This window comes from Narcine bancroftii, chromosome 4, assembly GCF_036971445.1.
Source record: "Narcine bancroftii isolate sNarBan1 chromosome 4, sNarBan1.hap1, whole genome shotgun sequence".
Classification (NCBI taxonomy): domain Eukaryota; kingdom Metazoa; phylum Chordata; class Chondrichthyes; order Torpediniformes; family Narcinidae; genus Narcine; species Narcine bancroftii.
Window position 1 is genome coordinate 271335909 of NC_091472.1, and position 144179 is coordinate 271480087.

Here is a 144179-nt window from a genome sequence, read left to right on the forward strand (position 1 = left end):
TAACCTTAACTCTGCATTCCCATGTACATGCAGTAATCTTTCAACCACATACTCAGCAAGTGTCTAACGACCTTCAAAATATTCCATTGCCTTTTGACAAACAAGTTCCAAAATCCCATGACCCTCTGAGAGAAAATAAAACATACCTCATCTCGATCTTAACATGATGACCCTTTATTTTAAAACAGAGGCCCCTAATTCTAGTTGTAGATTCTTCCAGAAGGAATCTCAGAGCCAACAATCTAGATTAACTGAGGCCACTCAAAGATCTCATTGTTAGTGATTTGTTGATCCTCAAATACGGCATGGATTTTTTGAGACAGTGTGTACCCTAAAATGAGTAAAAACACAAAAAAAAACTTACCTCGCTGGACATAATCAGACCTCAGAACATTTGTCACCCTGCCTGGTGTGTAAACCAAGTTCAAGTTCAGGTTCGAGTTTATTATCACATGTATGGAGATACATTGAAAAAGTTCCTTTTGTGAACTTTGCAGCTGATTAAAGCATGCACAGTACAGAAATAAAAAAAGCACAGTACATTCAGAGTTCAGAGAGATCAGTTAGTGGAGAGCAAAGGCTAATATAAGGTTCGTTATGGAGTCTGACAACCGCCAGGAAGAAAATGTACTTGAATCTAATGGCATGTGATCTCACACTTGTGAATCTTCTTCCCAACAGGAAGAGGGGTAAAGAGAGTGTAGCAGCATTGGGATGAACACAATACTCTGACTCTTGTCAAACCACTTTTTGACCAAAGTGATAGGGGTATTTACGATATGTGATTCCTTCTTGTGAGAAGTTGCAGCCTGTGATGGATTTTGCTATGTTTGCTACTTTCTGCAGCCTTTTGGATTTCTGGGCGCTCAAATAACCCAACCAAGTCATGCATGGGATTCAGCCATTGACAATGGTTCCTCATCTGTTTTTTTTTGCTATTCTGCTCAAAGCCTCTATTTATAAAGCCAGTGATTCTTGCCATTTTCAATGAACTTGGCACATATGGTCCTAGATCTGTCCCAATTTTTGAATCACTGTAAGCACAGAAATGTATGTTATAATCATAAATATATACCTCAATATTAGAATATGAGGTGAAATTCTCATAAGGATATTACACTTTTTTTGAGATTTATATGACAATCCGTAATTGATATGTTACTCATATTCCAAATTGCATTATATAAAAGCTATGTAATTAATTAATATCTAAACAATATATACATGTAATATTTCTCTCTATCAAATTAATAAAAATATTTTTAAAAGAAAATAAATGCATGAGTTAATTACAGGGTTTTTTAATCCTCTTTCAAGTAAGAATTTTCTTTGAAATGACAGCAAAAATATTCAAGCTTGATTGCATTTTGTGATCCTAAAGAACTGTTATTCAGATAGAATGTGGGCAAGTGAGGGAGTTCCTTTCTGCTGGAATGATACCCAAATTACACACTAACACAATTATTGGTTCACAAGATCTGTGCCAGTAGAGGTACAATTTTTAGGCGTAAGTCATCTGTGTGATGTTCCTAATGTTCCAACAAGTTTGATAACACTGGATAATGAAGAGTTTGCTTCCTAAACACTTTTGGGCGTATTTTATGAATTTTGGGCTGCTAATCATGAAAATGGCCTTAAAAGTTTCCTATCAGGCATTGTATTTTTTAGATATAAACTATTTTTGTGATTTTATGTCCTATTTGAAGTCTACTTCAAGCACACAAAACCATGAAGTGCAACATGGTATTGCAAATTAATTTTCTGTATTTCCTCTTGGCCATCTTCCCTGCTGATCTTGGTGCCGTCAGTGACAAACACGATAAAAGTTTTCACAAGGACGTTGCGACCATGGAAAAGCGGGATCATGACCAATGGAATGCATAAGTGCTGGCCTACTATTGTTAGGCATTGACACAATGGCACCAGATGCTGAGTACAAACAAAAATCAGTGGCAAAACATTTTTAGGTCGGTTGAACTAACACAATGTATCACCATCATTGTGTGATTAAACATGATAAATTTCATAAAAGTTAATCAGATATTTCTCCAACTTCCTGCATGATACAACAAATTGGAAATTATCTCTATTTTCAGCTTGAAGTTGTCTATCATAATCCCCAATTTTTTTTTTCAAGAGGCAAACTTTTGAAAAGAAAATATCCAGTGTAATCTGCATACAGAAGTGAAATGAGCATTCAGATATGAGGCAGTTATGTATATTGGAAGAACTGAAGGAACATCAATTTGTCACCAGGTTATTTACATCATTATAATTTTGAATATTATCATAACTTATTGAACTTTCATGAACTTTCATACCCAATGTTATAATTTAAAAAAAATCTTCAATGCCATTATTGGGGTCAATTGGATTTCACATCTTGATATCTTTGATAAAGGAAATGGTCCATTGAACAGCTTAATTTCTAAAAGAATTGCTTTGCATTTACTCATCAGATCCTACACAATTACCACTGCACTTTGTCAATACAGGATGGTATTCCCAAATGAAGGTGAGCTAATATCCCTTTGATATAAAATATAGTAATATTGAGATTGGGCTAAATACTGACTCAAGGTACTTCACACATGTGAATTCAATTCATATCCATGTCGGTATGGAATATGAATCCAGTTAATTAAATACATAAACATTAGATTCTCCTCTTACTATTTCTCATTGAAATCTATCGGTATAAATCTCTGTTCCATTTTTATGTAGCCTCTTTTCTTTATGCCTTGATATTTACTTTATTCATTTCTTCAAATTAAAATCCTGTGAATTGTTAAAAAAAATCATTTAAAATACCCGATTACCATGATTGTAGTTTACCATTCTTTCAATGACTTTCCAAGAACCAACCAATGTCATCTGACTGGTCACAGCCTTCAATTTAAAGTCAGCCATTCTGAAAGATCCTAGGACACTCATCTAATAATAATAGTAGATAATTATTTTCTTGGAATATGTCACAGCAAGAACCACGAAATCTAAACCCACCATCCACCAATGGAATAGTAGAACTTGGATGTATACTGTATTGAACCATAGGAGTGTAGGAATAGAGTTTCACTAAAGAAGAGATTCCGTATAAACACATGAACCTCCACCTTCACCTAAGGAGCCAACATACAGCATTCAGAGTTGGGCCTCTCTATCACATCCTATTCAATTTCATCCCTATCACTTTTGAATCCTTTCCCATTACTCTCTTTTCCCTAAAGCACAGCTCATGACTCAGTGGTTTCATAACAACTATTGAAATGAAGAAACTAAATTAGATTTTTTTATTTGTGAAGTCAGTGAATAAATACTGCAGTGTCTATTTTCTTTAATAATCCTTATAGTTTACATCTATTACTTATTTCGGTTTATTATCCAAATATCTACATCAGTAACAACAGAAAAGTGACTAAACAGACTCAGAATTCCATGCGATAGTTCATGTGATCTTGATTCTAGTGAAGTGAACAACATAGCAAATGTTTAAATGAGTACAGATATTAGGAATGAGTGAGGCCCAGGTGATCCCTTTTCTCACTACGCAGGTTACTCCATCATTATTGATGTAGTATGAATTCCAATTGGTATGAAAAATATAAAGAAATATTCCAAAGAACTTGGCAGCTGTCACAGCTATTTTTCCTGTTACAACATGAGAGAAGCGGCGATTAATTTGTGTTCATCAAGTTCTCACTAAAGTAATAAGACTATGCCAATAATCTACATATAATAGCGATGAGATGAAGGAGTAAATATTGATCAGAATACAAGAATGTTTTTAATCCTAGATTTATTTAAATATGTAAAAATAAACCTCAATCTTCTGACGTAGGATTTGAACTGATATGCCCAGATTTCTGGTTTGCCACTCTGAATGGTAAGTCCAATAATACAATTGCCCTTAGCAACTGGGGAAGCACAGCCTTTTAGTAAAGTTTCTTGAAGGATTTTTTTGAACCATATGTTGAACACTCTTTTCTAATACCTTTTAAAAGACAAGGAAAATGTTATTCCTGTATCAAGATTAAGTGGTTATTTTACTTGATGCTCATCAAATTCACCATCTAACTTCTAATGAAATCTGTAGTGACAAAAATATATTTTTGTAACACCCTTTGATTTTCTTTGGTTTTAAGAAGTTTGGAACTGAATTGTGTTGATAGCCTCATAAATATTGCTCTTGTTTACTCACACTCAACTTCTCCCCATGTGTGGCAGCTTCTGATAGTGAACATTTCATCTGCCTATGAAGCAAAAATGTGCAAATAATCTTAATTTGCCAAAATACTTTTGAAAAAGTTAAAAAGAAACCATGAGCTTGAAGTACTTCTGTTTGATAAATTGTGCTTAGAAACCTTTCAACAAGCAATAGTGGTCATGCTGATACCCTGATGTGCCTTTTGCTTCTGTATTTGACAGCCTTCAAGATAAAACTCATCAGTTTATGGAATCTGCAGAGACTCATCACATTGCTTGTCATTGCTGGTTGTAACCAGATTATCTGCCTGCCAACCAATGATTACATCCCATTTGGCACCATAATCTTACTGTCACAATGGTGGTTACTGGAGGGAAACCAGATTGTAAAACTGGAACAGCCTTTTCTGGGACTTTTACAGATGGCAATGACATCATTTCCTCTCATTCTTCAAAGAACTGGAATGAGAATGCATGGTAAAATTGTTCTTTTAACAAACAAGCAAAAGAATAGGCTGAAAACAAAAAAGAACAAATTAGTGCAATTAATTGTTAAATATATTTTCTGTGTTTGTTTAATCAATACCATCAACTGTGAACTAAAATAGTCAAAAGATTATTGCATTCCAACTGAAAGTTAGAACAGTTTACATAATTAGTAAACATGCAGATCACAAGTGATGATGTGGACACTGAGGAAAGATATTACATCTTCAACAATGTCACAAAGGCAGTTTAACTCTGACAAGTGTGAAACTGCTGCACTTTGGTAAGTCAAACTAGGGTAGAACTTGTACAGTAAATTACAAGGCCCTGGAGAGTGTTATAAAGCAGAAAGACCTTGGGGCAAGGATGAATAATGGTGACTCTTCGCCTGCCTAATGGCAGGAAGAAGGTGATTCAGTGCAATATTACATGGTCTGTACTATGACATGACAATAAAGGCATATTGAAAGTGGCAGCTCAGATGGACAGGGCAGTGAAGAAGCTGCTTGGCACATTGACTTCATGGAGCACAAAACTTGGATCCTTCATAATACAGTTGTACAGTATGTTAGTGAGTTGTACACAGAACTGTACACAGTTCTGGCCACCTAGCCATTGGAATAATCTCAATAAATTGAAAGAGAAGCAGAGGAGATGCACCAGGATGTTGCTGGAACCAGAGGGCTTGAGTTATTTAGCGATGCATGTATTAGTTAGCTGTGCAATATGAAAATGGCTTTGGTTAAATATAAATCATGGAATTTTCCATCAGTGAAGGCTGTAAATATTAATCAAAACAAAGAAAGATATTTTTAGATACAAAGGACATATGCTAATAAAGTAGTAAAATTTTGTTTGAGGGAGAGAATCATTTGTAATTTTATTAATTGGCAAATTAGGCTTGAGGGACCTTTTGACCTGTTCCCATTCTACTAGTATGTATTCTTTCACTTTACCATATCGTAGAACCATAGCACAAAAACAGACCCTTTCACCCTTCTATTCTGTGCTGAACGATATTCTGTCTCGTCCTACTAATCTGCACTCAGTCCATATACCTCCAGACCCCTCCCATCCATGTGCCTGGCAAATTTTTCTCAAATAGTAAAGTTGAGCAAGCATTTACCAATTCAACTCACAGCTCATTCCACACTCCCACCACTCTCTGTGTGAAGAAACTCGACTTGAACTTTTTCCCATTCTCTGGTTTGTATCTCACCTGAACTCAGTGGAAAAATCCTCCTTGGATTTTCCCCGGAGATTCCTGTTTCCTTCCACCATTCGAAACGTACCAGGAGCGTAGGTTAATTGGGCGGCACGGACTTATGATCAAAAATGCCCTGTTACTGGGCTGTATTTCTAAATTTAAAATATAAAGTTAATATCAATATTATATATTATATTATTTATACAAAATAACATGTCAGATCAAATGGAAATGCCTTAAAATAGTATGCTAAGCTAAGGGTCAACATTAAACATCAGAAAAGGTTTACAAAGTTCATTATATCTGAAAAATATACACATGTCAAATGCAAATAATTAAAAAACAATTTACAATATCATTTGGACAATTATCATCATGGCTTTAGCAGGCAAATAATTTAAAGTAAAAATAAAATGCTGGAGAAACTCAGTTGGCCAAACAGTGTTGTTTATATACCAAAGTTAAAGATACAAAACCAAGTTTTGGGCTTGAACCCTTCATCAAGGGATGAAAAAATGTCAGCACATGCCCGAACGGGTAGGGGAGGGGGGGATGGTGGAGGAGTAGAGATAGAAGTACAGTCTCAAAGGCAGGAGATAATAGGTGGATAAGGGAGAGAGAGCACACCAACAAGTAGGGGGAGGGAGGGATGGTCCTGTGAATGGAGAGGGAAGGGAGTGGACAGCTGGAGAAAAGAAGACAAAAGGAAAGTGAAAGGAGGGAGAATGGAGAGCAGGCTAGCAGAAATCAGAGAAGTCGATGTTAATGCCATTTGGTGGAGAGTATTGTTCCTCCAATTTATGGGTGCTCTTGGTGGGATAGTACATGAGGCAATTGTCAGACATGTGAGCCTAGGCATAGAATTGAAGTGGGTGGCCACTGGGAGATCCCTTGTTACACCAGTGATGATCCATTTACACATAAATTGAATTGAATCAGTATCATTTTGTAAGATTATATGTGTAAAAATTATATCCATTCATTCATTTTATATTCTTATTTGCATGGCACTCTTGTAAATCTACTGGTGTCACGGGGCATGTAGTTTATAAGTCCTTCACTGCTGGCAGAAGTTGGAGCCTTTAAAAGAAAGCAAGACCTTCATTTATTTGCAGAATAACTAGGAGCAAAATATACAGCAGAAATGAGATGGCATTTATGGGATCTACACTTTCGACATTGATGTCATGCAAACAGTACCCATCTGCCTCAGCGTCCTTTGGTCAGAATCATGTAAAAGACCAGTGGAACTTCCTGTACTGATTACATCTACAATGTACGAATCAGTTCTGATCTGAAGTTGTCACCCAATCTACGTTTTGACTCACCGACGTGGTGAAGTTGAATATTGTGTCTGTAAAGCTGACCTGGAAGGTCTGGCTGTAAGCCTGGTTGTGGGTGAGAGGGGAAATGCTAGGACAAGTTTTAGACTTTCTATGATTACAAATTGGCATTTTGTCCTCTACATTATGCGAGCAAACAAGATTGTGACCACTTCTCCAAACACCTGAGTTCTGTCTATGTACCTAAGCTAACAATTTCAATTCCTTTCACCATTTCCACACAAATGTGACTGTCTTCAGCGTCATCCAATGCCAGGGTAAGGCCAAAGGTAAAACTTGAAGAACAACACACCATTGTCCTCCCAGACATCCTTAAAACTAATGGCATGAAGAGTAATCCTTTTAATTTTAAGGAACCCCAATCTCTAACTGGTTCCATTGTTTGTATTCTTCTTTGAATACTGTACTCCCATTCTTACCTTTCTTCTCACCTCCCTTCTCACAATGATTTCTTGTTCTACCTGTCTCTTCACCTCCTTTGTCCAATACGCATCACCTCTTAGCCTCTGTCCAGGTTAATATCGTTGATATCTCCCCTTCCCACTTATGCGTCGATAAATGTTCCCGACATTTCTACCCTTGGATGGTGCCTGACCTACTGAATTACTCCATTAGCTCGTTGTTTGCTCAAGATTCTGGCATTTGTAGTTTTATGTTTCTCCATCAATTTGGCACCTGGTAAGAGGCTTTGCACCATTGTCCAATTCTTTGTGTGAGGGTTCAGAACAATCACTACTTTACTGTTAATCATTTCAAAATGAGGCCCTAATTATGCTGGTTAAATGCTATAATTTTCACTTGAGGTGCCAGGTTGTGTAGTTTAAATTTGATTAGTAGAATTTTGACTTTACTTAGATTTTTAGCATTTCTTTTGAGTTTAAAGTTTATGCGTCTGGAGTCTATTAGCTAGAAAATCCATTGCATAATATTTTTCTCAGTATTATATGGCTGAACATTAATTTACTTGGAGTGAATCATGGTAACAAATGTTTCCAGGTTATTTTGCATCATTCTGGAAATTCAGACACTTCTCAACATTAGTCTCTCTAATATCCTTGGACCAAATTATTCTTGAACTGATCATTCTTGGAAAGCATGGTCTCCCTTGCACAGCACTGCTGTTGGGAAAGCCATAGAAAAATAATTTACTTCATTTTCACACTCGAGCCCAGGCCTCCTGCACTGCACTGCATGCCAACTCCCCACATCTGAGGCCCTCAGCTTTGTAATCCTCCCCCAAGTGTTGAAAACCTCAGTTCCCTGCTCTGCCTTAGTCCTAACATGTTGTCAGTCCTAAACCACCCAAGTTCCAAGTGGTAGACTCTTGTTCCTGATTTTGAAAACTCTCACTCCACCACCTCACCATCTCAGAATTAAGTGCGCAACAATCATGTGCTGCTTTCTTCATCCCACTGTTGCACTTCATAAGAAATACTAGGGTACAATGGTGTTCAACCCCGCTGAGGCCTCAGAACAACTTGATCAGTCTGGAACTAGATTCTTTAATCATACCCTCAGAAATCCATCCATACAGCCGTGAAAGTACAAAAGAATTTCTTGATTATATATGCCTAAGTTTCTCGGCAAGACTATTTATAAGCTTTATTCACAGTATTGGAACAATGTGTTTCCTAACAAATTGGATCAATGGAATGGTGCCAGTTCTCTTATAGGGAGCATGCTTTAGTTGAAAGCAGAGATACCTTCTGCACTATCACTTCCTCCTTCACCAAATACATTTTGTTGGTCTACAAATGGGATATTGGATTATTATACAGACCCAGAAGCTGGTACACATTGTGTTGTACATTAGTCTATGCTGAGAAAGTTTGAAAACTTTGTTGGAGAACAGAATGCATCAAAACATATTATGCCCAGTGTTTTTATCTTTGTTTCCAACCTCAAAATTTTACCAGAAATCCCTGAATGATTTGATTTGGTTTGTGGGAGGTAACTTTTTTTTTTCAATTTACCACATTCTTGGCTTGAACCCAACCCTCCCAGGAATCTTTTGATCAGAGATTTGAAAGGCATAGAATTACACCAAGCATTCCTCAGTTTCCCTGTGATAATCAATTCAACAGTCACAGAGGAAGAATGATCCAATACAGCGATAGTGGCTCCTGCCTCAATTTAAAACATTGTGCCCACAACTATTACAGGGTCTTTTATTCCACTAGAAGATGTAAAATGAATTCCTATATCTGCAGTTGGACAGCGTACGGAGCACATAACCATTCTCCATAGACACATGAGAGACTTTAAAGGCTGGTCTTGATAAAGGGATTCGACCATAAACTTATTTTTCTCTTGCTGCTGCTGCTAGACCCACTGAGATCCTCCAGCAGATTACAAATTTTCTTCTCCTTTTTCAATCCTCGTTTTGAAATCTTAGTTCGAGAAATATCAAATGATTGCCAAGAAATGCTTGTTAACTTGCTGTAAGTTAAGTAAATAAGTAAAGTGTAAGTATCATTTGGTTGGTCTGACATGTATTTGATAATGGCTGCTTGAGGACTATGAATTTACAAGATCTTATGCATCGTTTAAGGGAAAGGCAGGAAGTGACAATTTAGGTGTGGCAGGGTGGTGTAATGGTTAGAGCCAAGCTGTTACTCTGCCTGCGGGCAGAGTTCAAACCTGCCACTGTCTGTAAGGAGGTTGCAAGTTCTCCCCGTGATCTCTGGGTGCTCTGGTTTCCTCTCACATTCTAAGGGCATGCAGGCTAGTAAATTAATTGGTCGCATGGATGTAATTGAATGATGCGGGCTCATGGGCCAGTAGGGCTTGTTACCATCCTGCATCTCTAAATTAAATGAGGTCTGGCATGAAAATAGGCTCGTTGACCCAGCAAATATGTGCTAACCACCCATTTACAATAATCCCACATAATACTTTTTTATTTATTTTCACATTGTCATCATCTGTCCCCAAATTCTACCTTTCAATTGCTGTCTGGGTGAAATTTACAGTGGCTAATTACCCTGGAAGCTACATGTCTTTTTAGATATGGGGGGGGGGGGGAAACAGGAGCACCCAGAGGAAATACATGCAGGGAAAACTGCACACTCGACATGGACAACACCCAAGGTTAGGATTTAATCTGGGTTTATAGCTCTATGAGGCAGAACCTCAACAAGCCATGATGCCACCCCTTAGCTTCATCAATGAAGAAGGCAAATGCAATGCTGGTATCCATTTCAAGAGGAATAGAACATAAGAGCCAACATTATCAGGCACTCGTGAGATTTCACTTGGAGCATTGTTAAGAGTTTTGGGATCATCATTTAAGAAAGAATGTATTGACATTGGAGAGGATTCAGAAGATATTCACAAGAGTGTGTCTGGAAACAGTCATAATATGAGAGAGGTTTGATGATTCCTGGGCTGTACTTGTTGAAATTTGGGAGGATCTTATTGAAACATTTTGAATGTTGAAAAGCACAGAGAAAAGTTGAAAGGCTGTCTCCCATGGTAGGAGGATCTAGGACAAGACTGAACAACTTCAAGATTGAAGGGTGTCCACTTAGATGTGGAGAAATTTGTTAAGCCAGACGGTGGTGAATCTGTCAAATTTGTTGCCACAGGCGGTTATGCAGGCTGTCATTGGGTATATTTAAGGCATAGATTGACAGGTTATTGATTAGCCAGGGCATCGAAGGATATGGGGAGAAGGGTGTGAATGAGACTGAGTGGGAGAATGGGGCTGAGTGGGAGAATGGATCAGCTAATGATTAAATGTCAATGCAGACATGATGGAATAAATAACCTAATTCTACTTCTATGTCTTACAGTCTTATGATGCATAGAAGGTCAAGCATCAAAGCTCAAGCTTATTCCCGGTAATGATGAAATAGCTCAGGAATGGAATGTATTGTCTAGGTTCAGGATCAATTGCCCAACAGTTTTTTTCTCCTGGATCAGCTTCCTTTGATACCTCCTCACCCTCCAACTCAAACACAAGAAAGATTTCACAAAAGAATAAATTGTTGCAGCTCACACTCAAGTTTCTTGAATGATGGATGAAAAGAAAACAAAAGTTAAACAAACTATGAAGCAAATTGAAATATCAGGTAAGTTTAACTCCAAACTCATTGCAAGAAATAGAATTCAAGAGTAGAACAAAAATCACCCACATCAATAGAATATTGAATGAGAAAAATTTAAAAAAATGTGAATGCTGGAAATCTGAACTAAAACCAGAAAATACTGGTAATTATCAAAAGGGCAGGTAGTATCTGTGAAGAGAGAATGAGACTTAACTTCTCTAATTGATCAGAGATTCATTGAATGTTGGATTACATGCACTATACAACAGTGCAAAATAAACCATGTTCTACTCCAGTTCTGTTGACTTCAATGGAATTAAGTTTGGAAATGGAGTGCATTTTAAAATGGAGTTATTATTTTTATGTTGGTTTACTGGTTGGGGGCTGACATTAATTCTTTAAATAATGGCTTTGGCCATCTCAGGATTCATGCATTGAATCTCAAGCTGAGGGCATAGGAGTTGGAGCAAATTGTAAGATGACAGGCGAACACTGGACAATAAAACTGATTGGACTCCTAAGTTGGAAGCCTGAACAACCCAGTTCTATGCTGTAATAGGGCAGGATCAAGGTTACCATTTCACTTACTCTTCATACCAGATGTATTTAATGGAATGCATTTAAATTCTTCAGTTACCATGGAGGAATATACATCAAGATCAACAACCCACTCCTCAGGATATTATTGAAGTAACTTAAACATTATGTTGGTGCTGCAACATTGCACATTTCGCTCCCACTGGGAGCTAAACTTTTTGTTCCACACTTTTTTTCAATGGAGCTGAGATTTGGAATTATAAAGTAGTAAATTATTTATAAAAGCATGAAATGTTACCTTAAATGTGTTATAAATTATTCATACGTAACTTTGAGACTGATATTTCAACAAGTCATGCAATGTAAAAACACACCATTTGTCCTACTCTGCCCATACCAGCTATCTCATACCCATCTACACTTGTTCCATAGACTTGCATTGCTTGGACATGCAAGTGCTTGCATAGTGTGAGAATACTTGCCTTCACCACCCACTTAATTAATACCCTTCAGATTCCAATGCTTTGTTAATTTAAAAAAAATCTACTTCAGATTGTCTCTCAATCTCATACCCCTTACCTTAAACCTCTGCCCTCCACCACAAGGCATCTTGACCCTGCATACCACCACACAAAAATTATATATATATAATTCAGATGGATCTCTGCCAATTCCCTGCACCTGTTCTTCAGAAAGGTCATGCAAGTACTGTACATAAATACAATCATAGCATGGAGCATGGAAACAGCCCACTTGGCCTACCTCATCCATGTCAATTATGATGTTTTTCCAAGCTAATCCCACTTCTTTGCATTCGGCCCTTTGCCTTTCTGGCCCATGTACCTGTCGAAATTCCCTTAAATGCAACACTTGTAACTGCCTTTATCACCTCCCCTGCTCATTTGCTCTAGATAGCCAGAGTTGCTGTACCCTCAGAGAGATCTGGACCCTCAGAAAGAGGGGAGCAGAGACAATGCTGTCATACATAGAGGCTCCATATAGGCTTGAACGGCCTATTAAAGGAGCCAACAGTAGTTGTATTTAAAATTCTGTGACTGCAGGGTCTGGACTCAAGATGGCGGTGACCCTATGTTTGGCAGCAGCCACCAGGGGTTGGAGACTCCAGGGAAGCAGAGGAGTGGGGAAAGGTACAAGAAAAGGGGAGAACACCCTCCCCCCAACTGAGAAGGAGAGGAGAGGAGAAGACCCACGGTACAGTGACCATGCCAGTGGACCGTTAAGGTGTTCTGCAGCTGAAGGACCCACACAGGTGGCGGCCTGCTGGTGACTCGAGGCGAGGAACTCACGGAGGCTTCATGCTGCTGGAAACTGTGGTCAAGGGACTCACGCCAGGCTGTGGACTGCTGGTGACAGGATCAAAACTGGCCGAAGGGATACCAAGTACTGGAATCAGGATGCGACAGGGTGCTGAGGGTGTTGAAAGGTTCCTAATAGTATCGGAGGTTTGAATCTGGAGCTTGCATGGCTGATGGTTTGGACTGGACTCTGTGTGGGAACTCTCTTTTGTTTCTTTTTCTCTGACTGTGAGGCACTTCAGGCAATTTCTGCCAATGGCAAATCTGTCTGCCTTACGGTGGACAAAAACAATTTTGTGTAATATGACATTTTTAATTACATGACAATCACTTGAACCTTGAATCTAGAAATTGTCCTTAAATTCTTCTTTAGCCTGTGCCCTACAATTCTACACTGAGCTGACCAAGGGTAAAAAAAAAGTATCTGAATATCTATCCTACCTATGGCCCTCATAATGTTACAAACCTCTACAAGATTACTCCTCAGTTTATTATTTTCCAATAAGACCAATTCTCTGTTTTTTGGGGGTAGGATCTAAATGGGTGACAGCTGGAATCCAATGTAACTGTTTCACATCCATTGACTTTTCTCTATCTATTCTACTAGAAGTCTACAACAATCTAAGGTCCCATCAAGGAAATAGCAACCAGAATAAAAACAGAATTTTGAATGATTTAATATTACTTCAAAAAAGTTGAGAATCATATTTTCATTACTGTTCTTTGCTAATGTATGATGCAAAGTTCAATAGGATGATGGTTTGTCTCAGGAGAGTATGATTAAGAATTGTAAAAACACGATGCTGGAGAAACACAGCAGGTCAAACTGTCAAGCCTTGAGGAAGTGCTCAAGCCTGAAATGTTGGTTATGTATCTTTAACTTTGCTTTATAAAGTACACTGTTTGACCTGCTGACTTTCACCAGCAGTGTTTTTGATTCAATTATAGTGTCTGTAGACTTTCATGTTTTACTCATGATTAAGGATTGGTTTGTTCTTTGACTTACTGGCTTTTGTTACTGCTGGTATTGGAGATACACCAGCCTCTGTCCGACATGAGAATTGTTTGTTTCAACAATCCTTTTCTTGTCTTACAAAATAGCAAGTACTTCTGGGAAATCACAGTCATCTCAATTAGAATCACATACTCAAAGCCCTTGCACTTTTGGGCAGAGTTTCAATAGTGAAATAGCATTTTTTTGATTGTCATGGAATATCAATGAATAACAGAGTGGGCAAAACCTCACAATGACCATAATGACCTTCTGTAATGATACTTAATTACTTTTGGCTGTGCAGCTGATAATTAGGTAGGGGTCCAATTAACTCCCACCTAGATACATTTTCAATGATTGGTGCTGTGAGGTATTTAGAAAAACATGAAATATCTAGGGCACTCACCCACTTTAATCAAAATATTGTTTAAATATTTCTAGTGAAATAATGGGAATTTATATTGTTTTATATTTATGAAATCCAATCTTATTCTGACCCTAATAATCTAATGAAATTGATCGTATTACTTATTATTTAAGCAATTCATGGAGAGAAAAAATTATGGAATGAAAAATCACAGGGTCATCAAGGTCTCATTTCTTGATGACATCACATTATAATGCTTAACTTTAATTGGCATGCAAGAAATTATCATCCACTCTTTCAAATGACCCTTAATAAGTAGTTTTAGCATCAAAATGTAATCTGCTACAGCTGATTATTGCTCAGCATAGCCAGTGCACATTGTTCACCTAAATCAATGAAGTCAAGGCCAAAATCACAATTCAACCAAAAATAATTATCAAGTGGGTTTTCTGTTTTTCATAGCCAAGAAATGGAAATGATATAAAGTATGTATAGACATTTTTTGTGGAAGTTTTGTATTTGAGATTACACTGACGTAAATACCCCAAGAAGAATAAACAAGACTTTATTTCCTTCCATGAACATTGTAAAGGAAGTCATTCAGCCTAACAGAGTTGATCATATCATTATTACTGTGCCTAAAGAGGTATGCAGCTGCACAAAACAATGCAAAGATATTGGCCTGGAATTTATAGTCAGTTGTGAATTGACAGCATTAACCTTTTGTCTCAAAGAAATCTGCCAAAAATGTTCTAGTAAATTCTACATCATGGGCAGCACCTTTTCCAAAGTCAGTTATTGTTATCAGTTGAAAGAGATTCCCTGCATTAAGCAATGACCAAGTCAGTGTGATGTATGAAGGCGTCACTCTCTCATTCTTCATGTATGTGTTCAAATTGTGATCCTGATCATAATCTTTTAGTGCAAAATAAAAGCAGAAACTCCCTCAGATGGTCAGTCAGGTTCTGTGGAAAGAGAAATAGAGTTAATATTCCCGCTTGAATACCTTTCAACAAAACAGTTAACTCTGGTTCTCTTTGCACAGATGCCTGCTGAGATATTTTTAACACCCAGTCTTCGCAGTTCACACATACACACGCACACACACATATATATCTATATATAGTGTCTCAAAGCATTCATGCAGACATTAAAATGGCCAATAACATAAAAGTTGTAGATCCTAAAACTGAAATAAAAACAGGAAATATTATAAATCTTGCACAGGTGAGGCAATAACTGTGATCTGATTTCTTTCAGGAAATAAAGGTTAGAGTTGTTCACATTATTTGGAGAGATTCCCTTTTGGCATTGACCTTTTGTGCAGACGTATACAAATTAGGGATAGCAGTACCTCGTGCAGCACACATCTTTACTTCCACACTTTCCAGATGAAGATTGGCATATATTAACGAATCTGCTTTAAATGATCAATGACAATCAAAATATCTCCACATCTTGTTTTCTATTTTTTGTTGATCATATCCTCATCTGCCAAATTATAACTAATAAATTCTTTATGTTCTACATTAAAATACAATGGCCAGTGATACTTGTAAATTATATGGCTTTTGATGTAAATATGTCAAAACACTTCAGTGGGAGAAAGCAGATGGTAAGTTAAGAGGTAAAAAAATGATCAGAAAATCTTGTCCAAGACAAATTGGGTGTAAACAACCAGGGAAGGTTAGCATGGGAGTTTAAAAGAGAAGAACCAAGAAAATTTGAGGCTTCTTCACCAATGGCACAGGTAGTAGGTTAAAAAAAATGACCAGAGGAGGCTGGGTTATTTTGGAGTTCTTGACGATGGGAGGAGGTCACTGATGTAATGAGTAAGTTTTATTCTAAAGAGTTAGAGCTCAGTAACTTTCAAGGCCAGGAGTTTTTGCTGCCCAAATACATCAATTAACCTACAAACCCCATAATGGGATGAGTACAGAAGAGTAGTTCATTGCCAGTATGATCATGTGGGCTGAAAAGCCTGCCTCTGTCCTTAACTCTTTAACAAAGTTTGAATCCAGAGTAGGTCAGTGACGACCTCGTGGAAGGCATATAAGATTTAATCCAGGATGAAAGATGTATGGAGAGGGCAGGACAAAAAAAAAAACATTCAATAGGGGTATCAATTTAAGATAGATTGCTTTCAGTGGTGGAAAAAAAAATGTAGAGGTAAAACATGCTCAGCTCTCCAGACAGAAGTAAAGTCATCTTGACAATTGATGGAAAATGGAGTTTGAATGATCAGCATGAAGTTGAACAGATTGCAAGACTTGAGAACTATCTGCTTTCGTCTTAAATTGGTTGGGTATGGGATAGTATCGACATGTATTCTCTGCTTGAAAGTGAAGTTTGCTTGTTATTAAGCTTCAGAAAGCTATGATTGATCTTAGAAGTGATATCCAATCTGCACCTGGACAATATAAAAGCAATAGATATATCAAGAGAAAAGGCCTTTGGAAATTAATGTGGAACAGTGGGAAGATTAGCCATTGCTAAAGGTTCACTCAGATTGTGTGAGACAAAGTGCAGAAACAGCTAATATTGAAGTGATGTTAGAGACTAGTGTCTGGCTATATTGAATGTGATGGAATTACTGAGAGATAGTACACTTTGAGAGATACATGAAATGTGATTTACAAATCAGCTTGAGTTGATTCAGTGCTCTGGGAAGTCTGAAGGCATTCATGCAGAGAGAAAAGTTTGGAAAGCAGGGTGGAAAGAATAGATGGCATTTTTATGGCTAGTGATATCAATTTTAAAGGGAGAAAGGTCTCAGGGAAAATAAATGAGGTGTAAAGAATTAGTTGAAAAGGTTCAAGAAAGTAGAAAGTAGATTAAAGGGTGGGGTAATGGGGAGATAGTATAAGAAGACAGGAGTTGAACCAAGATTTCAAGCAGAACTAGTGGAAAGAAAATAGCAGCAATAATATTTTCCCCAGTCACAAAATTTCTGCAATGGCTCATTTTTTTTTCCTACACTACATAAATACTGATCACAAATGTAACACATTTTCTTCGAAATGCCTTGAAATGTTCAGTGGTTCCATCTTTCAAAGGTTCCTTTTTTATTGTCACATAATAATGAAATAAAAATGCACATACATGATATACATCAACTTTTGCCTACTGTAAACATTGCTTGGTGTCCCAAACAATAGAAGAAGTCACTCGGAGTCACCGAGTGTCTATAGATTCATCCCCTGCGCTCCTGCAGCCTCTGTATCTTCACAGTCTCCAGTTCAAATCATCAACAACTCGAGTTCCAAATCCAAATCACTGATACAATCAGGGAACCTTCAACACCTGTGGCCATTTCTGCCCTCAGCACCCTCTCAAATCCTGGTTCCAATAGCTGGTTCCCTTAAACCAGTCTTCAGCTGCCTTTAGTCTGTGTGGGTTCTTTGGTAGCAAGACGTCAGCAGCCTACAGCCTGTGTGAGTTTTTTCAATTGCTGAGCACCTCACTGGTCCACTGCCATGGTCATTGTCAAGCAAGATCATCACTTTTGCTTCTCTTTCTCGGAGGGGGGGGGGGTGGTGTTCTCTCTGTTTTTGGTGGTCTGCCTTGGTCCGTTGCTCTCCCGGAGTTTGCACCCCTCATGGTATGCAACCCAGCATAGGCTCCACTATCTAGGGTATAGAACCCATTGTTGCAGGATTTTAAAAAAAACACCGTCGGCTCATTTAACAGGCTGATAAAGCCTGTACGGAGCTGTGGATATTAGGAATGGGAGGTAGGATTCTGCAGAGCAGCACTGCATCTTTGTTCCCCACTCTCCCTGGCCACACCAAGGAGACCTGGCAGAGCCACCATGTTTTTGATTCAAAAATTTGTATGTTTTATAATGATTTCTAGAATTCCAAGGTGGAAATTGGACCAGCTAACTTCTCTTTAAATGACAATTGTCAGTTTGTACTGTGCAGTTAAAATCCTACCTTTGTGGAAAACAAACACACATTTTGTAGCTCACATGATTAACTGCTGCTCATTCATGGAGATCTGCTGTGGAAAGAGAGAAGAGGTGCATTTGCATATCATGCTTCTTCATCTGAAGCGTGTTCACCATCAATTAACAGGTGTTTCAGTGTAATTTAATTATACTTTCATAAATTTCATAGGAGTATAACAAATGTACATTTAACTATAATAATAATTTGTCCTTTTATTTCTCTTCAAATGATGCTGAAAAGAGAATCCTGCAGCTTATATTGTTTGTTGAGCTGTGATGCACATGTGGCACATTTACTTTTGTCTCTTCAAAGCACAACACTGCTGTGCAGCAATAAGCAAGTCACTTTTCTTTGGGCGAACCCCTAGGAGTCTCTCTGTGGAGAGTAGCTCTTGATTCATTCACATCAGTGTGACTCCAGTCTTGCACTTCCACTGCCAAAGTCCTGTACTGGAATTACTCCAGAGTAAACAACTGAACATGCACTGTTTAACCGGGAACCCAGAGGCTCATGGCAGCAGCAAAATAATTTCCCATTGCTACTTTGCGTTTTCTTGCATTTGTGCATGGAAATTAATCATTTTACACGGAAGATAATTTAATGAATTTTAAAGGGTACATTTCACATTTGATTTACTTTCTTGGAACAAACTTTGATGCAAGTACACACTCTGAATACTGCTTACACAAGTATTGGTACCTTTCATTTTAGTATATTATGTTACTTGGCACAGAATTCAATGTATTGAATTTGATTTGTTACTGCCATTTTAACATTTTTACTCCATCCCTTAATACTTGCTCTGCATTTGACCACTGAAAGTCACTGTTCATTCAGTTTTATTGTACTGTTGATAGGAACGAGAGGGTGGTGGGGAGTATCGCCATTTTCACCCAGCCTCCCAACATGGTCTGAAATATGACTGAGTGGCATATTCAAGGATGTTACAACTGCATGGCATAATCATAGATTTCAACCTGGCTTTCTCCGCAGATGTCAATGGCACTCTAACATGACATCATCGGGCTTTAACGACAAAAATCTGATGAATTCATTTGCAGGCAAATAAGTTTATTTAAGGGGAGGGTTAAGACTCTCCTATGTGAGCCCAGAATTAGTTGGAACGTCACCCAAGGGTTACAACAGAGAAGTTAACTGGTATTCAGAGCTGTTATATCAACATTCTAGCATATTAGTTGCAAATCTCTCTTTGCCTTTTAAATATTACTTAAATGGAAAGAGCATGTTTCTTTATCTTCATTCTGATATCTCCTTCCATTTTTTTTGGATCACTGTCTCCATCTCAGGAGAGAAACTAGCCACCAATATTTACTATAAACCCACTGATTCCTGCAGCTGCCTTGACTATACCTCTTCATACCAGGTCTATTCTGATTCCACTGAATTTGATCTCAAGATGAATCTTTTTGTCCCAGGAGAGATGAAATGTTCCCACATTTAGGAAATGTGGTTTGCCTTCTGCTGTGGTTGATGGAACTTTCACTCACATTTCTTCCATTTCCCTGCCATCTGCTTGTACCTGCCCCCTTCTCCTCATACAGAACTAGAGATCCCTTGACCCTCATATTTCACATTATCAGCACCTGCATCCAAGCATATTGTCCTTTTTCATTTCTGCCAGCTGCAATGGGATCTCACCACCAGTCAGATAATCCACTCCTCATACTTTCTGCTTTTCGCAGTGACTGCTTGATTCACTTAGCCCTACCCACCCACTTATCCCTGTCCCCTGACATTTTCCCCTGCAACTGCTGGAAGTACAAAATTTGTCTGTATATCTCCTCCCTTGCTACCATCCATGGACCTAAGCTCTTCCCAGCAAAGATTCAAGTACACCTTTTCCAATCATCCCAAAATAGCTCTTGGGACACTGAGGAGCAGAGAAGTAGGCAGATTTTGGAATGGTGCAGGAAATACAGGTTTGTTGTTATAGGAGATTTCAACTTCCCTAATATGGACTGGCACCTACTGTCTGCAAGAGGGATAGATGGGGTTGAATTTGTCAGGTGGGTTCAAGAAGGATTCTTGATATAGTATGTGGACCAGCCGATAATCCTGGGTAATGAACCTCGTCAAATGGTGGACATCTCGGTGGATGAGCATTTTGGTGAGAGTGACCACATTTCCCTCAGCTTTAGCATAGCTAAGGATAAAAGCAAACAAAATAGGAAAGTGTTAAATTGGGCAAGGGGTAATTATGATGGTATGAGGCAGGAACTAATGAGAGTAAATTGAAAACAGGTTCAAAGGTGAAAGTACAGAACTAAAGAGGAGGGAGTTTAGGGACCACTTGTGCAGGTTTCAGGATGGGTTTATCCCACTGGAACAGGGAAAAGATGGTAGGAAAAGGGATGATGAAACAGGTGAGGCAGCTAATCAAAAGGAAGAATAAAGCATACATTAGAAGTAGGAAACAGGAAGGGCTCATGAGAAGTTTATGGTAGCTATGAAGGAGATTAAGAAATGTCTTAGAAGAGCTTGAAGTGGGCATGAGAAGGACTTGGAATTTAGGATTAATAGAAGAGAATCCCAAAGCTTTCTTTGTGTATGTGAAGAAAAGAATGATGAGAATGAAGGTGAGGCCACTAAAGGATAAAGGAAGTAACATGTGCTTGGAAGTGGAGGAGGGTGGGGAGGTCGTAAATGAATACTTTGCCTCAGTATTCATAAGAGAAAAGGGCCAGGATCAGGGTGAGGTTGGAATTGTGTGCTGGACAATGTTGAGATTAAGGAAGAGGAAGTGTTGGATCTTCTTAAAAACATTAAGATTGAAAGTCCCCGGGGTCAGACGTGATATATCCTAGGTTGCTGTGGGAAGTGAAAGAAGAGATAGCTGAGGCAGTGGCTATGATCTTTGAGTCCTCTTTGACCACAAGGGAGGTGCTGGACAATTGGAGAATGGCAAATTTGGTCGCTTTGCTTAAAAAAAGATAACAGGGAGAATCATGGGAATTGTAGACCAGTGAGGCTTATGTCAGTGGTGTGCAAACCATCGGACAGGATTCTTAAGGGTAGGATCTATAAACATTTGAAGAAATACAGTCAACTGAAGGATAGTCAGCATTGCTTTGTGAAGGAAAGGTCATGCCTCACAAGCCTAATTGAGTTTTTTGAGGATGGAACAAAGGAAATTGATGAGGGTTGGGTGATATATGTGGTCTATATGGATTTTAATCAGGCGTTTGATAAGGTTCCCCATGAAAGATTTGTGCAGAAAATCATGACACATGGAATCCATGAAACTTTGGCTGTGTAGATAAAAAATGTTGGCTTGCATGTTGAAAGCAGGGAGTAAAAGTGGAAGAAAAGTGTTCTGCCTGGAGATCAGCGACTAGTCGAGTTCCAGAATGATCTGTTCTGGGATCCTTGCTATTTGTGATTTTTATAAATGATGTAGATAAAGTTTGCAGATGATACAAAAGTTGGAGAAGCTATGGATGGTATAGAAGTTTGTCGTAACTTACAAAAAGATTTAGACATGATGCAGAATTAGCAGGAAAAGTGGCAGATGGAGATCAATCCAGATAAGTTTGAGGAAGGAAAAACCAGAAGGCTGAATACAGGGTTAATGGTCATTTACTTTGGAATGTAGATGAACAGAAGGACATTGGGGTCCAAATCCATACACTCCTTAAGGTTGCCGTGCAGGTTGATAGGATAGTTAAGAAAACTTATGGGATGTTAGGCTTCATTAACGGGGGGAAGAATTCAAGAGATGCAAGATCATGTTGCAACTCTACAAATCTTTAGTGAGACAACACTTTGAGTATTGAGTTCAGTTCTGGTCACCTCATTATTGGAAGGATGTGGAGGTTATGGAGACAGTGCAGAGGAGGTTTACCAGGATGCTACCTGGATTGGAAAATGTCTTATGAGACAGCGATGGGACTTTTCTCTTTGGAGCATAGAAAGATTAGAGAAGACTTATAGAGGTATGAGAGGCATAGATAGTATAGACAGTCAGTATCTTTTTCCTAGGGCAGGAATAGCAAACAGTAGAGGACATATGCACAAAGTAAAGGGAGGGAAGTTTTGGTGAGATATTCAGGGGCAAGATTTTTTTACACAGAGAGTGTGGGTGCCTGGAATGCCGTGCCAGGGATGGCAGTGGAGGATAAAACATTAGGGGCATTTAAGAAATGTTTAAACAGGCACATTGATGGAAGAAATTAGAGGGTTATTGGGTAGGAAGGGTTTAGTATGTTTTTTTAAGGAATATATGGATCGGCACAACTTAGAGGGCTGAAGGACCTGTACTGTAGTATACTATGTTCTATGGCATTTGGTGCTGATGATGTGGCCTCTTCTTCATAGGTGAGACCAAATGTCGACTTGGTGACCATCTTGCAGAGCACCTGCACTCTGTCTAATTTTGCCATTCTCAGCTCCTGGTTATAGGGCATTACTACTTTAGCTTTCATTCTCACACTGACCATCTAACTTTGTCCTTCATCCCTGCCAGATTGAGGCCAAACACAAAGAAGAAGAACAAATACCTCATATTTTCCAAGGGTATTCTACAACCCAAATGTCTGAACATTCAACTTTCCATTGTCAGGTTATTCCCTGTACTCCCTTCTCTCCTTCTGATCCAACCAGGTTCTCCCTCCCTAACTGGTCCCAGCTGCCTATCACCACAGCAATGCTATTACAGCACTCGTGACCTGGGTTTGAATCCGACACTGTCTGTAAGGAGTTTGTACGTTCTCTCTGTGTCTGTCTGGGTTTCCTCCGGGTGTTCCAGTTTCTTTCCACCCTTCAAACATACAGGAGTTGTAGGTTAATTGGGGTATTTGGATGGCACAGGCTTTTGGACCAGAAGGCCTCAGTCCAAAAAGAGTGTGGACACCTGCCAACTGACCATTCGTACTCACATCCACAGTGATGAAGTGTTTTGTGGTCTGGAGATGAAGAAATCCAGGATCCAATTACACAGTTGGATATTGAAGCCAAGGTCTTGGAATTTACTGATAAATTTTGAGAGAATAATGGTGTGGAATGTTGAATTATAGTCGATAAAGAATATTCTGATGTATGCATCTTTGATGTTCTTGTGTTGCCTCATTTTGTGTAGATCCAGTGAGATGGAACAGTCTCCATTAGTACCAGAGCACCACATGGCTGCATTCTTAGATGTCCCAGCCCCAACCTGCTCTAGTTGCTTTATACCTATAACTGCATGGCTCAGTATAATAAAACACAATTTAAAACTTTTCTGATGATACCTGATAGTGGGCTGTATAAAAAGGGCAGGAAGTCAGCATACAGGATGGAGATATAAAACTTGGCTGAATGATGTAGTGCAACAACTACTCACTCAATGTCGCCAAAACCAAATAACTGATTGTAAACCAGGAAATGAAACACAGAGGTGCACAGTCCAGTGATTATTGGGAGATTAGAGGTGGAGAGGGTGAACAAATTTAAATTCCTGGGAGGCACTATCTTAGAGGACCTTTCCTGGACCCAATACCATCATTAAAAAAGCATATTAGTGACTCTATTTCCTCAGGTGTTTGCGGAGGGTTGATATAACATCAGAAACTTCAGCAAACTTCTACAGTGTGCAGTGCAAAATATGCTAACCAGCTGCATCATGGCCTGGTATGGGGTCATCCTTACCTCAGAGTGGAAAGCCTTGCAAAAGGTGAAGGGAACAGCCCAGTTCACACAGGCAAAACTTTCCTCACCATCAAGAAAATCTAACATAGAACATTGTCATCGGAGAACAGTAGCAATAATCAAAGATCCACACTTAACAGGGTGCACTCTTTTCTCACTGCTGCCATCAGGAAGGAGGTATGGATGCCACTAGACTGGTATCCCCAGGTTCAGGAACAGTTGCTACTCCTCTATCATCTGGCTTCTGAACAAAAGGCTCAATCAGGGACTCCTTTAAGGACTCTTAATTTGCACATTATTTATTAGTGAATATGTATTTTTTTCTACATTGCACAGTCAGTTTCTTTACATTTCTCATTTCTCTCCTTTGTGTACGTATTATTTTCTTGAGTACAGTTTTCTCTCTTGAGTAGAAATTTTGCCTGGCCCACAGGAAAGAAAGAATCTCAAGGTTATATATGATGTCATGTGTGTTCTCTGAAAATAAATTTGAACTTTGATATAGTTTAGGGTTTTCCTTGTCCACTTAGATTTCCTTTAGGTGATTAGAAGGGAAAATGTGAAAGGTAATAGTTTCTCTGGCATTCCAGTTTCCTATTAAGAAGCCCTCATGCCTGATATGCTGAAATGATTAGAACAAAAGAACAATAACCCACCCAATACATGTAAAAGGCTGATCCCGTTGCCTTTGAAAGAGTCTGCTTTCAGTTTCGACTGGGAAATTGAGCTTTGGCTTGTTTCAAGTTCACAGATGAGTGGACAAATTTTGTTCATTAGCAATTGATGTACCTTCAAAATTATAGCAGCATCAATCTTTAATTCATTTATCAAGTCTCTGAATTTATTACTGATTAATCACCTCACTGTGCATATCATTGGAAGTTAGCAAATCAGACTGCTCTCCACAATAATTTATAATGGAGTCAATAGTCTTTGTCAAAACAATTAGCTCTTGTGGGAAACTCAATTTATTTTCTCAATTTTTCTGAAAAGTACAAGTGAAAGTGTATTGAGTAACATTTTTAACTTTGCTTTTGATTTTTGCATTGCACAAACAACAACTCGTCCTTCACTAGTGCTCTGTTCATACCTCTTCTGTGCCTTTGGGTGTGTGGGGAAGGGTTATTAAAGGAGGAGAAATGGGTCCAGAAATATTCGTTTAAACTAATTGAGCAAGGGAGATGATCTGTATCCTTGAATTAGATTCCAAATAATTGCAATAGTTTGGCCTCTGTTTCTCTGCCAAAACATTTGATAAGCTTTCACTGCTGCTATTGCTTCCTCACCTGACATTGGGTGGGTTATGTGACAACCGTCTCAGCAAATCCCACGTTCAGAAATTAGTTGTGGGTTCCTTTAACAACTTAAAAAAAAACAAGTGACTTTTCTGGAAGTGGGAGCAAGCCTGTTTAGAAACATACCTTCAATATTATGCTTTTCTTTCATGGAAACAGTTCATTCACTAAGCCAATGAATCAACACTCTTCCTAATGTGTGTTATGGGGCTTTTGTGTGATTTCTAATCCTTTACTCCTCTCTGAAAGGCCAAATTTTGAAGCTACCCTGAACTCCTCTATTTAATTTCAATACTAACCAAATGCTGATAGCAGATACTTTCAAACAAGTGAAAGTTCCACATTGTCTGCTGAAATGACTGTGAAACTTGCTTTTGTTAGATTATTGATGCTCACAACACAGAAGATGATATTCACTGGGTGGAAAAATATAGCTAGAATGAAAAAGTATTGAAGAGATAGCATTTTTTATGTGAATGGGCAAAGAAACCCATTAGGTAAAATCTTATGGCAATAATGTATCATAATATATGATACTGATGCTATATTTCTGGTGGAATTATAAAATAACCTGCTTTCATTGTTCCACATGAGAGAAGAATAAGCCCAACCTGTTGATTTAGCTAACAATACACAAATATTAATAAACAATTAAATACTTATGGGAGGATAGAAAATGCTCCGACTTAGAACAATCAATCTAATGGTCTCATGTTATGATATAAGATATGAAGGTTTATTGTCATATATCTAAGTACAATGTACAGAATCATTGGAATTCTTACTTGCTACAGTCTCAAATATACACCAAAACAATTGTGTTAAATGAAATTACCACAGTGGACCATGAGACGAAAGGTGGCAATGAATAAAGAAAATAAACAGGAAAATTATTATTCACAGTTGCTAAATGTGACCATTCATTTTGTGTCATTGGTTCCAGAAGCTTAAAACCTCTCATATTGCAAGCATCACCCTTTCTTTGTTCTCATGCCCGAGGTTTTGGTTTGTTAAACTCAAAAATTCTTCCATGGTAGAATGAGGGAGGTAGACAGACATAACAATTATAATTAGTTGGTCCATGAGTCATCTGTTGATTCCTCTATCAGTTGTGTTGGTTGTATAATTAAATAATTTTATGTTGTAAGAAGACATGATTAGAAATAGCAACCATTTATCTTGGCATTTCCAAAAAGTGAGAACCTCTCTATCTTATTAGTTAAAGGAAAATTCTTGCTATAACATTCAGAACAAGAAGCATGTAAAAGTTAATATTTGGCATCAGAGAAGTTGACTGGCAGCTGTTAATACTTAACACAAATGTAAAAGGTACTTGCATTTGCAATAGCAGGGTTATTAAACCATTGGATGGAGGATTCAACAAATTCCTCAAGGAGAATGCAAGAGCCGAGGGCAAGAAGCTATTCATATGAGTGGACTAGCATAGCTTAGAAAACATTGGCTTATTTTGTATTGCATCTGTTATTTCGATTGCTTGTAGCTTACCTGTTCACTATTTATAATTTATGGAAAAATAATATTAAGTCTCATTAGTCTCACCTTCATTTGGCAGCAAAATGGATCTCCTTTCTTACCTTCATTTTATTGAAGCTCCTGTTGTTTGTTCTCAATAAAATGAAGTCAATGGGTTTCAATATTTTTATATACTTAGGTGGTCCTAAAAATGCAGAAAAGTCATATCTCAGCCAGAAGGAAGATTTGTTAAATAACTCCACATAGGCTGACAAGATAACATGGAAAATGAGGTGATGAGCTGTTTATCATTATGTGTGCATTTCTGTTTTGTATGAACATATTCACTTAATACCTGATCATTAAAATAGCATTCCAAATTAAGCCTCTATTTCTAAGATATTAAAGCAAGAAAAAAAATATCCAAAAGCTAGCACTGTATATTTGTAATCTGTTTTTTTTATTCATGGCCAAACAATTCATGTCTAAATGGCTAAAAAGAAATTGAAAACAAATTAGAAGCATGCTTTGCTTTGTTTCCATGGGAGTATAACACCTCAGTTTAATTGAGAGACAGCAAGGCCCCTTACAGATGAGAAAATTACATGAAAGAATAACAGGAGTGTCCATATAATAAATTTGTCATGAAACAGTATCTGACATTTCCACAGAGTGCCTTGTTGTCTCTTCAGTTTATTTGCACTGACACCCAGAGGAACCAGGATAAATGAGTTTAGATGAGCCTTTTGGTAGGATATCCCATAATGGGAAATCTTTTTGTCCCCTGCCAGTCTGCTGAATTCTGCAAGCTTCATCTCATGGAAGCCTTCTATTAAGTGGCAATTGGCTGTATGGGAGTGTTCATCAATATGCTAGGCAGCCATGCAGACAGCCAGGAGGCCATTCCATTAATGAAATGTTGATGACTGAATTAGACCTGTAATATCTGTACCATGCTGCACTGCTGTGAGTCCATTAGCATCATCGGACCCTGCTGGGGAGCAAGTAAACGAGACAGACACCAAGAGAAAAACTTCAGTGCTGGAGAGTTGTGCTGCTAAGCAGGTGTGAGAGGTTTAATAACAAATTCATCATGAACAGAGCCTGTGATTATTTCATTTCTGAAGAAGATACTTAGAAGCTAGATTACTATATCCTTCAGTATTAGTCTGTACATAAAGTGTGTAAAATCTTATAATGTCTCACCTTACCCTTTGCACAAAAGTTCCATTATATTTTTATGATTACATTTTTGATGTTGGATATTCAGTCACAAATGCAAGACGTGCTGCCATTATACAAGAAGGGGCTTGTATACAGTATAATTACTTCAAGGTAATTACCACACTATAAAACAAAACTTTGTTCTATCATGGATGGGGTTACAACTGAAAATTGCAGGGTAATGTGTGTGTGTGTGTGTGTGTGTGTGTGTGTGTGTGTGTGTGTGTGTGTGTGTGTGTGTGTGTGTGTGTGTGTGTGTGTGTGTGTGTGTGTGTGTGTGCATGATTAATAAAGCAGATACAATTCTTAGTTTTATAGAGGCTTAGAGTATAACAGAAAGGAAGCGATACTGAAACTTTGAAGCTCTGGTGTAGTCTCAACTGGGGTATTGTTTTCAATTCAGGTTGCTAGGTTAGATTAGATTCAACTTTATTGTCATTGTGCCAAGTACAGATACAAAGCTAATGAAATACAATTAACATCCAACCAATGTAAAAATAAAGTTCTATATACAAATAACTACATGTGAATATAAACAAGCATATTCTGACAGTACAATGTGAGGGACCACTCAGCGCTGTGATTTAAGGTTCAGCAGGGTCACAGCCTTGGGGGGAATAAAAGCTCTTCTTGAGCCCGCTGGTTTGAGAGTGGAGGCTCCTATAGTGACTACTGGATGGAAGGAGAATTTAAAAGTCCATAGTTAGGGTGAGATGCATCCTTGATAAGGCTTTTCACTCTGCACAGACAGCGTTTCTGTTAGATATTCTCAATGGTGGGAAATTTGATGCTGATAATCCATTGGGCAGTTTTCACTACCCGCTGAAGTGCTTTACGGTTTAATACGAGGCAATTGCCATACCACACTGAGATGCCATAGGTGAGTATGCTCTCAGTGGAACAACAGTAAAAATCCATCAGTATCCTGGGACAGAGGTGAACTTTCTTGTTGCTTCACAGGAAATAAAGGCGCTGTTCCATATTTTTGATCAAGATGGTGTTCATGGACCAGGTGAGATAATTGGAAATGTGAACACCAAGGAATCTGAAACTTGATACAGATTCTGCTACAACTCCTTTGATGTAAATAGAGCATGAGTGGGGCAAAAAAAGAAAACTGAAGAGGATAGAAAATTATGATGTGTTTGGATACTGGGAGGCAGTTGACATTGCTGAAGGAGTTGAAGACTAAAAGTTACAGGTGTAAAATAAAGAGGAAGAAAATTAAAACTGACACAAGGGAAAGTTTTTTCTCTCTGCAGTGTGTGGTTGGACTTAGGAATGCAGTGCCTGCAGACGTGGTGGAGACAGGTTTCTTTGTGGGTTTCAAAAGGGATTTGGATAAATATATGTTGTACAAAAATTTGCAAGGCTAGGAATAAAGGTCTGGGGTTGAACTGTGTGTTGCTCTGGTAGGAAGCCAGCATATTATTCGATGGGCTAAATAGATTCCTTCTGTGCTGTAACAATTCTATCAACATAGACCAGTTAGTTACTTAAATTGGTTTCTTATCTGCTGGTTCCTTGCCATGACTCAAATTTACCTCATGGTGCCCTCTTCCATGGATCCCTTCTCTGGGAATATTCCCTGATCCCTGAGAGCACCATGCCATTCCAAATGATTCAATATGTTTCCTGAAAAATTAAAAAGAGAGACAGGAATTATGATTACCATATATTCATCTGACCCTTGGATTCATTATCTAATTTGCAGTTTAGATCAAAAGGGAAGAATACACTATTTTCCTTACAGAGTGGAAATTTTTTATAAATTGCAATGGCTCACAATTGCCTCTTTGAGAGCTAATTTCATATCCATGCTTTCAGTCTCTGTTTGTTTCTCATCTGGGCAATTGTATCTGTTCATCCCATGTTGTACTTGGGGTTTTGGAGGCTCCGTTTCCCAAAACAAAATCCTCAAATTCCCTTTTAGCAGTTAGGCATCATAGACTTTCAGAAGAGATTGATCATTACATAATATGGTCCCTCACACAGGGTGAAAATGTCTTGTACCTTCTATTGGCCTCTCCATCATGTGACTGGAGTCAGCATGGAGCCAAATCAACTTTCCTCTGCTTTGGACAACATTGAAGTGTTTTTTTTAATTACATGCCCCACAATCTTCTTACATACTGAAATCTTTTTATTTGCTTTGCCTGTTTCTTGGCTCGATAGGGAGCAAATAAATATTTTGGTGATGCATGGACTTCTCTTTCAGTACTTTAATTCTCCATTATGGTGCTGCTTCTGATACCCATGAGGATCGGAGGATCAACAGGCCCCATGAGGTAGACCATTCCTGCAATTTCTCACAGATGGCCAGTTTAAAATTTGGTTTATTTTCTCTGCTAACCATATTGAAATGGGGTTTGAGCTAGATGTGATTTTCCTTGTCATCGAGTAATACTACACATAAACAGACTGTCCAATACTGAAACTCTCAAATCCCATTTTATTCTCTAAGTATTCTCATCAACTCTTCCCAATCTTCTACCATTGATCCACATACTGGGAACAATTTACAGTGATCGATTAACCTAAAAACACCATTAATAATGTCATTGTAACTGGCACGATCTGGCCTGTGAATTGGGTTTCCTGGACTGATAACTCTTGGGAGTTTGTATCCTATTTAGTGTCTTTGTCATCCATTACACTGTTGCAGAATTTTAGAGGAATGCTTCTATCCACTTAAATAAATTATCCATCAAATCTAGCTAATATTTATTGCCTTTATTAAAAATTGGAAAAAGGTCCAATTAAGTCCAACTGAATTCACGTTCTTGGACTCCACTTCTCAAATGTGACCTGATGATGCCTTCCTTCTGAATCTGTTTGACAAGTGCTTCTCCTGTTCTAATAGGATTGTGATAATAATTGTTAATTAATGCACCCTCCCATTTTCCTTTCTAGAGGTTGTTTGCCTTCTCCTTTAAAGTATTTTTTTTCTAACTGCTCCCTATGGTGGTGCACTTGGGTCCATCCTTGTTTTTAAAACCATAGACCATAAGTCATAGGAGCAGAAATAGGCTATTCAATTCTGCCTTGCCATTTAATCATAAGCTGATCTATTTTTGCACTCAGCCCCATTGTCTGGCTTTCTCCCCATAACCTTTGATGCCTTGGCTAATCAATAAACTATCAATTTCTGCCTTAAATACACCAAATGACTTGGTTTCCACAACCATCTATGGCAACAAATTCCACAGATTCACCACCCTCTGGCTAAAAAAAATCTGCATCTCTTTTCTAAGTGGATTGCCTGCAATTCTGAAGTTGAGACCTTATGTCCTGGACACTCCCACCTCTGGAAACGACCTTTCTGAATCTTTTGATTCCACGCCTTTCAACATTCAAAATGTTTCAATGAAATCCTCAATTATTCTTCCAAATTCCAAAAAGTACAGGCCAAGAGCCATCAAATGTTCCTCATGTGGTAACCCTTTCATTCCCTTTCTATCACTGTCTCTTCACAGTTGCCTTTTTCACTTCACACACCTTCCCCTTAGGTTTCCCTTGAGCTCCAAATTGAAGTAATTGGGCTGATGCACAATAAACTTTATAGCCAACTTCCTTACAACAAATTACTGGTGTTTCTGGAGCATAATCTGGCAAGTGAACTTGCAAGCATAACAGGGACCATAAGATCATTGTTCACAGTCAGTGATTTGGGAGAAGTCCCTGTAATTCTATGCTATCTCCCTATATTTCTCTCATGGTCTCTAAAGACAATAGTCAATTGACAAAAGCAGTATGATCACAGTGTGTCTCTGATAGGCATTCATAAATGTTTTGAAGGGATCTGTTCTATCCTTCAATGCCTACATTTAGTTTCCTCCATTTCTAAACAATATGTTCACAGACAGCCTTATGACTCAGTTAATATGATCATGCAATACAGAACCCCAAACACCTCCATCTCTACCTGCCATATCCAGACCAATATTTAATCACCCACATACACTGACATTGAACTAATTCCAACTCACGTTCTCTGATCCCCATCAGTTTCCCCAGGTTCTACCACTCACTCACATTAGGGTCAATTCACACTGGTTAATTAGTCACCCAGCCTGCATTTCCTTGTGATATGAACCCAGATCAACCAGAGTAACAGTAAGAATGTGCATATTCCACACACCATGCGAGTTCCATTTTGAACCTGTTTTGCTTAATGGCCAGCAACTCTAACAGTTGCATTGAAGTGCTACCTCTAAACTCTAGGACCCTGCTCTTTTGTTCCCCAATGAGCGCCACTTCTAAATATTGTCAAAGAATTCTAGAATCTTCCAACATAGAAACTAGTTCTTCAGCCCACCATGTCAATGTCTGCATCTCATATGACTCTATTCTGAATACACTTTCTAGTACTCAGACCAAAGTCCACAATGCCATAGGGTTGCAAGTGCTCCTGTAAATACTTGTGATTGTACTTGTTGGCACTGTTTCTTCAATCATCACTTCCCAATTTTCAACCACCTATGGATGACAAATATTTCCTTTAATTCCCTCCACATCTCTTGCTGTTTATCCTAACCCTATATCCTTTGTATGTATATCTGCTAATGGAAGGATATTCCTAATTTTCAACTCTATCTATGCCTTTCAAAATTTTATGTTCCTAATTAGCACTCTCCCCTTCCCCACCACCTCCCACCTCCCCTGTCCCCAAAGCCGTCTACTCTGCACGAAAAACAAACACATCATTTCTATATTCTCCTCATAACAGAGACACTCTATTCAAGGCAATATCCTTATGAATCTCCTGTGCCTCCTTGTCAGAAAAATCACATCCTTGGTATCATGTAGCAGACGGAACTCTTCATCATACTCCAACTGTAACCTAACCAATGGTTTACATGATTTCTAATATAGCCTACATGATTTCATATTCTTGCCAATGAAGTCCAGTATCCTGTAAGTCTTCTTCAAATCTATCTGTACTGCTGCCTTCAGAGATCCTTGGACATATACACAAAGGCCTTCCTATTCCTCTATACTTCTTCCTCGGTTCATACTGTTTATTCAATTAATCTGAGGAATTTTAATCCTCATGTATCATCTTGCAATATTCGATTTATATTCTCCATGTCATTTCTTTCGTTGATCTCATCTTCACTATCAACAACAACACAAATTTTTGTGTCATACCGTAACCTTGTGCATCCTATCACCATACCAATTTTATTTCCAATTTGCCAAATTACCTTGATTTCTAACACTGATAATTTGAACCACTTTCTCACACGGAACCTTGTCAAAGGCCTTACTAAAGTCCATGCATTCTACCTTAATTGCACTACAGTCATCAACACAGTGAGTTTCCTCTTTGAAGAGTGAATGGGTTCACTCATCAGCATTCTGGGCACTGACAGTCCCAAAAACATTTCCAAGTGAATCCAGAATTAGTGGAACCAAAATTGCAATTTCTCTGCACATTTGTTCATCTTGCCAACAACCACATAAGAGTAATTTAAGGGAGGAAACAGATAATTAAGCTTTGATAAATATATGTCACCTCTTCTAGCATGCAGTCTGTCTTCAAAAATACATTGCAAGCCTTTTGGCTATTTCCAGTATATTGGGATATTAGGCCTGTTCTTTTTCCACATGCCAAACCATGAAACTGCCTGAACTATTTAATGTTATTTGAATTAAATATTTTATTTCTCTAGGTTTAGCTGCATTGGCCAAACAGAACTTACCTGAAGCCTTTACATTACAGATGTCTGAGGTCATTCATAAATTCAATATGTATAAAATAACAATAGCTGCAAAGGATTTGCAGAGATGAAGTTCAGATGACATTGTGAGCCGTAATATTAAAATATTTTAATTTAAACAATTCCAAGAAGCCATGAGATGGTACCATGCCAGTGATCCAGACCAATAATTGTCAATTACTACATACAAAATTTGTCTTTCTAATACATAAAAATTTCGATAAATGGGAGGAGGTAACACAATGACAGGCGATGCCTAAGAGAAGGATATTAAGTTGCATTACACAAAGAAAAGCAGTCAGAACAGATTAAATGGAGACAAAAGTGTGGTGTCACGCATGTACTCTATTCTTAACTTGCAAATATTTGCAAAAATGCCAAGTGCAATCAAATACACTGGGCATTTGAATATATGCTAAGAATTGTAGTTTGTTGAGTTTTAACTGAGTTTGATTTAAAGCTTAAAATGATTTATTGACTGCAAAGTATTTTGGTGTGTCCAAAGGTAATCTAAATCAAATGCAAATAATGAGAATCTGGAGGAACTCAGCAGGTCAGGCAGCATCCAGAAGAAGAAATGGTCAGTAAATGATCAGGTCGGGAACCTTAATCAAGTCTAAAGTAAGAAAGGGTGATAAGATCTCATTATTTGCTCAAGGTTCAATATTCCATTTACAGACATATACACAAAATTGTTTACCCTGTCAACAGAGTAACAGACCTTTCCGGCCCACAAGCCAAACCTGTCCAATTACACCCAATTAACCTACAACCCCCAGATGTTTTGAAAAGAAGGAGGAAAATGGAGCACCCAGAGGAAACCAAAGTAGACATGGGGAGAGCATACAAACTCTTTACAGAGAATGCTGGATTTGAAGCCCAGTTCCTGACGCTATAACAACATTGCGCTAACTGCAATGTTAGCCATGCTATGTATCTCTTTTTAATTTAATGTAAACTATTGAAGTTGCTTTATTTTTATTTTTATTTTTTTTTCTCTGCCCCTCTGCCCAAGAAACCAGTATAAGCTGTCTCATTCAATATATTTAAGAGACAGTTTAATAGATTTTTGCATAGTAGAGGAATATGGGGTTATGGGGAAAAGCCTGATAGGTGGAGTTGATTCCATGACCAAATCAGCCCTAATCTAATTAACTGGTGAGCAGGCTGGATGGTCCAGATGGTCTGCTCTGCTCCTATTTCTTATGATCTCAGGAAATACCTGATCTGCTGCAGCGAGTTAATTATTTAGGAGCATTTAATTTATTATCAATGAACTCATTATCTCTTGTCCTTTAACTTTTCTTTACAACACTAATGATTTCACCAATTCACTGCTACCTTTTTCAGATACATTGGCATGCTTACTGCTGCAGACACCCAATGAGTCCAACTGCCCTTTATTGAGAGACGTGAGCCAGGCTGTACTGGTTATGTTACTAGATTAGTCATCCCAAGCCCTTGGACAAGCAATACAGTCAGCACAAGTTCATATTCAAAATTTGAGTATTCATAAAGTTATTTCTGTTTTGAATGAAGTTGAAAAAGTCGAAGAGTAAAATTCACTTTAACGCTGTCAGATTGCAATAAAGTCTCAAGTGATTGAATGATAGCTTTCAGAATCGTAAGTCTTTTATTGTTGCCTGGTTTGCCCAGCTATGTCTTTGTGAGTTCCAGAACAGGCAAAATCAAGAAATGGTACTTAAAACTGAGGATCCATCATGAGAGAACCACAATGAATTATGACGTTTCTGAAAATAACAAAGAAGGAAGCACATTACTGATAGGTTAACTCAAAGCTCCGCAGAACATCAACACCTAGGCATCAACAAACAGGGAAATGGATTTACTTAACTCTAACATGGGATGTTTTTGACACAGAGATTACCAAACAAGTAATCCAGAGCCTGGATTATTAGTTTGTTGACAATGGACCAGAAATTAATAAACCAAATTTCAAATCACCCTTTCATAGTTGTGAAATCAGAACGCATAAAAAAAGTCTTATTGATTGTAAATTTTCTTAGTGTTTATTATTCTGACCAATATGACCCATATGTTACTCCAGACATACAAATGTCTCTCAGTTTTACCATTATTGAAACAAAGAATAAAAATGGACAGAGCACCTGGCAACAGTCTGGACACCAAGTTCAAGTTCTGGGCTAGCCATCCTTCTCACAAAAAGCTGAAGATTGGTGTCTTGTCAGGAACAACCTGATATTGTTATATACATAGAATCATGCCTTACTGTCAATGTGACAAACTTCTCCAGCACAAAAGCTGCTCATTGCAACAGGACAGGCAGCACAGTGATGTACCAGCATGAGGAAATGGCATGGGAGCCCTTGACATTCATTGCTGACTCCATGAAATTCCACAGTATCAGATCAAATATAGGCAAGGAAATCTCTTTCGGATTGTCACCTGCTGCACACCTCTTTTCTGTAGAAATATCATGAATGCAGAATGCAGCACAGCCAATTTCCAAGTTGGTCAAAGCCTTGCAGACATGGATGTCAGATTGAGGCTGTGGCAGGGAGAGAGTAGGCCAGCAAAAATCAACTTGATTTAATCCTCAACAACCTATCAGTGACAGATGCATCTTCCCACAGCAGCAGCAATGGATGTGAGCAGCTCACAGCCCTGTGGAGTAAATAGAAGACGAGAATCTGTGGGTTTATCCAGAACTGTTTGACTCCTGACCTTATCTCAACCTTGGAGCAAACAGGAATCTTAAATGTATCAATTCCAAAATGAAAGTAACCTTCACATCGCGACAACATTTAAAAGAGGTATTAAAGATATTTGGGAAAGTGAGGTCAATGGGAATCAATTAGATACCGCTGCCGTGGTTAACATAACATATAATAACATAACAATTACAGCACGAAAACAGGCCATTAGGCCCTTCTAATCTGCACCGAACCAAACACTCCTCTCTAGTCCCACCTACCTGCACAATGACCATAACCCTCCACCTTCTTCTCATCCATATACCTGTCCAGCTTTTTCTTAAATAATAAAAATGACTCTGCCGCCACTATTTCTCCCGGAAGCTCATTCCACACCGCTACCACTCTCTGAGTAAAGAAGTTCCCCCTCATGTTACCTCTAAACCTCTGCCCCTTAACTCTTAACTTATGTCCTCTTGTTTCAATCTCTCCTACTCTTAATGGAAATAGTCTATCCACATCCACTCTGTCTATCCCTTTCATAATCTTAAATACCTCTATCAAATCCCCTCTCAACCTTCTATGCTCCAAAGAATAAAGACCTAATCTGCCCAATCTCTCCCTGTACTCTAGATGCTTAAACCCAGGTAACATTCTGGTAAACCTTCTCTGCACTCTCTCCACTCTGTTTATATCCTTCCTAAAATTAGGGGACCAGAACTGCACACAGAACTCTAAATTAGGCCGCACCAACGCCTTATACAATCTCAACATCACTTCCCAACTCCTATATTCCATGCAATGATTGATAAAGGCCAGCATACTAAAAGCCTTCTTCACCACCCTATTCACATGAGTTTCTACCTTCAGGGAACGATGTACCGTTACTCCTAAATCCTTCTGCTCTTCTGTATTCATCAATGCTCTCCCATTTACTACGTATGTCCTGTTCTGATTTTTCTTACCAAAATGAAGCACCTCACACTTATCAGCATTAAATTCCATCTGCCATTTTTCAGCCCACTTTTCTAAGGAGCCCAGATCCCTCTGCAATCCTTGAAAACCTTCTTCATTATCCACTATTCCGCCTATCTTAGTATCGTCTGCATATTTACTAATCCAATTCACCACCCCATCATCTAGATCATTAATGTATATAACGAACAACAATGGGCCCAATACAGATCCCTGAGGCACACCACTGGTCACCGGCCTCCAACCTGACAGACAATTTTCCACTACCACTCTCTGGCCTCTCCCTTTCAGCCAATGTTCAATCCATTTGACTATCTCAAAATTTATACCTAAAGACTGCACCTTCCTAACTAACCTTCCATGTGGTACCTTATCGAAGGCCTTACTGAAGTCCATATAGACAACATCCACTGCGTTACCCTCATCCACATTCCTAGTGTCCTCTTCAAAAAATTCAATCAGATTGGTCAAACAGGACCTTCTGCCCACAAATCCGTGTTGAGTGCTCCTGATCAGACCCTGTCTATCCAGATATTTATAAGTACTATCTCTAAGAACTTTCTCCATTAATTTACCTACCACAGACGTCAAACTTACAGGCCGATAATTGCCAGGCTTCCTCCTTGAACCCTTTTTAAATAACGGAACCACATGCGCAATATGCCAATCCTCCGGCACTATCCCCATCTCTAATGACATTTGGAAAATTACCGTCAGAGCTTCTGCTATTTCCTCCTTTACTTCTCTCAATGTCCTGGGGAAGATCCCGTCTGGTCCCAGAGACTTATTCACCTTTATATTCCTCAAAAGCCCTAACACTACATCTTTCGTAATCACTATATTCTCCATATTTACCCAATTTGCTTTTTTTTATCTCACATATCCCAATATCCTTCTCCTTGGTGAATACTGAAGAAAAGAAACTGTTCAATATCTCCCCCATTGCTCTAGGCTCCACACACAGTTTTCCGCTCTGATTCTCTAGGGGACCAATTTCGTCTCTCGCTTTCCTTTTACCATTAACATATTTGTAGAACCCTTTTGGATTAATTTTCACCCTGCTTGCTATAGTCTCCTCGTACCTTCTTTTAGCTTTCCTAATTCCTCTCTTAAGATTCCTCTTACATTCAATGTATTTTTCAAACATCTCCTTAATTCCATGCTTCTTATACCTAATGTACGCCTCCCTTTTTCTTCGAACCAAGTTTCCAATATTCCTTGAAAATCACGCCTCTCTCAAACCTTTTGCCCCTCCTTTTAACCTAACAGGAACATAAAGCTTTTGCACTCTCAAAATCTGATCTTTAAAAGACTTCCATCTCTCTACTACATCCTGCCTATAAAAGAAATTGTCCCAATGCACACCCTGTAAGTCCTTTCGCATCTCCTCAAATCTAGCTTTTCCCCAATCAAAAATCTCAACCCTTGGCCCTGACTTATCTCTTTCCATAATGACATTGAAGCTGATGGCATTATGATCACTGGACCCGAAGTGCTCGCCAACACTAACCTCCGTCACTTGACCCATCCCATTTGCCAACAGTAGATCTAACACTGCTCTTTCTCTGGTTGGCACCTCTACATATTGTTGTAAAAAACTATCTTGCACACATTTCACAAACTCTAACCCATCCAGCCCTTTCACAGAATGTGTTTCCCAATCTATATGTGGAAAATTAAAATCTCCCATAATTACAACCCTGTGCTTATCACAAATATCCACTATCTCCCTACAGATTTGCTCCTCTAGGTCTCGGTCCCCTCCAGGTGGTCTATAATACACCCCTACAAGTGTAACCTCTCCTTTCCCACTCCTCAGTTCCACCCAAATAGCCTCCGTGGACGAGCCCTCTAATCTATCCTGCCTAAGCACCGCTGTAATATTCTCCCTAACAAGCAATGCAACACCACCTCCTCTTGCCCCTCCGACTCTATCACACCTAAAGCAACGAAATCCAGGGATATTCAGCTGCCAATCACATCCCTCCTGCAACCATGTCTCACTAATCGCTACCACATCATACTTCCAAGTTTCAATCCACACCTTCAGCTCATCCACCTTTTTTTACAATACTCCTGGCATTAAAATATATGAATTTCAGAGATTTCCCAATTCTTAATCCCTGCTTTCCCTCATCTTTAATAACAACAATATTTCCTTTTCCTGCCAATTGCCCTTCATCTTCTTCCAGAGCATTTCCTTTCTCTATCACTTTCCCATCCATATTCAAATACTTACTACAAACTTTCTTTGTTTGCATTCCAACCTTCTCCTTACTGCTCTGTACTATTTTGCTCCCTCCCCCCAACCATTCTAGTTTAAAGGATCCTGAGCAACCCTAGCAAGTAGCCCTACCTACTTAAAAGATATAATTTAAGGATGGTTAATAAATGCTGATTTCACCCATGCTACCTAATTCCTATGAAATTAATAAGTAAATAAAAACAACTCAGAACACTAAAATGAGGGAAAAAATTAGACATTTGTCATTGTGTTGACCGAAATCCATTGGACAGATAATCCTTCTTCAATTCTGCAGTTCACAGAATTTTTAATGTGTCAATTGATTTGTTCAATGGACCTAAAAAAGAAAGATCTAGTGTAACTCCACACCAGAAACTATGGTCACTGAAAATATTCCAATTGAGAAAGCTCTCTCCTGGAAATATTGCTTACATGATAAGTTGTTAAAAAGGAAAGTCTACAGATGCAGTGATTATAGTGCAATACACAAAACTGCTAAAGAAACTCAGCAAGTCATGAAACATCTATGGGAAGTAAAGGGCAAGCAACATTTTGAGCCTGAATCCCTTGTCAAAGTATGAGCAAAATATAGGCAGGCAATTCAACAAAAAGGTGAGGGAGGAGAGGAGAGGAGGACAGCTGACTGAATTTCCATGTTAATGTATTTTAAGACCTACTTCATAGCTTGTTTAAAGCTAACTTAACTTGAATACTTATTTAATGAACAAATGCATGTTCAATTTCTTCAGCAGGCTTATTTTAAGGGCATTCTTAACTCATTTGTGCCAAATAGCTTAATGAGTGCAATAAAATGAACATTGATGACTAATTTGGTACTGACTCTTAACACCCATGCTAAACTATTCAACTTTATCCACTTTGCTGCCAACTTCCACTCTGATCTTAAATTCACTCACTTCATTTATAGCAACACTCTCCCTTTTCTTGATCTCTCTGTCTCCATCTTGGGAGACAAACTCTCGACACATTTTTTACAAATACATCAGTTCTCACAGCTACCTCAACTACACCTCTACACACCCTTCCCCATGTATGGATTCCATACCTTTCTCTCAATTCCTCCATCTTCATCACATCTGCTCCTGGGACGAGGTCTTCTATGCCAGATAATCAAACAACATAACTTTTCTTCTACCACCTTCAAATCAGACCTCACCTGCACATCCTTCATTACCTGCACATCTGCCGTGGCCCCCTCCATCCCCATGCCCAACAAGGACATGATTCACCTTGTCCTCACCTACACCCCACCAACCTCCGCATCCAACATATTAGCTATTTCCTCTACCTACTATGTGATACCACCACCAGGTACATCTCTTCCACTCTCTTCCTTCTGCAGGGACTGCTCCATCTGTGACTTCCTCTTACATTCCTCCATTCCCACCAATTTCTCCCTTGGCACCTACCCCAGTGACTGAAATAGGTGCAGCACTTGTGCCCACACCTCCTTTCTCACCAACATTTGAGGCACCAAATAGTCCTTCCAAGTGAAGCACAATGCACTTGTGAATCTTCAGGAATCATTTACTGTATAGATAAAGTGCCAATTAATGAAGTAGACAAAGATAATGTAGTCAAACAATAATCATGGGTTTTATTAGCAGAAACTAATGGTACAAAAATGAAATACAGTTATACCCAAGGGTTGAACCAGGTAGGGCCATATTTCTTAGAGGTTCAGTGTCTCTGCTCCCGTCTGGGAATTTAACATTAGCATAATTGGGTTTGTGTGCAGTAGCTAAACTGGTTGGAATAGTGGGTCCGTTTTATGCGTCCAAGCGTGGCTCTTCAGCAGTATGATTCCAGGCTCAGATAAACAGGCTGGCCAGTTCATCACAGTTCCTGATTTCCTAGGAAAAGCAAACAAACATTCATGAGGTGTTTGATTTGTTGCAGTACACAATTAAGACCGAATAGAATGTAGCGCTTCAGGCGGCACTTCCTGCCACCGGATAATAGGGTAACCATGTGTCTTTAATGCAAGGTTAATAGTCTTCCAGGCTGTAGCATTAGCCCTTTCAACCTCCCCTTTGCCTTGTGGGTTGTAGCTCATGTTACGGCTTGTGGCAACGCCCTTTCGTAGTGGGGCTCGCCACAGTTCAGCGCTCATGAATGCTGAGCTTCTGTCTGTATGAATGTAACTGGGAAAACCAAAAATACTGGAAATTCTGTCAAGTGCCTTAATGATAGACACTGTTGACATGTCAGAGCAGGGTATCGCGAAGGGAAACCTTGAATATTCATTGATTACAGAAAGGAAATATACATTTTTGTTGTTGGAAGGAAATGGCTCCTCTTTATGCTCCCATTGTGGTCTCCTCTATATCAGAGAGATTGGATGGAGACTGGGATCATTTTGTTAAGCATCTTAGCTCAGACTGCCACAATAGTATGAATCTCCCAGTAGCCACCCATTCCATGCCATTCCCTTGCTGATATCTGTCCATTGTTCCATGCATTGCAAGACTGACATCAACCACAAATTGGAGGAAAACACCTCGTATTCCATCTGGGAACCCTCCAACTGGATGTGATTAACATAGACTTTTCTGGTTTCTGTTCGCCCCATCCCTTCCCACATATTTCCCTATATCTTCTTCCTCTAGCTCTGTTTCTCTCTCCCCTTTTCCTTCTGTTTCCTTTCACAGAGCCAAAAGCAACCTTTCCTCTCTCGTTATATCCAATTAACACTTTTTTGTCTGTTGGTCTGATCTCGTCCCCCTCCTATTCTTCCCTTTTCATCAGTCCTTTAGTATAGACTCCGCCTGCTTTTTACTCATATGTTGACAAAGGGCTCAGGCCCGAAACATCATAATGTATCTTTACCTCCTATGGATGCTGCGAGATCTGCTGGGTTCCTCCAGCATTTCTGTGTTTTTAATACAATCACACAAGACTTTTGTGTTTCACTGCAATAAAATACACAGAACAGAATCTACTTAAACACAATAACCATCTGATTAATACTGCACAGAGAAGAATGTCAATCTCATGTGCCATAAAATTTATGCTGCACAGGACCTTGGACTGTGTTTTTGGTGAATCTTTGCTGGAACTTTTCTATTTTTTTTTAAATTTGAACTAGGGCAGTTTTAAAATGATTGTTTAGGAGTGAGAGGATAGATTTTGTATATTTGCAATTCTGTTTTCCATAAATGGGCAGAAATTTCAGTGGTGCTTGATGATCAATTCATTTCAGATCCTAAAATGTACTCCCAATGCAAGTAGCCCAGTCTTTCTTTTCTTTGGCTTGGCTTCGTGGATGAAGATTTATGGAGGGGTAATGTCCACGTCAGCTGCAGGCTCGTTTATGGCTGACAAGTCCGATGCGGGACAGGCAGGCACGGTTGCAGCGGTTGCAAGGGAAAATTGGTTGGTTGGGGTTGGGTGTTGGGTTTTTCCTCCTTTGTCTTTTGTCAGGGAGGTGGGCTCTGTGGTCTTCTTCAAAGGAGGTTGCTGCCTGCTGAACTGTGAGGCGCCAAGATGCACGGTTTGAGGCGATATCAGCCCACTGGCGGTGATCAATGTGGCAGGCACCAAGAGCTTTCTTTAAGCAGTCCTTGTACCTCTTCTTTGGTGCACCTCTGTCTCGGTGGCCAGTGGAGAGCTCGCCATATAACGTGATCTTGGGAAGGCGATGGTCCTCCATTCTGGAGACGTGACCTACCCAGCGCAGTTTGATCTTCAGCAGCGTGGATTCGATGCTGTAGTCCAGTACCACATGCTAATTCCCAAATTCTGCCTTTTGCTTGTGTTTATTTCTGCTGCTATCTTATTGCTTGAACTCTTATCTCAGAATTAAATATTTATTGACTTAATCATTATATCAGTGATTTGGGTGGATAATCTGGAATATAACCAAGAGAAGTACTTGCACTGTTTGGAGGTGCCATGCATCGGATTAAATAGAAGCCATTACGGATTGCTGTAAAAGATTTCTCTGCTCTTTTCTGGGCACAATGGAGTTCTTTTGGTCAATATGTATACCTCATTCAAACCCCTACCTGGCTGATCCAGCCAGTTACTTGACTGATATTTGCAGGTTTATTGAGTATCAAATGTATTTCTTGCTTCATGGTGAACAGTTTTTAAAATGCATTTATTTGTTGTGAATATACATTGGAAATTGACAGAGGTCAAGTGAATCATTGCATAAATGGAAAGGATTCTATCAAAAGAGCTTTTGATAAAGTACTCTGATTACATTTAGAACCACATATATTACAAGATACTGAAAAGTGTGTTCAAGAGCCACCACAGCATTATTATTCTTAGATACCTGTGCTTATTTATTAATGTCTCCAACTCTGTCATGTCAATTGTAATGTAACTAGGGTTTCATGATGACCTTCACATTTACACTAATTCATTTTGATTTCAGACAGTTTCAGGCAGGGGTCAACATTGTGCTGTGTTGAAAAATACATTTAAATTCATTTTGGTTCAATTAATTTTCATCATATACTAATGCTCCAAAAGTAACATTTTCATCCTGAATTCAACTGTAAATGTAAAGTTAAAATGAGCTTGATGTAACTGGGAAAGAGGTTTATTTATTTTTTACAAGACCAGCAATGCCTCTATTGGTAGCATACAACATGTCCAAGATAATTATAAAAGAAATCATAAAGGACTTGCAGAGAAAGGTCATAGTTTATTGGAAGATTTTAAAATATTAAAAGAAAGTCTGTAATTAATCATTCAATCAGGGAATATTTTCAATATTCAATAACTTTAGTCCAATTCCATTCCAGGTTCATGAACTGACACTCGGTTTGGCTAGGATTATTCACTATTCAGTCCATTATTCTCACATTGGTTAATTGAAAATTATTAGATTGTGTGAAATAAAACTTAAAGATTTTAATCTTTTAATCAGTACTTTGAAGTTTCCTATCCCATGAATATTTTAAGTGCTCTGAAGTAAATTTCTCATGGGTAAATAACTCTAACCTTGATACAAGTGGTTATCTTGGATGAAGGTAAGAATGAAAATTTTAATCATATATTTTCTACTTTCCATTATGGATAGCATTGTGTCATATGTTTCCTACATATTATTTTCTTTATTGGCCAATAAACATAAATAATGCTCAAATGATAATCTTTTGATGAACTATATTATTCAAGTGTCAAGATTTATTGTTCATGGCAATTTTCTGTTTTAAAAAAATTGTTTCAAAGTTTCAGGAATAATAATTATTTGTGACAATTACAACCCTGCATGCAGCTGAGCTTGTTGGGAGGTTTTTATTTCTTTCTCTCCTAAAGTTACTTATTTTGCCATTTTACTCATCTCATTTGTCTTCATGTACCTTTTTGATTCATTCTTTGTGATAGGAGTCTTGACAAACTATGTTCTGTGTTGGCATTTCTGTTGGACTTGATCATTTTTTCAAGTGTTATCCATACATGTATTCCTAACTCAAGCAGGAAAACATTCTTTTACCTTACCCAAAGGATTTAGGAACATAGGAACATAGGAAGTAGGAACAGGAGTAGGCCAAAAATGGCCCATCGAGCCTGCTCCGCCATTCAATACGATCATGGCTGATCTAATTTATGACCTAACTCCACCTACCTGCCTTCTCCCCATATCATTAAATTTGATTTCCAGTTGTGTGTGCTAAGATTTTCAAGTGGAAGTACAATAATATATTCTACCATGCATATATTTAAAGGATAATAATTGTAATCACTTTTCTTATCTTTTGGTGTGTCCTGATCAATTTATTACCCTTTTTTTACACTATTTATGATCTATGTTCTCCTCGAACACTCTGCTGACATGAGTTACAAAGTTGATTTCAATGAGAAACAGCACTTTGGACCTGACTTGAGCCAATTTTGAATCACCTGAACTTGAGGAAAATCATTACCAGATGTGTTCTACATTTAAAATAGAGACTCTGGTGATTGTTTTTGTATGATGAGAGAAGGGGAGGTCTCTTTGCTAACATTCCTCTCCATTAAGTCATGAACTGTGTTGAATGCATTAGAAATATAATTAGAGTAGGTGCCACGACATATTCACCACAAATCAAAAGTTTAATTGCATCATGAGGCAAAAATGAGGTGGATGTAAATGGAACAGCCACTAAAATCTTGGAATAGAGGTTGTACTATAAAATGCTGCAGTGTTTCCTATTGTTTAGTTCATTGAAAATAAATAGTGTTTGCTTCTCCATGTCAAGAATGGAAGAATATTATTCTTTGAATTTGTTTCTATTACATAAACAAATAAGTTTCTGCGATTGTTCAATTAATTCCACATGCCTAATTGTAATTGCATAAGCTAAGATGAAACCTCGAATGTCTTAGTAACCCTTTCAAACTATCTCTTATCACCCTAGTCATCTCACGTCATTAAATTGATTATAATAATTTTATCCAAAACAAAATTATGTTTAACAATGGATTCTTAGTTTTAAGGCTGCCAAAAAAATGCCCACGGGAAACAAAAATAGGGATGGTGCCTTGGAACAGTAATTCCCACTACATTTTGGGAATGACTGGTGTAGCTAAAATGGTATAAGAGAAATCCTGGTGTCCCCATTCCACCATCTCCCTCTAAATTCTAAATGTGTGGCACTGTATTTGAACTCAGAGCAGATGGACTTAAAATGCCAAACCAAAGCATTAAATATACTGGAAATTTAAAATAAAAACAAAAAATGCTGAAAATGCTCAGGAGATAGGAAACAACATTAATAGAGAGAGAGAAACATGGCTAATATTTCATGCTGCTGAGTTTTATTTGAAAGATCAATAAACTTCTAGACTGAAATATTTTCTTGGACAGTTTGCTTCTTTTGAATAATATTGCCCAATCAGTGTGGTGAAGCTAGAAATTCAGATCTGTGATCACACCTGATCTATTGTACTGATTCAGAGAGAGCTGATCATCTTGAGTTCAGTGAAACTGATCTTCAGATGGAGTGTACAACAAATAGTTCATGCATTTCTTCAGTGTGAAACAGTTACCATCCCCTGCTTGCATTATATTGTTTCTCTTTGTTTTCAAAGCACTATGTGGCTCTTCTGCTTAACCTTCCTAGCTCAGTAACCTCCTCCAACCCCACGACTCTTCTGCCCTTCTCTAATTATGTCCTTTCTGAATTCTATCGCTACCATTGTTGTAAGGTGTGGCTTCATCTGACTAGGCTGAAAGCTTTGGAATTTCCCCACTGAAATCACTAAACTTCTCGCACACTGCTCCTCTCACACACTCCTAGAACAACATCGAACAAGAACAGGTCTGCAGGGTCTGCACTGAACATGGTGCCCAAATACAACAAAATCTCTTCTGCTTGTATAAGTTACATATCCCTCCACTCCCTGCACACTCAAGTGTTTATGTAGAAGAGTTTTAAACACTACTGTCATATCTACTTCCTCCATTACCCCAGCAGCCTATTCCAGGTCCTTATTACATACTGCGCAATAAAAACTTGCCTCGTGCATCTCCTTTAAACTCTTGCCCTAACTTAAATGCATGTCCTTAAATATATGACATTTTCACTGAGTGAAAAAGGATTATGACTTTCTATGCCAGTCCACATTGTCCAATCTATATTGTCTATAGAAAAAGAAACTCCAATTTCATTGAATGTTGAAGGTGGTAAAGAATGCAATACTTTTCTTTGTAGATATGGGATTGACCCATATGATTGCAATTTTTTTGTTTATTGTATCATTTCACTGTTTAACTTAATTAAAGTATTTTTTCTCAATATTATTTTAAATTATTCTCTCATGGGCTTATTCTTTGAGATATTATTTTTTCCATCACTGCACACATTCCTTGTAGCTTTGCTTGCAATTGTGAAGAACTAGTAAGCATCTGGGGATAATTTTGTTCACCCTCACGTGCTTTGATACACAGGGTGACAACCTAAATATAATTTATCAAAAAGCATACTAAAGGGTCTCTGTTGGAAGCGAGATGAAATACAACTCCAGTGTCTCATTTGCTATTTCCAAGGAAAAGTGCTCCAGCATGATGTGATTAGGAGAGACATTAATTAAAGTCAAATGGAGATCACGAGTGATGTCGCAGGAAAACATTCAGAGGGGATATTCAATAGATTTTTGAGAGGAAAATAAACTGAATGCTTTGAGTAAAAAGATGTGAAATAAGACAGACGACAATATAATCAAGGATGAATTATATTCATCCGCATTGTGATCAGTACATGATACTGTGAAAACTTGCAAGGCTCACTCAGCCACACAGCAGTTGGTTTCAATAACATGATTAGATTGCTAGTGATTCCTTTCTGTTTCTTGTATCAAGGAAAGCATCCAGAAATCTTTGTCTTAAAGTGTCCCTTCCAAGCACCCGAATCTTGATAATCTGTTGGACTGGATTAGTTCTGATGACTCCCAGGGTGAAATCTTGCAACGTTAACTCAGCCAACCACAACACCATTCCCTAATTACACATAAATCCATAATATCCAGTCATAATTTCATAACTATGTGCATTTAATCTTCCTTATTTCCCATAAATAGAAAAGTTAATATTAAATTATTGTTAATTTGTGAAACATTGGAAAGCATTCACATTGTGCACAGGGTGATTCAGAGAAATCTATTTATGTAATAAATAAAGATGACAGCTCAATTTATTGTTTAAAATACAGCGTGTATAATGGATTAAAATATGAAGGCTTATGGTTTTGTAAATGGCTGCTCATAACTTGATTAATGTGAACAGATATATTGAGTTGTAATGAAACAGATCAATAATTGCTCATACTCAATAGTGCAATGTTTAAATCTGCTCTAAATAAATAAGAGCTCAGGTACTATATAATGGAGTGGATGTCAAGCATAATTAAAGTATTATATGAGCTGAAACAAACAAGATATTTATATTATTTAACACCTTTATTCAAAACAAAAAGGGATATATTAAATTACTGCCCGTTTCTAGTGGCCTCTTCAATAATAATTGATCATTACTAGACTGATTTTCAAATGATGAAGAGCATTTCCAAACTGTGAGACAAAAATGTTTTAAAAATGAGCAAAAGGCTATTGAACAGATAAGTCAGCCGTAATTTGCTCTCCTGCTTGGCATCTAGTGTCTGGCACAGGAAGGAAGTTCACATACTTTCCAATGTGAAAAACCATTGGAATACAATACCACCTCCACCCTCTCAATAACCTTGCCTATTCTACACTTTCCCTTCTCACTTCTCTTAAGGTCCTGGCATGAAAATCAAATTTGTGGGTGTGGTTATGTTGTGTTATTGGGACACATGGGACCTTACCTCAGCATGAGTCAGAGAGGAGGTAACGTGGCAGAGGAGAGGAAAACCAATGTATGTATGTCATTTCACAAAATATAATTGCCTCTAAAGATCAGAATTTTGGAACATAGATCAATGGATTAAAGGAGTCATCTCTCTTGCAGACGAGTTTTCCTTCTTAAGTTTTGAATAAAAGTAAAATTACAATAAGTGATTATATCTGGCGGCAGTTTGTTTAATTCTATACGTCTTAATTTTGCTGTGAAATGACTGTTGCAAATGTTAATGCAAGAATCCTTGACATGCTCAAAACAAATTCTGCTATTTCAATGATAAAACTATCAAAAGGTAGAAAATCAAAACAGGAGAAGGTCATTTGAGCCTGCTCCAACATCAGATACAATCATGGCTATGTGGTAAACCAAATTTATACTGTGATTGGTTACTACCAGTTGCACACACCTCCTGAGTCCAATCCTACCCATTACCCTTTTGCATGCTTCCCATTCACCATGCCATGATCAGTCAATGAGGTTGGTTACTGCTGCAGTCTATAGTCGATAAAAGCCTGTCAGCTTCACAACCTCAGTCTTTGGTGGTAATTGATGGTGCATCAATTTGATTGACTCTAATTTTTCAAGAAAATGGAACAATTTCTGAAACCAAGAGACTCAACATAGACCCTCGATTGTCAGATGCCCCAAACACGTTCGAACTCTGGCTACACTACTTCGCGGACTTGCTGACGGTGATCGCGAATGTTTGCTTTCTCCCCATTCACCCTGTCATGATCAGGTTGATCATTTATCTCAGTGGTTTTCAAACTGCCCCCCTAAACTCACATTCCAACTTAAACAATCCCTATGTCTTAGGTGATTAGTAAGGGATTGCTTAAGGTGGTATGTGGAAAGAAAAAGTTTGAAAACCACTGTTTTAATCCTACCTAATTGACTAGTTATGTGCATGGTTTCATAACTCCAAAGGAAATAGGCCAATGGCAATTTTTCTCAAGCAAAATATTTCAGTAACAATTGGGTCTAGAGCAGTGGTTCTCAACCTTCCCTTCACACTCACATGCATTGAGCAACAACAGAGCACTTATGGCATAGGTGGAATGTGAGTTTAGGGGGTCAGTTTGAAACCCACTGATCTATTTCAATACTATTCTCCCACAATCTTTCTATATCCTTGGTGTTATTAGCCTCCCTTTCTGTATTCTAAAGCAATGAGTTAATTATTCCAATAACATTGTATTAAGGAGAAGGTCATTTAAATATTTGACCACTGATGTGATAAACATTTCTAATGTGGGATGTTTATGCATTAATGTAATTTATGTAATTCAATCCTTTGCAGCACAATAAAATAATTGCCTTGGACTCACTGGCTACAGAACTGCTGTGCATAATAGACAATTGCATTTTTTTCTTGAGAGGCATGGAAGAACACAGAGGTTAGGATCTGGAACAAAAATCAATCTGCTGGAAGAACTTAGCAGATCGAGCAGCATCGTAATCCAATGAAAGCTTCCAATCCAAAACATCGATCATTCTTTTTCTACTACTGATGTTGCTTGACCTGCTGATCTCCTCCAGAAGATTGCCTTTTTATCCTACCTGAGCTTGCAGCAATAGTTAAATCAACGAGGCTTCAAAATGAGCAAATATATTGAAAGGATCGTATTTTAGGTGGGCCTTGTAAAGGAAGATTCATAACTTGGTTTGAAAGCCTTTTCAGCCTATTAACAGCGGTGTAGTGACCACCAGAACACCTTTCTCCTTATCTTATGCTGAGGTCTCTTCCTCAACATAAAATTTAATCAATATTGTTTATTTTCATTTTTCTGTTATCATCACATCTATTATTACCTTCCTTTATCTCCTTGTCTGGGAAAGGTAATCCACCAATATTTATCCATCTATAAACCCACAATCTCCATTACCTCAACATTATTTTTACACCCTGCTTTCTACAAAATTTTCCATACTCAAACTTCCTTGATCTGCACTATATCTTCACCAATTTCCCCACCATTTTCCCAAAAAATATTAAATTCCCCTCTACCAGGGTCAGTGGATCATTGGACGATACCCACTTCACTTCCTGCTAAACAGTGCATACCCATCTTCCTCAGGCCTTGCAAAAGTACAGTTGCTTTGTCTTTCCAACCCCATCTGCCCCATTAACCTTGCAGCCACCTCCAAAACAATGCCATCATCATCTTAGAAACATAGAAGATAGGAGCAAGAGTAAGTCATTCGGCCCTTTGAGCCTGCTCCGCCATTCAATGAAATCATGGCTGATCTTAAAGTTCAGTATCCCGTCCCCGCCTTCTCTCCGTAACACCCTAATTCCCTTATACTGAAGAAATATATCTAATTCCCTCTTAAATATATTCAATGAACCTGCCTCTACTGCTCTCTGTGGCAATGAATTCCACAGATTCACCACCCTCTGGGTAAAGAAATTCCTCCTCATCTCAGTTCTAAATGGTTTGCCTATTATCCTCGAACCATGGCCCTGGGTTCTGGACTCCCCCACCATTGGAAACATCCCTTCCGCATCCATTCTGTCCAGTCCTGCCAGGATTTTATAGGTCTCTATGAGATCCCCTCTCAATCTTCTAAACTCCAGTGAGTACAATCCCAAATTGCGCAATCTTTCCTCATAATTTATTCCTGCCATTCCAGGTATCAGCCTGGTGAATCGCCTTTGCACTCCCTGCATTGCAAGAACATCCTTCCTCAGATAAGGCGTTCAAAACTGCACAAAATACTTCCAATGACTATTTATTTGCCATCCCTCTTTCATTTTGATCTCTGTTGAAGTATTTGTTTTAAAGATTGTGAGCTTTAATGCTACTTTAAGGTTGTTGTTCCTTCTGGAGGTGTGTCATACACCTATCAACTCTCTGATTTCCAGCACTATTTCTGGAAAGTTCTCGAGATAGGCTGTTAGCAACTGTTCCGTAAACTGTCAATGGTTTGTTTGATATCCCAGTATACTTGTCTGTAGATTTAACAATGGACATCATTTGTGATTAAGATCTAAAGAGCTCCATGGTTTGGTATTAGTCTCCATGAAAGCTCAATAACATCACACCATTTTTTGATTAGGACTCTTTGTAGCCTTCTTGACAGGAGTTGATTGATTCTACATCATATCCGCAGGCAGTAAACACTAGGTCATGAATCTGGAGCTCTCACTTATACATCTTGTGGACTGATCTTTTTTGTCATTCTCCTTGTTCTATTCACATTGTCTATCTCATTGCCTTGCAACAGCAGTGTTTTCCTCATTTAATCTCTCATCTCTTTTAACTGATTTATTGCTTTGTTTCATAAATTACATTTTGGCATCTCTGTGTTTGATTAAAATGCATTACATCTTCAATTCCAATGAAATGTCAGTAATCTGAGCATTAATGTTTTCACCTGCTTCCATTGCTGCTGTCTAACCTGTCAGGTATTTTGGTTTGCATTCATTGGTTGTTGGCAGTCAGGTGCCAGTTTGGTGGGAAACTGATAAGGGCATTACATTGCAAATCTGTCTCTGAAATGAGATACCAAATATGTAGTTGAACATCATTTTACATTTTGACCTGATGACAGCAATGATTGTCAGGTATATTCCAAGATTAACAGGATAACTGAATGCCCAACTTTATGGTCCATGCCATTAGCTACATTCCATTAAACTGAAAACCCCTGAACATTTCCCATAATACAGGATAATTCCAGTCAACAGGCATCTCATTCTGAATAACATACATCCTTATCAGTTACAAAAGTACCTGCCGTCTCTTAAATCATAGATGAAATATGTTAATTTCTTCTTGTTGATCCACTGAACACAAATTATTAAGGTGATGCAACTTGTTTTATCTCTTTTGTCTAAAACTCTTCACGCAGAACTGAACTTTGTGATAGCCACCTATGCAATGCAATTGAACTATGCATTAGCATCTCTACTTGTGAATGGTCAAAAGCATCCTTTGAGATAACAGCTCACCCAAAAAAAATTAAGATGAATATTCCTTGCAGTGGATTAAAAATTAATCTCCATTGATAAGTTAATTTCAAAGCCATATATCAAGTGGATTGGAGTACAATTCTAAAATGAAAAAAATCTAAGAAAAGAAATAGAATTGGTGCCTTTAAAATGGAAATATCTTGCACTTCATGATGAGAATGTCATAGATTAAGCATGATAATGTTTAATAAGAATAGTTTCAAGGTCAGTTCTGAGATGTACAGGCGAGAGACAAGCTGACAGGCCATTTCCTAATCCACTCTCATTGCAGAGTTGTGAGAAGAATGGTATTGTTACAAAATTAAATAAATTCTTAGCTGAAGAGTTTATCATTTGATGTCAGAAGGTGTCCTGTTCTTCAAGAGATGAATAATGCAGTACAATATAATCAGAGAAGACTTTCACATATGCATTCCATCTAATACAAAATAAGGGCTAGCCTTAGAAACCATGCAATGACAAAATGTGTACATACTGGTTGTTAAGCATATGTGTTTTTATTTCTCTTGGTTGCTAAGCAACTGGGTTGATTTTCCAAATAAAATTTGATTCTGCCAAAATTTCATGAAACACGTATGATCAGAGACAGAAACAGGTTGGTTTTCCTCAATGCACATTTTCACCCTTTTGCAAGAATATAACTTGCAAAATAAATTGCAATATTTTCAAAACAGCTGATGTAAAAAGTTGCTTTCAGGTACCCATTCTCTGCAGAAAAAGTCCTTGCATTTATCAGCCAGAAATTGAAAAAGGTAAAATAAAATTGGAATGATGTGTATCAAGTAGAAGAAAAAGGTTATGTCACCTTCATCCAAGCACTATTGCCATTTGTATGCTATCAACTCATTAAAATCACATTAGGCTACTCCAAGGGGCTCAAAGAGCTATTAGTGCACCAAAAATGGCATGACAAAATCTCAATTCACTTTAAAAAACATTGCAATATGACATTTTGTACTTCATCACTGAATTATTACAGCCTCTGATGCATTATATAGGCAAGGTAATGGAACCAGGAGTACCTCAGAGAATGTGGCCCATTTCTTTCTTTTTGATCCCGAGGGAACTAAAGCAAACTTTTGTGAAACTAGGCCAAAAATGCAGCATTAACAATTTAACCTTAACAGCATTTTGATAGACTTTAGTGATCTCCGTTATGAAATTCTGTGGCCACTTAATAGCAAATTCTAATCTAGTATTAATTCAAAGTCTATAGCAAAACTGGAATCCCTGCTGCTTCATTTCCTGAAATGTTGAAGCTTATTTGCAACATATAATCTCTTGAGAAACAAGTTGTTTGTATGCTATACATCAGATCTTTGTTGAGAGTTCTCCTGTTAGTGGTGAAAATTTGTGGATAACTTTTCAACCATAAAATGAAATCCTCAACTGAACTAAACACTTTTGTAATGTGCACCAACACACACACACACACACACACACACACACACACACACACACACACACACACACACACACACACACACACACACACACACACACACACACACACACACACACACACACACACACACACACACACACACACACACACACACCGAATGGCGCCACATGTACTTCTTGGCTACAGATGTACATTAAATATTTTACTGTGTAATAGTCAACCACTGATCTGAATGCAGATTTTTACTGGAGCCCTTGGTCACATATAAGAACAACCAGAAAACCTCACCAAACATTCCTTGGAAATTGTATCTTTTATAGCAATCAGCTTTAAAAGACACAGTGATCCATTTCATTACAAACAGAATTACTGAAGAATTTAACCTGCTGGAATATTCTACCTTATAAAAGTATTTTAGGTAATTTTTTTAATTTAATTGATCTACTTTCTTAAATTACAAAGTTATGCTTAAAGCATATTCAATAATTCAGACTAATTAATAACTGTATTGAATTCCCACACAAGTAGAGTTACCTTTTTCCTTCGGAGTGTATGCTTAGAACAGATTTTCAACAACACAAACAGATCCTGGTGACTATACAGAGTTATAAAAACTTTTTAAAAAAGCAAGGAAACAAAACTCAGTCTAGCATAGAACACAAAACTTAAAACAGCACAGCAAAGGACAGGTTCTTTTGCACATCATATCTGTTCTAAACAAAATGGCAAACTACATCTCTTCTGCTTTGCATCCCTACATTCTCTGCATTGTCAAGTGTCTCGCGATGTTTTAAATGTGACGATTGTATCCGTTTCCACTACTACTCCTAGTAGCCTGTTCTAATCCAGATTCATTCATTTGCAATTAAATTATTTGAAGCTAATTATGAGCAAAAATAAAAGAAAAACACAAAAGAAACAAAAGTGGCTCTCTATTAAGTCCTTCACGGTGATAATACAAGCCAGTGTAGCCCAAGTAGACCCAATTGACCTGCAACTCCCGTACATTTTGATGGATGGATTATATCACGGGTGTTTGATTGACAGCCGGACAGGTGGAATTAGTTCTATTCAGGTCAGCTGATTGACAGCCAGCCAGGTGTGGTCTGTCCTCCAGTGATCTTCCTGCAGGTACAAAGATTGCCCTCTGCAGTAGGCTAGTGGTGTATCACCACATTCACCCCTTCTTTAGAATTGTCCCGGGGTGGGGGGAGGTTTAGCAGCAACATTCGAAGGTGGTATATGTGTATTTACAGGTTTAGACCATCCGGCGGCCGTCAGAGCCTCTGTGACTATTGTAGGGTTGGCTCTTGATTGAAGATCAGCGAGCATGTGCTGGGTGTCTGAGGGCTAGAAGGTAGTATATGTGTATTTACAGGTTTAGACCATCCGGGGGCCGTCAGAGCCTCTGTGACTATTGTAGGGTTGGCTCTTGATTGAAGATCAGCGAGCATGTGCTGGGTGTCTGAGGGCTAGATGGGGTGGCTAGAGCAGGTGCTGGCATGGTTGGCGTGGTGCAGTGCAGTGGGGTGGCCGGGGCGGCCTGGATCAGCAAGCATGTGAGGCGTTGGGGGGGGTGGGGGTGGGGGAGAAAGGTCATGTGTAATGAGTGTTCGAGATGGGGAAGACCCATCAGGCTGACGTGATCCTGGGGCAGTGGAGGCTGCTGTGTCGAGGTGGGTGTTCCCGCTGAGGCTAGATCCCTAGTTGAAATGGTGTCCTTCCAGCTATTGGGGTACCTGATGTAGGCGTAGTTGTGGTTGTCGTGTAGGAGGAACACCTGCTCAACCAGGGGATCAGCCTTGTGAGCCCGAGCATGTTTACGCAGGAGCACTGGTCCCGGAGACATGAGCCGTGCTGGGAGGGAGATACCAGTCACCAATTTTCTGGGAAATAAAAACAGGCAGTCATGGGGAATCTCATTGGCAGTCGTGCACAGGAGCAACCTGATGGCGTGGAGCACTTTGGGGAGAGCATCTTGCCAGTAGTCCACAGCCTTTTGACTTAAGGACCAGGAGGACTGCCTTGCAGATCACACCATTTTCACACTCCACTTCCCCATTGCCCCTCAGGTTGAAGATCAAATAACTAGTCGTCTGACTAGTTGCCTTGCCCCTTGCTGTCAGGTACTGGCACAGCTCCTCACTCATGAAACTGGAGCCCCAGTTTTTGTGGATGAATGCGAGGTAGCCAAACAGAGTGAATATCTGTGTCAGTGCCCTGATGACGGTGCCTGTGGAGGTGTCTGGGCACGGGATGTCAAAGGGAAAACGAGAGTATTCTTCTATCACTGCGAGGAAGTAGATGTTCCAGTTCGTGGAAGGCAGGGGGCACTTGAAGTCAATAATGAGGCGTTCGAAGGGCCGGGTGGCCTTCACAACGTGGGCCTGAGACAGGCGGAAGAAGCGGGGCTTGCTTTCTGGCATGTCTCAGTCATGGTCCGGACTTCCTGGACGGTGAATGGGAGGTTCTGGGACTTGATGAAATGGTAGAGGTGTGTGACACCCGGGTAGCAGAGGGATTCGTGGAGTGCCTGCAGATGATTGGCCTGGGCCGATGAACAGGTCTGGGATAGGGCATCGGGGGAGCCATTGAACTTCCCTGGTCGGTACTGGATGTCATAGCTGAACGTTGCTAGCTTGACTCTCCAGCACAAGATCTTGTTGTTTTTGATCTTACCTTTGTGGATGGTGCTGAACATGAATGCCACTGCCTGCTGGTTGGTGAGGAGGGTGAATCTTCTGCCTGTCAGGTAGTGACGGACCGCTTCCACGATTGCTCGGGCCTCCTTTTCAATGGCAGAGTGCTCGAGCTCGGAACCATGCAGGTTTTTTTAGAAGAAGACGATGGGTCGCCGCTCCTGGTTGAGGGTGGTGCCAAGGGCCACATTGGAGGCATTCACACTCCACCTAGAATGGGAGTCCTCAACCACTGAATGAATCGTGGCTTCTGCGATGTCCTGCCTGATGCAGGTAAAGGCTGCCTGTGCCTTGGGTGGGAGGGGAAAGGTAGTGGCCTGGGCCAGTGGGCAGTCTTTGTCCGAGAAGCGGGGAACCCACTGGGAGTAGTAAGAAAAGAGGCTGAGGCACCTGCGGAGGTCTTTGAGTGAGTATGAGAAGGTTAGCTCCATTAATGGGCACATTCGCTCTGGATCAGGGCTGATGACACCATGTGCCATGATGTACCCCAGGATGGTGAGGCAGGTGGTGCTGAACACACACTTCTCTTTATTATAGGTGAGGTTCATCTCCTTAGCCATCCGGAGAAATCTCTCCAGGTTGGCATCGTGGTCCTGTTGGTTGTGGCCACAGATGGTGATATTGTCCAGATATGGGAAGGTCGCTCTCAGCTTGTGCCAGTCTACCATGCAGTCCATTTCACGCTGGAAGACAGAGACCACATTAATGACCCTGAACAGAACTTGGCGGAACTGGTGGAGACACCCGTCTGCCTCGAAGCCGGTGTAAGGTTTGTCCTGCATGTTGATCAGGAGCTGGTGATAGGCTGACTTCAGGTCAATCATGGAGAAGACCCTGTAGTGGGCTATCTCGTTGACCATGTCGTCTATCCTGGGTAAAGGGTAGGCATCTAGCTGGGTTTACCGGTTAATGGTCTGATTATAGACTATGACCTTTCTCAGTTTGCTGCCCCCTTTGACCAACAGGACTTGGGCTCTCAATAGGATGGTGTTGGGTTCTATGATGCCCTCCGCCAGGAGCCACTTTACTTCCACTTTAATTAATTCACTATCGGCTGCACAATAGCACCTGCTTCTGGCTGTTATCAGTTTGCAGTCTGGCATGAGGTAGGAGAAGAGGGCAGGAGGAGTGATGCACAGTGTGGAGAGGCTGCAGGTGGGCTGGAGGTGATTGGACGGTGCACTGAGGAGTGTGAGTGGGGGTAGCGGCTCACCAAATGTGAGGGTGATGCTTTGTAGGTGGCACTAGAAATTTAAGCTAAGGAGGACAGGGGCACAGAGTTTGGGCATGACCAGGAGCTTAAACCCCTTGTATGTCTGCCCTCCCCCCACAGTCAGATCAATAGAGCAACGCCCGAGGGTCTTTATGGAGCAGTCCTTGGGTGGTGAAAGCGATAGCAAACCTCATGGGGTAGATTTTAAGTCTCAAAGTTCAGACCACATTTGGGTGTATGAAGTTCTCGGTGCTGCCATGTTGAATAGGCATTTTGTTACCTGGCCATTAACAGTGACGTCCATCATGGAGTGCCTGAGGCCGTGTGGCATGTCTCTCTTTAGTGTAGAGGCAGCTAGGACCATCTCGGGGGTCCGAGTCGCTGCACCCTGACGGTTGAGGCAAGTGGTGGCCGGTGGCGTCCTTTGCAGGCGTGGAGTGTGCCAATGGAGGTGAGTAGTGGTCAGTGGCATCTGCAGGCTTGGGGTGGATTGGGAGGGCAGTCTAGTCGGCGCCTTTGTTGAACACGTTGTCATCGTCATCATTGTATTTGTCCTGTTCTGGGTGAGAGGTAGGGTTGTATACTGGGTCCGATAGCCCAAGATTGTGATGGTGCTTGGCTGACACAAGATGGCAGTGCCCTATTGGCTCGCACAGTGGTGGCATGGCTGGCTCTACCCATTGGTCGTGCTACCTGCTCGGGGAGTTTTCAAATGGATTTATTTATATCAAGAATATATTCAGATGTATATATTTGAGGGACTCTTTTATTTTATTTGTTTGGGAGTATGCCCAGGAAGATGGGCATGAACTGATTAATAGATGTATGGTGTGAAACATATGAATGCAAGGCTGTTTCTACCTTTATGATTTGGTTCAAAAGAGCTAGTTTTTACCAGCTGACAATCTGGACTGAAATAGACAGCTAATTGTTTGCTAAGACCTCGGATAATTTCTCATACAAGACAGGGAGTGTTGATTTCGATACCATGTTCAAATCGACCCTTGATTTTTGGCCCTGGTCATCCACGTATTGGAGCTCCCAACACCTCGATCGTGGACTCTCTCCTTGGCTCTGGCTGCCGGTCCATTGGAGTTCCCGACACCTCAGCGCAGACTCTTGCCCTGGCCGCCTGCCCATCCAAGCTCCTGACGCACTGAACGTGGACTTGCCATCCAGTCCCAGCTGGCCGCACAATCAGACCTCCTAATGCCTCAAAAGACATGTATTTACCGCCATCAAAAGTAGTGTCCGCATAGTAGTCAACTCCATAAATTAAATGTTAATAACTGGTCTGCAAAACTTGACTTTTACACAAGTATATACCGCTCAACTTTTTTGCTTCAGCCTAATTTCAGCATGTTGGTAAATTATATCATCAGTCTAGTTTAACAAAGAAACAATTCTATAGATGTGGCAACAAAGACAACGTGGAAAGATTTCCCTTGAAATAGTAATAAATATAGCTTTTGACTGAGTCTTCCTTTTAAACTTGGATGGTTGTATAACATTTTATTATTTAGTATGGACAAAAAATACATTTTATGAAATTTACATTCGTTTTTGAAAAATAACAAAAGGAAATTTCATTGTTCCAATAGCTAAGACAGAATTTTTCTTTTCATTTTGCATTATAATAGCCTGATACATGACTTCTCATATTTGCATGTAAGCATTTTTATGGCTACTTTAATGGGGACTCTATGAGAAAAACGCCATGATATTATCATCACTTTGACATGCTTTTTTTGTGCACCTGATAATGCCAGTGTTTTACAGAGCACCTGGAGTAACTTGATTGACAGTTTGATCTTAAAAATTCCATTGAACTGGATTGGTATATCATCTTGTTTGCGGTTATTTTGATTTAGATGTTAGTTTAGAGAACCTTTTACCATATTTACATGAAGCACAATCAAAACTGTAGAAAATTCCCTTTAATTTTCTTTGATAACCTAACCTAAGATTAGAAATAATATTATGTGATTATGTGCTGAAATCTAATACGGTCACATCAAGCCTTTGTGGCAGTACGCCATTAGGTAGGCGAACTGGCCCTGCTTGTCATGCATGCGGCGATGCAGCCTGCCAAAATGGCGCGATTGGGGGTTTCCTCTCAACCTCAGCACCGGGCACAGAAGCCCACGCTTGGGGACCCACGTGATGCCCCAGTGACGTTGGGGCCCCCCAGCATGGTTCTCAACCAGGTCCAGGCTGGGAGTATAAGACCAGCCAGGTAGCCAGCAATAAATCAGTTTTTGCTCACTGAACTCAACCTGACTGGTTGTGTGATCCTTCAGTTAGCAGTGTAGCCGCCGCTACATCAGGTTCAAATGTCTTTGAACCCAACATGAATAAACCTTCAATCAATGCTATAGCCATTAAGCTTCTTGTCCTCTGGGTTCAGGAGCCAGAGACCTAGTTCAGCCACACAGAGGCTCAGTTTCACCTCCGCCAGATTTCATCGGATTCGACCAAGTTTTACCATGTGGTCGCTGCCCTGGAGCAGGCCACCGCCAAACGAGTGCTACACCTCGTTCAGCACCCACCCGCAGAAGATATTTTGGGACCATCAAGCGGGTGCTCATCGGCTCCCTCGGCCTCTCCAGGCGCCAGCCTGCCGCTCGGGTGCTGCACCTCGACGCCTTGGTGGACAGATCTCCAATCGAATTGATGGACGAGATGCTCGCACTCATGGGCAATCACACCAACTGCCCACTCTTTGGAGTGCATCTTCCTCGACCATCTGCCTGAAGACATCTGGTCGTTACTGTCCCAGGAGAGCTTCGTCGACCCTAGGAAGGTCGCTTAAAAGACTCAGGATCTATGGCTTAAACAATACCCAGAGGGCTCAGCAGTCCAGCAGGTTACGAGTCACGGGCATGACCATGCCAAGCATTCCTCTAGCACTGCGGTGGAACACCCAGCCCCTGCATGGGCCTCAAAGAGCATAGCCAGAAGCAACTCATCCACTTCAGGCCTCTGCTTCTTCCACAAGCGCTGGGGAGTCAAGGCTTGGAAGTGTCGTCAGCCCTGCTCTTTCCAGGGAAACGAGCAGGCTGACCGCTGTTAATGGCTGCGGCGGCTGGCCAAGAACACAGCCTTCTCTACCTGCGGGATTCAGTCAGCGGCCGACACTTCGTCGACACCGGGGCCCAGACCAGCATTATCCCGGCCACAGCCATCGAGTCCCGGAAACGGCTTTGAGGACCTCCCTTCTGTGCAGCTAATTTGACAGAGATCACAAAGTATGGAGACAAGACTGTCTACTTCCAGATCGGCCAGTGGAAATTCTCGTGGAGTTTCACCATTTCATCCCTTCCAACTGCCATCCTGGGTGTCGACTTCCTCCTCGCCCATGGACACCTGGTCGACATTCATGGTAGGTGACTGGTACCTTCCAATTGGTTCGCCTCAACACCTCCTGCACAGAGCAGCCACAGATGGCCACGGTCAGCACGCCCAAGGATGAGTTTCAGCGTATCCTGGATGAGTTCCAGTCCCTCCTCAAGCCGCAGTTCACTGCCGCTTCACCAGGCCGTGGGGTGTTTCATTACATCCCCACCCAAGGTCTGACGGTCCACGCCGGCTCCCTTTGGATAAGCTCCAGATAGCGAAAGAAGAGTTCTCGCATCTGCTGGAGTTGGGGTCCATTCGACGCTCCAACAGTCCTTGGGCCTCACCACTCCAATTAGTCCCGAAAGCCTCCAGTGGCTGGTGCCCCTGCGGAGATTATCAATGGCTTAACGACGCAACAGTACCTGACCGTTATCCGATCCCTCACATCCAGGACTTTACGGCCAACCTACATGGTGCGAGGGTATTCTCCAAGGATGATCTGGTGCGAGGGGATCACCAAATCCTGGTGCACCCCAAGGACATACCCAAAACCACCATCGTCACCCCCTTCGGCTTGTTTGAGTTCCTACGCATGCTGTTCGGGCTCAAGAACGCCACCCAGACCTTCCAGCAACTTATGGACACAGTCGGCAGGGATTTGAATTTCGTATTCATTTACCTGGATGACATTCTTGTCGCCAGCATAGACCAGGCACAAAACAACTCTCACCTGTGCACCCTTTTCTCCCGACTGGCTGACTTCAGCCTAACGATCAATCTGGCCAAGTGCCAGTTTTGGAAAGAGTCCATAAAGTTCCTGGGCCATACTCTCATGGCTGAAGGAGCCACACCTGCCACTACGAAGTTCGCTGCATTCAGGGTGTTCCCATGTCTGGACAACTTCAAGGGGCTACTGGAGTTTGCGGGTATGGTCAATTTCTATAACCACTTCATTCCAGGTGCTGCGCGCATCAAGCAGCCACTCTTCGCCCTCATTGCGGCTAAAGACAAGACACTCACCTGGACTCCAGAGGCTAGCAGGCCATTCAAACCCATGAAAGATGCCCTCGCAAAGGCTACCCTGCTCATCCACCCACACACCGACCTGCATATGGCGCTCTCTGCCACATTCTTTAGCAGACTTCTTCACCCGCCAGAGTGCAAGTATAATGCTTTCATTCGTGAATTGGTGGGCATGAACCTGGTGGTGCGTCATTTCCACTATTTCTTGGAGGGGAGGCCTTTCACCATTTTTACCGACCACAAACCCCTCACTCAGGTGCTCACTATGGCAAGAGATCCCTGGTCGGCCCGCCAACAGCATCACCTCACCTTCGTGTCAGAGTTCACCACCGAAATTCAGCACAAGGTGGGGAAAGACACTGTGGGCACCGACACACTCTCACGACCGGCCATTTGCACGCTGACACCTAACCTCAACTTTGACCAGCTCGCCCACAACCAGAAGTCCGACAAGGAGACATGGGCCTTCAGGACTGCCATCACAGGCCTGCGATTCCAGGGCCTTCCGACTCCTAAAGGTGAGGGTACCGTACTGTGCGATGTCTCCATGGGCACCTCGTGACCAGTGGTCCCCCAGCAGTGGTGCAGGCAAGTCTTGCACCATATCCATGACCTTTCCCACCCTTCCATCAGGTTCACAGTCCATATGGTGGCAGAACATTTCGTCTGGCATGAACTTTGGAAGCAGAATGCAGACTGGGCCAGAACCTGTACCCATTGCCAACTTTCCAAGGTATACAGGCACACCAGAGCGCCCATACAAGATTTTGAACACGTCTGGGAATGGTTCAGCCACATACATGTGGACATCATCAGACTGTTACCCATTTCCTAAGGTAACCGCTACCATTTCACAGTGGTAGACCACACCACTCGTTGGTCCGAGGCGATCCCGATGCCAGATGCCCCCACGGAATCCTGCTCCCAAGCACTTTTAAATGGTTGGGTTGCCCTGTTCGGCATCCCGAAACACCTCACCAGTGATCGGGGTGCCCAGTTCACCTCTGCGCTCTGGGGACAGCTCACCAACAGACAGGGGATCGAGCTACATAATACCATGGCCTGTCACCCACAGGCCAATGGGCTAGTCGAGCGATTGCACTGCCACCTTAAGTCAGCACTAATGGCCTGCCTCATCGGCCCCGTTTGGGTGGACGAGCTGCCTTGGGAGCTCCTGGGCATCCACTCGACACCCAAAGAAGACCTATAGACGTCATCAGCTGAGCTGGTCTATGGTACACTGCTATCCCTACCCGGTTAGTTTATCAACGCACCTCACAACCCAGTCTACTTCCCCGCCTCTGGGCCCAGTTGGACTCCTTCACGACCCCACCGCCACCCACACTTAGCACTCAGGCCTCTTACATCCCCAGTGAGCTGCACTCCGCAGAGTACATTTTTATCAGGCAGGGCCCATCCACAGCAGCTCTACAAAGACCATATGAAGGGCTGTACAAAGTCGTCCAGCATTCAGGATCCACTTTCACACTGGATATCGGTGATAAGAGGGAACTGTTTACGGTGGACAGGTTAAAGCCAGCCCATCTCGACCCCACAGAACCAGTAGTTGTGGCCCAACCCAAGAAGCGAGGCTGCCCGGTAAAAAGGACATTGACGCCAGTTGTGGTGGGGGGTGCTGCGTGGTCGTTCATCATTAGGCAGGCGAACAGGCCCCGCTTGTCACACATGCAGCTGGGCAGCCGGCCAAAATGGCGCCATCAGGAGTTTCCTCCCGACCTCAGCACCGGGCTCAGAAATGTTGCATTTTGCTTGGTTACCTGTGAACATTGGAGAATATTTATAGATTCATCTAAGACTAAATGATTCAGATAGAATCAACACCAAATTGAGATTACATGTCGTCTGGTTGTATGTCAAATGGTTTTCTTAATGCTCACAAAACTCGCTTATTTGCGGTACATATTTCAATTGTCCTGCTGAACATACTGTGGGCAAAGACATGACACACTGGTATCATATTTCCTTGCAATTTAGAAGAAGGCTCTTTGCCAGTTCTCAACCAATCGCATCAAAACCATTCTTCATCTTATTTTTATATAACCCATTCTCCCTCACGTGCCCATTCTTATTTATTCTTCTCATACCATCCATCACACAGTATATTTGACCAACCACTAGGGACAGAAGCAACAAAATCAGGACTGCCAGGCTGGGGAATAGCTTCTTTCCGCAGAAAGAATCCTATAACCTTGGGTCTCTTATGAATGAAACTGAGAAAATTATGTCAAAATATTTCTATATATTTATTTTATATTATCTCCTGTTGAATATATGTATTATAATGTCCAGTCCACCACAGTCTGGGGAAATGCTGTAGTTTTGGTTGTACACGTGCAGGCAGATGATCGTAAACTTGAACATCATATCTTCCTTCACCAGGCACATACACTGGCATTTAGTTACAGTAGTTAATTAACCACCAACAATGGCACTTTTGGGATGTGAGAGGAAATTGGAGCACCTGGAGGAAACCCAAATGTTCACAGTGAGAATGCACAAACTCCATATATTCTGGACTGGAGGTCAGAATCAAACACAGGACTGAGGAGCCTGAGGAAGAGCCATATTACCTACAATGCCCCCTATCTATCTCCCTGCTCATAGCTGAAGCATTATACTGTTGGTACATCTAATGAATGCTGTATGACCTCCTGACTTCCTCCAGCATTTTTATGTTTTTAGTATTGTCTGCGTATTTGGTATTATTCTTACAAATATACCAAGCATACACATTGATATTTTCTCTCCAGACTTTATTTTGAGTTTATTGTCTATGATTCAGTTGGAAGCAGTCCTGCCTCTAAGAAGAAATGTTGTGAATTCAACTCATTACAGAAACCTGAACATAGAAATTGAGAATGATGGTTCAGGACAGTTCTCTTCCAGTGGTTTTGACTTTCCATTGAGATATTAAACCAATCCTGCGTTGATCCTCTAAGGTGTATGTAAAAGATCTCATTAAAGGAAACTATGCCCTATGTTCCAGCCAATATTTGTCCATATAACATATGTTTAACTAGAGTTACAATCCAATTTCTTGTCTATAAAGGATGAGTTTATGCATTTAGCATTAGAGATATCAATGTTTGATCTAACTACATCTCTGAATGATTAATAACCCAATGAATATTACTTGGCATGACTGTTCACAGGATATTAAAACCACTGTTCTTCCTGACATTTCATCATTTGAAAAATTATCTTATTAAAAATAAAATGTACCGAATTCATCCTTAACATTGAAATTACTTCACAAAGTATATTGCAACTAGTAGCAAAAAAGTCTAGAGAAGTTAAGTTTCCATACTAAGGATGAACTTAAGAAATATTCATTTGGCCTATCAGATACACTCCTGCATACAGTCATGAGCACTGTCTTCTCAAAGTAGTTTTTACTAACTTTCATTCTGTTCAGCTTTGCCAGAAAGGATCTTATCATTCAAAAGTGAAAGGGGAAGGTACCAGAACAGTACCATGAAGCAAAAAATCTTTGCATCTTCAAGGCTAAAACATGGCAGTAGCCATCAATGGTATTTCTTCGAGAAAAAATTATTGGAACGAGAATATAAAAAGTCCAAAATTATCCTCAAGGAAAAAAATGAAATGGTGGCTTAAATGGTAAAATTTGCCTCAGAGCTGTTCAATATGAAGACTGAGAAGGAAACAAAGAGAGTGACTGTGTTCCAGAAGTGATGGACAAACTGAAGCCATGCGATTAATTTTCGGTCTAATGGTTATTTCTATTGATTCCAGGATTCAAGCATAAAATTTGCAAAAAAAATCAGAATAAACCAGAATGTAAATCTCAGTTCTTGCATTTTAATGGTAGAGTCTGGTTTGTAGCTCTTTTACACATTTCTCCTTGACTGAGCGAGCAGACATAATATAATGAATTCAAAATTGTGATCGTCGAGAAGACTATCCAGTCCTGTGTGGGAGTGAATGTCAGTCAAATTTATTGCTCCAATCCCATGCTAGTGAATTGGCAGACCACCCACAGGAAATTAAGTAGACCTAACGAGTAATTGCAACTGGCTACAAAGAGGTTCCACGATTAGTTTCAATGCCAAAACCTGGTATTAATTTGGCTCCAGTTATATTCTAGTTTGCGTGTGCCAGAAAAACATTTTTTCCTGCAATTTTCTTAATTTTCAGAAGTACCATGCACTCTTCATGGTGGTAGTTGACTGTTGTTTTCATTTTATGTGGACTACAGATCATCTGGACAATGAATTTTTTTTTTCTTCCTGAACACTTTTGTATCTATTTTATGGAACTTGGGCTGCTGATCATGAAAATCACCTTAAATTTTTCCTATCAAGTATTTTTTTAAATATAACCTATTTTTGTGATTTCCTGTCAACTACATCCAGCTTATTGACAAAATGCTTTAAGCATATAAAACCATGAAAACCAACATGTCATTGAAAATTCATAATCTGCCTTCTCACTTGGATTTCTTCCCTGCTGATCTTGGTGTGAAGAACATGGTGAAAGGTTTCACCAGGACATTACAGCATGGGAACGTAGTATCAGGGCAACTGGAATCAATCAAAACTGGCCGACTATTGTTGGTCACTGTCAAGTGAGGCATCGGATGCTAAGTACAAAGGAAAATCAAGGGCAAAAATATTTTTAGGTCAGCTGAACTAATATAATATGTCGACATCATTTTGTAATTGAATGTGCTAAATTCAATAAAAGTTCATTAAAATTTTTAATTTTTAATTTTAGACTTACCGCACGGTTACAGGACATTTTGGCCTGGGAGTTTGTGCCACCCATTGACCTGACAATTATTTTATCACAAATTTAAAACTGTGGAGCACAGGAGCAAATAGAATGTAATTTTCCCAAACATCATGGAGGGCACTGTATGTATCTACATCTGTAAATGTATCTTATATTTTTTATGTATTATTAAGTGACAAGAAAAATGACCTTTCAATCCTTGAATGGTGGGAGAAAACAGAAGCCCCAGGAGAAATCCCATGCAGACACGGGGTACAAATTCCTTACAGACAGTGTGGGATTCAAACCCAGTCCAGTCCCGATTGCTGGTGCTGTAAAGGTGTTGCGCTAACTGCTACGCCAACCTTTTAACTTTTCTCCAACTTCCTATGTGATGTAGCAAATCTGAAATTATCTTTGTGTTCACTTTTAAGTTGTATATCTTAATTCCCAATTATTTTTTCAGGAAGCAAACCTTATGAAAAAAAAATTGTTGTTCAGTGTTATTTTTTATGTGGGCCTCACTTTCAAACCTGGACCTAGCTTTCTGCTACTTTGTGCTGAGTTGGTGGAAAGTGGATAAACCAGCACTACAGACTGCAGAATTTTAAACACCAGCCACATCCAACATAAAAAGGAATTACTATGAATCATAACCTCAGATTAAAATAGGATTGTATTGTATACAACTACCAATTGACAACCTCACACCACTTTCAAATTCTGACTTATGAGGAAGCTCTCCATTTTTTTTCTTGGCTTTTTAGGGTTGGAGACAACAATAGAAACATTTAAAAGGGAAACACATTCTAAAATGGGTCTGTCTGCAGCACAAATATCAATTCCTTCCAGGACTGTGGGGAAATCAAATGAGTTAGATCATTGGACAGAGTTACTGCCAAAGGGAAGATATTCTTGTGAAAAGGTGAGGGCAAAATAGGTTCATTAAATGGATTGCTGTGATAGTGGGACATTAAGTAGACTGAGCTTGTTGTCTTTTGCTTTTAAAAGAATTATGAATGATTTCAATGGAATATACAAGATATTTATGATGACTCAAAAGGATGAATCCTGGGCCAAAATGTTGACAGACCTTTTCTGCTCTTTTATGCGGCCTCAGTCGCTGAGTTTCAAAGGTTGAAAGGTCACTTTTCTTGTCATGTAATAATACATAAAAATGTAAGGTACATTTACAAATGTATATACATACAGTGCCCTCCATAACATTTGGAAAAATTACACTTTATTCCTTTATTTGCCCTGTGCTCCACAGTTTTAAATTTGTAATAAAATTATTCACATGTAATTAAAGTGCATATTCAGATTTTATTCATGGTTATTTGTATACATTTTGGTTTGACATTAGAGAATTTATAACACTTTTTATACATCGTCCCCCCCATTCAAGCGCACCATAATGTTTGGATCATTTGGCTTCACAAGTGTTTGTGATTACTCAAGTATGTTTAATTGTTTCATTGGTCCTGGTATAAGTCAGCTTGGCTTCCTTCGAAGCTTTTCCTCACGTTTTGAGTCTGTAATTGCTATTTTTCAGAGTTGTGGCAATGAAAGACCAAAAAGTCACTATGAGGCTGAAGTTCAAAAATAAAACAGTAAGAAACATCGTCCAAACCTTAGGATTACCAAAATCAACAGTTTGGAACATCATTAAGAAGAACGAGTAAACTGGTGAGCTCAGTAATTCCAAAGAGAATGGTATTCCAAAGAAGATCTCCACTGCTGATGACAAGAATTCTCATCGTAATGAAGAAAAATACACAAATAAATGTCCAATAGATTAGAACCACTTTTCAGGGAGCAGGTGTAGATGTGTCAATATCTACTATTCTTAGAAGACTTTATGAACAGAAATACAGAGGCTAACTGCAAGATTCAAACCATGGCAAAGGTGGTACACTTTGGAGCTGGGCAATTCCTTTATGCCACCACACTTTGCTCTTGCCATCATTCTGATACAGGTTAATCTTGGTCTCATCTGTCCACAAGACCTTTTAACAGAATTCTACAGGCTCTTTTAAAAACCTCTAGACAAATTGTAATCTGGCCATTTTTTTTTTTCTGTGGTTAACTATTGGTTTGCAACTCGCATTAAACATCTGAGACTCTCATTTGTTAAAAAGCAAAATTTATTCATTTATTTCTTTTTATAAATAAAGTATTTGTCCTGGATATATATTATTTGTATGTATGTGTGTTATGTCTGGTTGTGGGTTTGCATGTTTTGCACTGAGGACTGGAGAACATAGTTTTGTTAGGTTGTACTTGTACAAACAGATGGCAATTATCTTGACTTGACTTGATGGTTCAAAATGTTGATTTTGGTAATCCTAGGGTTTGGGTGATGTCTCTTAAATTTTATTCTTGTTTTTCAGCCTTGCAATAGCTTCTTTGTCTTTCATTGTCACAACTCTGGTCCTCATGTTGGAAAATGGCAACTACAGACTCTAAAGGTGATCAAAAACTTAGAAGTCCACAGTTATGTCCTTTGTTTTGTCTATATTGAGACTCAAGTTGTTGATCTTGCACAACTGTACAAGCCTATCAACTTCCACTCATCATTGTGGCTATTAAGTCTAACTACTGCTGTGTTACCCACAAACTTGATGATTCTGTTGGAGCTGAACATGGCAGTACAGTCATGATTTAGCAGCATGACCAGGACTAGGTTGAGCAAACAACCCTGAGGTCTGCCCATACTCAATATGATGGGGTTTGATATTTTGCTGCCAACCTGACAGTCTGAGTTCTTTTAATCAAGAAGTCCAGAATCCAGATGCAAAAAGGGTATTAGTTCCTAGCAAGCACAGTTTATTACTACTCTGTGGTACGATTGTTTTGAACGTCAAGTTAATGTACAACAGCCTCACATGAGGCATTAGGGTTTAAATAAAAAAAACACTGTTGGCTCCTCTAACAAGCTGTTTAAAGCCTGTATGGAGCCATCAGCATCTGGATGGTGTAGTAGGACCCTGCACAACAGTGCTCTCTCTTTGCTCCCTGCTCTTCCAGGTCCACATCAGTGGAAGCACCCCAATTTCACTGCTTCCATACATAATTACATGACTTTCTGAGCAATTCTTCACTTGCTCAAGATTCCAGCATTTTTAGTTTCTCTCTCTCTCTCTCTCTCTCCCTCTCTCTCTAGCTGTTTCCTTTTGTTGGGATGTCCAGAACTAGGTTTCACATTTCCATGGGATGGGATAACAATTCAGGTCTGATCAAAAAAGAAATTTCCTCACTGAGAGAAAGTAAATCTGCATAATTCTTTTACCAAGAGAGTAGTGGAGACTCATTGATTCAAAAGGCAAATTGATTGTATTTTGAACAGTAAAAAACTCAAAAGATGTAAGGTTAGGATTACAAAGTGTCACTGAAATAAAAGATAAGCCACAATGTTATTAAATGTTAGAGCAAGGACAAAGAGTGGAATGACCTATTCCTTCTTTTGCTTCTGCTGTATTGGGATCATTGGAAATATTTGCAATAAAATCATTTAAAAAATCAAGCTCATAACTGATCTTCTGCCTCAATCCCACTTTCTAGCTACATCCCTATTCCCCTTCAATCCCTTATTATGTAGATATTGAGAAATTTATATTTCAAATGAACATAATGAATGAGCTTCCATAGTCACACGGAGTTGAGAATTCCAAAGATGTTCCATCCTCTGAACAATGTAACTTCTCAGCACACCTTCAACAGATGAAAAATGTCTGCAGTGTGCCCAAACAGCTGTTTGGATAATTGACAAAGATCATGCTGTTCTGATTTGTACAAAACCCAGTATTAAACTCCATGAAGAAAATTATTTCTCATTATGAAGCAGGAACACAGTTCCTTAGGAAGGTAAAAACATATATTTTTTCTTTTGACATGAGTATTCCCTGAGATATGAGAAGTTTGGATGGAGAGTAATCTCTCTGGGTAGACAAGAAACTGCTCCATAGATAAAGATGGACAAGAAGACTATTTACCAACGACAATCCATCCAGAGAAATTTAAAGGGATACACTAAACATATGAGAATCCTCAAGATGCCAGATACTTCCTCTAATTATTGATGTGTTATGAACCCAAAGGACCCCAAAACCCAGCAGCAATAGATATTCACCATGACAAGTAGTTACTTAAACAAAAGTTGTTTTTAATTATCTTTAAACATGGAAACAGAATCAAACTTTAACTTATCTCTATTAACTTAACTAACCTAATTTAATCCCCTTCTAATTCTAAATGCACATGTATGTGATGAGTGTGTAAATTTATGAAAAGTTCTTCGGTTCACAGTTCAGTCTAACTTCTGATTCTTCCAAGTTCACTGGTTGCAGGCAATTCTTATACTGTGCACAGAATTTAACATGTATAAAGTTCACCAGGCTTTGGTGCTCAAAAGGTAAATGTTTACTGCTCAGGAAGGTTTTCGTAAGTTTGCAGAGAGAGATGTGTTGATCCAGGATTTCCACAACTGAGGTACCACCATTGGTCAACTCAATATCTTGTTGATGAAACTTGCCCCATCAGTGTTCTCCAGATGATAAGTTCTTTCTTTCAGGCTTTCACAGAGTTCTTTTTGTTTCTCTTATTCCAAGAAACATCAGACAGATAGCACCTCCAGCCATCCACCACTCTAGAGGTTCTGTTTCAGTTCCAACAAGCTTCTCCTGCTGACACTGTCTCTCTCTCTGAAATTCCAACTGCTAACCACATGTCCTCCTCTCTCTCACTTGCAAAACCCCCTCCTTCTCCAGCAAACAATAGGAGTTAGTCTTCTGCTCCTATCTGTTGTTTTAGGTAAACAAACATCTCAATGGCCTTTGAGTGAACACTTCGCAGAGAGGTCAGAAGTCTTGTAAAAATGTCCAACACAGACGACCTGTCTCCAGTGCATTCATTTCATGACATCATTTCAATTAGCACCTTCTTGTGAAATGTGCATAGCATTCTCCGTAGTTTATATTAAGTCACTGAATATGAATTCTTCAGTATTTCAAATAAGATCTGTTTTAAAATGTGTGTATGTATGTAAGCTACTCTAATTTTACCAATTTGTCTCCCAAAAACATTCCCAAATATTACATCACAGATGCTTCATCCTTTCTGAAAGACATTTTCTTTATGATTCTATTTTCTTTTGCATATCCCACTAACATTCCAGCTTGGATTGATTTCTATAGGAACTGCCTAAGATTCTTCCCAGTTGTGCTCTGAATGTTGAAATATATGACAAAATCTCATGAATACATCAGCTTTGTAACTTTGATTTATACATGAATTCTATCAGTGACTTATATAGTTTTACTGACTTGCTAATATTTCCAAAGAAAATAAATTAAATTAAAAATTACTTATAAAGGAAAAATCCTGTAAATAGAGTACAAATGTTTGAGTAAGAAGTCAAGATTATTTGGGAAAATAGCAAATCTAAATAAAAAATACCAATGTCGACATAAATATTCTTGTACTTCCTATTGAAATTGAATAATACTGATTAAAAATTACACAAACCAATAATATCCATCAGTTTCATATTTACAAAGGACTCAAATGATATAAGGAAACTCTCAGGAGTAGCTTCAGAACTTTAAGTCAAAAGTAAACTTGCTCCTCTTGCCACAATATTCCTCAAATTACTTAGATGCAGTTTTCAGTATTGTTTTATTTCCTGAAAGAAATGCATTATATAATGCTGTTAAATTATTTTAATGAGTTCCATTGGTTCCCAAGAGTTTATGCTTGCTAACTGAAATAATATTTCCATGCATTAAATCTACTTAATCACTCTCAAGACCATCTTCAGTTATACTGCTCTGAACAAGGATTGATTGCATGTCATGGCTTACATAGCAAATCATTCTCAAATCCTAAAATCACCAATTATCCCACCTTCACTTATGCAATCAGAATTCTTCTAATTTTCAGAGTTGTTCTTCATAATTGAATATTTCCAGTCCACCAGTCATTCTCGTTAATTCCTTCTATATTGTTTCAATTGTGACAATTTCCTTTGTGGCAAGCAGATTTGAAAAGAATATTATACCTGTGCAACTGTACTGAAAGGATTAACTTACTATTTCTGCTTAACCTTAAATACTTAAGATCTACCAAATGACTTTACACAATGCATCAAGTTATTATCAATCAAAATCACCTGTTTCTTTTTCCACCCAAATTATATAAACACTGAATGCCTCTTGTAATTTATGGTATTCACATAAAATACTTTCTGATTTCCTCATTGAATGTCATCAGCCAACTAGTTGCCCAACTACATTCAGGTCTGCCTGTTTTCACTTGCCATTGCTGAACAATGACTAAAACCACTTTATGCTGGAAGTCTTAATATGCAATATTATTGTTTTCTTAGTTGCATCATAACTTGAAACACTTAGACCAACTGTTGCTTATATTTGTGCAGTATTCTTGATACAAACTGAGTCCCAATGTTTCTCATCGGTAAACAACTGAAACTTTAACTATTTTTCAGGAAAACTTCAAATTGCCTAATTTCAAATTCATAATGTATGTAATTATTCATCCTTTGGCCAAATGTAAACTATTATTTTGATAGCTGCACCTTTTTCCAGTGGATGTAAATTTACTCAGGCACATACCACAAATATTTTACTTTGATTGAAACAAGAGAATATCATTAAATGCTAAATTAGAAATATTATATTGGAATGTTAAAGTTATATCCCAGACCAATTTCTTTGTGTATTAAAGTGGATGATACACTAGATAAATAAAAACAATTCAATATAAATCTTGATAGAAGAATATAGATGAAAAACAAGGGTTATAATGTTTTGATGAGGAGAGTTTCCTTGATAACACAAGATATAATTTTAAGGAGGAGAGTGCTGCTTGTTTCAGTGAGTAAGGATGCATTCTTTCCATGGGGAACTTTTCAAACATAGAATGTGTGCCATTAACTCTGGAGTCTATTAAGTAAAAAAAAATCAAGATACTGCAAAAGAGTTCATACAAATGAAGGTGGCACCATGGGGATTGCATGCAACATGTTTGTTGGGAGTTGATGTGGTACTTATCACAACTGCTTTAATGTATAGTGAATTAAACTTTAAAGGATTAAATTCAGATAGGCTGGACACATTTGAAGGGAAACAGCAGTTAATGCACTCAAACACCTTTAATCTCAAGCAACAGGGAACGGCAGGCAGTCATACTTTTCTACCGTACCAAATCAACAATCAATTGCCTTCAGTCAAATTCGAATGACATCTATTCTAGTTGATGAATATTACACAAGAAAAAAACAATTGGGAATGTATTTTATTCCTCTAAAAAGTTCGTAAATGGAACATAAGTGATTACTTACAAAGCTTTTACAGTATAGCTAATGAAATTAACTTATTTTTTTTATTTTTGAATTCGGTATCTATCTTTTGATTACAGCAGCTTTATTTATGAATTTGCCTATTTCCCCACAACTGGACATTCATTTTGAGCAAGGGCTACTTTGATTTAATTCTGGTCAGCCTTGTGAATATAACATTCCTGAAAACTATGGAATTATTTTAAATCAAAAATTGAAAGAAGAAAAATAAATTGATGTCAAAAAATGCATAATTTGGAAGCTATCTTTGTTATATAATTCATGTTCATTATCTCTCACATTCATATAAGCAGATCTTCAACCATCAACATTCTGGAGATGAGCATTGAGTAGAAATGTATCTGCATTAGCCATTTAATATAGTAGCTTCAAGAGGTCAGTAGCTGGGTACGCCTCTTAATTTTCCATTGTTTATTGGGCTTTGTGCATGAGAAATATTATGAACCTAGAGCACAGTACAGGCCCTCGATGTTGTGCCAACCCATATATATTCCTTTTAAAAAAAACTACTAAACCCTCCCTACCCCATAACCCTCTATTTTTTTTCATCCATTAAATGCCCCTAATGTTTCAGCCTCCACCACCATCCCCAGCAAGGCATTCCAGACACCCACAACTCTGTGTAAAAAAAACTTACCCCTGATGTCTCCCCTAAACTTCCCTCCCTTCACTTTGTATATATGTCCTCTGGTGTTTGCTGTTCCTGCCCTGAGAAAAAGGTGCTGGCTGTCCACCCTATTGATGTCTTTCATAATCCTGTAGACCACTATCAAGTCTCCCCTCATCCTTTTATGCTCCAAATAACAAAGTCCCAGCTCTGCTAACCTTGTGTCACAAGACTTGATTTTCCATTCAGGCAACATGCTGGAAAATCTCCTCTGCATGCTCTCCATAGCTTCCATATCCTTCCAATAATGAGTGAGCAGAACTGAGATTTGTAGAGTTGCAACATGACATTTCTACTCCTGAACTCAGTCTCCCTATTAATGAAGCCCAACATCTGATAGGCCTTCTTAACTATCCTTTCAACCTGTGCAGCGACCATGAGTGATGTATGGATTTGAACCCCCAGTCCCTCTTTTTATCCACACTCTTAAGTAACTGACATTTAACCCTGTACTCAGCATTCTGGTTTGTCCTTCCAAAATGTATAACCTCACACTTATCCGGATTGAACTCTATCTGCCACTTTTCTACCCAACCCTGCATTCTGCCCATATTGTCTCATAACCTTTAACAACATTCATCTCCATCCACAACTCCTCCAAAATTTGTGTCATCTACACACTTACTGATCCATCCTTCACCTCTTCATTCAGATCATTTATAAAAATCACAAAAGCAGGTGTTCCAGAATAGATCCTTGCAGCATTTCACTCATCACAAACCTCCAGGCAGCATACTTTACTTCCACTACTGCTTTCTGCTTTCTTCCTACAAATCATTTTTTTATCCACACAGCCAAGATGCCACTGATCCCATGCCTCATGAATTTCTGGATGAGTCTCTCATAGGGGACCTTGTCAAATGCTTTGCTGAAATCCATATAGACTACATCTACCACCTTACCCTCATCATTTGTTTTTAAATCTCCTCAAAAAGCTCAATAAGGTTTGAGAGGGAAAACTTCCCTTCATAAAGCCAGGCTGACTATCCTTGAGCAGACTTTATTTCTCCAAATGCTTATAGATCCTATCCTTAAGGATCCCCTCCAATAGTTTGCACACCACTGACATAAGATTCACTGGTATATAATTCCCAGGATTCTCCCTATTACAAAGAGGATTCAAAGATTATAGCTACTACCCCAGCTATCAGGGATCTGGAGTATATCACATCTGGCCTCAGGAATTATCAATCTTGATGTTTCTAAGATGATCCAACACTTCCTCTTCCATAATCTCCACATTGTCCAGCACACAGGCCTGTTCAATTTCAAGCTCACCCTGATCAAGGTCCTTTTCTCTTGTGGATTCTGATGAAAAGTATTCATTTAGGACCTCCCCAACCTCCGATGCTTACAGGCACATGTTGATTCCTTTATCCTTTAGCAGCCCAAGAGGGGAAAACAATTATGAAAGGGCGGGGGGGGAAGAAAATTTAGCAACAGAAAAGAAGATTGAGTGCAGGAGCAGGTAAAGATAAGGTGGAAACAGTGGAATTAGAAGGTTATATAAAATTTAAAATTAAAATATCTGTGACTAATGTGAGAAGGACAGAGGATACATGCAAGCACTAATAGGTTTATACTTATCTTCCCTTCCAAGCATTGAGAACTATTGTTCATTCTTTGTTCCTGACACAGAACCCAGCAATTCCCCACCTATCCATGAAGTCCACTGCACTTGTTCAAGACAGTGGCTGATGATTATCAATCTGAGGGCAATGTTTGCTTTGCTGGTAACACCAACATCTCCTGAAGATATTTTTTAAAATCTGTAATCTATATATTAGCCAATATAATTTGACACCATAAGCAATAAAATATAACATTTTAGAATTTTTCAGAGATAAAAAATGATTTGCAGTTTTAAACCAAAATCATTTATTTGATTTAAAACTCCTACTAATTGGGTATAACAATATAATAATTCCAAATAGAAAATTCAAATTCAAAAAACTAAAATGACTGACATTTGTGTTTTGTTTAATTGCCAATTTCTTGTGTTAGTCCTGGGATACATATTAAAACCCATCCCATTTTGAGTGGTTCATAATTTAAGACTGAACAACAATAGCTCTGGCAAAATTGCCCCCTTGTTTTCTTTTGAAAATATTTTTTATGGCATAGTCTTTGTAATCTGCAGGGTTTTTTTTGTTAAAATTTGGAAAGATTTTGGCGATGGATTTATCTTAGTTACATGCTCTTATTGGAAATAGAATACATCCTGATAACACTTGTGCGCTTTTCTTGCTCTGAATGGGTGGGGCACTCTTTGGGGGAAAATGTTCAACATTGTAGTTTTCTTCAAGCCAATGTTAAAAAGTGTTGTTAATCACAATATGTTTGTTAATATGGTGATACACAGTAGTGCAGGTGCGACCTCACTGGACTGTACAAGCTGGCCCACCTCCATCCCTGTAGCTCCTCTCCATAAGATTCCCTAGTCTTCTCCCTCCATACCAGCCTTGGATCTGGGCCAGCAGCATGTGGAGACATGGCTGATGTTTCTGGGCATTAAAGCCTTTAACCATTTCCTTTGTGTCTGCTTGTGGTTATTGATTAAACTACATTCATCCCAGTAGAGTGTGTAGCCCGCGCCGGGTTCTTGGAGGCTGCCTACATCTGCCAGGCGGACTTCACTGAGAGCGGCTATGTCGATGTCAAGTCTGAGGAGTTCATGTGCAATGAGGGCAGACCGACGTTCAGGTCGGTGGCTGTCAGTCTTGTCTAGCATGGTTCTGATGTTCCAGCATGCTAGCTTGAGTTTGTGAGCATCTTTTGAGGGGGAGGACGTGGAGGGGGAGGACGTGGAGGGGGAGGACGTGGAGGGGGAGGACGTGGAGGGGGAGGACGTGGAGAGGGAGGACGTGGAGGGGGAGGACGTGGACCTGTCCTCGGGCCTGCGCAAAGGAGCTTTTAGGTGGAGTGCAGTGTGCGCAGTACTGGCCCCACCCTTTACACCCATGGTTCGTGTGCCGTGGCCAAGCAAGCTGGGACGTGGCAGCGAGGTCCTTGGGTCGTAGGTTTTATATCGGAGTGGCCTTCTCCTATGCAGGTTTCTTACCCGGGCTGGAGGGGCACTCTACTGGTCTGGCAAGCCTTCGGATGAACGACGCCTATCTGGTGTAGGCTTCATGGTCAAGAGCTTCATTGCCTCCAAACTCGAAAACCTTCCGACAGGCCTCTCGGACCGAATCATGTCCATGCGACTCCCACTTCAAAACAAGCGTCACATCACCCTCATCAGTGTCTATGCTCCAACCCTCCAGGCGGAACCAGCAGAAAAGAACAAGTTCTACACCGACCTGCGCAACCTCATCCAACGTACCCCTACAGCCGACAAGGTTGTCATCCTGGGCGACTTCAACGCTCGTGTCGGCAAAGACTCAGAAACCTGGCCAGGAATCCTGGGCAAGCATGGCGTCGGCAAGTGCAACGACAATGGGCGCCTCCTGTTGGAGCTCTGCGCAGAACAGCGGCTTGTCATTACAAACACCCTTTTTCAGCAGAGGGACAGCCTTAAGACCACCTGGATGCATCCCCGATCCAAACACTGGCACCTCCTGGACTACATCCTGGTGCGAGAAAGTGACAAACAAGATGTGCTCCACACCAGGGTCATGCCTAGCGCGGAATGCCACACTGACCACCGGCTGGTTCGCTGCAAGCTCAACCTTCACTTCAAGCCAAAGCCCAGGAACAATAAAGCCCCCAGAAAGAGGTTCAATGTTGGAAAACTGCAGTCAGACGAAGCGAGAGGAAACTTCCAGGCAAACCTCAAAGCAAAGCTCGACGTTGCAACCCGCCTCACGGACCCGTCCCCTGAAACCCTCTGGGATCAGTTGAAGGCTACCATACTGCAATCCACTGAAGAGGTACTGGGCTTCTCCTCCAGGAAAAACAAGGACTGGTTTGACGAAAACAGCCAGGAAATCCAGGAGCTGCTGGCAAAGAAGCGAGCTGCCCACCAGGCTCACCTTACAAAGCCGTCCTGTCCAGAGAAGAAACAAGCCTTCCGTCGCGCATGCAGCCATCTTCAGCGCAAACTCCGGGAGATCCAAAATGAGTGGTGGACTAGCCTCGCCAAACGAACACAGCTCAGCGCGGACATTGGCGACTTCAGGGGTTTCTACGAGGCTCTAAAGGCTGTGTACGGCCCCTCACCCCAAGTCCAAAGCCCGCTGCGCAGCTCAGACGGCAAAGTCCTCCTCAGCGACAAGATCTCCATCCTCAACCGATGGTCAGAACACTTCCAATCTCTTTTCAGTACCAACCGCTCAGTCCAAGATTCCGCCCTGCTCCAGCTCCCTCAACAGCCCCTAAGGCTAGAGCTGGATGAGGTTCCCACCCTGGATGAGACATATAAGGCAATCGAACAACTGAAAAGTGGCAAAGCAGCAGGTATGGATGGAATCCCCCCAGAAGTCTGGAAGGCTGGCGGCAAAACTCTGCATGCCAAACTGCATGAGTTTTTCAAGCTTTGTTGGGACCAAGGTAAACTGCCTCAGGATCTTCGTGATGCCACCATCATCACCCTGTACAAAAACAAAGGCGAGAAATCAGACTGCTCAAACTACAGGGGAATCACGTTGCTCTCCATTGCAGGCAAAATCTTCGCTAGGATTCTACTAAATAGAATAATACCTAGTGTCGCTGAGAATATTCTCCCAGAATCACAGTGCGGCTTTCGCGCAAACAGAAGAACCACTGACATGGTCTTTGCCCTCAGACAGCTCCAAGAAAAGTGCAGAGAACAAAACAAAGGACTCTACATCACCTTTGTTGACCTCACCAAAGCCTTCGACACCGTGAGCAGGAAAGGGCTTTGGCAAATACTAGAGCGCATCGGATGTCCCCCAAAGTTCCTCAACATGATTATCCAACTGCACGAAAACCAACAAGGTCGGGTCAGATACAGCAATGAGCTCTCTGAACCCTTCTCCATTAACAATGGCGTGAAGCAAGGCTGTGTTCTCGCACCAACCCTCTTTTCAATCTTCTTCAGCATGATGCTGAACCAAGCCATGAAAGACCCCAACAATGAAGACGCTGTTTACATCCGGTACCGCACGGATGGCAGTCTCTTCAATCTGAGGCGCCTGCAAGCTCACACCAAGACACAAGAGAAACTTGTCCGTGAACTACTCTTTGCAGATGATGCCGCTTTAGTTGCCCATTCAGAGCCAGCTCTTCAGCGCTTGACGTCCTGCTTTGCGGAAACTGCCAAAATGTTTGGCCTGGAAGTCAGCCTGAAGAAAACTGAGGTCCTCCATCAGCCAGCTCCCCACCATGACTACCAGCCCCCCCACATCTCCATCGGGCACACAAAACTCAAAACGGTCAACCAGTTTACCTATCTCGGCTGCACCATTTCATCAGATGCAAGGATCGACAATGAGATAGACAACAGACTCGCCAAGGCAAATAGCGCCTTTGGAAGACTACACAAAAGAGTCTGGAAAAACAACCAACTGAAAAACCTCACAAAGATAAGCGTATACAGAGCCGTTGTCATACCCACACTCCTGTTCGGCTCCGAATCATGGGTCCTCTACCGGCACCACCTACGGCTCCTAGAACGCTTCCACCAGCGTTGTCTCCGCTCCATCCTCAACATCCATTGGAGCGCTCACACCCCTAACGTCGAGGTACTCGAGATGGCAGAGGTCGACAGCATCGAGTCCACGCTGCTGAAGATCCAGCTGTGCTGGATGGGTCACGTCTCCAGAATGGAGGACCATCGCCTTCCCAAGATCGTATTATATGGCGAGCTCTCCACTGGCCACCGTGACAGAGGTGCACCAAAGAAAAGGTACAAGGACTGCCTAAAGAAATCTCTTGGTGCCTGCCACATTGACCACCGCCAGTGGGCTGATAACGCCTCAAACCGTGCATCTTGGCGCCTCACAGTTTGGCGGGCAGCAGCCTCCTTTGAAGAAGACCGCAGAGCCCACCTCACTGAAAAAAGGCAAAGGAGGAAAAACCCAACACCCAACCCCAACCAACCAATTTTCCCTTGCAACCGCTGCAATCGTGTCTGCCTGTCCCGCATCGGACTGGTCAGCCACAAACGAGCCTGCAGCTGACGTGGACTTTTTTACCCCCTCCATAAATCTTCGTCCGCGAAGCCAAGCCAAAGCTACATTCATCCCATCATTCAAACTTGTATTGATGCCACATCCAAATGATAAAGATAATGGGGTGGGGGAGTGGGAAGGCTGATACACAATAGGTTGCAGATGCTCGAATCAAAAGCAAAAAAAAAACTGCTGGACAATGCAGCAGGTCAAACAGCATTTGTGAAACAAAGTGTGCAGTACAAATTTTGACTTGAGAGTCAGCTTCAAAATTGAATAAGAAAAAGGAGGTCAGGACAGGCAGGGGTAGGGGGTCAGTGTGTGATTGGTGGACCAAGGATGATGGACAGATGGATCCAGATGGAAGATAATGATTGGTAGAAGATGACAGAAGAGAAAGAGGGCAGACCAAGTGAGGAGGGGCAAGGGGATGAGAGACAGCTGCTGAAGGAAGGAATTTGGTGGAACCATGTGACAGGGGGATTGTGTCCTGATGATGTGGAATATAATGGGAGGGATGTGTTAGTGGTGGGTAGGTAGAGGATGGGGGGAGGGAGAGGAAAGGAACTGGGTAAGAGGAGGTCAAAAGGAACGATTTTAGGAAGAATGGTTATTTTAGAGGAGCTAGATGGATAAGAAGGAAGAGAAGAGAACAGTGATGGTTGGGTTCCTTAAAATTAGAGAATTCAATGTTCATGTCTTTGGGTTGTGGACTACCAGATGCAATATGAGGTGCTCATTTTCAATTCTATCTTTGACCTTGCCCTGGCAATGGAATAGACCAAGTACAGACAGGTCAGTATGGGAATGGGAAGGAAAATTAAAATGGTTGTAAACTAAAGTTCAAAGTTAAAGTTCAGATTTATTGTCAGAGTACATGTATGACATCACCTACAACCGAGAGATTCTTTTTCCTGAGGCCAGGTTGAATTTCTTCTTAACTGTACACAAAAAAATGTAGTAACAGACTGACAGTGCAATACAAAAAATAAATATAAGTAAGAGTCCTTAAATGAGTCTCTGATTGAATTTGTTGTTTAGGAGTCTAATGGTGGAGAGGATGCAATTGTTGTTTAACTTGGTAATATGAGACTTATGGCACTCATACCTCTTTCCTGTTGGCAGCGGTGAGAATGGAGCATGTCATGGGTGATATGGATCCTTGATGATTGCTGATGCTCTCCAATGGCAGAATTCCTTGTAGATGTTCTTGATGGTAGGAAAAGTTTTGCCCATGATGAACTGGGCTGTGTCCTGTACCTTTTGCAGGGCTTATCACTCGGACATATTGTGGACCGTGATACAGCCGGTCAGTAGAGGTTTGCCAAGGTTTCTGATGTCATACTAAACATCCACAAACTCCTGGGAAAGTAGAGGTGCTGACGTGCTTTCTTAACAATGACATTCATGTGTTGGGTACAGGAAAGGTCCCTGCACACACACACAAGAGCTAAAGCTGGCAAGTTGGAAATAGTCAAAAGACAAACTTGCATTTATTCAAATGCATTCAAAGAACATAGAAGATTACACCACAGTATGGACCCTGCAGCCTTGATGTTGCACTGACCTATGGAAACCTACTCCATAACAATCTATATTTTCCTGACCTCACACCTATATTTGTCTGATATCTATGTGCTTATCTAAGAGTCTTTTGAATGTCACTTTTGTATTAGCCTTTACCACCACTCTCTGCCATGCATTCCGTGCACCCACCACTAAAAACCTTAGTTCTGAAATCTCCCCAAATCTTTGTATACTCATGTTAAAATTGATCCATTCAAGATCTTGGGACGTGCAAAACTGCTTCATGTCCACCAGTATGTTATTTTTAAAATCCAGTTATCATTGCTCAACGAGAGAGATGATATGTGAATTATACAATGCAGCATTATGGTAATGACCAGATAATCTGTTTTGTGATTTGTTTGGTGATTCAGAGGTGCATATTGACCTTGCGACACGAGAGACTGCAGATGCTGGAATCTGGAGCAATAAATAAAGTGCTGGAGGATCTCAGAAGGTTGAGTAGCCTCTGAGAGGCAGAGAGATGGTTGATTTTTTGGGTGGAGATATTGGATCGGAAAGTGGGGAGGGAAGATGGTCAGTATAATGCGAGGGGATGTGGTGACGTTTGGCTGTTCTGGCAGTGGAGTGAAGTTTCTCTTTGTTTTTCCATCTCTGTTGCATCACTAACCATTTGATGGGCCGCCAACCAACAATCTGTGGTGTTTAAAGCCACATTAAAAACAAATAAAGATCCATATCATTAGTTAGACATGGAAAACAACAATTAGGGAAAAGTAGGCAGTGCAGACTGGTGTATGCTCCAGCTATTAGGAAACATACCAAAAAATCATTATTTAGACTGGTTCAGGTGAAGCACAAAACATGCCTGATCCTCTGCTAAATTCACCTAAATCAGAAAATTGTTTCCTTACTGACTTTGAAGGCCAGTCGAGTTTCACCCCATTTAATCATACATACTCATGGCTATTGCATTATGAGTATTGTAACTTAGAAAAGCAAATAACATTTTTTTAGATTTTTCTATCAGCAAAGAAAAATTATTATTAGGACATTAGAGATAAAAGGCACAGCTTTTCCTCCCTGAAATTATTAATGTTCATTTGTACATACATAATACAAAATGCATCTTCACCACCCTTCACCGTAACTTTGCTAGATAACTTTGCCTTTCAAAATTACACACATACACAGGTCACGTTCTAGGTACTGTAAAACAACATGAATGTATCCCAAGAAAATTCTTTTGACATCTTGTTTTGCATTTTACCACCATGTTTGCTAATGTAATATTGTTTCTAAAGTTGCTTCTCTTCCCCCAAGGAGCTTTAACCTCAAACCAATGTTGCGGAAATGCTGGTCAATCAATCTGTATTAAGACGAGAGATAGATAACTATGCAAATATAGCAGTCATGAAGCCCCCTACTATGTAAGCTTTGCTCCTGTCCAGAATAAACTCTTGTATTCTTATATCTTCACAGCAGGCAGCCTTGTCTTAATGGACTATGCACTGTTGATTCTGCCTTTAAAAAATGACAGAAACATTTCCCCGCAGAATATTTGCAAATGTTGCAATGAAAATGAACAGACTATGTTAATAGCTTATATCGCAAGTATCTCTCCAGTAGCTTTTTACATGCAGGACCATCTGTACCTCACAGTAAGCCAGGATTTTTTTTTTTAATTTAAAAAATACTTGCTTTGTCAAAACACAGAATTTATTTCTATTAAAAATAAACTTCTGAAAGAAACTCCAGTCATCAGCTATTGCTGACACTGTACTGATCCCTCTCTTTCCGTTAGACTAGAGTTTAAAAAAAAAACAATCATGGAGTAAATTTGAAAATCGTCTTATCCTCTACACTTGGAATGATTAAGAATTAACACTTAAACAGCTAGGAGTGGGACTGGGAACTAAAAATGTGATATATCCATTATTACAATGAATTCTGCACATTTTCAATGCTGCTCTCATGTGTGAAATCACATCCACAGTTTTATGATTTTGAGAATGCATTGCCTGAACATTGTCTCGAAAGAGCCTTTCCTCCCATCCATATATTCCTGACAGATGTATTGATAGGAAGGGATCTGGAAGGATATAAACCAAAGCAAAGTAAATTGGACTAGCCTTATGTGATAACTTGGTCAGCATGGACAAAACTGACTGCTCTGTGCTGGGTGACTCAATGATTCTATCACTCTTTGATACCACTACCTTGCCTAACTTTCAGATAATTAAGAAGTCTAAGGCATGAATCCTCTTCCTTCAGTGTGTCCTGTATTAGCATCAACAAATATATGCATGACTCCATTATCCTGTCATCCAAAGCATCAGTCAGTTCATTGCTTCTCTGTTGCTCAGAACATTCTAGTTTTACCTAACCTCACCTCACAAGGAGGCTGGTTCCAGCGCCACTAAAAGAAAAACTCAAGCAGGAATGACCAAATGATGGCACTGGGGTCATAAAGAAAATGGAAGAGCCCACAGAATGGATGAATTCAATGGTGCACGTAAAAAAGAAAGATGGCCTACGTGTGGTCTCAAGGACGTGAATGACAATGTAAAGAGAGGACATTATCAGATTCCAACCAGGGCTGAAATTCAAGTGAGATGGCCGGTGCAAAGTTTTTCACTAAATTGGATGCATCCCAGGGCTTCTGGCAAATAAAACTGCACAAAGATAGAACAAAACACTGTAAATTTAATATACCCTTTGGCTAATACTCATGTCTGAGGATACCTTTTGGAATTTCCTCAGCTCCGGAAGTGTTCTACAGGACAATGGAGTACATCATAGAAGGCATAAATGGGGTACAAGTGTACATGGATGACATGATCCTATGGGGATCCACGCAAGAACAACACAATGAGAGGCTCATTGAAGTGCTACAACACATCCAGAAGTATAGATAAAGTTAAACAGAAAAAAAATTGTCAGCTTGGTGTGAAGTAAATTACCTTTCTGGCAGATAAACTTCAGAGGCAGGTGTGGAGCCAGACAAGAGGAAGGTGAAAGCAATTTTAGAGATGCCCAGACCCAAAAAGGGCATATTGAGATTGGTGGGAATGATCAGTTTAATTGGTAAATTCATACCAAACCTGCCTTCCAAAATGATGTACCTAAGGAAGATGTTGCAGAACAAATATGAATTCAAGTGGACAGCCAACAATGAGGAAGAATGGGGATGACTGAAGACCATTCTAACTGCAAAAGCTGTGCTTTTGACATTCTTTGATGCAACCAGAAGCAAGAAAATATCTACAGATGCTTCAAAAGATGGAATAGGTGCCGGACTACTTCAGGCTGTGGGAGAAGATCAGAGACCAGTTGCATATGCATTAAGGACAATGACATCATCTGAATATCGATATGCACAGATTGAGTGTCTTGGTCTGGTCTATGGACTCAAGAAATTCCACAGTTATGTGTATGATCTACCAAGATTTGTGGCAGCAATAAACCACAAGCCATTAATAGTAATAATCAAGAAAAATCTCAGTGAAATGTCACTGTGAATCCAAAGACTGATGATGAAGCTACAACATTATGATTTTGAATAGGTGTACACACCAAGAAAACTTATTGTGTAAGCTGATGTGTTATCCAGGACAACAATGTAGAGTGAAGCACCCAATTAACATTCCACAGAGACAGATGTGAAACTCCACATGAATCTGATCACTGAATCTCTTCCCGCAACTAACATGAAATCCAAGCAGATGACAGCTGAGAAAGAAAAGGTCACAGTTCTACAGAAGGCCATCAAGAATCTGAATGAAGGATGGTTTAGAGGTGAGTGTCAACCATACTTCAACATCAGAGCTGAGCTGGGTATTGTCAATGGACTTTTACTCAGACAGAGCAGAATTGTCATTCCTCAATTACTGCAACAAGCGGTGCTGCAAAAGGTCCATGAGGGGTTCCTTGGAATGGAAAAATGCAAGAGGAGGGCAAGAACTGCTGTTTATTGGGCCAGGGATAAACACTGACATTGATAGGATGGTTTCAAGCTATGAGACCTGTTTGAAACATCACACAAAGCAGACAAATTAACCCATGATCATAACTGACTTACCATTGGAACCATGGCAGAGTTCAGACTGATATTTTTTTACATGGATGGAAATAATTACTTGTTGGTTATTGACTATCCATCAAACTATACAGAGATTGTGCTGCTTCCTAACCTTCTTGCTGCTTGTGTGATCAAATATATGAAATTGACCTTTGCAAGACATGGAATTCCTCAAATTGTCTACAGTAACAGAATTCCAGAACTTTGCAGAAGAATATGATTTTTGACATGTGACTTCAAGTCCTCTGCATCCAGTCAGACAGTAAAGCAGAGAAAGGAATTCACATACTTAAACAGTTGCTCAACAAAGCACAAGTCAGTGGCTCAGATCCTTATCTAATTCTACTGACTTACAGAGCTTCACCACTTGAAAATGTTTTCTGATATAGGTAGGTAGACTATTCGCTATTGCTGTAGTGTGTAAGTGAGTTGTAGAATCTGTGGGGGGATGTGAAAAATAAAAAACAGATTTGTAAAAATGGTTACAAGAAAGTTGGAGCAAACTTGATGGGCCAAAGGGCCATTTTCATACTGCATCATTCTTGTGGGGAAAAAACAGACACTGGAAAGTGTATAGACTTAAAGATTTGTGAAGTAAAAAGGTTTTCACGTGTTGCTCTTGGAAGAGATATATATTCTACCTAGTGCCCTTTCAAAATGTGCCAAAATATTTTCTTTTGTATTTGAGAAAGATAATCAAAGATCAATGTTTACTTATTCTTGCAATTTAAAATAAATTTAGCAGTTTCAAGTTTTGCGCCTTTCATTTTTTTTCGACAAAACATCTGCTTTTGAAAATCAAAGTTGGCAATTTTTTGGGGGGATGCAAGTAATTGTCCTTGCCTAGGGCACAAAATAATCTGGCACCAGCCCTAGCTATCTCAGCTGTATCAAAATATTAGTTTTGCTTCCTGTTGTCATTTGCAAGATGACATCTTTCCTTATTCAATATATTTATAAACATTGAAATTTCACATCCAAAAATACAGAGTACATATGGATATATGTTAAAATTCAAAAAAGATACATAAATCATATAATTTCATCCAAGATACTCCACATTTTAATCAAACATATATTATATTCATATTATATTATTTTATTATTTTAAAAATGGAAAATCTAAACCCACTAACAAAAAAGAAGCTGTTTGGCCAAAAAAAAAGACAGAATTATTTTCAGAATGATATATGACTTAACTAGTCAACATGTCTACCTTCATAAGAAATCAAAATTAATTCATAAAGGGTCCCAACATTGCTTGAAATTTTACATTCAAATCAGAAATTGAGCATCTAATCCTCTCTAAGATTGAACATGACATCACATAACCATTAAATGTGATTAGGTGAGGTAACATATCTCAATCTGAGCAACACTGCCTACACTGCCTAGCCATAAGAAAAATAAAAGCTAATACATATAGCTCAAATGCCATTAAAGTTATGTCACTCTATCCAATAATACCAAATAAAGTAGTTAAGGGATTTAGTTTAAAATTAACTTTAAAAAATGCAGAGAAATTTTTAAATACTTCGATCCAATATTTCTCAAAGCTCTGTCATGTCCCAAACAAATGGATTAAGAAGCTCCAATGTTGCATTTATCACAATGAGGAGATACATCTGCATAAAAATGAGATAGCTTAACTTTGGCCATGTGAGCCCTAAGGACTACTTTAAATTGTAGGAGAGAGTGATAGGCACATAAAGAAGAGGTATTAACCAATTTGAAAATTACATTCCAAGTTTTTCAGGAATTAAAAGTGAGCCTCTCTCATTTCCACCAATATATCATAAATGTTAGATATTGAACCATTATGGAAAGGTTGTAGATTAAAAATTACATCAACTAAATACTTATCAGTCCTCTTAGGAAATGTATATAATTGAGATCATAAAATCATTTCCAATCTGTAGATAATGAAAAAAAAGAGTATTTGATAGACTGTATTTAACTGTAAGTTGTTCAAAGGAAGTGAGACACCCCTCGACAAATAAATCTTTGAAACATTTATTACCAAATCTATACCATTCTTTAAAAGTTACATCAATCATGGAAGGTTTAAAGAAATAATTAGAAAAAATATGACTGGAAACAGAAAATCTCATTAAACCAAAATGTTTTCAAAATTCTATCCATATCCTCAAAATATATTTAACCACCAGATTATTAGCTAATTTATTTAGATTTATAGGAAGTTGGACTCCAAGAAGAGAAGTGAGAGAAAATTTTGTAACAGAATTAGATTCCATAGCCATCCATATTGGACAGTTTTCATGGTTACGTTAACATAACCAAAACATAAGATTTCGTATATTGATGGTCAAATAATAAAACTTCAAGTTTGGTAAAGCTAAATCTCCATTCTTTTTAAGTTTTTGTAAATGGACTTTCTTTAGGTGAGGGTGTTTATTCTTCCATATATAAGAAAATAAGATTGAATCAAGGGAATCAAAATAAGACTAACAAATAAAAACAGACAACACCTGAAAAAGATATTTTAAAATTAGGTAATATATGTATTTTAATAGAATTTACTTGATCAGCCAATAATAAAGAAAGGGGTGACCAATAGTATAGTGGCCCATTTCATGTGTTTGATTAAGGTGAGAAAAATGTCTCTGAATAAGTTTTTATGGTTTTTAGTAATTGTTACACCTAAATAGGTAAATTGATTTTTTTACAATTTTAAAAGGAAGGTTCATATTTAATGGTACCAAATTATTCAAAGGAAAAAGCTTGGATATGATAGAGAACCATGTAAAACATTCAGGACAATAGTTCTCATTGTAACATGTTTTTAAAATGGCTCCCTCAAACAATATTATACAGATGCTCTGTAATTTTAATCTACATTTGTCACACTCAGTAAATCACAGCCACATTTATGCACTCTCAACTCGACCTTATTTTGTCGTCTGACAATATTATGTCCCATTATGGGGTTTGGGTAACATTAAACCTCCATTGCATTAGTGAAAGCTGATTAAAGCCTGCTCTCGATAGGATCAATTTCTAGAAACAAAATGATTTACAACATTTGAGGATGCTTATTCCATTTCTCCAAAATATAAATCACCAAACTTTCCCAGGTTGATTACAGTTGATTAATTTCATCTTCATTTGTTAAATTGCCATAAGTGATGTGAAGCTTCTGCACAAAAAAAGATCAAATTTCTTCAGGTGAGTTACACTGCATATAAGAATAGTGCTGCACAAACAGAGACAAAGAGACAGATGTTCAATGGGGACTAATTCCATCAGCTGGGTTTGGCAAAGAGGTTGTGAGGCTGGGACCTGGGGGTCAGACAATATTATTTACCAATCCAAGTGTAGGGGGTCATTTCACTAAAGCTACTACAGACACCACTGAAAATGACAGAAATTGAGATTATGTACCAGCCGCTGCAGTTTCAAATGTCTCTTATCTCCTTTCAGAATTATTAATAAGTTACTTATTCAATGAATATCTGTCAATTGTGAGTGAGTTGGAAAGAGACAACTCTGGACTAGATTGGGGTATGACAGAACCTCAGCCAGTCTAAACTGAAAGACAAGATCAACAATCAAATGAGTCTTTTGAAATCTTGACAATCAGATTGCACTGTAATCATACGTATTCATCTCAGACAGAAACAACAAAGCATTACATTTAAAGGGTTGAAAGGAAAGCCACAATGGCAACTTTAAAATCATCACATTTTCATGGGCAGGTTGTTAAGTAACAAGAGGCACATTTCAGTTATTTCAATCTCCAGCTGCAAAGATAATTGGTTTGTTTATATAAATAAATCTTCTATTGATTGCAAAATTGGTTTGGTTTGATAATTGGAGTTTTTTTATCTGTTGCAAGTGAAAATTAGGTGTCATTATAACACTCTTGCTGAGGCCTTCATAGATCAGCTAATGTTTTAGAAGTTAAAAAAAAATTAGTGATAACATATACTGTATCTGGTGTACGACTGTGCAGACAGGGGCGTGGTGTTTATCATTCTGTACAGTTTAATGAGCTGTCTCGTAAAGTTGGCAAGTTTGGAATCCAGCAGCTTGAAAATTAACATTTATGAAGGATCCTTAAAGATTCTGAAATATAATCTCTTTTAAAAAAAAATCCTACAATTTTAAAAGCTAAATGTGGAGCTGTGAGTGGGTAAAATGATGCTCAAGGATACATTCATGCACAGCTAACTTGTTTAACAAAGAATTAGTGCATTGACTGTGAATGGTTTGACCATCAGCTATCATATGCATTTGTATTTACACTGAGATTTGGCCATTGGCTCATTCATATGATTCACCATCATTAATCTTGGCGCTATCAGAAACAGTAAAAACACACAAATGCTGGAGGAACTCAGCCAGTCTTTCTGTTTCCATGCCATGGAAGATAAAGGTATGTTACTGACGTTTTTGGCCTGAGCCCTTCTTTAGGGTAAACTTTGCTTCTACAGCCATGTGTCTTTCTTCTCACCAACAACTATCAGAAACTGCCACCACTACTCTTTGTAATATCACTCCTCACTTGGTCAATTGCATCTACAGTGATTCGTGCCATTGATCATGGAGGTGGAAGTAAAGATCATCACCTCACCCAATTCTAAAACTTGGCCTTGACTTCTGAATAAACTTGCTTCTAACAAGATGAAGACATTGCCATTCAGGTTGACCAGGAACACAAAATAAAAGAATTAATGGGGAAAACTCATTTTGTTTAAATGTCATCACAAATGAACTTCTTAAAATAATTCTATGTGTTGGTGTAACAGAGTTAAAAATGCACTTTATTAATTCTTATTTCCAAATTGTATTTCTCATTTAATGATTTTGTATTTGTGAATTTTATCCCAATGAGTTATTTTTATTTAATGTTATTTTATTAATGTTTCATGTGGAAATTACTTTGCTGTGCAACAACTCTTCTGAACTGCTTCAGCTTCCATAGCCCCCCCCCCCCCCACCCCCTCTCCAGCTTCTAGGCAGAGCTGTTCAGGCTCTGCTAAGGGAGCAGAAGACCAGAAAGCAATTGATGTCTTATATTGTACCAAAGAGTAATTTCCATGGCTCATCCTCTCTCTGCAGTCTGAATCGGCAAATGGTCAAGCAGGGAAAATGTTGTGACATCAGTTCTTGCGTGTTGCGTCACCAATCAAGGAAGAGGATGTATGTGCAAAAAGTGTTTGTGCAATAGGATTGTGGATTGAATTATTCAATTTATTTAAGTATATAAGCATTAGTTTTATTGATTTTTGGAAAAGCCTCACCAGCAATTACTATGCAATCTGACTTTCAGTAGGACTTCCTGTGAGTGCGTAATGCATGACTCACTACATCATTGCTGAGGGAAGGACCCCCCCCCCCAAATTGGCCAGAAGGGCAAATTACAGGGAATTTGGACCATGGTGTGAAAGGCCCAGGAGGTCCTACCTTCCCAGGAATTTCACCCAGGTCCACCCGCTCACCTGCAGTGTGAATAGGCCTAGAGAGTTAGGTCAGAGTCCGGGTTGTACTCCTGTTACTGGGTTCGTGAAGGAGGATCCCCACACCCCACACTTCCAAGCCTGGCAGCGATGTTGATGCCATTCACTATATCACAAACATGGAAGGCAGTTAGGTGCTCAAATTGGTGATTCTATTGTTGAAAATTTGATGTCAGCTTGTGTTGTAAACATGAATAGTGACCGCCAGACCACCTCTGCAACCCAGAGCACACACTTTGATGTTGACAAACGTGATCTTCCACACGTGACAGTCCATGTTAAATTTGATTAAGAGCTCCAGACATTCAGATGTGACAACCCTGAAAAACACTCAGTCCGGACTGGATTTTTCATGTCTAAAGCCCATCTCAGAAAGCAAAAGATTCCAATGCATGACCAAGCATAAAAAAATATGAGGTATTTGAGGGGAAAGGTCAGAGACATTGTGAAGGTTGCCTTACATAATGATCCTGTGATTGATTGATGTTAAACAGAAACCTGAACTAATATACAATGCTCTCCTCCCACATTTCAGTGATGCTCCCTCATGCCTCCCTCTTGCAAATTTTTATGCTATTCTGCCCATCCACGGAGAAAACACAGTCAACTACTGGATAAGGCTGAACAAGTCAGAGGACCTAGCTCTTGCAGGCCTGCACACACAAGGAAAATGGACAGAGAATATGAATGATGAAGTGGCACGTGTTTGTCAAGCACAGCCCTGGCCCAGAGCTATCCTGCATATTAAAGTGTAAGTTAATTCATGAGGGGACCTTGTGTGATGTTCAGCTGAAGATTGATGACTACCAGAGAAGGTCAAGGGCTAGTGGCAGAACCATTGATTTCACACAGCTAAAGAGCCACACTACCATCGTCACCTCTGAGCAGCCCAGTCTACCATCATCAAGCCTAGCAGCGTCTCAGCAGTGCCATGCTCCGAGTCCCTCACCTTCCTCTCTCCAAGGCCAGTGCCATGTTGTCATCTTCCTTGTCCCTCTCCTATATCTGTCTCAGTTCAAGTTGAATCCCAATATTTTACAAGCTATGCCTCTGTATCAGCTGTGTTACAAAACCTCCAACTGTCAGAGGAGAGGCTTCTCGCTTATATGGTCAACATGTTTCAGGAGATGATGAAGAAAATACAGCAGTGCGATACTTCTCATCTGATTTGAGGTGGGATGTTCCAGCGTGCCTCTTGTGACAGGCATCTCAGAGAAGCTGTCCTGTCTCATACTCCAGATGGGTGAAGAAAGAGCCAGACCAATTACTATTGCCAGCAAGTCATTATCTCATTCCCAAATGAACTACCCAGCTCACCGTTTAGAGTTTCAGGCTTTGAAATGGTCATTCTGTGATAAGTTGAATCACTGGCTGAAAGGCCACAAATTTACACTCTGGAGGGAAAATAACCCATTGACTCACATACTGATGAAGCCGAAGAGAACTGTTGTGAACTACACTGGGTAGCAAAGTTGGTGAGTTACGACTTTGATATCAAGTATGTCCCAAGTCAACAGAACATTGTTGCTGATGCCATGAGTCATGTACCGTTTGTCAAGGATAGGGTTGGCCACAAGATGCTCGCTGAACTTTATGCAGGTCTTCTCACTGAGGTCAAAGATATGTCGAGTACCTCCGTCCAAAATGTTTTCCGGTCTTCCAGAAACCCTTTCCAGTTAATAGTAATGACCAGTTCATATGCAGTCCACCTTGCATGCATGTTCACTCTATTGGAGTGGAGGATATGTCTGCTGTACTACAGTCGCACATTGAAGGGGATGCTGCTCTGAGGGCCCAGGCTGTTGAAGTGTTGCAATATCTACCTCAATTGCTTCCACCTGGACAGGACACCTTACCTGTTTACACCAAAAATTACCTCCGTGATAAGCAGTTGGAAGATAAAACTCTCTCTCGTGTTCTGCCGTATGTTGAGAGATATTGGAGGCCTTCTAGGAGAGAAAGATTTAAGGAATCTGTCTCCGTCACAAGATACTTGAAGCACTTTTAGACTCACTGTGAGAAATGATGTGTTGTACAGGGTTTTGAGGGACTAGAAAACCAAGGAAAAGTGCTTCCAATATGTTGTCCATGACTCACAAGGCTGAAGTTCTGCATGGAATTCATGCCAGTGACAGATATCAAGCTGAGTTAAGGACCCTCGGCTTGGTGAGACCTAAGATTTTTGGCCAAACTTCAAAAGAGGTGTGAGAAACTATGTTCGTCAATGTCAGCTATGCATCGTCAGCAAGACAGCCAAGATGAGGGAAGAGCCCCCTGGAGAGCATAACATCAACCAGGCCACTGGAGCTAGTCTGTATTGACTTTTGGTCAACCAAAGACTCCAGAAACAAGTCTGTCAATTGATATGTCAAGGATGACTTATGTCAAGACCAGATAGCTAAGCAGGTAGGAAGGGTTCTCTGGGCTCAGTATTTCTATGTTTTTGGTTTCCCAGAAAGGAGCCATAGTGACCAAGTTGCTAACTTTGAGAGTCAGCTGATAAATGAGCTCCTCAGAGTCTCAGGAATCAGGAAATCACACACAACCCCTTACCATCCATTAGGAAATGGGAGTGTGGAACAATTCAATTAGACCTTGGGTGGCATGATCTGATTGTCCCCTGAACAGAAAGCTATCTGGCCACAATGTTTACAGACTCTAACGTTCATGTATAATTGCACAGACCATGAGACAATGGGTTATTCCCCCTTTACCCTGTTTGGCTGTGTCCCTCTCCTACCTGTTGATATCCTTTTTCATACTGTCCTTCATGACTCTGACGTGACAAGTATATGGCATGTCTCACCAATGATCTGAAAGAAGCAATGTTAATTGCCCAGGACCATGCTGCAAAAGAGAAGAGTAGACATGCTCAGCTGTACAACAGGAAGGTTAAATGATCCAAAATTGTAATAAGTGACAGTGTGCTCTTGGCTAACAGGAAGGAAAGAGATAAGAAGAAACTTGCCCACCAATGGGAATCAACCATCTATACTGTGGTGGACATGAACACAGAGATGCACACATCTCTGGACAGGAGAGGTGACCCACAGAAACCTGTTGATGCTGGCAAATGTCCTCCCTGTAAGGGATACATGTGAAATGTCTGACTTTGCCCTGTCCATGCCTGTTACAGAATCGTCAGCTATAGAAGCAGATAATGAGGGAAGGGCAGTAGAAACCTTGTTTGAGTGAGGCAGAGGATCTCCTTGTTTTGCCAGTGAAAGCCTTGATGCTGAAAGTGGCAGAAACTCACCTGCGACTGTGGGAGGAGGATAGGGCCCGTCAACTGACCTGGAGCCTGTGTACTCTGAGAGAAGCTCTATAATATGGATTACACAGTTGTTTCTACCAAATCTATTAGGGATCGACGTTGCTGCCAATGTTAAGTGTGACCTCTGACACCCAGGACACCTCAGTCACACTTGGGACCCACATGACAGATCAGTCTGTAATCTGTGATTTTAGCACTGTGACAGCCTTGAGGGTTCCAGAACATATGAGACAGCGAAATCCTGCTTTGAACACCATGACAGTCAGACAATACATCAGACACTGTTGATCAGACTTCATGCATGCACTGTGGTCATTCTAATGCACAAACACAGGACATGTCAAGATTTAGTCACCTAGTCAAACCTGTGAACATGATCATACAAATTATGTCCAGGCAGGAATTTGTTCAAGACAAGTTAAATGTTGAGGGTGTTTGCAAATCTGTGTTCCAGGCCTTTGACAAAGAAAAATAAAAACAGAGGTCTTGTGGGGTGTACAAGGCACCCGGTTGCCAGTTGCTAGATTGAGGGATATGTGTTCTTCTCATTCCACTTCATCCTTTGGTGTTGGTTTTCTTGATGCTGACCCTTTGTTAATTATCAGTTGTAATGTTTTCTTTGTTGTGTCCTGTGTAGTGGGTGCTCATATTTAATAAAATTCATTGAGGATGGGTGCAACAAAATTAAAGGTGCACTTTATTAATTCTTATTCCCAACCAATATTTGCAAATGTTATTTCTCATTTAACGATTTTGTATTTGTGAATTTTATCTCAATGGGTTATTTTTATTTAATGCTACTTTATTAATGCTTCCTGTGGAAATAACTTTGCTGCGCAACACCTCTTCTGTACTTCCTCACCTTCCTTGGTAACCCCCCCTATTCCTGCTTCTCGGCAGAGCTGACCAGACTCTGCTGAGTGAGCAGAGGTTAAGAAGAAAGACCAGAAGGCAATTGATGTGAATGTATATTTATATTGTCTTCTGCAGGTAGCAAATAAATGCTGGAATACAGTCCCTTTTTCTACACCTATCCAAGCCCATTACACTGGCTTGATAAAAAAAAAATCTGCAAAATTATCTAGAGATAATGGATTACAGTTCTAATATTAGTAACATGTACACTGGTTCAATACTCATTATCTTGACAACAAGATTCTAAACCAGATATAGTGCTTGAGAGTATATCTGGTTTAGAGGCTGGTACCTGGCCGTCATGTAACCTACCCTGGAAAGGACAGAGTATTCATTGTCAGCTTGGATTATGCTGCATATATCTGATAGCAGGAGTAAGTTCCAGATGGAGCTATTTTAATTTGAGCTGACTTGTGGTATTCCTTTATTCAGAGAGGAGATGGTTCCTTTTTTTTCTCAGGTACTTGGTTCCACCTTGTCTCAGTTTATTGTCCCATCCCTTTCTCAGATTTGAAGTAAAGAAAATGCAGAACCATATCCCGCAAGTCACCATTTTATACCAAATACACTGGTCAACATTTTTTTTAAAGGGCTTGTTTCCTAAAATAATTGGGCATTATGATAGTCAACTTCAAGTTGAGCACAAAGATAATTTCAGATTTGCCAAATCACATAGAAAGTTGGAGAAACATTAAATTATTTTTTATTGAATTTAACATGTTTAATTGCATAATGATGCTGAAACATTGCATGAGTTCAAATTAATTAAAAATGTTTTGCTATCGATTTTCGTTTGTGCTCAGAATCTGATGCCTTTCATGTCAGTGTCCAACAATAGTTGGCCAACATTAATGGATTCCATTTGCCATGATACCACTCTTCCATGGTCACAATGACCTGGTGAAACCTTTCAGCATGTTCATCACTGACTGCCCCAAGATAAGCAGGGAAGAAGTCCAAGTGCGAATGCAAAAACATTAATTCTCAATGACATGTTGCACTTCACAATTTTGTATTGTTTAAATGTTGTGAGGGCACTGGTCTCCATATACCCCTCAGGATGTGATTTTACAATTCCAATCCCCCTAAAAATTGAAGAAAATAATTCTTGTTGGGTTTTCTCAAAACTTCTTAATTCTTACGCTGGACCTGGGCCCTCATGATTTTGACCCTTGACCATTGAGGATATATTATATTAATGTGAAAAGTATTCCTCTGATTCCTTCATTAGTTCCCTGGATATCTCCATTGAGTTGAAATCAGAATTGCATTATTCATTCTTTCAACAGATATCCAAAACTGTCCAACTCATTAACATGATTTTCCTCCCTGAAATGCTTAGCTTTATCCCGGCTGCTGAACCCATTGATTCTGACTCATTTTCTTCACTGTTGTTTTCAGTCTTCAGAATTTCAGCTGTGTGACCTTTGATTAAACACATTACACAGATTTGTTGGTGTGATTTTCAAGTCTGTTGGCCAATCATTCATGTTCAACTCCATTACAGTAAAGATACGAGAGATAGAAAAAATCATGGCCATCCCACAAGTTTGGAGGATATCCAATGCAAAAGATTGTTTGAAGTAGAATGTTTGTTCAGGCCAAGGCAGATTTTATATTATGTGGTTGTGGGAAAATGGGAAAGAGCTGTTTGGCAATAAGTTCCCTTGATTCCAGGCCTGTCAATTTTGGCAACAAGGGTGAGGGGGAGGGGGAGGATATCAGCAAATGTAGGAGCACAAATAGGCAGGTTTCCTTTGAATTTAAGCCTGAATTATGGTATGGACCTCTGAACAATATGTTTTTTTGGCTGGTTTAATTTCTGTGAGTATTTTACTTCCTGAGAGAGAGTTATCCACCATGAGAAATTTGAGCCTCTCTGTTCAGGCTGGGCAGAATGATTTTTACTGATAGAAATATTAAAGTTCATGTAATTAAGTTTTTTTTTCACTTTGCCTGATCAAAGATATTCTTGCCATAAAAGGTGTGCAAGAACCCTAACCATAGCACTAACCTTGAGAGGGCTGTATCATATGGAATAATTGAGAAGAACAATCCATGGTGTCTGGAGTTTAGAATGGTTAGAGATGACACTTGTTTAACTTAGAGCTGATCTTATTGAAATGTTTAAAATTCTCTAAGGTTTTGGCAAAATTGATGATGAGATACTGTATCACTGACCACTGGGTTTAAAATTAAAATTCATTGATTGAAATTTATGGCTGGTTATTTCACCATTGAGTCAAAGATCTTCACTCAGAGTTATGAATCTTTGGAGTTCTCTAATCCTGGATGCTGAACAGTGGAGTATATTCAAACTGAATCAATAGAGGCATGAACCGAAAAGGAATCAAGAAATATAACACAATATGTGAGGAAAAGAGTACTAATATGGAAGTTCATGATGGCATTTAACACAATGCTATTACACCTCCAGCGACCGGGTTTGAATCATTACTGTCTGTAAGATGTTTTTACGTTACCCCCATGTCTGCAAGGGTTTTCCCCTGGTGCTCCAGTTTCCTCCCACCTTCCAAAAACATACAGGATTGTAGGTTAATTTGGGTGTAATTGGGCGGAAAGTGCTTAAATCACCAAAATTGGCTTCTACCATGCTGTTAACACAGTTATTTTTTTAAATATAGTAGTTTCAGTGAGAGGGGCCATAATAATCCCATCCTTCTCCTATCTTCCAGTGTAAGTTGCTAGATTTAAGGTGAGAAGGGAAAAATTTTAAATACACCAGTGGGCCACCTTTTTCCACACTGAAATTCTTGGAACAAGCTGTTAAAGGAACTGATAAAGGTGTATACAATTGTAAAGTTTAAAATACTTTTGGATGGGTGTTTGGAAAGGAAAGGTTTGAAGATTATGGGCTGAATGCAGAAAAATGGGAGTAGCTTTTGCAAACAACTTGGACACCATGGACAAGTTAAACAGAATGATCTGTTTCTGTTCAATAAAATTCAATGACTCAATGAACTTCCTAGACCACACATGTCAAACTCTGGCCCGCGGGCCAAATTTGGCCCGCGATATAATTATATTTGGCCCGCAAGATCATTTCAAAAATGTATTAGAGGTGGCCCGCTGGCCGCTGTGCCAGTATAGTGCATGCACAGTAATACAACAAATCCCAGAATGCATTATTTATTGAATATTTTATTTATCATCTGTTAATGCTTCTGGAAAGAGTTTATCCAAAACTATTATTAAACATTTATTTTAATAAGAAAAAGTTTAACATTACATATGTTGAAAGAAGAGAAAACATGCAGATGTTGTTGAAAATTTTCAATAAATATTTAGTTCGGCCCTCGACTTAGTCCAAGTTTTTAATTTTGGCCCTCCGTGAATTTGAGTTTGACACCCCTGTCCTAGACAGTAGAATAAGTGTTACATTAATTTTGAATGACAGTAAATTATCAGAAGCTGAATCAAAATTAATTGTTCTGAACATATCATAAAATTCATTGTTTTGCAGCAGCGTCACAAAGGAAATATTGCAATAAAATCACATTTAAAATACATAAATTAGTGCAAAAATTAGAGAAAGTGAGGTGATGTCTGTGGTTCATTGTCCATTCAGAAATCTGATGGCAGAGCGGAAGTTGGCGTGCTACTGAGTGTTCATCTTTAAGCTCCTGTACCTCCTTCTCAATGGTAACAATGTGAAGAGGGCATGACCTGGTTGGTGAGGGTCCTTGAAGATAGAGGCTGCTTTCCTAAGACACTGCCTCTTGTAGATGTCCTTGATAGAGTGAAGACTGGTATTGGCTGAGTTCACAACTCTGTAGTTTTTTTTCTTGCCCTGTTCCGTACCAGACAATGATACAACCAATCATAATGGTCAGCACTTGTAGAAATTTGTAAGATTCTTTGGTGACATACCAAGTCTCCTCAAACTCCTCACGAAGTGTAGCCACTGGTGATTGATTGTGTCAGCGTGGAGGGCCCAGAACAAACCTTGTTCTTAACCCTTTCTACTGCAGACCCTTTGATTCGGACTGGTTCGTGTTCTCCTGGTATCCCCTTCCTGAAGTCCACAATCAGTGCCTTGGTTTTGCTCATGTTGAGAATAAGGTTGTTATTGTGGTACCACTCAACTATGTGATAAATCTCCCACTTGTACACTTCTTCACTGACATATGTGGCAAATATGCCGATGACATTTGAATTGTGCGCAGTCACACAGTCATGGGTGTAGATTGAGTAGAGCAGTGGGCTAAGCATGCATTTTTTTCATTTTTCATTTTTTTAATTTTTCACATTGTGAACCACAACAACCAAAATACATACAAACATTTCCCTCTTAAATATACACAGTGACATTTTCTCCCCTTTTTTTCCACCCTACCTTCCCTCCCCCCCCTTCCAAAACCATTAAATATTCAACATATACAATACAATAAAACCATTAAACAATGTCATCACGCAATGAAAATAAACAAGAAAAATGTGTCATCTACTTTTACACACTGGATCAAGTCATTTTGTCTTCTTATCATTTTAGGGCGTGGAGGTCCGATGCAAGCCCTCTCTGTTATGTTCAATATACGGCTCCCAAATTTGTTCAAATAATGTGACTTTATTTTTTAAATTATATTATGTTTTTCCAATGGAATACATTTATTAATTTCCGTGTACCATTGCTGTATTTCAGGCTCTCTTCTGATTTCCAAGTTGACATTATACATTTTTTTGCTACAGCTATCATAATAAAGGCTATCATAATAAATCTTTTTTGTGCTTCATCCAGTTTGAGATGGCCATGTTGAACTATATGACTATAAATATTAATGGAATAAATAACCAAATTAACTGAAAGAGGCTATTAAATTTCCTGAAAAAAGAAAAAAATAGCATTTGTGCAGGAAACACATCTAACTGAAGAGGAACATAATAAATTAAAGAGAGACTGGGTAGAGCACATAGCGGCAGCATCATATAATTCAAAAGATAGAAGTGTTGCTATATTAATTAATAAAAATGTACCAATCAAAATAGAGGAGGAAATAATAGATCCAGCAGGGAGGTATGTAATGATAAAGTATCAGATATATTCAGAATTTTGGAATCTGATCACTATATATGCACCTAATGAAGAGGATCAAAAATTTATCCAAGATTTTTTTTGATGATTGTAGATACACAGGGGAATACATTGATAGGAGGGGATTTTAACTTTAATTTGGATCCAATGTTGGATAAAACTGGACAAAAGACTAGCAAAAAGAATAAAGTGGCCAAATTTATGGTTAAATCAATGCAGGAAATGAAACTTATGGATATATGAAGGAGGCAGCACCCAAAGGAGAAGGAATACTCATATTATTCAAGTAGGCATAAAACATACTCAAAGATTGATATGTTTTTGTTGTCGGCCCATATTCAAGGGAGAGTTAGGAAAATTGAATATAAAGCTAGATTGCTATCTGATCATTCACCCCTGTTATTAGCAATAGGACTGGAGGACATCCCACCAAGAACATATAGATGGATGTTAAACTCCATGCTACTTAAAAGGCAAGAATTTAGAGAATTTATTGAATGCCAAATCAAAATGTACTTTGAAATAAATACGGAATCAGTGAAAGACAAATTTATATTATGGGATGCAATGAAAGCCTTCATTAGAGGGCAGATAATGTTATGTAACTAAGATGAAAAAGGACTACATCCGGGAAATAGAACAGCTGGAAATGGAGATAGTAAGTACAGAAAAGGAACTAGCAATAAGGGATGATATAACAAAAAGAAGAGAATTGACAGACAAAAAAAATAAAATACAAAGCATTACAAACGTAAAAGGTGGAGAAGAACATAATGAAAATGAACCAAAAGTATTATGAGCTAGGAGAAAGAACACACAAAATATTAGCCTGGCAACTTAAAACAGAACAAGCTAAAAGAACTGTATTGGCATCAAGGGAAAAGGACAAACAAATTACATATAAGCACGCATTGTTGAGGTGAACCTGTGGTGATCATCAGAGAGGAGGAGACCTTCTTTCCGATTTGTACTGCCCGTGGTCTTCTGATGAGGAAGTCCAGGATCCAGTTGTAGAGGAGGGTGCAGAGGCCCAGTTTTGGTGCTTATTGACCAACACTGTTTATCTAATAGTGTTGAAAGCTGAGCTGTAGTCAATGAAGAGTAGCCTGATGTACATGTTGCTGTACCCTCGGTGATCCAGAGCTGAGTGGAGCCATTGTGATGGTAGATGAATTGCAGTGGGTCCAGATATTTACTTACTTCTGGCCATGACCAACCTCTCAAATCATTTCATCACAGTTGATGTGAGTGCTATTGGATGATAGACATTGAGGCAGCTGATCCTGCTCTTCTTGGACACCAGGATGATTGATACCATTTTGAAGCATGTTGGAACCTCCAACTACAGCAATGAGAGATTGAAAATGTCCATGAACACCCGGTTAGTAGATTAGCACAGATTTTCAGTACCCTGCTAAGAACACCATCAGGGCCTGACACCTTGTGAGAATTCACCCTCTTGAAGGATATTCTGACTTTCGCTTCAGGTACAGATATCCTCAGCATCTGGTAGAATCTTAGTAGGTATCATTGAGTTCTCTTTCTGAAAGCTTGCATAAAATGTGTTCAGATCATTGGGTAGTGAAGCATCACAGCCATTTATGGTGTTCGGTCTTGCCTTGTAGGATGTAATGGTCTGCAATCTTTGCTTTAACTAGTAGATATCTGACTCTGTCTCTAGCTTCTGTTGGAATTGTGTCTTCCTTCCTGTAATGGCCATACAACTGTACTTCCTGTAGAGATCTGGATCACCAGCCTTAAACAGCATCAACCTCACCTTCAGCAGTTTGCAAATCTTTTAATTCATCCATGGATTATGGTTGGGATGCTCCCAGTATGTACGAGTGGTCACCAATTAATCCAATGACAGTGAAAGACATGGAATATTCATTCAAGTTTGAGGATGAGTCCTTGAATCTGGTCCAGTCCACCATTTCAATACACACCTAAAGGCGCTCCTCTGCCTTGCACGACCATACTTTCATTCTCTTTAACATTGCTGCTCCAGTCTTCAATTCCTGCTTGCATGCTGGCAGTAGAAGAGTGGCTGAAGGAAGTACATCTATGAATTGGAAGAGATGCTGAGGAAATTCAGCAGAATGTTGCCATGACTGGAGGGCTTGATTTCTGGGAGATGTTGGATAAGATGGATCTTTAATCCTACAAATGTAGGAGCTGAAGGGTGATCATATGAAGATTAATAAGATTCTCAGGGGCATAGATAAAGTGAATGCTTGCAGCTGTTTCCTCATTGTAGGTGATTCTAAAAGGCACAGGCTTAAAGTGAGAGGGGAAAGATTTAAGAGAGACCTAAAGGGCAACTTTTATCACTTAAAGAAATTTTGGAAACTGGAATTGGCAGCCAGAGTAAAATGTAGAAGTGGATATAGATATGACATTCAAAGTATATTTGGATAGGTTTATGGATAGGAATGGTTTAGAAGGATATGGATCAAATATAGGCAGATGGAACTAGCCCAGAATGCCAACTTGGATGAATTGGATGAAGGCCCAGTTGCGTGTTGTTTTACTCCATAAGTTGAATGATCAAACTGAGTTTCTATTAGTTTAAAACAAAGGCACATCAAATAGATTCACATGATTGTCTTGTCATTCCGGGCAGATGGATTGAAATCCAACACAGTCTTTTCATATTGTTATTCTGAATCAAACATCAAATATATCAAACATTGTTTAAGTCACAACAAAGGAAGAAGGAATAGAATCCATGGGTGGTGACCACAGCGAAGGGTTTTGCAGCTGAAGGTGGCAGCTGTTGACGACTTTAGACTGGGAACGCACACAAACTGTGAACTGCTGGCAACTGTGGTCAAAGGATTCCCACCAGGCAGTGGACTGCTGGAAAATGGCTTGTGACACACTGACGGGATACCAGGCGTTGGAACCAGGGTGCAAGAGGGTGACGAGGGTGCTGAAGGCTTCCTGATCATGAAGGAGGTTTGGATCTTGAGCTCAGCTTATTGATAATTTGGACTGGAGTTTGTATGAATGCAGAAGTGCTGAAGGTGTATCCATGGACACTCAGTAACTCTAGGGGACTCTCTTTTGCTTCTCTTTCTCTGACTGTAGGGGGCACTGGGCAATTCCTGCTGATGGCAAATCTTTGTCATAGAAACAAAGAAACATAGAAAAATAGGTTCAGGAGTAGGCCATTTGGCCCTTCAAACCTACACCACCATTCAATATGATCATGGCTGATCAATACCCAGTTTGTCTTCTCCCCATACCCCAAATCTAACCTACTCTTAAATATTGACAAGAAACTGGCCTCAACTACTTCCTGTGGCAAAAAATTCCACAGATCCACCACCTTCTGAGAAAAGAAATTTTTCCTCATCTCAGTCCTAAAAACCTTCCCCTTATCCTTAAACTGTGCACCATGATTCTGGTTTTTCCCAGCATTGGAAACAACCTATTTGCATCTAGTGTTTCTGAACCCTTAAGAATTTTATATGTTTCTATAAGATCCCACCCCCCCCCCCTCAATCTTATAAATTCCAGAGAATACAAGCCTAGTCTACACAACCTTCCATCCCTGGTATCAGTCTAATGAACCTTCTCTGCACCCCCTCCATGGCGAGGATATCCTTCCTCAGATAAGGAGACCAGAACTGCACACAGTACTCCAGATGTGGTCTCACCAAGGCCCTGTACAGCTGCAGCAGGATCTCCCTACTCCTGGACTCAAATCCTCTTTATAGTCTTATAGCACACTATAAAGGAATCTTGAATCTTGGAAAGAGCAAAAGGGAATAACACTCCTGGGTAAAGAAAAAGAGAGATTGAAAGATAGTCGTACCAGTAGAGAGAGGGCTAAATTTGATCTGTTTGAAGAACAATCAAATTTAAGGATATGAATGAGGTCAGAGGAGAGAGATAAAACATAGGAAATATTTTCATCTTACAAGGTGGTCCATTGGTCTCAAGGTGTGAAAGATGTCATCAGAACAAATACAAAGAATGCTGGATAACTTGGGAGAAAGTTCTTAGAGGAGGTAGGGTTGGATGAGATGATCAAATAGTTGTGGGAGTCTGTAAACTTGTATAGGATAATGATCACTAATTCATCCCATGAGATGGATGTAGAAGAGTTGAAAAATGAAAGATTTAAAGATGAAAGGAGGGTGGAAACTAAGAGCAAAGTTGATTAAACTATTGAATTCAAAGGGGAGATTTGATTAAGGGGTTCAAAATTATGAGGAGCATAGATGAGGTAAATGAAAACAGGGTTTTTTTTCACTGAGTTTGGTTGATACAAGAAGGAAATGCATTGAGGGTGAAAAGTAATTGCTTAAGGGGAACATTAAGGGAATTTCTGGTGAGAGTATGGAATGAGCTGCCAGTATGGAGGCATATGGTTTTGCTGTAGTTCTATGGAACTAGATGGAATAAATGGTTTGGCATGGATTAGACAGGCTGAAGGGCCTGTTTCTGTGCTGTATTGTTCTATGGTTCTCATTTATTTTGATAGCAGGAAACTAGATGTGTGTAGCTATCAATGCTTTGGGAGCATGAACTGGTGTTGGATTGAAACAAGTGCTGTTTCACTTAATGACCAAGAGATTGGCATTTCATGAACCCCACAAATGTCTGTAGTTACATCATTAGGTTGGAGGGAGTGATATTAAAGGAGAAGTGAAATCTGAGAGATGAAGGAGTGAAAAGAACATTTTCTGTTTCTGTCTCAACAATTATTGCCTGATCTGTTGCTTAACTACTAAGATTTTTTTTTTCATTTTTATTTCTGATTTCCTGCATCTGGAATGTGTTGCTTTTCACCCTCGAAAAATAAATTGGTCATGAAAATAAATTGTTCAGATGCCCTCGCTACCAGCATCACTCAGCAGTAGAAAGCCGTACCTCTTGTTTGGTTTGGCCCATGCTTCAATTCTCAACCGATTGCTTTAATATTAAAATCCACTGCGGTGACTTACGAAGACAATCAGTTGTGAAAACAAGGACAACTAATGATGGGCAATTAATGCATTTCTACTGCTCTCGATCGAACAAGTGAATATATTCCCACGTTGAACTCTTCCACAAAAATAATCCCACATTTAACTACTGAGGTTAAACATCATAAAGTGGATAAATTGATTTGTTAAAAAGATTTTCATCCCTTTCACAATGTTATAAGATGTTATGTTGAAGTTTTGTCACTTTTATCTATTAAATGGACTTTATTTTATTACAGATCTGGAACATAAATTATTTCATTGCAGATCCATGGAGAAAAGTTTACGCTGGAGCAGATGGACTCATTTCATGATAGTGAATGCTCTCAGTTCCCTCGTGTGGATCAATGTGACCTATGGCATAGTTTGTGCCAGGTTGTTCCAGAAACCAAGTTGACTGCACCTGCCAAATGCCATTTATTAAAAATGCCAACTACTCATTTCATTTATAGCTCTGACTCTGTTTATAAATTGTTAAATATGAAAGCAGCTGTTTTAAAAGGCTGACTATTCGTAACATCTTTATAAATGTATTCGGAATTTCATGATGTATACACTTATATTGGCCTTCAATCCATGTCACTTTAAATAATGACAAACATCACTTTTGCTAGTTCCCGTCTGTGAAACATCTGTAATTTATCATGTATTTAAAATGTATTGAAAGTAAAATTATCCTATATTTTTAGTGGAGTGTAACTGCCCACTGTATTTTCCTAGACCTTAAAATGTAGTTTTTCTCTAATCTTTCTCTTATCTAGCACTGCTCGCTCTAAAACAATTCTGTGGAATCTGTAAAAAGTCAAAATAACAAAACTCTTCAACCAGTTAGATTGAAGACTTCAAAGTGAGCCACATAGGAGTAGAACTTATCAGTTACATGCACTTACCAGAAATATTTTTACTTCTGAAATGTTATGATCTTGAAGTCGTGCTACGTTGCAGCTGACAATTCATTTGTTTCATTTGCGTGCTTTGGGGGCCGAAATATGCCAATCCAATGTCTGACTTGAGAGCCACCAAATAGGCTAATTCTTATTTTTCTACTTGGCTTTAATTCTTTGGTTTGGCTTCGCGGACGAAAATTTATGGAGGGGTATGTCCACGTCTGCTGGAGGCTCGTTGGTGACTGACAAGTCTGATGCGGGACAGGCAGGCACAATTGCAGCGGTTGCAAGGGAAAATTGGTTTGGTTGGGGTTGGGTGTTGGGTTTTTCCTCCTTTGTCTTTTGTCAGTGAGGTGGGCTCTGCGGTCTTCTTCCAAGGAGGTTGCTACAATTTGACTACAAGATGCATGGTTGGAGGCGAGATCAGCCCACTGGCGGTGGTCCATGGGGCAGGCACCGAGAGATTTCTTTAAGCAATCCTTATACCTCTTCTTTGGTGCACCTCTGTCTCGGTGGCCAGTGGGAGAGCTCGCCATAGAACACGATCTTGGGAAGGCGATGGTCCTCCATTCTGGAGATGTGACCCACCCACCGCAGTTGGCTTAATAATGGATTGACAATGGAGCTGTTTGTACATATATAAAATTTGGAGTTTGGACTGAGGTCAAAATTCTACCATGTGGGGTCGAACCAAGGAACGTTAAAGTTGGATGCGTGCATTATGTTTAAATAATGTGTAAAAATAAATTGTGAATGATCTTGGAGAATTACATAAAAGAGATTTTTAACTGTAACCTGTAGAGCAAGTTAACTTCTTAAAGCATAAAAATTAAAGTTACATTTTCAAGGTCACAAATGTTGCTGACCAAAAACTAACAATCCATCATTAAAAATGTGCATCCATAATTGTGGGTGTCTAGAATACATTGCCAAGGGCAGTGGTAGACATTGATAGATGTTTAAAAGTCTCTGTCAAAGGCACATGGATGCAAGAAAGGTAAAGGGTTTGGAGTTGTTCGGTTGAAAAGGATTAGATTGATACTATAATAGGTTTACATAGGTCAGCACATCTTGGGCCAAAGGGCCTGTATTGTGCTGTAATCTTCTATGTTTTCTCCTGCCTGAGCTACTTTAATTGTTTTATTTCTATCTCCAGTATTTGTACTTTTTGCATTTTGTACACTATATACATTGAAAGGTAATCATGTAAACCAATCAATTTTTTACTGAGAGAGACTAGTCCTCATGGTATTATTTACATCCATTTAACCCAGGCACTCTTAATTCATATCCAAAGAAATTGTAGTTTTATCTCTTGAGTGCATATTATTTGCAAAATTTTCTAGCAGCAGGTCAGCGTTCTCTGTTTTTCTCTGTCTCAAAGCTGTCTTTTAAGGCTTAGGTAGATATGTTCTTGATAAATACGGGGTGAAAGATTACCCTGGGTACATAGAATTTCAGAGTTATGGTTTCAGTCAGATCAACCTTTATCTTATTCAGTGGCGGAATCGACCAGATTCAAATCTATGCCTGTTCATGGTCTTGTATTACAGTTGCATTGTATGTGCTTAATGCTTCTGAATTTTTGAATAATTTTAGGTTGATACAAACCAAGGCATAAACAATACCTTACAATGTTTGAGAATACAAAATGCTTTTCTAAAATAAAATTTGTTTAAAAGGTCATTGTCAATAAAAACCTAATTATTATTTAAATCCTAGTTACTAAATAGTGAAGAGGATGGTTTGTTATAATTTATTCATTGAATTCCACATTTCTCTATATCATTCATTATCAATTTTAACTGTGAAGAACATGTTTGTCAAATTAGATCACAGTAATATGTTTATTGATAACATTACCTTGTTTATTCCACACAATTTTACCTTTGAGACAAAGCAGAAAAAGATTTGGATCTGCTGTACTTGTTTGTGCAGAATCAAATCTTGCAGGCGCCAGTTGGTGCCCTTATCACTGTGGGAGCAGTAACATTCCAGCAGACCTCAACATAAGAAAGCATTAGGGGATGCAAGAAGTATTTTATATGCCTAGTAAAGTTGTGTATGCAGCTGGAACAGGAAGGCTGCTTTTGCCTTGATACTCTTAACTGCTGGTGATACAAGCCTTAATAATTCTGGAACTGTGAGACTGCTGTGATCTGTTATTTGACTACAATAAAATATAATTTTGGTGTGTATTCTTTGTAGATTAACATTTTGTTTTTTTACTGAATGTCTTTGTAAAATTGATCGAAAATTGTTTATTTGCAGCCTAGTTTGATATCATTGCTCAAATGATGGTTATTCAATAAAATATTGTTCTTACTTGTGTGATGCTGGGTGAATTGATGAATAACATAAAATTTGGAACATTTTATTCAAAAGCCTTTAAAAAAACATATCAACTGAGATATGAAGAATAACTTAACCATAAACCTTAATTTATCAATGAATGTACAAGAAGGATTTGTCATTAATTTTAGAATAAATGATATAAATATATAAAAAAGCCTCATGCTATTTCTCTTTCCACACCCTTGTTGTGCTTTTTAATTTGATGCAAAATGCTATCATAAATTCACAGTGGCATTATTTCTGGTTGATTGGGCTATGTAATATATAAAATAATGGATACTGGAGTCAAGGCTCTAATATAATCAAAAGCATCTAAGAGTGCAGTAAACTAAAAGAGCATAGAGATTTCAGAAACCAGGAATTAGTTGTATGGGAAATAACTCACATGATTCATGCAGGTCTAGTATTGACTTGGAGCTTTTCCATTTTGTCAGTTATTTCTGAAACTACATGTTTTGTTGTTGAATGTAACAAATTTGCAAACCAAATGTTTATTGTATGGAAGCATGAGTTTAATTCTTCTATGTTAAATAATGTTGAATCGACAATTAATTTCACATCACCCCAATTACACCTGCACCCTTAATGACAATTGTAATAAATACATACACTAATTTCTTATGAACTTTAATTCAATTGGTGCACAGTTGTATTTTTACCAAAAATTGAATGTTATCTATTATATTTCACTACATTACTCTGTGTACTATTTGAACACACAAGGATTTTCAAGCATCCAGAAAATAAAAGTTATCAATTTATTAATACATTAATACATTGACGATGCTTTCTGTGAAATAGGATGTCATGCAATTTGGAGTTTGTGAAAACAGCATATTATATACTTAGCAAAGCTGTATGAGATACTTAGTGTACTTATATTGACTAAATAGACAGGATAGTGTACACATAAAGTACCTTCTTTCAGCTAATGTATCTGGCAAGGTAATATATGGGTTAAGTAGGTTAATACTGTATATAACTGTCCCGCATCGGACTTGTCAGCCACAAACGAGCCTGCAGCTGACGAGGACTTTTACCCCCTCCATAAATCTTCATCCGCGAAGCCAAGCCAAAGAAAGAAAATAACTGTATATAACTGTATACATACTATATTGTAAATATACCCTCCTGTATACATAGGCTAATATATAATCTGTTCTTGCCAAAATTGGAGCTTGCAGGACTAACATAGAGTTGGGTGAGTCTGGAGGCTGTTGTTGATACAGTTATGTACTGTACAAGATACTGAACTTACACAAAATTAAACTTTTTTGTCACTTTTTAAACTTTTATGTAAACACTTTCTTAGCCTATATCACACACAATTTAACAAAGAGAATCACTATGCCTGCCTATGAGTCAAAGCGAACATTGTTATATGATAAATTTTTAATTTGTATTTAGAGAAAGTTCACATTAAAATAATGATAGAATGTATAATACATACATAAGGCAGTTTTTTTAATATATATGTATGTATATGTGTGTGTATATATATATATATATATATATATATGTGAACACATACACACTCATTGTGTTTCAAACAAAATTTTATTTATCTTAAGCTTTGAGCAGTATTGCAAAAACAACAAATGCAAACACACTGCATATAAAATAACCTATGACCATGTCCTCCTCTTGGAATGGCCACCCTGATCTAATTGTCTCTTAAATGGTCCTATTATACCTGCTGCCACCACCATTGCCAGAAGAGTATTCCATGCACCAACCACTGTGTGAAAAACTTACCTCTTACAATTCTCCTGCATTTACCCATAAGCACCTTAAAACTATGCCCCTCAGGTTAGCCTCTGGCCATCCACATGATCAATGCCTCCCATCACCTTATACACAAAGTTATTTGAAAATTCCTTCTATGCTATTGGCTGCTATGTTTCCTCCATTATAACAGTGACAACCCTTCAAAAATACTTTGTGTGCTTTGAAGAATTCAGGAACAATGGGAGGTGTTATATCAAAGTAAATTATTTCCTTCAGTTTTCTGCGCCACTGCAAGTGATTTCAATTACTAATTTGTATTAGGAATCACTGACCTCCACACTACATGTACTCAGGGAATGTATTTCTTAACTTAAACAACCTTCTTACTCTGCAACATATGTAATTAATACACTTAAAGGTATAAGTAAACCACAAGTGACAGATAACACAGATCCGACTGAGGTCCTCAGTATAGTTTTATCTGATTAATGTGGCTGATGGGACCTTCTTTTATAAAGTAACATGTCACGTTTGAATCATGTTGGTCGTAAGGATTGAACCAATGTTGTAGTTTTACTGGATCAGAGATGCCAATGGATATTGTTTTCACATTTTTGTGATGAATTTGTTTGAATATGTTCTAGCAGTCTGCATTGGGTAAAGTCTTTGATTTATTTTTAGCTTACTTATCATACAGGATGATGACCACATTGTTGCCTTTTCTTTTTAAGACTGCATGCTATCTGACATGTAATACTAATTTTGATATGCAAAATCTCTGACAAGTGCATTCAAATATAATTTAGTACATTTAATGAACTAATAATTTACATAAATATCTGTCCATCAAAGTTAGTGACAGAAAACAATAATTGTATTTACCTGTTCTCATCATAATTTAAAATTTAAATTTAAATTTAGACATACAGCATGGTAACAGCCCATTTCAGCCAATGGGTCCGTGCCACCCTATTTACACCCGATTAACCTACATCCATTGATCCTGCACAATTGCTCAGCAAAAGGAAGTGTAAGGCACTCCTTCTGTCCAATATCCTTTAAGTCACCCTTGGGCAAGGTGTTTAGCCTCCCAAGCAGGGCCACATGAAGCCAGGGATTGCAGTAGGTGCATGGTTTTTACAAGCAGATCGTACAAATTATAATCTATGGTTGTAAAACTAAACACACTGGGCAGATTAATCTGCGGATCAATGGCCAGGGTTACCCATCCAGGATGGATGCTGTATCTAAAGATAGGACCAGGAAACCACTTCTATTGTAATGTGAGTTGTTTTTAAAGTGAGGCTGGGAGGGGTTTACTTCCTGTCTGCTTTCTTTACTTCCTGTGCACCTTGTATATGGCTTGGAGGCTATTCTGTGTGTAAGAGGAGAAACAGCAGAGGAAGAAGATAAGTGTGTGTTCTTTTGCTGCTCCGAATAAAGTTGCTCTTTTGATCTTGAAGTTGTTGAGTGGTTCTTTCTCAAAGTAGAAGTTACCACATTTTTGGTGATGAGGTGAACTGGTTTTGTGGAAGTGTTGACTCTTTTTGAACTGGAGCTATGTGTTTGGATGGCTACGTTTGGGATTATCGGTGAATTCATGGAAGGAAATTAGGATTGGCTGGAGTATGAGGAAAAGTTGGAACAGTTTTTCTGTTCTAATGTAATTTCTGAGGAGGCTAAGATGTGCTCTATTCTCCTGAGTGTGTGCAAAGCAAAAACATACAAGTTGATAAGGAAATTAGCCACACCGTGGAAACCGGGCAAAATTGCATTTGACGAACTGGTCGAGCTCATGGGGAACTACCACACTCCAAAACCTTTTGTGATGGTCCAATGGTTTAAGTGTCACAGTCTTTTCAGGAAGCCAACACAGATTGTGGCCAGTTTTGTTGCTGAGCTTTGGCAGCTATTGAATCATTGTGATTTCAACACAGTATTGATGATATGCTTCATGGTAGATTGGTATGAGAATTAATAATGATGCCATACAACACTGCTTGTTGGGGGGAAACCCCACTGCTGACTTTCAAGAAAGGCCTAGAGATTGCCCAAGGCATAGAGATGGCTGCTAATAATGCCAAAGATATCCAGAAAGGACATGGCGTGGGGTGAGGTGGAGGTGGAGGTGGAGGTGGAGGTGGAGGTGGAGGTGGAGGTGGGGGTGGGGTTGGGGGTGTGGGGGGTGTGGGGGGAGTCACAGTCAGCGGCAGTGCATCAAGTCGGGTGGGGGGGGGGAACTGGTATACAGGCAAAGTGGGTGAAATGTTTTTGGTGTGGAGGGGCACACTATGCAAATGAGTGCACATTCAAAGGCACTGTCTGCTATGGTTGTGGCAAAAAAGAACATTTAGCTCAGAGGTGCAGTTCAAAGGGTAAGGTTAAACTTGGGCAGGGGAAAGCTCAACAGGCTCCAGCAGCCACACACTACCGAGAAGAAGCAGATTAAGAGACAACATGTGCTTACAATATGTTTTGAGTGGAAACAGATGAGGAACCACCTGTACAAGATTCTTCCACAGTCACTGTCAGAGGAAAGGATATTAAGTTTGAGATCGATTCAGGGGCCACAGCATCAGTCATCAGTGAGGAGATCTACAGGAGGACATGGGGTCCAACCTACCTCCCATCAGACCATCAAAACTCTCTCAGGACCTATACAGGGCAGCCCATACTTCATTTACGGGTGTTATATGTGGATATTTCAGCCGAGGGTCAGAAGGCGGAAGCCAGGCTGGTGATAGCTAAAGGTCGCTGGCCCAGTCTTTTTGAGCTGTGATTGGCTTCATAAAATCCAGATCAACTGGTATGAAATTAAGTATGCACACACGGCGGAGGACATTCTGCAACCATACAGTGATCTTTTCAGGGATGAGCTGGGCACATTGAAGGGCCTGACAGTGAAACCCTGAGGCCACACCATGTTTTTTTAAGCTCAAGGTGGTGCCCTATGACATGAAAGACAAGGTCAAGGAAGAGCTGAAACATTTACAGCGGTTGGGCATCTTTGAGTCCATCTAGTTTTCAAGGTGGGTGGCTCTCATTGTTCCAGTTTTGAAGGCAGACATAATGGTAAGGTTATGTGGGGACTATAACTTTATGGTGAATCAAGCTGGAAAAGTATCCATTGCCATGGGAGGATGACTTGTTTGTGACCCTGTCAGGGGTAAGCTATTCACAAAGTCGGACATGAGCCACACTTACCAACAATTGCTGCTTGACAAGGATTCAAAGGAGTACGTCATAATTAACATGCATAAAGGATTATTTAAATACAATCGCCTGGTGTTTGGAGTGGCTTCCAGCCCCGCCATTTTTCAAAGGACAATGCCCACCTGTTACAGGGGATTTTGTGTGTAGCAGTGTATCTGGATGATATTTTGATCATGGTGGCTGTGGAGGTGGACCATCTGGCTAACTTGGAACAGGTTTTCAAGAGGCTCTCAGATGCAGGGCTGCGATTAAAATGCACCGTGTGACCTACCTGGGACACAAGATCAAAGCTGAGGGCATCTTCCCGGTGAAGTACAAAGTGAGAGCTATCAAGGAGGCCCCAAGTCCAAAGGATGTCACAGAACTTAGATAATTTTTGGGCATGGTGAATTATTATGGCATGTTTCTTCCTGATCTCTCAAGGGTTTTGGCCCCATTGTACAAGCTGTTGCACAATAGTACCAAGGGGCAGTGGAGTGAAGAGCAGGAGGAAGCTTTCAAGGACATGAAAGAACTCCTCCACTCAGCAAAGCTGCTGATCCAGATAAAGAGATCACCCTTTCATGTGATGCCTTGCCCTATGGAGTAGGGGCAAATTCCCTCGCATGTAATGGAGGACCATTCAGAGAACCCTATTGGTTTTGTTTAACATACCCCAACAGCTGCGGAGAAGGGATATTTACAACTTGACAAAGAAAGTCTGGCCAGTGTATTTGCAGTTACACGTTTTCATCAGTACCTTTATGGACCTTCATTCACTATTTATACAGATCATAAACCACTGATGAGCCTTTTCAATGAGACCAGATACATCCCACCACTAACTTTTGTATTGTCAGCCTACCAGTACACTATTGTTTACAGAGCAGGTGGGGATAATGCAAACATTGATGTGCTGAGTCGTCTACCTTTACCACAGACACCCGATGCTATATTTGTGACTCCAGTGACAGTGTTTTCATTGGAAAGGCTGTCTGAGACATGTGTAAAGATGACTCAGATAAAGCTGTGGGCAGAGTGGGACCCAGTCCCATCTCAAGTCAAGACTTTCCTTTTACAAGGATAGCCCAGTATTGTGGAAGGAGAGGAACTGAAGCTTTATGACAGAATTGAGTCTGCAGGATGGCTGCATTTTCTGGGGGGTGAGGGTCATTGTGCCTCCCCAGTCCATTCAAAGACTGTGGAAGAAGTGCATGAGACTCATCCAGGGGTGTCACGAATGAAAAGCCTTGCAAGATCCTATGTCTGGTGGCCAAAAGTGGATCAGGATCTGGAGAACAAGGTAAAATCATCCACGCAATGGTAGATCAATCAGAAAATGCCACCAGCAGTCCCTTTGCACCCATAGGAGAGGTGCGACCGCCCCTGGTCTAGGATATATTTTGACTTTGCTAGCCCTTTTATGGGGCAGATGTTTCTAGTAATGGTGGATGCGCATTCCAAATGGATAGAAGCTCACATCATGTGCAACATTACAGCTCATTCAACCATAGACAATATCAGGCAAGTGTTGCAGTCCAAGGGTTGCCAAGGGTCACTGATAATGGCTTGACAATTACCAGTGAGCTATCCAGTGGGTTCACACAGCAGGATGGCATTCATCACATTCGGACAGCCCCTTTCCACCCAGTGTCAAGTGATTTGGGGTGTTCAGAGTGTGAAGGAAGGCCTGAAGAGGATGACAGGGACTCTCTTAAAATCAGGCTTGTTGAAATACCGCCTTACACTGCAGACTACAACTGCATGCACTCCAGCGGAGATACTGATGGGGCATAAGCCCAAGTCAAGATTGGACCTGCTGCACCTGGTCATGAAGACAAGAGTGGAGAGAAAACAGGAAAAGCAAAAGGTGGGACATGATCAACATGCGCAAGGAAAACAGTTAAAACCTGATGACACTGTCTATGTAAGAAACAATCAGCAATGCCTACCTGGGCTGTGGCAGTTGGCCCACTTGATAGCCTCCTCCATGTTCAGGGCTTCTTGTTGGGTAGGCATTTCCTGGTCAACAATGATGCCAAAATAAACATCCTGCGTCCATCAGGCCTCAACACCTGCAATGGAAAGCAGGGCCCAAGCATTGAGGGCAGCCAACAGCTCCTCCATCTGAGATTTTGGTACCCACACCACCCCCCTTCGGTTCAGCAGCAGTTGGTTTACGTGGACTTTCACCCTCGCGGCAGTGGCGCAAAAGCTCCTGGGAGCCAACTTCCTTCGTGCCCACTGCCTGCTTGTAGACATCAAGGGATGGTGCTTGGTGCATGCCAGAACTTTTCAGACTCTACCTCTGGGGGAAGTCAAACTATCCACCCTCCACCTAGACTTTATAATGCTTTCCGACATTGAGTTTGCTCGCAACCTGGTGGAGTTCCCTTCAACAGTGGTGCCACAGTTCTCTGCAACTGAGCCAAAGCATGGGGTAAGGCACCACATTCTGACATTCTGACAGAGGGCCCTCACTCCATGCCAAGGTATGCCGGTTCCCTCCCAAGAAGCTCAGCCTCGCTAAGGAGGAGTTCAAGAAAATGGAGGAGCTAGCGATCGTGCGGCACTCCGACAGCCCCTGAGCCTCCCCCCTCCACATGGTACCAAAAACAGCAGGGGTTGGAGGCCATGTGGTGACTATCATTGCCTGAACGAGGCCACCACACCTGACAGATGCCCCACATCCAAGACTTCACGTCCAACCTGCACAGCACGGATGTTTTCCAAGGTTGACCCTCATTCAGGGGTACCACCAAATCCCAGTTCACCCCCAGGATGTCCTCAAGACCACGACTATAACCCCCTTTTGGCCTGTTCAAATTCCTAAACATGCCCTTCTATCTGAAAAATGTGACACAAACTTACCAGTGGCTGATGGATGCAGTGGACCGGGACGTCCCATTTGCGTTCATCTATTTGGATGATATCTTCATTACAAGCTGCAGCTGCAAAGACTAAGGCACCTGCCTGAGACAACTCTGCACCCGGTTGAGCAAATTTAGCTTAATAATTAACCCCGCAATGTGCCAATTCAGCCTGGACACTATTGATTTCCTGGGGCACAGAATAAATAAGCATGGGGCAACATCCCTCCCTGAAAAGGTTGAAGCGGTCCGGCACTTTGCCAAGCCACAAACAGTAAAGAGGCTGCAGGAATTCACCATTTAGATAACCTTTACCACTGATTTATCTTGGCAGTGGCCCAGAAAATGCACCCCCTCTTCGTGCTAATGGTGGGCAAGTCAAAGGACATTACCAGGCATAATGGGTCTTCAAGGGCATTCCAGAATGCCAAAGACATGCTGGCCAACACCACACTCCTGTTATATCCCAGGCCAGAGGCTCCTACCATTCTGACAGTTGAAACCTCCAACACAGTGGTAGGAGGTATACAGGAACAGCACATTGAAGGCCAGTGGCAACCCCTAGATTTTTTCAGAAGATGTCTCCACCAGCCCCCCTCTAGAACTCAAATACAACACCTTTGACCGAGAGCTATTGGTGCAGTACCTGGCGGTCAGACACTTTCGTTAATTTTTGGAAGGTCAGCAATTCAAGATCTTCACCAGTCACAAACCATTGACCTTCACCTTCGATAAGGTATCAGACCCGTGGTCAGCCCAACAGCGGAGACAATTTTTTGTCCTATATGTTTGAATTTACTATAGACATACAGATATCGTGGGGAAAGACAATATGGTAGCCGACGATCTATCACACTCCATGGTCGAATCAGTCCACACCTTGACCCACGGACCCACGCCAAGGCGCAGCAGCAAGACACTGAGATATCCCCCCCATATAATACAGCTTCTCCAGTCTCAGAGTGAAAAGTGTCCCTCTTGGTTTCGGTAACTTGACACTCCTGTGCGAAGTCTCCACCAGTAGTCCTCGCCCCATCATCCTGGCTGCATGGAGGAGCCAGATTTCAATGCCATACAAAACCTGTGCATCCAGCCGTTCGAGCCACCATCAAGATGGTCTCCAGAAGCAGGTCAGCCAGTGGGTCAAGATCTGCACACACTACCAGTCCTCAAAAGTGTAGACTCACACGAAAGTGCCCTCACAGACTTTTGAATCAGTACAGCGCAGGTTCAGCCATGATATAATGGGGCCACTACCAGTTTCCCGTGTGGCGAGATACCTATTTACCATGGTTGACTGCTCCATGAGATGGCCTGAGGCATCCCACTGGCAACATATGGGTGTCCAGATCCGGGGTCCCAGAGCACCTAACCTCAGACAGGAGAGCACAATTTACTTCTGGGCTCTGGGCAGTGCTGGCTAACTTCCTTGGGACGCAGATCCACCACATCATGGTATACCACCCTCAGGTCAAACAGTAGTTGAGCAGCTTCACAGGCAGCTGAAGGCAGCCTTGATAGCCCAGCTCAAGGGTCCCAACTGGGTAGACAAACCTCCATGGGTCCTGCAGGCACCATGCCAAAGGAAGACCAATGTCTTGGCATAGAAATGGTCTATGGAGCACTTTTAATAATATAGGGGGAATTCCTGGCCCCCAAGAAACCCCCCCCCCCCCCGAAGACCCAGCAGCCACCCTTGAGAACTTGCAGTGAAAACTGGGGTCCCTGGTCCTGCAACAACTCCCAAAAAACATAACATCCCCAAGGTACCTAATGTGTGTTTGTGCGGAAAGGCGCAAACAAGCTGCCCCTATAATGACCCTGTGAGGGGCCTTACACAGTTATCAGGGACAAAGGCTCTATTTTCATCCTCGACATCAGCAGACTGTAAGCAGTTGGTCTCCACTCCTCCCCCATGATACAGGGGCAGACCACCCAAGTCAAAGGTCAATGGCCTGATTGCCGGTTCTGGGGGAGATGGGGGGGCGGGGGTCATAAAGTGTGCCACACAGAGACATGGATTATAAAGCTCACAGAAACATGGATTATATCACAGAATAGTCGACAAACATGGAAACTGTGCGGACCTGGGGGTGACACCGGCCATCGTCCCAGGTGACCTCCTGCACGATGGGAGGACAGTGAGCTGTAGTGGCAATGCTAGCCAATCTCAGGCTGGCCTTTCAAAGACGGTGCCCTGACATCAGCACCTGGGGCCCATATAAACGCGACAGCGAGAGCAATAAACCAATCTCAACTTCAAGGCTTTAGTGTGTGTGTCATTCTTCTCCACGCTCGTGTAGTGTGAATGCTTCAAGAGAAAATTAAAGACTGCACTGACATTAAGGAAGATGGACCACTCAAATTTTGTGGAAGTAGCCAAGATAGGATTCAACCTTTCATACTATACCAAATCTAAACTCTCTAGTCAGATGTGTTTCAGTTTTCTCCTTTATGAATTATAAAATTTTAGGGAATGCTGTGGTGTGTGTAATTTGATGTCAGTGTGCAAATCCTTAACTTCCAGATAATAGTTTGTCTCCAATTTGCAACATTTTAAGCCTGCACACTTCTGCTCCCTTGTGAAATTGAAGTTCCAGTCCCAAAGGTCTGTTAGAAGGAAACACATGCAGCAAAACTAAGTGAAAAGTGGAATCATTAAAATAAGACCTCCCAGAACATCTCAAAAGCACTTCACAGTTAATGAAATACTTTTGAAGGGATTTTACTGTTGGAATCTTGGTAATGCTGTGATAAAGTTCTATATTGTGAGCTTTCGCAACAAACACAATAATAATTATAATGTCTTTGTTATGGCTATATGTTAAGGATAATTATTAGCAAGGAAAACTGGAATGGCTTCCTTGCTATTCTCATTCTTTTACACTGAGCTCAGAGAGAAGTGAGAGCCAAGGTTTAATGTCTCATCTGAATAATCGCACCTCCAATGGTGCAACATTCCTGATATTCAATAGAAGAACATAAGTGGATAAGAAACAGGATCATATGAACATACTCTGCCACTAAGTGAGTTCATGGTTGATCTAACTTGACTTTAACACTTTCTCACTCTCTCTGCTTACTCCTTCACTCCCTTGTATTTTAAATGTCCATTCATTCCAAGCTTGAATGCATTCAACAGTTCTGCCTCCATGGGTGTCTGGGATAGAGAATGCTATTAATTCAACAATCCTCTCAAGAACAAAAAAATCTAATCTTCATCTACAAATGACAAGATAATGAATAGTTGATAATAACCAGCAATGTCCATGGTGTCACCCTTCTAATTACTTATTGGCTCTCAGAAAATTATCTATTTATTCTAGTTTTCTGTTTTGAGTTAATATCCACTCCCCAATCCATGTCAATATGTTACCCTTCCCCCATCCTTATCTTGTGCGGCAATCTTTTATACAACGGTATCCAATGTCTTCAAGAAATCCAAATGCACTACAGTTACTCTTTCCTCTCTATCCACTCTTGGTGTTACATCCTCAGAAAAATGCCAAACACAATTTCCCCTTTCACAAAGCAATGGAGAAAATCAATATTCTAAATATCATATCTTCTTAATTCCACATTTATACAATTTGACAAATATTAGGGTAGCTGGCTTATTGTTTCTAACCTATTATCTTGAATACTGGCATTCCATTTGTGGTTTTCCAGGCACCTTTCCAGAATCTAGAGAATGTTGATAAATTGCAGCCAAACCATTCACCATCTCTGTAACCACCTACTTACAGGCCTTAGGATTCTGGTGCTTTGGTTTGCCCAATACTATTTTTCCCAATGTCTTACTTCTACATGATGACTAATAAAATAAATTGAATCTTTGCCATTTTTAGTTTCTTGTTATTAATTCCCCAGGCTCATCCTCCATGAGACCAATATTTAATATAGCTACTCTGATATATATCTGCATGAGTTCCTACTAACCATTTTGTGATAATTGCTTATTTTCTCTTTCTTATTTTTGTCATCTTTAACTAGCTTCTAAAAGTTTTCCAATCTTCTGATTTACCACTTATTTTCATAATATTGTAAGCCAATTTTTTGTTTCAATTGATAACATCCTCAAATTCTTGTTAGACATGGAGGATGGTGTGTTTTTTTCTCACCGATCCCTTTTTTCTCAATGGAATTTACTGAGGTTTATGAAATATTTATTTTAATGTTTGCCTCTGCTTATTAACTATCTTATCCTTTAATCTATTTTGTCAATACATTGCAGACAACACTATGTGGCTTTGTAAATTTCGTCATCTAAATTTAAGACATTCGTCTCAAATTCGTCAAACTGAATTAAAAATATCACTCTTTCCTCAGAATCCTTTCTAATGTGATCATTAGTTAATCCTGTCTCACAGCATGGTTAGCTATTACAGCTTTCTTTGGCTTGGCTTCGCGGACGAAGATTTATGGAGGGGGTAAATGTCCACGTCAGCTGCAGGCTCATTTGTGGCTGACAAGTCCGATGCGGGACAGGCAGACACGGTTGCAGCGGTTGCAGGGGAAAATTGGTTGGTTGGGGTTGGGTGTTGGGTTTTTCCTGTCTTTTGACAGTGAGGTGGGCTCTGCGGTCTTCTTCAAAGGAGGTTGCTGCCCGCCGAACTGTGAGGCGCCAAGATGCACGGTTTGAGGCGATATCAGCCCACTGGCGGTGGTCAATGTGGCAGGCACCAAGAGATTTCTTTAGGCAGTCCTTGTACCTCTTCTTTGGTGTACCTCTTCTTTGGTGCACCTCTGTCACGGTGGCCAGTGCATCACCTACGGCTCCTAGAACGCTTCCACCAGCATTGTCTCCGCTCCATCCTCAACATTCATTGGAGCGCCTTCATCCCTAACGTCGAAGTACTCGAGATGGCAGAGGCCGACAGCATCGAGTCCACGCTGCTGAAGATCCAGCTGCGCTGGGTGGGTCACGTCTCCAGAATGGAGGACCATCGCCTTCCCAAGATCGTGTTATATGGTGAGCTATTACAGCTATTACAGCATGAATGACCCATGTTCAAATCTGGCATTGTCTATAAGGAGCTTGTACATTCTCCCTGGGACCTCCATAGTTTTCCTCTAAGTGCTCTGCTTTCCTCCCATCCTTAAAATTCTATGGGGTTTGTTGATTGATTGGGTGTAATTGAGGAGCATGGGTTTCATGGGACGAAAGGGCCTTCTGCTGCGCTGTTTTATTAAAATTAACAAATCACTGAAGTAAAACCAAAATTGCCTGCTCCTTGGTTGGCTCCTCAACAGAGTCTTCCAAGAAACTATTCTGAGTGCATTCTATGAACTCATCCTCTTGGGTGTCCTTATCAATTTGATTGGCTCAATCCTGAAGCAATTTTTTCTGCAGACCCTTTATCACAAGCCCAGATTATTTCTTGATTTACATTTAGAGGGCCAATGTACTACTCCCATTAGTGACTTCTTAACCTGTTTATTACTTACAACCAAATTGATTCTATATATTAAGCTCTATGCCACCATTATTCCTCACCACTGCATTTATCCTATCCTATCTATCCTTAGAGAATTACCCATCTATTTTCCCTTTCTGCCAATTCTCTCAAATTGTCAAATATTCCAGTTCCCAGCCTTGCAACCAAAACTATCAGGAAAAAAAAAAGTTCATTTCTATTTGAAAAAAAAAACACACCTTGTTTTGATATGTTTGTGCCTCGTGTGCTTTTGTGTACACACTCTGACACCTGACTTTCTGAGATGATAGGAGTCCAGAGAGAAGATAGTTCTCAAAGAGCCATTGTATTTATTGGAATGCCAAATATTCCTCTTGGCATCAGATTCTTGACAAAAATCCCTCAAATCGGTGATATAGATTATTTTATCCAGGTCTATTTCTCCTAATTGATCTGGTTGAGCAGAATTATGGGCTATGTTTCCAAATGTGCCATTGCATTTTGTTTTCATTATGAAATAACAAGATCAGCCTCAAATTATTTGTCTCTTAAGGGTTTTAGTCAAATCCAAAAGTTTGGGATGAATTTTCTCATCATTAATTTAAGAGTACTTTACCAGAACTTGGCAGGAACAGTGTGATTCTTTTTAACTTAAGGTTGCATTTTGTTTCTGCTAAATGCCACAAGTGATTTGAACTTCAATGCTCTCAGGTTCACTCAAGAATATTTTGACAGCATGGTACTCTTAGCAGTGAGAGAATGTGTTTAGAAATGTGGGAAGTGGATGCATCCATTACAGTGTTGCAGGCTGCATTTTTAAGGCAACATTTGGACGTCTAGAAAGATTAACTAGTAAACTGAATTCTGAATATATGGAATAAAAGAAACAGGATATTTCTGATTATGCAGTCAAAAAATTATCCTCACTTATAAAGATGTTCATATTTCCTGTTCTCTTCACAACCACAGAATATGTCATGAAGTATAGTCAAGGCAAGATTGCAAGAAATATGTGACAGATAATGTATGTACAGCAAGCTTCCACAGCCTGGTTTTTGATAATGAGTAGCTGTTTTTTTTTTAAGAAACATAGGTTGAGGAATAAATATTGTTCAGGATTACAACAAAACCCACTCACTCCTTGCTGTTGTGAGATGGCCAAGGTCACAGTTACATTTGCAGATCAGTGGCTCCCATGCCCTGTTGTCCTGGCTGCTGTAGCTGTCTCTGTAGAATAGGCTATAGATGGCAGATAAAATAGACGTGCCCATAGAAGATCCTGACAGTTCATCATGTCAGAAGACTTTTTCCATTTTCAGTTAGACACAGTCAAAAACAATTAAATATTTTTCAATGATTGTAAAAATATGAATAAAATATATAAAATAATAGCATTTTAATTTTAAATTTAGTCATAAATCATGGTAACAGGCCATTTTGGTCTATGAGTCCATGCCGTCCAATTTACAACCCCCCCCCCCCCAATATGTTTTGAAAGGTGGAAAGAAACTGGAGCCCCTGGGGAAAACTCACACAGACATGGGGAGAATATTCAATCTCTTTACAGACAGAATGGAAATCAAACTCTGGTCCCAATCGCTGCCGCTGTAAAGGCGTTGTGCTAACCGCTACACCAACTGTGCTACCCCTTGTATAAATTCCTTTAGTTAAGGTCGATGAATCCATTCATATAAATATGTTAACTTGAATATGGGTGCAACAACTAAGTAGGAGAGCTAACGGAATGTTATCAAATATCTTGAAGGAAATTGAATATGAAAGAAACAAGTTTATGCTTCAGCTGCAGAAGAGATTGGTGAGAACAAATCAAGAGTACTAGGTATAGTCTTAGTTTATTTAAGAAAGAATGGCAGCAGTTCCAAAAAGGTTGACAAAATTACTATGACATGGAAGGGGATGTTGTCTTACAAGAATAGGATGGGCAGGTTAAAGTTTCTATCTATTGAAGATTAGATAAATCAGAAATGACAGTTAGAATACAAGATCCTGAAGAGTTTTAATAAGATGGCTGTGGATTAGACGTTTATTTTCATGGAAGAATGTAGAACAGGGGATGCTGTAAAGGAATTGCCAATTTAGATAGAGATGAGATGATTGGTAAAGAGAAATATCCCACTTCAGTGTGATAACATCCATGACCTACATTATTGACTGCATTTGTGTCCTTTGTCAGCTTCATTCCCATCCTGGCTGAATCTTCAATGATGAGGCCCTCGTATGAGTGCGTGTGATGTAATGCCATAATGTGGTGGGGCCAGGACAAGTCCAGCCAACAAAACAGCTGTGGACATTTTTGGTAGCCTACTAAATCACACCCTCTGCCTTTGCCAGCTGTCAAACCCTCAACGTTTTCTGAATACCTTGGACATTCAAAAATGTTCAAAATTTATAAACAATTAATTAAAGTGGAAAAAATTAAAATAAACAAATTACAAAACACTTAAAAAGCATTTGTAAAGAATTTAAACCACTGAACTAAATTCAAACAATTAAAAAATGTAAACTGCCTTGTATTTAGTTTGCTCTTTCTCAGCTAGAATAATTGTAAGTTTATGCCACATAATTGCTCTACCACTGGAAAACTGTCAACAATTCAGAATTATAGAATAATGTAATACGATGACAGTTCAGCACGGTGTACATGTGCAGGTCATCAGATGCCTGCTCAATTTTCCAGCACTGGACCCCCACAAACTTCTAAGCCACAAAATAATAAACAATCAACTGGAGGAACTCAACAGGTTGACCAGCAGTTTGGAACCCCTCATCAAGACTGCAAGTTGAGAGAGGAGCTAGTTCGTATAATGGCAGCAGGGTAGGAGGCATTGGGCAGGGCATTGATGAACCAAGGAGAGATAAAGACTAAGAAATAGATGCAAGGGGTAGAGATGAAGAGCCCAGACCCAAAACATTGGTATCTTTTACTTCCTCTAGATGCTCTGTTACCTGCTGAGTTTCTCCAGCATTTTTGTGTATTACATGAGTTATAAGATTTGTTTTGTGAGCAGTCCAGTGAGACATCTTACACATAATACAGCACAAAGACACAATACAGAACTGCAGAGTTATAGAAAGAGTTATAAAGTTTTATTTCTGTAAGGTTCATTTAGAAGTCTGATAATGATGGAACAAAAACTGGCATTGATTCTGGCTCACATGACTTCACACATAAATCTTCTTCCCTTTGGAGAAGATGAAAAAGAGTGCAGCAAGGCTAGGACAAGTCTTTAACATGCTAGCTGCTTTTCCATAGCAGTGGGAGGTTTAGATGGAGTTGATGAAGGGAGCAGGTGGGGTGGGGTGGGTTTGTTTGTGTGAATGACTGAACCACATTCACAACTTTACGTAGTTTCTTGTAATCTTGCATGGAGAATTCCATTTCTATGCAGTGATGCACCCAGTTAGAATTCTTTCAATGATACATCTGTAGAAGTCATTAAGATATGAAGGTGGACTGTCAAATTTTGTTAGGGTCTTGAGGAAGTATAAATCCTGGTGTTTTTTCTTAGCTATTGTACTGACATGGGTGGAACAGGATAATTCACTGTAGATGATTCCTCCTAGGATTTAAAGCTGTCTACAACCTCCACCACATCACTGTCGATGTAGACTTTGATGAGCTCTACCCCTTTTCTGAAAGTTGATGGCAACCTCCTTGGTCTTGCTAACATTGGGAGAGAAATTGTTGTCCTGGTACCAAGCTAGTACTCCCTCTATCTCCCCTTTATACTGCGACTCATCACTGTTGGAGTTAAATGTAACAGTCAAATCAAGTCACCTTTATTTGTTGTAATACCATAACTACTAATGCAATGCACAGTAAAGAAGGGATAGCATTTCTCCAGGACCATGGAGCAGATTTACATAACTAGGAGTTAAATATTATCATAATACAATAAAAATCCATGATATACTAGTGCACACATGTTCTAGGAATTGAGGAGCCTGATGGCTTGGGGGAAAGAAGCTGTTGTGTAATCTGGACATGTGGGCCCAAGTGCTTCCAGATGGCAGAAAGGATAAAAAAATTTATAAGAGAGGTATAAGAAGTTCTTCATAATGTTATTAACCTTCTGCATGCATCATGTGTTGTAGATATCCATAATAGTAGGAAGAGATACCCCAATGATCTTCTCTGCTGACTCCACTATCCTCTGCAGGGTCATATGGGTCTGAGATGGTATAGTTTCCAAACCAGGCAGTGATGCAATTGCTCAGAATGCTCTCAATTCATCCACTCAATATGGAGGATGGGAGATGAACTTTCCTCAGCCTTTGCAGGAAGTCGAGGAGATGCGGGGCTTTCTTGGTTGTAGAGCTGGTGTTAAGGAACCAGGTGAGATTCTCCACCAAGTGCACACCAAAAAAATTTGGAACCCGTGACGACCTCAGTGGTAGAATCATCAATGGTCAGCAGAGAGTGATCCCCTGGGCCCTCCTGAAGTTGACAACCATTTGTTTTGTTTTATTAGCATTCAGAGGCAGGTTTTTAGCTCTGTACCAGTCCGTTAGTGACTGCACCTCACCTCAAGTACGCTGACTCATCGTTCTTGCTGATAAGGCTCACACAGTTGTACCGTCACCGAACTTGATGATGTGGTTTGAGCTGTGTTTTGCTGCACAGTCATGAGTCAGCGGAGTGAACACCAATGGTCTAAGCCCACAGTGCTTGGGGGGGCCCCCCTGCTGAGTGTGATGGTCCTGGAAGTGTTGTTACCGATAATGTTTGAGGTCTCCCTGACAGGAGTCAAGAAATTGCAGTGGGAGATGTTAATACCCAACAGGCTCAATTTCCCTATCAGGTACTGAGGTATGATTGTGTTGAATGCCGAACTGATGTCAATAAACAGTATTAGAACTTATTTTCCAGGTGGATTATGGCAAAATGGAGGGTGGTGGCAATCGTATCATCCAGGGAAGGTTGGATCTATATGCAAACTGCAGGGGGTCCAGTGAAGTGGGCAGCAGAAGCTTGATGTGCTCCATGACGAGACTTTCCAAGAACTTCATGATGGTAGACACTCATGAATTCTTTGGCACAGGGACAATGGTAGTGGCTTTGAAGCATGTTGGAATGACAGTGCTGCTCATGGAGATATTAAAGATATTGGAGAGAATATTTACCAGCTGTTCCACACATACTCTGAGCACGGACCAGCAGCTTTTTGTTGGTTGTCCTTGCCTCTCCTCACATCGGCCACTATAAGATACAGCACCTGATCATTTGGAGAAATGATGGTCTTCCCTGTCACATCATTTTTCACCGCAAAATGCACATAGAAATTGTTCAGTGCACCTGGGAGGGAGCCATCACCAGCACAGGCAGATCGTGTAGTCTTGTGGTTGGTGATATCTTAAATGCCCTTCCACATGTGTTGTGTGTCTTTGCTGTCCTGAAAGTAACTATGAATGTACTGGGCATGTGCGCGCTGTGCTTCCCTGATGGCCTTAGACAGCCTGTCTCTTGCAATAGTTATAGTTACCTTGTCGCCCACTCTGAAGGCAGAGTCTTGGTCCTCAGCAGCATACACACCTCCACAGTCATCCGTGGCTTCTGATTAGAATGAGTAACGATGGTCTTGGGCACAGTGACATCGTCAGTACATTAGTAATGTAACTAATCACTGATGCCGCATACTCCTCCAGATTGATGCAGTTGCCATCAATTGCTGTTTCCTTGAACATGTGCCAGTCAGTATGCTCAAAGCATGGATGGCTCATGCTGGCCAGGCTTTAACCCACTTCAGAACTGGTCTGGAGCTCTTTATGCTGGGGTTAGCATTAAGTAGATGTGGTCTGAGTATCCGAGGTAGGGGAAGGGCTCCACCCAATAGGCATTGCAAATGTTTGTAAACACAAGGTCCAATGCTTTTGTCCCTCTCATAGCAAAGCAAACATACTGTTGGAATTTAGGTGGCCCTGACTTGAGATTCACCTGGTTGAAATCTCCAGCAATAATAAACAGTCTATCAGGGTGTGCGGTCTGCAGCTCACTTATAGCCCCATGCAGTTCCCAGATCGCCTCCTTAGCGTTAGCGCTGGGGGGATGTACTCCAACTATGAGGACCATGGTAAATTCCTGCAGTAGATAAAATGGTCTGCATCTGACAGTTGCAAATTCCGTCAGTGCTGAGCAATGACTAGAGACTAGTACAGAGTCCTTACACCATTCTGCATTGATGTAAACACACTAGCTACCTCTACTTTACCACTCAGAGCAGCGTCTCTGTCAGCTCAAAATAAAGTGTGCCCATCCAGCTGAATGGCAGCATCCGGGACTCTTGCTGAGTCACGTCAGCGAAGACCAACACATAGCAGTCGCCGTACTCATGCTGCGCCAACCTCTGGAGTCAGATGTGGTCCATTTTGTTATCCAGGGAACAGACATTGGCAAACAGGATGGACAGGAGAGCCGGGCGGCAGTGGTTCACTCTCAGCCTAGTGCAAACCCCTGCTCACTTACTGTGCTTCCTCCACCTCCCACACTACTCTGCAATCACAAGGCCTTAAGGCCTAGTCCCCACAGCTGCTATGGTCGTGGAGCCTGATCCACACATCTTCCTGGGGAAGTAGAAGAGTTTCTGAATATAACTGAAGGTTGTAGTTGTGTCGTGTACCATATAACATATAACATGCTTTTGTAAAAAAATTTGACACAACTTAACACTATATAACTAAAAAATTTAATATAAACTAATGGATCTGGAGAGGCCGCTCACTTTTGCCCACTTGTGCCCAAGTTGTGAATCTTGTGTTATTCCAAGATTCATAGATGGAGTTAGAATGGTGTTTGGCCATGCAGTCGTGTGTTTATAGGTAATATAGTAAGGGAGTGCAGTCTTGCAGGGCCCTGGTTTCAAGGATGATTGTGGAGGAGTTGGTGTCACCATTCCTTACTGATTGCATCCTGAAGGATGGGAGGGGAGTGTTGAGACCAAGGTTGCAAACTTGGGGATTGGAAACATATTGGTAATATGGTAGAGTTCTACTGGTGCTTCTGAACAAGACCTTTGGCATATTCCCTCAAGATTCAACTCTATAAATTTCAAAGCCCCCCAGTGGTCTTTGATGATCAAATAGCTATTGCAATCATCACCATCACCCAAACTGCCACTCTAGCTGGATCCATTCCACATCTTGATCTCACTCATTAATTTTAAATTTTATATCTTTTTTATAAGACCTTTCGCCCCATGATCTTGTACTGCCCAATTACACCTAGTTGACCAACAACCCCCAGTACATTTTTTAGAATAGTGGGAGGAATCCAGAGGTCCCGGGGAAAATCCATGCAGACGTGAGGGGAATGTGCAAGCTACTTACAAACAGTAATGGATTTGAACCCCAGTCCTGACCGCTGGTGCTGTAACAGCATGGCTAATTGCTACGCTAACCTTATGTGAAGGATATCTTCTTGAAGTTTGTCCTTTCCCTTTTGACACTTTGGTTCCATCATCGCTTTGATACAATTTCACATGAATAATGTTCTAAATGTAGCAAGACAGCCCACTTGTTCTTAGTACTGGAGGTCAGCGCCTTGACCCTTCTGTCTGACTTAAACTTTTCCCTTCTGCCTTCATGACTTAGGCAAACTACAGCAATCGGCACAGAGCTTCACCAAAGAGCCACAACATTTTTGAAATGATGTATTCTGATCTATATTTTACTGCATCTAAAACAACTTGGGTTTCCATTTGAATTAAACATGTATATCACAGACGGGAAAAATGTGCCTGCTAATGAAGTTATTTCATGTCTTGAGCTGGTAGTTGTGTGTGAGAGAGCAACTTTTGAAAATAATTAGCCAGAATCAAAAGATACCCAAATCAAGAAAGTATTTCAGTTACATTTTAAACATATGATTCAAATTATTTTTTTTCCCCCATCCATTTTGTTCTGTAAAGATGTAGACTCCTGGATACTGATCTCCTTTTTTACATTCAATCTGAACTCAGCTGATATAAGATACAAACTTGAGGGAACCTGATCCCATAAAATCCTGTGGCATATGTGTTTCATTCAAGGAAAAAAGTCAACATTTTCTTTGTGTGTTTTAAGAGCACAACACAATCAGACAAAAATGTATGACTGAAGACATTGGTATAGGTTTCTGTGCCAGGTCTCAGGGTAAATATTTGTATCTCTGTGGTAGTCATGCATCACTGATGTCAAGCAGTTGGAATTCTCATTGTTTATAAACTTCTGTTGTTTTAGTTGGATTTGGCAGGAAAGAAATTAAAAAGAAAGATGAGTTACATGTGAAAGAGTATTTTTCATCTGAACGTGATTCATGTTGAATTCTGTGGAATAAACTCTTCATCCTGAGGGCCGTGTTGGTTTCATGGTAATATGATGTTAATCTTTTTACTGAGAACCTTCAATCTCATAATCCCATCATTTTCACTGTATCAAGCAGCAGAAATGTACTGAAGCCCCAGAAATGCATTAGTGATGAAATAAGTCAGGTTAAGGCGTATTCACACAGCTGTCATCTAAATCCTACATTGAATGCAAGGGAGATCACTCCTGAGTCTTTTAGTTGACAATCTCATGTTGCAATGGTAAGCTCTTAGCGGCGGAAAGGCAGTCACTAGTTAGCCTGTTGACATGACAGTAAAGGAGATGTTAAGATATTTAGAAAACTTTTGGTTTATCCATAGCCTCAGCTTTCGAGACTGGAAAGATTCCATGTCTGAGTCTATTTGCCTATGGACCTGCAGGAATGATAGCCACAACTTGAAAGAATGAAATCTTAAGAGTACACTACAGAAGAATGTCCCTCAGCCCATCATGTGTGTGAAGGCTCTTTGAAAAGACAATCCTATCAATCCTATTGCCTCCCTCTATCTCAGTAACCCTGCAATCTTTTTTTTAAGTGCATATTCAATTCCCGATTGACTCTACTTCTTTCATCCTTTTCAGCAATGAGTTCCAAATCATAAATGATTGACTGTTCAAAAAAAAATCCTCTTCCCTCTAGATCCTTTCCCACTTCATTTGTTCCTCTGTCCCTTCTGCCAGTGGGAAAGTTTCCCCTATACAAGCCTCTCATCGTTTTAAGCAACTGTATTAAATCTCTGTAACTAATTATCCATGTGTGAAACTGATCAACAGTGATCATTTATGTAATACACCCAGTGCTGTAAAGGATTTAGTCATGGTATGCAAAAGACTGAGTCCTACAGCTGAGACCACCCGCAAATTGCAAGAACAACACCTTATTTTCTGTCTGGGCACCCTCCAACCAGATTGCATTAACATCACTTCTCCACTTTCCATTATGAAACTCCTGTTCTTCTTCCCCCCCCCTCTCTCTCTCTCTCTCTCTCTCTCTCTCTCTCTCTCTCTCTCTCTCTCTCTCCCCTTTTTCCCCTGTCTCCTTTCACAGAGCCAAAATAAATTCTCACTTTTCCTCTTTATCATTTCCAATTAATACTTTTTGGTTATTGGGCTGGACTCCTCCCTCTCCATTCTTGCCTCTTTCTCTTTTGTCTTTAATCAAGATGCCTCTCTGCTTTTTGGTTATATCTGGAAGAAGGGCTCAGGTCCGAAGCAGTTGGTACTATATCTTTACCTCCTGTGGGCGCTGTGAGACTGGCTGAGTTCCTTCAGTGTTTCTGTGCATTTTTACTACAATTTCAGCATCTGTAGTCTTTCGTGTGTCACTCGTTGGTCTTGATAACTGTCCTAGATCACATAGTCTAAATCAGGAATACTGTAGGATTGCGAAATAAACCTCATCTTGTCAAAACGCCGAAGTATTTTAGCTGTTTGATTTCAAAAACATGCTCTTATTTTTAAAAAATCACTGTCTTTTGAGTCTCCAATGTAATTGTGGACTGACCACATCCTACACCGCTGGAGTGCTCACTGAAAGAACAGCTCAGTGATGCTCACCACTAGGAGGCACCTGAGAGCAAAGTAAATGACCTGGGTTCTGCCTCTGCCTCAAGCTCTTCTTTGGCACTTGACATGCAGCCCTGCTGAGTTAAGGATGCCATGGTTGATAGCCATTACCTGGCAAACTTAGGCAGCATGTTAACATAATAGCCTGTGGGGTATATTCAATTTTTAACATTGAGGAGGATTATACATTGCTGCTCAGTATTAAAATTACAGTATAATGTTCAGTCTTCGAACTAGTAAAATTATATATATTTTTTAAAAATTCAGCCAAATGTTTGTTACAAATTCTAATCAGTGATACACATACCGATGTATTCAATACACCACAAGAAGTGTAATTTGAAATTAAAAGTTTTATAAACTTTTACTTTATATAGTTAGTTTGTAAAATACATATGTTCAAGAATTAAAGATTCTTTGTTTTGAATAATATCAAGATATCCTCTGTCTTCCCCTTTATCCACACTGGCCTTCTCTCTCCTACAGTGCTATAATGTTTATTTTTCTTAAATGTTAAAATTTAAATTCATTTTAATTAATTTTAATTTAAACATGTTGACATTCAGCATGGTAACAGCTCATTTTGGCCCATGCCACCCAATTACACCCAGTTTACCTACAACCCCTGTATGTTTTGAACAGTGGGAGGAAACCGAAGGCCCCAAGGAAAACCCGCCAAGACACAGGGAGAACAAACAACTCCTTACAGAGAGCACAGGATTTGAACCCAGGTCCTTATTGCTGGAGCTGTAACAGCATTTTGCTAACCGAATGCTAACTGTACTGTCCTATTTTTATGATTTGATATTATACTATGTATAAAATTGCTTAAATTAAAAAAAATGTGTATTAAAACTGTAAGCTTGGGACTAATTTAAGACCACATGAGAAGCTCTGTTTAAAGCACCCGTTTTACTCATCAGCTCTATATTAATGACCAGTAGATGGAGCTCCAATCTGACATCCATGAGCTCACGAACTTACAATGAATCCATTGTTCCTGAGCTCTGTCACCAATCTCTGGTCTCCTCCCACATTTTCCCTGGTTGCATGTTCCACTTATTTTAACGTATACTTCTCTACAACTCCTGTCTCTTTGCGGTTAAATACCCTGTTGATATGTGGGCTGAAAGTAAAGTGTACAAACTATTCCCATGACATTCTCGGCAGAGTGGGCCAAGCACAGCTCGAGAACACCTAATGCTTGGTTTTCCTCCAAATACCACAATGTATGAACAGTGAACATAAGCCCCTTGGGACCATTCAAGTTTAGGTGTGTCTCTTAGTGCTAGACCACAACTAGCCATGAGGCAAATCAACTTAGACCAAAGCAAATAAATTGTGGACACCTTTCTGCTATGATGAAGTATTCAGTTACATTTGTGGGAAATCATGTTACCTTCTGCTAAAGCATTAAAAGTTCTATTTCCCACAAAGCTGTAGATGTTTTAAGTTAAGCAATAACATGCATTTTTTCTGTGCTGGCAAATGTATCTCTGCTTAAGAATTTGACAAACCAAAGTAAATCTCAACAGGAAAGTGAGGAAATCGAGACATAAAAGAGAACTGCCTAAAACATTTTTGTGGTGTTTACTTTGGCTGTGTTTTATTTTGCACTAATTATGGTCCTCAAAGTTTTTGTTTTTAAATAGTTGCTATATTTTTGTTTCAACTGATATTTGAGAGTTCTTCCTAGTCTGCAGAGAATGCAGCAATAACTTTTCTACATACGACATTATTCTTACTTAAATCAAAAATGATATGCTGTTTGACATGATGTGGATTTATAAGGAAGATTTTCTTATTTGCATGTTTTCACGTCACATATTTCCAGGACCACAGAGTAATATCGATGTTGAGATCGCCTGAGCTTTTGCATGGGAGAACATCAAAATTCAGGTTCCTTTCCCTAACCTCAAAGTTTTCCCAGAAGATTTATTTTCTGTTGTTCATTTTCCGGTGCTTTAAATAATTTTGTCTTCCGCTGAAAGGAAGCAGGGAGAATGAACGTAACATTAATAATGGACTTTTGATCACCTTGACTCCTTTTATTCATCAGAAAGCCACCTGGCTGTGATAAAATCCTTATGGAATCTGTCCAGTAAACTCAAAGGAATTGTCAGTTTTAAACCAGACTATCAGCAGGTTTAAAGTTTGAGGCTTAATGTTTGCCCTGTCATTTATCCGATACAGCAGTGAGAAAATGGGATGTAATTCTGTTCAGTGTCATGTACGTGTCAGAAATGACAGTGTAACATACTGAAAGTGGGGTCATACATAGCCATTATGGGTGAATTTAGAGTTCACTAAAGTTCATGATAGCCAGGACATTGCAGGAAAATTAATAGGCATCCTGTTGATGAGAAACATGCACTTAAAGGGAATATTTAACTCGACACCAATTAATTTTCTGTACAATCCGGTGTTATTTGAATGATAAGATAAAAGTCAAATTTTACACCAGATTAAGGACTGTCTGAGTATAACAAGGCAAATTTAACAATAAATCAAGGAGTTTCATAACGAATAAAAAGTATAATTTTCAAAAAATACATCCTTAAGAGTTAATAAATGCTTTTTAAAAATTGTGATAATGTGACAGCTATTTTCATGGAGCCAGTAATAACTCAGAGAAAATATGATTAGAAATATGTCACCTTTTACCAATGGCACTGTCTGCAAATGCCAGAATAGGACAACAGTTTACTACGCACCTTTATCACTCCCATTGAAACTCCTACCCACCAATCAATTCACATGTTAAAATTTTGCTACCAGTTTTTGACTTTCTGTTATAGGATTTGTTTTGTTCTTCTTTTACTCTGCAATGCATTGAACTGAGGGTCGTAGAGTCAGATTACAGAACAAGTCCTTTGGCCAAATTGTTCTATGCCAAGCAAGTTGGTATTCTGAGCTTATCCCATTTGTCTCTATTTGCTCCATAAACTTCTCAGCTTCTCTTCATTGAAGAGTAAATCACAAAATCCTGTAGACACCGTGGTTGAAGTAAAAATACAAAATGCTGGAAAAGCTCAGCAGGTCAAACAGTCTCCTTTATGTAGCAAAGGTAAAAGTAAAGGTAAATAACCAATGTTTCGGGCTTGACCTCTCCATTGAAGTATGAGAAAATGCCGGCAAGCATCCGACCAAAAGAGTGGAGGGGAGAAGTGGGGGTGGTAAGGACAGGAGATGATAGGTGGAGCGAAACAATCTCCCAGTGTGCAATCAATAACCGTAAGCTTGCTTACATTGGACCCCTCCCATATTACATAAGCCTCCAGATCCACACATTCAACTGCCAGCTCTACAGTTACCTGGTGTCCATCAAGAACCATAAGCCTGCCTGTAATGGACCTCTCCTATACTACATCCACCACCAGATATTTACATTCAACCACCAGCTCTACACCTACCAGGCACCCATCAAGAACATTAAACTCGCCTACACACAGACTGGGTGATCAGTGCACTCAGCACCTTCTCTCCATTTGCAACCACAGCAACCTCCCAGTGGCCAATCATTTCAATTCCGGATCACACTCCTTCACTCACATGTCTGTCACTGGGCACGTGCACTGTCTCACCCTGACCACCCACAGGAACAACACCTTATTTTCTGTCTGTACACCCTCCAGCCACATGGCATGAAAACTGACTTCACTGTTTTCCATTAAACTTGCTTGCCTTTTCTTTCCCCTCCACCCTTTTCCTGTCTTTCCAGTTCTTTCACCTACCCGGCCCAGCCATCCTCCCTCCTCCTGATTGCTGCTGTCCCCTCCCTCCTTTCTCCACCTGTCATCTCCTGCCTTTGCCACCCCCTCCCTTTCCTCCTCCTACTCTTTTGTTCAGACACTTGCCAGCAATTTCTCATACTTTGAAGGGCTCAACCCTGAAATGTCAGTTATGTACCTTTACCTTTGCGACATAAATGACACTGTTTAACCTACTGAGCTTTTCCAGCATTTTATGTTTTTTTTTTCTCTTCATTGAGCATATTTCCCAATGTTAAATTTTTATTTAATTGTTCAATATTTACTGGATGCAGCATTGGGCAGAAAAGTGGCAGATGAAATTCAATCTGGAAACATGTGAGGTGATACACTTTGTAAGATCAAATTTGAAGTTGAGTTTATGGTTAATGGCAGGATTCTTAACATCATGAAGGAACAAAGGGATCTCTGAGGTTTGTCTTCATTAGCCAAGGGATTGAGTTCAAGAGCCACTAGGTAATGTTGCAGCTCTATAAAACTCTGGTTAGATCACTCTTGAAGTATTGTGTTCAGTTCTGGTTGCCTCATTGCAGGAATAATGTGAAAGCTTTAGAGAGGGTGCAAAGGAGATTCACAAGGATGCTGCCTTGATTGGAGAACACTAGGAAAGATTGAGTGATCTACAGCTTTGCAAGTCAAGTTTATTATCATCCAATTCCACAAGTAAATAGTGTTCTCTGGTCCTTGGTTCAAAATATGCAGACAAGCAACCAAACATATAGACAAACATTTGGAGAAGAATTCATATATACATATAAATAAATAAATAAATTTTGCTTCTTACATCTAAGAGTCTCAGATGGTTAGTGTGAGCAGTTCCTTTGGTGTGAAGAAGGGGAAGAGATGACTTAATAGATGTGTACAAGATTATGAGAGACATAGATAGAATGAACACCCAGCACCTTTTACCCAGGGCAGCAGTGGCCAATACTAGAGGACATCTGTTAAGGTGAGTGGAGGAAAACTTAGGAGATATGTCAAAAGTACATTTTATTTACCAAGAGTTGTGGGTGCCTGAAATGGATTGCCAGGGATGGTGGTGGGGTTTGATACAATGGGGACATTTAAAATACACTTAGATGGGCAATAGATGTAAAAAAGTGGAGGGTTGTGGACTCTGATGGAGGGAAGGTTTAGATTGATAATGGAGAAGGTTTATATAAGTAACACCTTTATATAGGTCGACACAACATCATGGGCTGACGTTCTAGGAATTGTTCCTTTAATCTTTCAAAATTGCACGACCTATCTCTGACCTAAAATATTTATGTTCTCCTTTCATTTTTTCAATTCTTGCTGTGCTCAGAATCTAATGTTTTCCACAGTTGCAATTATCCAGTGCCTCAAAGCTTGATGATGAACATTGCCTCCTTGTTCAGCAATGTTTTCTGTCCCTATATCAATCCAATGGCTTCATCATTGCCCATCTCTGTAACTTCTTCCAGTTCTCCATCCATCTGCAGGCTTGTACTCCTCCCAATGTTCAGCAGCTGTGGTATTGAATTAAAACTAGTTTGGCTTCCAATCAACATTCAGAGAGGCACATTTAATTCTGGTCTCACCCTTCTGACAGAGTATCAGTCTGCACAAAAGGAAACATCATCAATCCTCAAACAGAAAATTTAGAATGTTACGAATAAAATGTAGAATTCATCGATCAAAAGATTTTCCCCCTCTCAGAATTATCATATTTCTACATACTTTTAATGTCAGTATGCATTGCTATTACCTATATTCTGTTCATTTATTAACCCTATAATTCCCTGATAGATTGTTAGAGGGCACATAAATATGATTTTTTTTTCAAAATTTCCAGCTGCTGGTAATGTGAACTAAAACCTAAAACTGCTGCAGGTGAAGTTGTATCTGTGGAACAAGAAATCGAGCTAAGATTTCAAGTCAAGGACCTTCATCAGAAGTGTAAAAAGTGGAAGCAGGGATGGGGAGATCATAAGGAATAGTAGGTTAATGTGAGGGTTGCCATGGGGATGGCACACAAGATAGCTTGGTACAATGTTCACATGATTAAAATGGATGAATAATGTAGAGGCATGTGACAAGTTAATTCATGTTTTTGACATTAAATTTATTAGTAAATATTTATTGGCGATTGTGGGAACAAAATTACAATCACATCGAATCTCAACAATCTCTAAAATTGAGAAGAACTTCAACAACTATTATACAGGCATAGCAAAGTCAAATATTCTCCCCAATCCAACTCTACTCCTGTTGTAATTTAGTAATCCCATGTTGTGAACATGTAATTCAATTACAGCCACTGTAGAACTGATAATGACCAACTTTCCCTTCCAACTAAAAGCAGGAGAATATCTGTTTTCCTTCATAATTAATGAGTTTTTAATAAAAATTGTGGGAATAGTGGCTTTAATTTCATTAGTGGGTGGCTAATTATGGGAAAACATAGACATTTCCTGTTACTTTTATTAAAAGTGGGAACTGGACCCTTGGGATAAAATAAGCACTTTGCTCAATTAAAAGTTTGCCTCAGTTTCTAATCTCACATGTGGATTCTTTATGGGGGTGTGGAGAAGGCTATGCGACATCAATCTTTCATTCCACTAGATTTTAGTATAGTACAACTGCCAATGTCAGATTTGCTTGTGAGCAATTTTCATGTAAAAGAAAGAATTAAATAATTACTTCAGCATGGAACAGTGAGTTTTTAACCAGTCTTTTTGATTTGTATATTGCAGCTTTGAGCAAGAGAACCAATAATTGATCATTCTAGTATTATGAGCTCCTGTTTCATTTAGTGTGAGTATCATTTTAAGGGCTAGTACTGCTACAACTATTCACAGCTGTGGAGAGACTTGGTGGCAACATCTAGTATAGACTATACCCATAATCTGGAGGAAGAGAAAGAACATTTGTCACTTTATCCAGGGACACATGTGGTGAGAGAGGCATGTGAGTGGGACACTGGATGAAATAGCATTGTTATTGACCATCAGTCATCTCATGGATCACTGAGGTGGAGTGACTCTGTGAAAATTGGACAATTTGGATAATTCTCTCTGGCAGGAGAATTATTGAACTACGCCATGACCACAAGAAAGTTAACTTTGATTGATCGTATCTGGAAAAAGAAAGCAGAATTGCTGCATCGGATCGTGAACAAAGGAATGGTCATTTCAACTGACCCATACCTGGTATTTGGAAGCAGCATAGAAGTCACCCATTTTGTTTTCTCAATGCAAGAAAAAGGGGGGTTGTGACAACCATTAGTCCAAAAGGATATTTCTCAGCAAGAAACTCCTTTCAAACAGCAGCCTATCCTACCTGTTAAACCACATATTTGCTAATTTGGGGGGGGGGGGGGGGGAACGATATGGTGAGTGACACGTCATGCAGTCACAAGCAACCCCACAGGTTATCTCCTTTTCCCTGTGTTCTTTCTGTTGCCTTTCTGTTTAAAGTTCTCCTAAACCCAACACCACCCCCCCACCCCACCCCCCGTCAGTCACCCTCTGCTCCCGACTGTCAATCACCTCCTGCTCTCAGCTCAGTCGCCCCTGTTCCTGACAGTCATTCGCATACATCACCCCCCCCTACCCAAGATGTGCCACTGCAAATGGGGGTGGATGGGTGAAGTTGCTGCCATGACGGACCGCTGCAATTCACATTGATGGCTCAAACCAGGAGTGTGGGAGCAATGGCCATATTCCTTACTTCTGGGTAAGGAAGACGGCCATTGCTCCCACACTTGTGCATTGAGCTGTTGCTGCGAACCTAAGAGACATGTCATGGCAGCAACCCCCTCCTTGTTCACGGCAGCAGTACTTCGAGGCAGCACCGCGTTGGCATCCTGCATTGAGCCAGCCAAGGGTTTCCTTGTGATGCATGCACACAAGTGCTGATATCACTAGTGTAACCAGGTGAGCCATTTTCCCTTTCAAATTGGTGGAGGAGTTCACCCAGTCTGGGACCTGGGTGGATTTTGACCAGGCTTGCCCAGTTCAGCCCTTTCAAATAGCCCTGAACCTGGGTCTTCAACCAAGTTAACCCCATTTTACAAGGCCATTTGAAAGGGCCTAGTCTCTCCCACCTCCTTTGTGATTATTTCTGGGCATCCGTTTAAGAGTCGGTGTTTGGATAACATGATTTTGAAGACTGAACTTTGGAATCACTTTCTAGAATTGTCCCTAAACTGTAATGGTTTGGGTATCTCTCTCTCTCTCTCTCTCTCTCTCCCTCTCTCTCTCTCACACACACACACACACACACACACACACACACACACACACACACACACACACACACACACACACACACACACACACACACACACACACACACAGAGAAGTTGGAGTTAATTTAATTAATGTGTTATATTAATGGTAGTTATTAATAAATATATTGTTTTAAAAGAAAATCAGTAAGACCCTCTTGGTAAATTTCTATTGCTGCTGGTCTGTGAAGTAACTGTAGCCCACCATCACAGCTAATGTAATTTCATTGTGTAGATATGTTTGGTGTTGGTAGGGCTTCCATGCTTCATCTTCCTTGCTCGGCCTGAAAGGAACCAAGCTTCAATGTCTGGGATCTCCAGCACAGCAAGGTTCATTAATCAGGCCTAAAGAACTCTTCCTGCATGTGGTCTATGATTCATCAGATGACACAGGACAATGGCAAAATGTCAGGTGCTGTGTGGTAAAACTGCTCTTGCACAATGATGTGCAGATGGATTAGTGACTAACAGTTAAAAGCAAAACCTAGTGACCATGCAATGAAACGGACCTACTTCCGAACATCTGGAAGTGGGTGTGCAATCATCAGGGATGTGGCACTCATAATTATTTTTAACAGTTTCTTGCAATTGTTGTTCCTTAAAGGCTTGGTTGAATATTATAGTCTTGAATCCTGTATTGTTCCTGAATGTAATTGTTATATGATCTTAACAACCTTATCAAAGCAATCGTCTTGTTGAAGCCAAGAACTTGTTGGCATTGACAACAAATTTTAAATTTAGACATATAGCATGGTAACAGGCTGTTTCGGCCCATGATCTTGTGCTGGCCAACTACACCCAATTGACCTACAAACCCCGGTATGTTTTGAAGGGTGGGAGGAAACCAGAGCACCCAGAGGAAACCCATGCAGACACAAGGAAAATGTACAAACTCATTACAGAGAGGGCCAGATTTAAACCTGTGTCACTGGTACTGTAAAAGCATTTGTAATTCTTTGGCTTGGCTTCGCGGATGAAGATTTATGGAAGGGTAATGTCCACGCCAGCTGCAGGCTTGTTTATGGCTGACAAGTCCGATGCGGGACAGGCAGACACGGTTGCAGCAGTTGCAAGGGGAAATTGGTTGGTTGGGGTTGGGTGTTGGGTTTTTCCTCCTTTGTCTTTTGACAGTGAGGTTGTCTCTGCGGTCTTCTTCAAAAGAGGTTGCTGCCCGACGAACTATGAGGTGCCAAGATGCACGGTTTGAGGCGATATCAGCCCACTGGTGATGGTCAATGTGGCAGGCACCAAGAGCTTTCTTTAGGCAGTCCTTGTACCTCTTCTTTGGTGCACCTCTGTCACGGTGGCCAGTGGAGAGCTCGCCATATAACATGATCTTGGGAAGGCGATGGTCCTCCATTCTGGAGACGCAGTTGGATCTTCAACAGCGTGGATTCGATGCTTGCGGACTCTGCCAGCTCGAGTACTTCGATGTTGGAGATGATGTCGCTCCAATGAATGTTGAGGATGGAGCGGAGACAACACTGGTGGAAGCGTTCTAGGAGCCGTAGGTGATGCCAGTAAAGGACCCATGATTCGGAGGCGAACAGGAGTGTGGGTATGACAACGGCTCTGTATACGCTAATCTTTGTAAGGTTTTTCAGTTGGTTGTTTTTCCAGACTCTTTTGTGTAGTCTTCCAAAGGCGCTATTGCCTTGGCGAGTCTATTTTCTATCTCGTTGTCAATCCTTGAATCCGATGAAATGGTGCAGCCGAGATAGGTAAACTGGTTGACCGTTTTGAGTTTTGTGTGCCAGATGGAGATGTGTGGGGGGCTGGTAGTCATGCTGGGGAGCTGGCTGATGGAGGACCTCAGTTTTCTTCAGGCTGACTTCCAGGCCAAACATTTTGGCAGTTTCCACAAAACAGGACGTCAAGCGCTGAAGAGCTGGCTCTGAATGGGCAACTATGCTCTGCCAGTCGTGCTGCCCAGTCAAGGTTTGTATTATAATGTTTAAGTTAATGACCCTTGGTGGACTGAGCTCCAAGGTGCAAAATAGTGAACATAATGTTGAAACCTTATCACCAGTAGTAAGGGTCCCAATCAATCCTTCCATGTGAAGCAACACTTCACTTGTGAATTTCCAGAGGTCATTAACTGCATTTAGTGCTCCCAATGTGACCTCCTTGATATCGGGGAGACTGGACACAGACTGGGAGGTCAGTTCATTGAGCACCTTCATTCTGTTCAAGTACTTGTCAGTGGCTAACTATTTTAATTCCACACAGTATTACCACGTCAATGTGTCTGTCATGACATGTATTGCCAACTTGAGGCCATCTGCATATTGTTGAATCAACATCCTATATTCTGTCACAGACATCTCCAACAAGACAGCATCAATATTGACTTCTCCAATTCAATTGACCCCTTGTGGTAAACCCCTGTATGTATATTGTTACAGGGTTATATTATATTTTATACTACTATTTCTTTAAAAGAGATAGATTGTGGGGGTTTAGTGTTGGTCACCACAAACAGAGTAACACTTCACATCACGTTAAAATGCAGAGCTTGGGTGAAGCCAGTCATGCAGGCACCAGTAGCTTTGCAAAAGACAATGGGACTGTTTGGAAGGAATTTTAGAAGCAAGTGAAAATGGATCAAAGCCCAGGCTCAAAGTGTTGATAAGATCCTTCAAGGATTGGGTTAGCCCTGCAAGGGGTTCTGGTTTCTAAAAGCAGAGAGAGAGATAAGACCAAAAAGGATTTATCTGAGAGAGAGAGAGAGAGAGAGAAAGAATTCAGTTTGAGTTCAACAGAAACAGCTGGGCCTGCAACATGACAAGCTGGCATCCTGTTGAAACCCCATTTTGTAGAGTTCTTACTTCAGCCTATTGAAAAATTCTTGTAGTCCTTACAAGAATAAATCGCTAGCTAGAGTGTTTCTCCTGATATAAGAGAAAC

The 144179-nt window shown here is 40.0% G+C and overlaps 1 long non-coding RNA gene across 1 annotated transcript; it reads right to left on the minus strand.

Moving 5' to 3' along the window:
• Positions 1 to 41298: 41298 nt before the first annotated feature.
• Positions 41299 to 118014, minus strand: LOC138760129 (uncharacterized). Its single transcript, XR_011355447.1, has 3 exons — positions 117908 to 118014; positions 116989 to 117111; positions 41299 to 41579 (listed from the first exon to the last, which is right to left on the minus strand). It is a non-coding gene; the product is annotated as an uncharacterized lncRNA (long non-coding RNA).
• Positions 118015 to 144179: the final 26165 nt, after the last annotated feature.